Here is a 119,558-nt window from a genome sequence, read left to right on the forward strand (position 1 = left end):
GGTTGCTTTTATGTTTATCACTGTTGCATATTTGGATACAGGTCTTTCATCACATGTTAATAGAAACAGTCCTCGGCGCTGTGGTTTATAGTTTGATACCACTTGAAATCATATAATGATTATGTGTGGAGAGACCTCTGCTGGATGTTCTAGATCAGTGCAATACACATGTAAGTGTATGCATGCACGGTACGCACATTGTACAGCAATTAACAGGGGGCATCTACCCTTCTTGCTACCAAACCCTTTCTACAGGGGTCTCAGTGATCCTTGCTGGAGTCTGTCTCTGGAACTCCAGTGAAGACATCAATAACCTTAGCTGTCATTCACTGACCGCAGCAGTCAGATGCAGTAGTAAGACACATCATCCCTCCAGGGAGACTAGACTCATACTATGCACATATTACGCACATAACGCATACATCGCACATACATAAACATATGTTGATAAATCTCACACACATTTAAATGATCTAGTCTAACTTTACACCACTTTTAGTTCGCTTAGTTTTCTATAATACATAATACATGTGTAAAAATGTTGGTGGAATGGTGATGCATATTAAGTTCCCTACCCATTTGTCAGACAAGTCACTGAAATTGTCATAAAGTGTCTAAAGCACTTAAAAAAGGAGGTGTTAAGTATGTACACCCGATTATAGGTGCATATTACACTAGATTTCTGGTCAATTTTCATTAGTAAATTTGTTATTCACCTTTAGAGCTCTATTATCATGTAAGGGCTCGTTCACATCTGTGCCTGGGGTCTCCGCTTTAAGGTTTCTGTTTCCTGCCCGAAACTGAGCAGGAGACGGAAACCGGCAGGCATTTTTCAGAACCCATTCATTTGAATGGGTTTGAAAAGTGTGCGCCCGTGAGCGTTTTATGCTCTCCGCGGCAAAACCATTTTTTTTAACCGGACACAAAGTCAGACATACAGTACTCTGTGTCTGGTTTAAGAAAACTGGTTTCGCTGCGGAGAGCATAAAACGCTTACTGGCGCTCACAGCCGGACACGGTCTGACAGGTTTTGGTCTTCTGCATGCAGAAGACAGAAATCTCAGAACGGAGTCCAGGCGCTGGTGTGAACCCAGCGTCAATTGTCATTTTATTCATAAAAAAGAGGGTGAAAGTGCTTTGAATAGGTGTCTTAGTTTGCCAAGGTTTGGTCTCAGCTCAAGATTCCTGGGCAAAGTAGTTTTTGGGGAGGAAAGTGGCTCCTCAAAGATGAACAACAAAGGCATGTTTGGAAACTGTAGAATCCTCTCTACAAGGTCCTGTGATTATGTTTGTAAGCAATTTACTACTGACAGACAGCCTTAAAGAACTGAAGCAATGTTGTAAAGGACAGCGAGCCAAAATTTCTCAAGAAAGGTGTGAGAGACAAAAAACAATGACTTCAAGTTATTGCTGCTCAGGTGGTTCTTCACACTATTGATCCATAGGGTGCACTTAGAGGAGAAATCTGCATTAGATAAGCGGGCATCTCTCCAACTAGGTTTTCTAAAAAAAATAATATTTTCACTGGACAAACAAATGTTGACGGTTTCTAGGCTAGTCAGGAAGGCCACTAGAATGTGTGAAATCTATTCTCCATCGGAAGTGGTTCATACAGATCCAAACTCAATTATGGAGGAATTTTGAATATTTTATGAGAATTTATATAATGTTACTCCAAATATCCTAAGTGGGAATCTTAATATAGTATTACAGGCAAATCGTCCTGAATTAACTATGAATCAAAGAACCATTTTAGATTAACCTAGAACTGAAGAGGAAATTGTCTGTGCTATAAAATTCCTTAAACTGTCCAAGTTCCCAGGTCCTCATGGGTTCTCCAATAAATATGACAATCTTTTAGCCCCCACAGCTAGCTCCCCATTTACATAGCTTATTTAATAACATTCTTGCTATACAGTGCTCAAAGCAGGAAGCAGATACCTTGTTTCTCCAAAAATAAACCCTACCCTCAAAATATGCCCTAGTAAGATTTTCCCGTATTTCTGAAGTATGCTTGAAATATAAGCCCTACTCTGAAAATAATCCCTAGTTAGTTCATTAAAAAAATATACATGTAAAAAAGTAAATAAAAAAACCCAGAACAGATACAGTAGACCATTCGTGAAGGAAAGCACCAAAAGAATGGACACTCCCAAAAGAATCGACATTGAGTTTAAGGGAGCTATCTATACAAGGTGGCACTAGTGAGTTAGTTCTCCACAGCAATGAGGGTTAACTACTGGTAGTGTTGGTTTCTCACACACAGATCCGATAGTCCCTTTGATAGTCCCTCCGTTGCGGCTGCTTCCATCTACTACACTTGCCTGCAGTGGAATGATGTTACAATAGTAAGGGGCCTGACAGTGACATGTCTTTGACAGGAGTGACACAGATCTGTGTGTGAGAGCCCACTCACCATTGACACTTACAGACTTTAATTGTATAGGATCTAAGGGGTCTGGTGAATAGATAGATGTTCATCGTAAAAAGAAATAAGACATCTCCTGAAAATAAGCCCTGACCCATCTTTCACAGAAAAAAATAATATAAGACCCTGTCTTATCTTTGGAGACACTTTGTAGCTCTGTAAACTGTATAGTGGCCTGTCGCAGTTTTTGCAGCTCTGCTCTCATTGACTTCAGTGGGAGCAGAGCTGCAGCAAGGGAGCCTGGCCACTATACAGGACACAGAATTATCTGTATACGGCCTATAATACATGGACCAGATACACCACTGAACAGCTGATCCACGTGGAAGATTTGCATTAAACCTACATATATCAGAAATTCAAGGCCTATCATGAGGATAGGGCATTAAAAAAATCATGGACAACCCCTTTAATAATGCCTTCATCTTTTAACACCTGGAGAAGACCCAGGTTTACATAGACTCTAGCTTTCCGATAGGTACCATAGCTTCTGATCAAGGCCATAATTCTAAGTCTTGATGTGACCTAAGTTTTCGACATCTTGGGAAAGAATTTCACGACCATCATTCTATCTTTCTGTCATAATGCAACATTCACAATTTCACTCAATTAACCGTATGTCACATTCCTTCCCCATCAGGGATGTTGCTTTCCTTGTAAATGGCAGTCAACCTTTATCATTTATTTGGGCTTAAAGGGGTTGTCCTATCACAAGGATCCTATCTATACTGCTAGTTTATGTGGATTTAAGACTTTTCCTAAATGCATTGCTTTATCAAAACTGCTTTGTTTGGCCGCTATCTTAATTTATTCACTTCATTGTTTACGCTCCGTTTCTATGCCCCATGGGATTATCTGCTCATTTGTCAAGTGATGTAGCTGCCTGCTCTCAGAGGGGGAGGGAGGGGCTGGGAGCAGCTCTGAGCTGTTTGTGTCTTTTAAGTAGCGGAGCTTCTCAGATAGGGGAGGTGAGAGCTCGGGATTTCTGAGCTCTTATCAGTCGGTTTAATTGAATTTGGCTGATAAAAGCTAAGATAGGGAGTCCGTTACCTCTGAATGTAATGCAAACTGACTCAAATCCAGCTCTGCTACATCAGCTTCACACTGTGGTAATTAATTTACAACCAATCCCGTGCAAGTGAAACCCTGCTCACCTATATGCCGAGAAAAGCAGGAAGTGAAGAGAGCACAACAGCCTGCAGGTTAGTGAACAAGCATCATGGGAATACCCCTTTAAATTACCTTCCCCTTTACATCAGCTATACTAAATCTCACTCCTATTATCAGTCTCATTTCTTCATGGTTGTCTCACTAGGACCATATTCATCCCTCCTACTAAGAACACTACCACCTATCTAGATGATATCTCCTAAAGTCCATATCGTCCTAACTGTGCAAACCTTCTGGCAATAAAATCATATTTGTACAATTAAGAACTTTTTTTTCTAAATGATTGTGAGCCCCATAGAGGTCACAATGTACATGTTTCTCCTATCTGTACACCTTTGTAGAATGGGAGGAAATCCACGCAAACACGGGGAGAACATACAAACTCACTCCTTGCAGATGTTGTTCCTGGCAGGATTTGAACCCAGGACTCTAGCGCTGCAAGGCAGCAGTGCTAACCACTGAGCCACCATGTCGCCAATTTAGAACTTTTCTGTGAAAAGGTGGATGGCCCAATAGAAACAGTGTTTATAAATGATAATTCAGAGTCAATGGTGGGAGTTAATATCCCTAATATGAAATAACACTCCCTTGTGGCACATTTAGTCGCCTATTTCATTAGGTCAGTTTGCTGATTGCACAACCTTGGTATATTGTTCTTATTTTGCATATTAGTACAGACCACGGACATGCATATTTATTGAACAATAGTATGCATCGGTGTTCTTTTTTGTATATTAAGATTGGAAAAAACAGATAATGCTTTATTACGTGATCATTAGCATGTTAATAAGAATACAACACACACTGGGGAGAATTTATTAAGGGTGCATTCAGACTACGTAACGCCGGGCGTGTATGAGAGCCGTACACGCCGGCATTACGGCAGACTGCCGAACACTTCCCATTCACTTCAATGGGAGCGCTCGTAAACGCCGCTGTTACGAGCGCTCCCATTGAAGTGAATGGGAAGTGTTCGGCAGTCTGCCGTAATGCCGGCGTGTACGGCTCTCATACACGCCCGGCGTTACGTAGTCTGAATGCACCCTAAGACTGGAAATTCTTACAGCAGTGCTAATTCATTCCTTCATTGGCAACCTCTTACTAATTCTAGAACATCTTGCAAGGTCCCATGCGCTAAAATTGACATCTACAGACTAGTATAGATTTGGGGTATAACTAATTTTTATGGCATAAAGTGTAGTAACTGTCAGACTGAGGCATCCCTGCTTCAGTACGTCTTCATTGCCTTCCTTTTTGGACATTCTTCTAAAATGGAGAAAGTAGCACACCTCCCCTGGGCTTTTCCACCATATGTCACTGCTGAGGCCAATCCGCGGCCTAAAAAAAGGAACCATGACGTTCCCAAGTGACATCCTATTTCATATTCCTAGGCTGTTGAGACCATACACTCAAATGCATGGGCAATATGTGAAAATGGCTGCTCATCAGGTGCAAGACGGCCGTGAGAAATAGACGTTTTCATAGCCATTTTGTACCTCAGTTGTCTGAATGAAGCCTTACCCTTCGTTCACATCTGCTTTGGTATTCCAAATCTGCATGGGCATCAGAATCAGGACCAAAATATGCCATTCCGTGCCCCGTGTGAACTAGCCCTAAGTGTCATGTTTGATACTGAGGCAGATTCCACCTCATAACTCCCATTGAAGTGAATGGCAAGCAGAAAATAAGGGCTTGTTCACATAGGGGACATTGGGGCAAATTTTGGCACCGAGAGTGACGCGGGGAGCTGCATCACTCTCGGGTCAAAACCCGCCTGCCACGACCGTTGCGGCTTCCCCCTCCGGAGTCGGCTCAAATGAATGGGCCGACTCCGGAGGTCGGAAGCAGCGGCTCAGCGAGCTGCGGAATCTACCTGAAGAAAGGGCAGCTCGCTTCTTTTTGCACGTTGCCGCTAGAGGTCTCCATAGACTACCATTGTATGGAGGCGGATTTTGAGGCGAAATCCGCTGTCAAAATCTGCCTCCTTGCCCCCGTGTGAACTAGCCCTAACACCTGCAAGGTGCAGATTTTGACATGAAATTTAAACAAAACTAAAGTTCAGCTTCAAATTCTTAATGCTGAATTTTTACTAGGAAAATTTCTTCCGTGTGAACTGCCTCATACAGTTACATTGACAGAAAAATAAAAAACCTACGTATCAAAAGAAGGCCAAACAGAGCAGTCATGAAAGGGTTAACTACGTCTAGTTGTACACACATCTATTGCACTGGGTACAGCACATGTGGCGGGCACCGGCACTACACAGGAGGCACTAACATTTATGAGGAAGCGCCCGGAGCCCTCCACCATCTGAGGCGGGGGAGAGCCCTCTGTTTACAGGCGCATATTGCGGGAAGTGCCGACGTGGTGCCAGTGACTAGGCCGGCTGGAGGACAGGCTGCCTGACGGAAGAGTACGCAGGCAGGAGGAGCGGGCACAGCCTGGAAGAGCTGCCGCTGACGACGGCCTAAAGGGCGGAACATCTCGGCGTCTGCGCACTGTAGGCCGCGGAGGGGGTGTCGTCCTCTCTCAGGAACAGCAGCCCTGGCGTGTGAGCAGAGGGAGTGGAGGACGAGTCCCGGAAGCGCCGCTCCGCGCTGGGACTGGCTCCTTCGCAGCCATTTTCTGTCCAACCAAACAGCCGATTCGTGCAGGGAGCCAACCAGGGCCGCACTGGAGGTTTGTGCCTGGCTTCGGCCAATGATCGCTAACCGATTCTCCCTGTAGCTCAAATGAAATGTCCGGAGCCGGCAGTGTTTGTGCCGCCCGCCTCACTAAAGTGCCCGATGAGTACGGAGGCAGCGGCAGTGCACGGCCGAGCCGGACTTGTCTCCCTTTGTCAGGGCTGCCGCGCTCTGTATGTGGAGCTCCGGGTGGACGGCGCAGAGTCTGCCTCGTCTAGCGCGCCCAGCTGTGGGGTGTGCGGGCTGGATGGGGCCTCCGGGATAGACGGCGGGGGTGTGAGCCGCTCGGGTGTGGGATGAGGGGGGCCCGATAAGCTGATTGTCCGGGCTGGGGGCACAGGGTCGGGAATGGCCGGGGATAGACGATAGACATTGCTGTGGCGGGGGAGGGGGCACATCCTGCTCCGTGTACACTGCGGGCTCTATTGTCTCCGACCGGGCAGCGCTATGTATGGCGCTATACAGTATACGGGGCAGCACAAGGAAGGCCGAGCCCCCGGGGCTTCTGTACTGAGGGAGGCGGAGGTATATACAGGCGGTATATAGGGTCCGGGGAAGGTGTTTGTGTATACAGGCGGTATATAGGGTCTGGGGGAGGTGTGTATATATACAGGCGGTATACTGAGGGAGATGTGTGTGTGTGTATACAGGCGGTATTTAGGGTCTGGGGGAGGTGTGTATATATACAGGCGGTATACTGAGGGAGATGTGTGTGTGTGTGTGTATACAGGCGGTATTTAGGGTCTGAGGGAGGTGTGTGTATGTACAGGCGATATACTGAGGGAGGTGTGTGTGTGTATATATATATATATATATATATATATATATATATATATATATATATACAGGGTCCGGGGGAGGTATATGTGAGCACACAGTATACAGGGTCTGGCAGAGGTACATCTAAATACATGGTCTGGGGGAGGTATATATTAATACACAGTATACAAGGTCTGGCGAAGGTATATGTGAATACATGGTATATAGGGTCTGGCAGAGGTAAATACATGTTAAATATGTAAATACATGGTTTACTGCATCTGGTGGTGTATGTATGTACACAGTATACAGGGTCTGGTGGAGGTATATGTAAATACATGGTATACAGGGTCTGGCGGAGGTATATGTGAGTAGATGGTATACAGGAACTGGTGGAGGTATATGCAAATACATGGTAGACAGGGTCTGGTGGAGGTATACGTAAATTCACGCTATACAGAGTCTGGCAGAAGTATTTATTTTCCTTACATATATAACACTAGGTATACGTAAACACACACTATTTAGGGTCTGGTAGAGATGTATGCATGTACATACGGTATATAACCTCTATGCTCTGCACTACGATGGGATCTGCTGTGAGTTACTAAAAGACAGTAAATGTTATAAACTACATCTAATAAATTCTTCCATATTACGGTAATACTTGGTTAATAATCAGTTTAGTTTGGTTTCCTGAGTCCACAGCCTCATATACATGGCAGAGTTACATGCAACCTGTGCACATACATGTAATCTGTGTAATCCATGTACAATCTTAAACTGTGATATAGATTTTATAGCTAAACCCACACAGAAATAACCTTAAGAAAGGCTATTTTTCTCCTACCTTTAGAAGTCTTCTCCGCGCTGCCGTTCCTTAGATATCCCGGTTTTCGTTCATATGCTAATTAGTTTTCTCGCAGCATTGGGGGCGTCCCCTGTGCTGCAAGAAAAACTATCCAGCGCAGCCTTCTGTCTGCCGCCACTTATTTCCAGTTTGGCCACAGGAAAATGGCCGACTGCACCCACTGCTCATGTCCGTCTGCCATTTTCCTGTGGCGGAACAGGAGAGGCCACAGGAAAACGGCTGATGGACATGCGCAGTCAGCGCTTTTTGAAGAAGATGTGATGGGACAAGGAATAAGAGTTGAAGGAGGCAAACAAGAAGGCGGCGGCGCTGGATGGTTTTCTATCTCCCCCCGTGCTGCGAGAAATCTAATTAGCATATGGACAAAAACAGTGATATCTAAGGAACGGCGGTGCGGAGAAGACTTCTAAAAGTAGGAGAAGAATAGCCTTTCTTAATGCTATTCTGATGTGGGTTTAGCTAAAATCTGGATTCTAATGATAGCATCCTTTTAATAAACATTCTTAGCTTTGTCAAAGTGCTCTCACCGCGTCTCCTGACAAGGCTCTGTGTAAGAATAGTTCCACGTCTAAGATGCTGCACACTTACTTACACATTTCTGCATATGGTTATCGACTTCTCTCGCACCAACAAAGGATTAGACGTATTAAAAGCAACTGTTTATAAATCCCCTACAAGTTTATCTTATAATATTTGTGATAAATCTCCCGCATATCCCACAGCACTTTACAATGGGAGAAATAATGTAAGCAAAACAACTGAACAAACAATGAGACAAAGGGAAAGTGTTCCCTGCACATGGCAATGCCCAATAAATGGCCAGACAGACCAGCTGGAAATCTTCATCGCAAGCAGACTTCTTCTGTCATTATACACTTCCCTTTCACAATAATTTTACACTATATCCATATACGCCAATTGTACACACTGGATTTTGTTGCAAATCCACATTAATTCTGAGGCAATGTTTGTTATGCAGAGTTTCCACAGAATTCCCCTTCATTGCAAACTGAAATGTCCTGTGAAAATTGTCTGCTACTATAATCCAGTAATTTGCTACTGTAATCTACTACTGTAATGTAGTCCGCCCCGTAAATCCAGGTGGAAAATCTGCAGTGTGTAGACTTACCCTTAGGGTCCTTTCAGACCCAGTTTGTGCATTCTGCTGCGTTTCGAGCATCAGCCCTGGCTAAACTGGACAGGGGATGATCCCTATAACTGGACAGCAGTTAGAGCAATGGTCTTACCATTTGGTTTCCATTTTCAGATGGATGGTGATAACTCTACAACAGACACGTCCCAATTAGGAATATCTGCTGATTATATTGGTGGAAGCCATTATGTTATACAGCCCCATGATGGTAAGTATAGAAACGGTGGTGTGAATGTTGCTGTTTGATGTCAAGTGGCTGTCATTGTAGTTTAGAATTGACTATGAGGCTATGGCGTGACTCCCAGCTTTCTTCAGCACTTCTGACTGACATCCAGGACTGCTGAGGCCTGTGATTGGTCCTCAGCTGGTCATGTGTTGTTATGGCACATAGATGCAAGCTGTGATTGGTCCTCAGCTGGTCATGTGTTGTTATGGCACATAGATGCAAGCTGTGATTGGGCCTCAGAAGTCCCTGATACCCGTCAGAAGCACTGAAGATAGAAGGGAGCCACACTGAAGCCTATTAATAGTAGTTGATATATAATGCCAGATTAAATGCTATTTTGATTTAGGGCGGGTTCACATCTGCGCTTCGGTCTCCGCTTTTAGGTTTCCGTCTTCTGCCCTAGAAACTGGACAGGAGACGGAAATCGGCAGTCACTTTTCAAACCCATTCATTTGAATGGGTTTGCAAAGTGTCCGCCCAGACACCCAGGACTTTGTGTCCGGTTAAAAAAAACAAAAAAAAACAATACGGTTTTGCCGTGCAGACCACAAAATGCTCACGGGCAGGGCGCAACACAGTGGCTCAGTGGTTATCACTGCAGCCTTGGAGTCTCAGGTTCGAATCCCACCAGAAACAACATCTGCAAGAAGATGTTTGCGTGGATCCCCGTGTTTGGGTGGATTTCCTTCCATTCTATAAAGATATACTGATAGGGAAAAAAAAGTACAATGTAATCCTTATATGGCGATCACAATCTACAGAAAAGAAAAAAAAAACGCTCATGGGAGGACACTGGCTGCCGGGTTTCCGTCTCCTGTCGGCAGAAGACGGAAACCTTAAAGCGGAGACCGGGCACAGATGTGAACCCGCCCTTAGGTCATGATCTATATTGTGCCCACTGAAGTTCTTGATTGTGCAATGAGACAGATCTTTTGCTAACCTTCTTTATAGCAGTCACATCCTCATCTATATATCCATATACTGTATTTCTATGCTTTGTTAGTAATGTGTTTTGGAATATTAGAATGATCGCCATGATTATACATTGGTAATAGGTTCCGTTTATTCTGTCTTCTTTTACAATTACTTTCGATATGTTAGAAATTTTGAATGATGGGGGTGCTGAGATCCCACCTGATCGCTAAAACATGGGGGTAGAATCACTCAGCTGAGAAGTGTGCCCCTTCATATGTTATTCTCTGCTTGACACCTGAACAATTGGTACAAGTCATAGGAAGTCTAGACATTTATAATAAGATCTTACTAATTCCCAGTTTTTTGTTTCAGGAGACACAGAAGACAGTCTAAATGATCCAGATGACACGAATGGCTCAAAAGAAAGTTTCAGAGAGCAAGATATTTACCTGCCAATTGCCAATGTGGCAAGGATAATGAAAAACGCCATACCACAAACAGGAAAAGTAATGTCTACAGATTCCACTTTTTGTTACCTACCGTACAGCTTCATTATGCACCTTCAGTCAATACTATGCTTCTGGCAGAAGAGGTGCGAAGATATTTAGCCTTTGTGAGAATGTACCAGAGTAGACCATTCCCATTTCAGCATTTTCTGTGGCATAGTTTAGTTCTAACAATTTATAAACCCCTAACAGGTTAATAAAAGCACTCCATGTTGATAGATGGCAATCTTTCAAGTGTCTTTTGGGGCATAAAACACACTGGAATACACCCTCATGCTGGGGCCCCATGTGGAGTAAATGCTGTGGTTTTACAGTCACTGTATAGTGGATGGGATTCTAGTGAATCCCATTCCCACGCTGCGGTAAAATTCGCGCAGCAGACATGTTGTAATTTCCCAAACCCTTGCGTTTTTAGATACTGCAGCATGTCAGTTATACCTATGGAAAAGCTGGCGGTTTCCCTATAGGTATAATTGAAGCAGAAAGCGCAATATGAAAAACTGTGATGCATTTCTGCGGGAAGCCAACGTGGGGCCTTAGCATCAAACGGCGTCCCATATAATGCATCATTGTTCATTTGTCTCTTGTTTTTAGGGGGGGGGGGGCGTGACTTATTCAAAGCATTTCAGGAAGTAAAAAAACGGACCCTGCTGATGCTCGTTTCTTTTAGTCATCATTTTTCAGCCTGCTAAACATAAATATATCCTAAAGGCTCAGTCACAGTACCTTGATGTGTCCATGTTATGATGGAGCCACCACTATTCTGCTGGATATGGACAATCTTGATGGTCCCTATTAACTTATAATGGAGTCTGTCAGGTTTCAATTGAGATTGCTTTTCACAGTAGGATTAGTGCTATAGACTACAGCCCTCTTATAACACGCATGTAAATATTGGCTTGAAAATCAAATGCATTTGGTATATTTGCGTATTATATAAGAAAATTTTGTTCACACATCTGTCGTGTTTTTTCATAAGATCGGAAAAAAAATATAATGGAGTGTTAGATTTGACATACGACAGACAACAGTGGATAACTGACCCCCATTGACTTATGAGTAGTGATGGGTTCCTCCACAGTGTCTGTCGTATTGAGGGCATGGATACCTTTTCATGCTATTCTTCCTGTCAAGCATTATGGGATACCTGGTGGAGCCTCCAACGTAACAGCCATATCCATGCAGTTTTGTAGATTGATAGTGTCCTGTTCATTACATCACTGACTATCTTAGAATTTCTTTCATCTAACCAGTTTCCCTTTTTGTCTCAGATAGCAAAAGACGCCAAGGAGTGTGTACAGGAATGTGTGAGTGAGTTCATTAGCTTTATAACGTCTGAAGCAAGTGAGAGGTGTCACCAGGAGAAGCGAAAGACCATCAACGGGGAGGACATTCTCTTTGCCATGTCAACCTTAGGATTTGATAGCTATGTGGAACCGTTAAAGTTATATCTTCAGAAATTTAGAGAGGTTAGTACTGCACTTCTGAGTGTGAAAGCTCTGCATGTTACATCTTGTGTAACTGGAACCGTATTTGTGGTGAGCAGCAAGTATTTAATACGTAGTAACAGGTGGCACTCGCTGCTGCATAGTGCTTGTGATGTAATACGTAAGGCATGCGGATTGCTGGCAGCACACTTGCAATTTCTGGCCCCAAATTAAGATGGTTAAATTGGCAACACGCAATCCCCAAATTATAAGGGTCCCATAAATCACTAAATATGTGACAAAGACTCCTAAGATATTAGTGACAAGATAATTGTAAACTAAAGGCAATAGAACAAATTAAATAAGACATATAATGTTGATACTAAAGGATTGCATAGTAGACAAATGTCACAATATAGAAACAATATTTAAAAATCCTATAAAACGATTGTTTGTTTGTTTTATAAATGTCGTCCTTGTGAAATGTAATAACAGTAATCCTCGGAGATAGACCTTGCATTCTGTAATAGAAATGAATGCAGTTTTTTTGCTCCCAGTTTGCATTCTTTAAATGTATATAAAGAGAGAGCGCAGCAATTTCTGTTTGCATTTATATAAAGCCTCTCGCTCCCTGATGTCACAAGGGTGATGTCAATCATGCCAAGGAGGTGTGACTAGGTGGAAGCTGCTGCCCGCCTAACGGGATTACTTGACTTTTTATACTTTCATACAGAGGGCAGCAATGGAAAGGGAGTGACTTCACCCTGCACATGATGGGGCCAGTTTATGGTGGAAAAAAACACCTGACAGGTTCCCTTTAAACAGTGTCATGTGACTCCTGTACGCCTCTGGTTCAAGTTGTAATTCGATCACATAAGACCCCCTACATTAATTGTGGTGGACAGACCAGCTGTTGGAATTGTTCCATCCTCTGTTTACCACATTACATTTTTGGTACTGGAAGCATATTGGGGAAATGCAGTTGCCTAATAAATGTAAGTGTATTTTCAGAATTCTGGAGCCGCAGGCACTTATTGACCATATTCTTTTTCTTGTAAAGGCAATGAAAGGTGAAAAGGGCATTGGAGGGACTGTTACTACAGCAGATGGCCTAGGGGAGGAACTCACAGATGAAGCCTTTAGTAAGTACATGCACAATAATGGTTCTGTATATGCATAGTCTTCTAATGCTGGGTATTAAATCCTCACAAATCATTATATCCACAATAAATTCAGAGCTCCTTAGTAAACTGACAAAATTGGACATGGTGGACAGTGCTACAGAGTGCAGTTATAATTGAAAAAAAAACAAAAAAAAACTTACCTATCAGATTCATCCAGAGGGAAGGATGCAGTGAAGGAGTATTGTAGCACGTTAGTCCCTCTACTGATCCAAAGAAAAGTAACAAGAAACCATAATTCATGAGCCAACAGATGCATCTCCAAAAGCAGCAATGTAATTCCATGTAATCCAATAGATGGAGCCATACACCTAAGATTCAAGTCCTACTCCACACTTATTTGCTTAGGCTGAGGGAGGTAAAAAAACCACAAACTCTCCTGTCCCGTGTCCCTCCCAGCGTGGTCTGCTCCTTCTGCTCCAATGTCTTCTTGCAATGGACATCCTCGCTGACTAATGTCCCGGGTCTCTTCCCTTAGGGAAGACCCAATAATGTTTATAACCACTACAGCAACTTTATTATAGACTCTGTGACTTATACCCAAAACGTTTTTAGTTTGTTTGAAAATCTATCATACACTTGAACAAGCTTGTCTCTGCAACGACAAACTTTTGTGTAGCAAATGTGCTGTATGTAAACATGCCCATATTCTGGGTGAGAACCATTAAAGTTATGCCAAAATCCATTGTTTGCTAATAAAGGGAAGCGGAAAAAACTAATGAAACCCCATGTTGTGGAAACGCAGCAGAAATAAATGAAGCACTTTACAGCACCAGGAAAGTGAAGACTCTGGTTAATCCTATCCACACAGTGCAGAAAAAAAAAAGCTGTGAAAAAGTTATACTTTCAAAAAAACGCAGCATGGGAATTAGAACTGCAGAACTGGTTGTTTTTCCTATGGGTTTAATAATGGAAGAAAATCTACAAAGAAAAACGCTATGGGAAAAAAGCAGTATTTCTGCTGCTTTGTCTTAGCTGTATTCCGCAACTTGGGACCTTAAAGAGGACCTTTCACCATATCCGGGCACAGGCAGTTCTATATACTGCCAGAAAGCTGACAGTGCGCTGAATTCAGCGCACTGTCGGCTTTCTCGATCTGTGCCCGGTGTGAAGAGCTTACGGCCCGGTACCGTAGCTCTTCTATGGTCAGAAGGGCGTTTCTGACCATTAGCCAGAGACGTCCTTCTGCCTCGCGGCGCCAATCGCGCTGTGCTGTGGAGCGGGGAGGAACGCCCCCTCCCTCTGCTCACACAGCTTGTCCGTAGACGAGCATTATCAGGAGAGGGAGGGGGCGTTCCTCCCGGCTCCACAGCACAGCGCGATTGGCGCCGCGAGGCAGAAGGAAGTCTCTGGCTAATGGTCAGAAACGCCCTTCTGACTGTAAAGCGCTACGGTACCGGGACCGATAGCGCTTTACACCGGGCACGGATCGGGAAAGCCGACAGTGCGCTGAATTCAGCGCACTGTCAGCTTTCTGGCAGTATATAACACTGCATGTGCCCAGATATGGTGAAAGGTCCTCTTTAATCTAAAATATGATCCAGTCCCAATTTTTAGCACAGAAATTGATAGTCACACAAAACAAATGTGTTGGCTGAAGCTACACACAGCCCTCATTTCAAGATTTTCTCATTTTAACTATTGTGCTCTAAGTTATATACTGAGTTGACTGTAAGTTGGCGCATGCTTGTAGACTCTTAATTGCTACTTAAGGCTGAGACCCCATGTCATGGAAAAGTGGCTTTTTTTGGGGGGGCAGATTTTGCTTCGGTTTTTGAGCCAATGCCAGGAGTGGATTGAGCAGAAGGGAGAAGTATAAGCGATTCCTATATATTTCCCATTCTTTTTGGCTTTGCTTGGGGGGAAAAAAAAAGCTGTTTTTCAGGCAACATGATGCCTTAGCCTAACAGTAAGTCTAAGACCCCACAGGACATCCTGCAGCAACAAAAGCGCTGTGGGAAAGACTGCATTGGCAACGCATCGCGCTTTAGACAGAAAGTTGAGTTTTTCTTTGCGGACTTTGTTACAGTTATACTTATATGGAAACTGCCAGTGTTTCCGTAGGTATAATCAACATGCTGTGATTTCCAAAACTGTATGGTTTTGGAAATTGCAGCGTGCCCGCACTGTGGTTTTTTACTGCAAAGTGGGCATACGATTTGCTAGAATCCCATCGACTTTGCCCTTACTGTAAAACGCGGACAAAAGGCAGCATTTACATCCCTTGGGGCCCCGGCCTTAAAAGGGAAAATTTGCTGCAAAAGGTTTGTGTGTAGCCTTTACCATTGCAGGTTTCTATGCTGGCCATTGTATGCTTCCTGAAATGCGACCACATGAAACCGCACAAACTTTGCAGCTCTAAAGCTGTATCTATAAGTATTGTATTAACTTGTATATAAATTGACATGATTTGTGTATTAATATTGTGTGTTTTGCAGCAGGTCAGTTACCAGCTGGTTTAATAACTACAGATGGGCAGCAGCCAAATGTTATGGTGTATACAACCTCTTATCAACAGGTATGCTTAAGGATCTATCTATCTATCTATCTATCTATCTATCTATCTATCTATCTATCTATCTATCTATCTATCTATCTATCACTGTTTACTTCTCCATTGTTTAAGTAGATCTATTATATATAAAACCTTGATCAGAATTGATATTGGGAGGCCATTCGCCCCCATGCTGATGCATGATTTCCATTATGATGGTGGAGATTAGCATTAGTGGAACCGAGGTGCTGTCAAGTCCAGAATTCATCCCAAATCAATAGTATTGTTGTGTAGGGTCCTCTAGTGGAAGTAGAAACATGCTTTTGTGACCACAAACAAATAAAGCAATGCAGAGATGATCTTTTTTTTATAGATTTGCAAATGAGCCTGCAAGTCCAGATTTGGGAGATTGGCCTAGAAACAGCTGTAAAGCAGGCAGTGACTGAAACTGTAATTCTCAGTTACATGGATTTTTTGGGCTGTGGCACTGGCGGCTATCTGTAGGTAATCTGGCAAGTCAGGCCTGTGCCCACTGATTGTGTCCCAAGTAATCCAGCCTGAGCCTAACCCCTACACTGCCCAGTTGGTTTAGGAATCAAAACAGTGTCAAAAGCCAGAAGCACCATGGATAAACATAATGAAGTCTTTATTAAATATACATATAAAATGAATTACACATACACACACATATAAGATGGGGGGTTTTAATGCTTCAATGATAAAACTGGTGGCAACAATAGTGAATAATAAAGTGTATACATAGGGTTAACAAGTCTGTGAAGGTAATCAATAAGTAACCAATGCTGCTGTATTGTATGAGTGCCAGATACATGACCAGTATTTAACAGCCAGTAACAAAGGTACCATGAATAGTTGAATTAGCAAACATGACCCATTATAAATATGAACTTAACATATACACATACCGCCAGTAAACGCACCCCGACGCGTGTTTTGCTTTGTAGCTTCATCAGGGGGACCAGTTGGTTTAGGAACTAACAACTCTTGCTTTTAGTTTTTCAGTATACTCCTGTCTAAAGAAATTGGACTTATCATGCTATGATATAAATTGTTACACTATTTTATTCTATCTAAACCTATATATACTTGTTTTCTCCACAGATATCAGGCGTTCAACAGATCCAGTTCTCCTGATTTTAAATTGCCTGTCCTATCTGCAAACATGAGTCAGGAAGAAAGCTATACATATTTGAATGCTCTGTTGAATTGCATTGGAGTGAGAGTTTGTTTTTTTTTGTTTTTCATTTTCGTTATAATTTAATTTTTGTATATTGAGTTTCTGTAATGTAGCTTCCTTGGGCATGTGATATAGGGTGATTAAACTCCACCTTTTGTGGTTTCTTTTCCCCTTCATAGATTTTAAGTATTGGGTTTTAAAAGAAAGAAAAAAAAAGAAGAAAGGAAAAACATTTAGTTTTGTTTTTGTACAAGAGTTGTTCTTCTGACTCCTGTATGCATTGTAAAATAATGATTTATTACTGTCTGAGATTTGTAGACAGTTTCTTATTTTCATATTGAATCATGTAACTTCTTTTGTAAATCAAAATAAAAAAAAATACTTGTGATGTTGGATTTCTTACACGAAGCCTTTTCTTCTGCTCAGTACAGCTCATCCCAAGTCATAGGGTTATTCATTCAACCCTCTGGGGAGGGTTTGTTTTAAAGTTTGAGGGCCTGATGCAGCGGTAGGCCACGCCCCCTCCGGCCCTGGACCTATTTTAAGAGCAGTTTGCACTGGAATCACTGTCTTACTATTTTCCGGTGGGGCTACCTAGTCTATTCTCTAGCTTGGGTACCTGTAGCTGACTGTAGCTTACAGTTGTATCTGGAAAATTGCATTGTAACCACCCCTGGTGGTGAGAAATGGTGCCTGTGTATTCTCACAGAAGTGTATTAGCGCTGAAGTGCCTCAGTCCCGTAAGTCTAGAAGGTCTTGGTTTACCTGTGGTCTGGTGGTTAAATGTCTTTTTTCCAGAGTTGAGTGGGCTAGCGGCTCCCCTTAGGTCGTCTACCTCTCCTCCGGGTGACCACAGAAGACGGGAGTCTTCCTCCAAGAGGAGGCATATGGCCTGCGCTGTCTGCAAAATACCTCTGCCTGATGGTAGGATGAGTTCACTTTAGCCTGATATTCAGGAGAAAAAAAACCCCAAAACATATGGGGTTTTTTATATCGGCATTGATCCCGCTGCTGCTCCTGCAGAGGCCCTCCTCCTGAGGTAAAAGAATTTATGGAGGATTCTCAAGGATATAGGGGTTCTACTACATCCCATATCTCAAAAAAATTAAATAAAAATAGAAAATTGCATGGATAGGCGCACATTATCCCTTCCATCTCTGGAGCATCTTCGCGTGGATGATCAGACCATCTCATCTGATGTTGAAAGCTCCAGTACCAGCAGACCTATATTCCCCATAGAAAAGATGGAAAGGATGCTGAAGTCAATCCGGTCAGGTGACCAGGATGTTGATGGGGAAGCCTCCCCGTCCACCTCTCGGAGGCAGAGGGCCTTTCCAAGTGGACGCAGCTTTGGCCAAGCTGATGGAGTCCGAGTGGAAACATCCTGAGAGAGCTCATCTTAATTCCAGTCCCTATTACTGAATAGAGGACTGTTAGAGGTCAAGACCCTGTACCCCATAGCCTCAATCACAGCTAGTTCCTTTGGGTCCCCCTTGTAAGGTGGATTTGGCAGTCGCAAAGCTCTCTCGACGTACAATGGTCCCTCTGGATGATTGTTCCAACTTACAAGACCTTCTGGACCGACGTGTGGGACCCGGAGAGGATGCTATTTCTGCAGCCTCGGTTCCGGCCTCAGTGGCCATGACCTCTACTACTGTAGGGGATAGCTTATGTTCCCCGTCTTGCCCAGCTACAATGGGTTATTGATTCCGGGGTCCCTAGGGACGATATACTGTCCTCAATGTCCTCCCTATTTATGGCTGCTGACTTCATGGGCGAAGCCTCCCATCAACAATTGAAAATAGCCTCTAAGAACATGGCCCTATCCACCACGGCAAGGAGACCCCTCTGACTTAAGCCCTGGAGGGCTGTCACCTCATCAAAATTTGCGCTATGCACGCTACCGTTTGAGCCAGGAAGACTCTTGGACATGGAGTGGATGATTTGATGGAGGGTCTCACGGACACTAAGGGCAAGTCCCTGCCCAAAGCCTCCAGAGGCAGAAGGTGCAAAATTTCACCCAAGAGGCCCTGGACGTGGACGCCCTTAGAAGGCTCCAAGGAAGAAATCAAATTTTTTGACGGGGTCCTGCTCCGTGACCGGAGTCCCTGTGGGGGGTTGACTCTCCCATTTCCTGACCTTGTGGCGTGCTCTTATTCAAGACCCTTGGTGTAAGTAGTAGAATGAGGCTACGTTGTCAAGTTTTCCCATCCTTCGCTCGACCGCCTTGTCGCAACTCGTCCTCTGCCTGTTGCTCATCATTGATCTGGTGTGCTTGTCCAGTACCACGCTCTCCAACATCTGTGCCGGAGTGGCTTCCACAGGCTGAAGCCACTTCTTTACCAGAAAGATTAGATCATGTGTCTGGGATTGGGGCAGGAGACTCTCAGAGTAGGTCCAGTGGTGCACTCTCCCAGCATATACATGCATACTCACACCGAGACATGCCAGGTCATAGTAGGCCTTCTGAGGTTCCCCAGTGAGAAAAAGCGCCACTACATTGCCCACTGATCCTTAGGCAGTTTCTCTCACTCGGCAACTCGCTCAAAGACCCAAAGATATGCCTCCACGTTGTCTATGGATGTTATCTTTTGTAGGGCACTCTGTCCGGCAGCTCAAGTAGCGGTCTGTACCTTCTGGGTCTTTTTTACACCAGTACACTCCTTATCCGGCTCACACACAGAACTCTATGGAAGGAGAGGGGGAAGTAGGAGGCTGCTGCCAGCTGGTTAATTTATTTATTGCCTCATTCTATGCATTGTTGTGTCTGGAAGATATAGCAGTATCTTAAGTGTTCTCCCTCACGCAGAGCAGCAACTATTTTGGGAGTCTTTGCCAGCAGCCTCATTCCTCTGGCCTCTGCATAGACTTATAAACAACTTTACATTAACGTGGTGACGGTCTTTTTGCTTGACTGGTTGTCAATGGATACGAACATGAATGCAGGAACTTCTGGGACTTGGCAGCAAACCAGCCATGATTTCCTTATTGTGACCATACAATAATATTAAAGAGGATGTTTCATCATCTCTGCCAAATCCAGCTCAATAGGCGCTGCTCCACCTTAGACTCTGTATTGTCAGGGGGGTGGTATCAGGCAGGAAAAGGCAAGGGTTCTGAGTTCTGACCTACCTTTGACTGGAGCTCTGAATCATGTCTCCTTGTCATCTCCTGTCTGACACCGCCCAGCAAAACCAACAGCACTTATTGCTCAGGGATAATGGGGGGCTGCAGAAAAAATTCCAACTGTGCCAGAATCAGTGGAAAGACAACTATTAACAAATGTTAAGAGCTGGTGAAAGGTTCTCTTTAAATATGCCAGTCTTCAATGAATGTGCCCCTATTTTTCTCTCCATTACAAAAGTAGTAAGGAAAACATGAGCTATTGCAAAATCAAAAGCCATTTATCTCCCACTAAGATTCATTGTTTTATTTCTGAAGTATAGAATGAAAGTCAACCACCACAACCAAAAACAATATAACAAGTTTATTTCGTTCATTTATAACATGAAGAGTCAAAGTTCAAGCAAAAGTTTCATTTCACTGTAAACAGGTAAAGAACAAATACATCTTAATGTAGACAAAGCGCATTTTGGTCAAAATAAGTAATAAGCTTAAATGGGAAAAATATTAATCACTTTGGCAAAATGGATCATATTTTACAAAAACAAACAAAAAAGTGCCACAGAACAAAAGCAAACTATATTCCCTGTATATGAAGGCATGCAGATAAGGCAATATACAGAATAAGCAGTGTTTGACTTGCTATAGACCACATAAATACCCCTATTCCTTAGTATTTATTTTCACATGACCACGTTATGCAGATCTGAAAAAAATCAGAGAATCTGGGAAACTGATAGTCACAGCTAGTAGGCAGATAAAGGTACTACTAGTTTCTACCACACTGAAAGGGCGATTATACTTTAGGGGGTCTCAGCTGGGTCCATAAGCTGGGACCCTATAGGGTTCTAGAAGGGGCTGAGTTTCTTTTCAAATCACTGCTACATCACTATTTCAGTGTGGTTTAATTCAGTTTAAGCCATTATGACCCTTTAAAAAAATTTTTTTTTATATATATATATATATATATATATATATATATATATATATGCAGCACCTCGAAAGGGATCGAAAAACCTGTTCATTTAAAATTCTATGAAGTCACTGATGTATTAAAAACATGAGAAAGGCCCCCCAGACTAAGCATTCCTCTGAGAGGTGCACATTGAGTGGGTATCCAGTTCCTCTGGATTGCACTTACAGGCATTTATGGTGGATGGTTTGGGTTTGTTATAGGGATGAGTTTTCTGTATCTTGCAGTTATTCCCGCTCTATGTGTTTGGTTAACCTTTATGCATTATTTCTATTGGTGATTTTTTTTCCCCCAGTTGATTGGATATCCATTATTATTTGCTTCCTCACTTTTTGTGTAGTTTCATTTTTATAAATTTACATTTTTTTCATATTTTTAATTTGTATGATTTAATAAACATTTACTAATTTCAGGCCAGGCCTAAAGCATAGTCACATATGGCTAGCCACCAGGCTAACCCGCAGCCATGTATGGTAGCAGTGTAGTGGATGGCAATTAAACAAATCCCATCCACACACTGATGAGAAAAAAACAAACAAACCAGAGTGCAAGGTGTCTTACTGCGAGTTCGGCATGGTTTCCAACCTTTGCAATGTAATGGATGAAAAGTAGCCTAGCCACAGGAGTAAAATCAATGGCAAAATCCAGCCAACTTAGGGCGGGTTCACATCTGCGCCCCAGTCTCCGTTTTCAGTTTCCGCCTTCTGCTGACAGGAGCGTATCTGCCCGTGAGCGTTTCAGGTTTCGCTGCGGAGACCATAAAATGCTCACAGGCAGACACTCTGCAGACCCATTCAAATTAATAGGTTTGAAAAGTGACTGCCAGTTTCCGTCTACTGTCCAGTTTCTTGGGCAGAAGACGGAAACTGATAGCGGAGACCGGGGCGCAGGTGTGATCTCGCCCTTAAGCTGGTTTTTGTTTTATTCCCGATGGCAGACCCAGCAAACTGCAATATGTGTCCATAGCCTTGGGCAGACTTTTTCAATGCGGGATTATAATCACTTCACTTACAGGACCAGTGACTGAATATTCGGATTCTCAGGACCAGATCCAAGTTACCTAACCACACCAACGTCTAGGATTTGTCCAGAGCTGTATTTCACATATATAATCTAAGGGTAATCAATATAATCTAAGGGTATGCAGCTTGTGGCACATAAGTCTAAACACCAAGTCATAGCTATATAAACTGAAATCCATTCAACCGCATGTAATATGAGCACAATTCTTTTGTTATATATAAAAATGCATTTTTTACATCAATATAATTCTCATACAAAATTCATGACGGCACAAAATGTATATCATATTTACCAGTAACTCATTCACTTGCACGGCTACACTAAGAAACAACTAAAACATTTACTAGGTATAAGCAGCACTGTGCAAAGTATATATATATAATTTTTTTTCATACACCGCAGATATTGCAATATGTATGCTTTGCAAAAGCAGATTTTCTCTGTTTTCAAAAATATGACACTTGCACGCTGGGTTCTCCCTCAGTTGGTCGTGATGACTAATTCTACCGAACAGAACGAAGCATATATTCATTGCATATGGATAAATGTCAGACAACTATTCTGTAAAGTGCTGCAACATAAAGCCACATGCATGAGGTCAATAATAAAAATAGTGCAAAGCAAGCTTGAATCTAATATCGGACAGAACATGTTCACACGGGAACGAGTCGGAGTGATCTGTAAACATCGGTGGGTAAGGCTCAAAGCCAATTTCCATTAAACTTGCATTTATGTCTATAGAAAAGGCAGCATTACACACGGAAACTTGGAGGCACAATAAAGGCCTACACCACACAATTCACAATCTGATACCGAGTCAGTACAAGGCAGGCGGGGACAGTACTGTCAACACTAAGCCACTTCAAATGTCACACTAGCAAAAAGAGTACAACTTGGCAGCCTGGGACACCAGCAAGAGTACAGGCAGCAAAGGGTGCACAATGGCAACACTGGATCAGATTCTTACTCTAATCCGATCTGCATATTTCTCAGGAGACGTAAAATACTAGTAACCAGTGCATTATTCTTTATAAGGGAACCTGTCATATGAAAACTGTGGTTGTATCTGCAGGCAGCATGGTTTAGCGCAGAAGGATATAGAATATAGGGGGAATAGATCAGTATAATGTCATTTATCCATTGAAATATCTGCTGAAAAGACAAGGAGGCAGCTGATCAGCGATGGTCAGGAAATGAATGAATCTTTTCCCCCATGCCAATCGATTTGCCCAGCTCCTCCTGCTTTATAAACAGATCGAACTATGTTTCTCATATGACAGATCCCCTTTAAAGATACACTCTGCTTTAAAAAAAAAAAAAAAAAAAAGTTCCCTCCATGTGAAAATTAGCCTGTATGTAGTGTGATGTTACTCAACATCTTTAGGCTAAGGCCCCATGTAGCGGGCTGCGGCAAAAACATCACCGCAGAAAAAGAATGCAGCAGAGACGCGTCAGTTTTTTCCCGCAGTGCTTTTCACAGAAAGGCCACAGAGGTTTTCTCTGCTGACTTTCTGCTTAAATTTTACCTATAGGGAAACAGCTGGCGTTTCCAGAGTTATAATGGACATGCTGCGATTTCCAAAAACACAATGGTTTTGGAAATTGCAGCATGTCCACAGCACCTCTTTTATCTCAATGTGTGGATGAGATTCCCCACTTTGCAGAGATGTGGCCACATAGGAAACGTTGCAGCAAAAATAGTGGCGTCTTTGCCATGTGAGGCCCCAGCCTTAACCTTAAATTGTATCCTCCCCTCCAAAGCACGACCTCCAATCAATCTGACTCCCATAATCCTGCATTGGGTTTATAACAACATGTGCATCAGAGGAACAGGGAGGTTTTCGGTGCTCCAGAGGGGAGCACATAACTTCACAATAAACTTGTCAGTACGTTATTCAATAATATTACACCACATACATGCTCATTTTCAAACAGAAGGGACAAAAATTACTGCAGAATTCCTTTAGTGCCAGCCATAGGATTTTGTTTTTGCCCAGAAGCTCCCATTTCTGGAAAACAAGTATACTGCTATACACATTATATAAATCTAGAAGCAAAAATAAAATACTTTCAATAGCCAATATAAAGATTGGGTTTGTCCTCTATACAGTTATATAAAATACGCACTTGTATAAACTTTGAACTATTCTTATTGCAGCTAAGATTTTCCTTGCACAGTATTTAGTGCCAACTCCACACCCAGATCCAGCCAAAGAGTCAAGAGTTCAATAGGCTGTGGATATGCAGAAAACAATCTTCTATAAAACATAAAATAAAGTAATAAAAGTAAAAATACTAATATCCCCAGGCACAGAAGAATGGTAGAAATTTTACTGCACCCCTGGACTTAAAGTCCTCTATAGTGGCCACGTTTAGCAGTTGGAAGCCATCATCTGCTTAATCTATCCATCCAGCAAAGCACAAAGCACTATCTACAACATGCAAGGAAAGAAAACATTCCCTTTATTGTTCTGAATATAGGCACATTAAAAATCAAAAATCACACGTAGACATTGTATGTATGTATGCATGTATGAATGTATGTATGTATGTACACACGAGACCTCTACCGTTAAAACAGCTCTGACCCATCATGGCACAGATGGCCACAAGATCTCTGAAGGTGTCCTGTTCTGATGATGCCCATGTGCCCACTTGTAGGCACTTTAACATAGGTTCTTGGACCACTCCGTGGCTAGGTTACAAGCGACGCATTTTTTCGCAGCTAACCATAATTGTTTTCAGAAATCTGTCCAGTTCTTTGGTGGAACTGGAGCAGATATAGCAGCCTTTACTCCCCTGCTAGCATCAATGAGACACCCCTGATATCAGTTCACCGCTTGAAACACTTTTGCTATGGACTAAGCACCACATAACTGGACACCCCACGTAACCTGCTGTTTGGGAGATACTCTCACTGCATCGTCCGCTGATCACAATCTGGTTCATATCAACACTGCTTAGGTCTGTACACTTGCCCATTTTACCTGCTTCTAACAAATCTTCAAGAACTTGACCATTCACTTGCTACCCAATATGTCTCATCTCGACATGTGGCAATATGTCATACTTGTGGCTACTAATAAAAGCTTGTCAGACCCTGAAGCACTCAAGGCAGATTTATGCTATCCATTTCCAGCAACGTAAACAATCCATACCCATCTTTCAGGAATTCAGGGTGCACCTCAATGTTAGATGGACCACTAGTACAAGAGAGATTAGGGCTCGATCACACGGGGGGGGGTCAAAACCCACCTGCCAGGACCGTCGCGGTCGTGGCTTCCCCCTCTGGAGTCAGCTCAAATGAATGGGCCGACTCCGGAGGTTGCTGTCGCCAGGCAGACACTGCGGCTCAACGAGCTGCGGAATCCGCCTGAAGAAAGGGCAGCTCCCTTCTTTTTTCCATTAGCGGCATGTTGCGCTAACGCTAGTGGTCTCCATAGACCACCATTGTATGGAGGCAGATTTTGAGGCGAAATCCGCTGTCAAAATCCGCCTCCTTGCCTCCGTGTGAACTAGCCCCAAGTCATGTGCAAATACAAAGTAAATTCTCCCCTCCAAAAAAAGATTTCAAGAATCCTAACCCACTCATGGGCAGATACAGGCCTCTATAAACTGGCCATACATGTGAACGTAATGGACCTCACAGATTAAAACTGCCCATATAGGGACAAAGTGTAGGTTGGAAACCAGCACCAATAGAGACTGAAATTCTTATTTCTAAACGGGTCGTCCCACAATTGAATCCTGTGTTAGAGCACACAAATGTTTAGGACAATAATTCATTATGGTGCCCCCTGGTATTCTATATATACCCTGTCAGAATGTCCATATAGCGCCAGTGCTGCTTCTAGTGTACTGACCCTTACTGGTTGATCTGCACAATAAGGATTAAGGCTGGGGCCCTGTGTGGTGTAAACACCACGGTCTGGCCGCAGCACTCTACAGTCCCTAAAAAATCCCATCCACTCATTGCAGAAAAATACCCGCAGCAGAAATGCTGCATTTTTGGAAATTGCAGTAGATAAACTCTCTACAGAAACAATGGCGTTTTCCGTATAGGTATAATTGAAGCAGAAGACTTTCTGTGAAAAGTTTTGCAGGAAAAAAACACAATGCGTTTCTGCTGATTTTTTCCTGCAATGCTTTCTCGCTGCAGCCTGCTACATGGGTCCTTAGCCTTAAAGTGGTTTTCTAGCTCTTGAAAAATAAAGTGAAAACAGCTAAGGCTGGGTTCATACCTGCACCAGAGTCTACATTTGGAGAATGATCACAGTTACCGTTGAAAATCACCCGCTGCGAAATTGCAATTCCTATTTATTTATTTATTTAGCCGTTTCGGTTTATAAGAAAAGACACCCAACAGATCCCATTATAGTCAATGGGATCAGTCACGCACCATTGGGGTCCGCTATTTTAGACCCTGATAGACCAGATCAATGGACACATGGGAGCAGATGTGAACACAGTGTTAACAGAAGCAGGTTACTCACTTTTCACTGATATCGCTCCACTCCCTGGTGTCCCCCAACACACACACGAAAAATTTCTATCTGCCCATCCAGCTAACCACTGGCCAGAGTCTCAGAGCATTGCCAATGTGTGTGTATCTAACTCCAGAAGGAGCAGAGGGGGATTAGAGAAAAGTGAGTAACCTTGTGTTATGTTGGTTCCTATGTGTTATACTTTATTTTTAATACACTGAAAACCCCCCCTAATCATAGATATATGATTATCGCATATGTTGAAGAGGATCCAGGTAGTATGAATCCTGGGCACTTATGTCCAGCAGCAGTGAACATATCAGGTGGACATTCTGGGAGAAAATTAACAGTACACTAGGGGGCACCAGAACAAGCATGTAACAGCTATATCTAAACACGAGGAATAATATGAGAACATTCTTACCGTAGGTATTGTGCAATATAACAAAGAAATGTAGCATTTAATGGTGAGAAAATCTTCAATACAAACATCTCTTCTAAAACAGACACACATTCTTAGGCCTGGCTCACGTCTGCGTTTGGTAATCCATTCGGATTGGATTAATGAACGCATTGGCAAGCGGTGTGCAGTGAAAGCACACAGACCCTATAGACCAGGGGTAGGGAACGTACGGCTCTCCAGCTGTTGCAAAACTACAACTCCCAGCATGCATACTTGCTCTGCTGTTCTTGGAACTCACATGGAAGTGAGTGGAGCATGATGGGAGTTGTAGTTTCACAGCAGCTGGAGAGCCAAAGGTTCCCTACCCCTGCTATAGACTATAATGGGGTCCATGTGCTGTTTGCATGGAACATGCGGACAGAAAAGTACTTCACAATCTACTTTCCTGTCCGCATGACTCATGCAGAGACCATGAGGAAAACACAGACATTATAGTCTATGGGGTCCATGTGCTTTCACTGCACACCGCTTGCTAATGCATTCAGTAGTTCATTCAGGGGGTCCTCATGTGGACTCCCTGAACGGATTATCGAACGCAGATGTGAACCGGGCCATATGTGAAAAAGATAATCATGAGCAAAATTTCGCTATATATCTATCAAAACATTCTTACGTGGTAACCAGTATGACTGGCAGTCTCATCTAAATTTATAGAATAAGGCCCCACATTGCGGAAACGCAGCTCTTTATATTTCAGATTTTTCTGTGTTATTTTGAACCAAAGCCAAGAATAATTACAGAAGGAACGGAAAATATATAGAAATGTCTTATACTTCTCCCTTCTGCTCAATCCTCTTCTGGCTTTGGCTCAAAAAAAAAAAAAAAAGCAGCAAAATCTGCAACAAAAATAGCTGCGCCTCAGCAATGTAAGGAACCTCAAACATAATGCCACATTCACACAGCAGTATTTTGATCGGTAAATCAAAATAAGAAGAGAGTCTGAAACAGATGCGCTAACATTTTCATTATACTTTCTGTGCAGGGCTCCAGCTCTGATTCTGGCAAACGCTAATACTAATTTCTGATCAATATACTGACCCATGACAGTAACCTAAGAGGACCAATACTATTTTATTATTTTTAATGCATTGCTCCACCCTCATTGCAATCTATGAAACAATCAAGCTGCATTTGGCAGAATGATACTGGAAAACCATAATGTATTCCTCTTTCATCACAACCTACAATGCAAAACTCAAGTCTTGGAGAGCTATGGCTATATGTATTAAAGGGGGATGGTCGGATTTCCAGAATCACAGGCAAACCCAGTCAATGAAAGAAACGGCCACACCATACACAGACAGCTAGCATCTTCTTATTAAAAAGGCACGAGGCATTCCAATGTCTACAACATTATAAGGAAGTGATCGGTCATATGAAGCCAACGGTATATATACACCGGGTCATATGAATAAAGCTGAAGACAAAGAGAATCAAGTGGTTTCCCCTTTATCCTATAGAAACTTTTACATTTATCCTCTGTAAGCTAAACACTGTTATTTCTGGCAACTATTTGGCTTATCTAAAAACTATGGGGCAAATTTATCAATAGAAGTCCAACACTTTTTTGTCTACCTTTACACCAAAATTTATGGTGCATAACATTTCCGACATATTTATGAACAGTGTGCACCAGAAAGAACAGAAAAATACAACAGGCTCGACACTTTCGAATAATGTGCACCAGAATGGGCGTAGTTTATAGTGAGTGTGGTTTATGGTGGGCGTAGTTTAGAAGTGACTCACTTTACGACACATTTATGAAACCAAAAACAAATATGGTGTAAGTTTAAAATGGAGTAATGAAGTTATGACAATTTACTTTGTGCACCATAAATTCACGCCGGGCGCCACATATTTGTCTTTTCAATAAAAGAGAGATGATTTGTGTCGGTTTATATTTTGCGAAAAATTGTAGGGTCTTTGATGCGTGCGCCACATATCTGTTCCGTACAGCCTGTGAGTTAAGTTTTTTTGTCTACATGTCTTGCACCAAATACTTATCTCATGGTGAAGCTGGACGCTTTTAGTGAGATGGTATTGGAGTCAGAATTTTGGAACTTCTAGAAACAACTCCATATTGAAGGTCCGTAGGAGAGAATCATAAATATGTCTAAAACTGCAAATGGGATTCATACTTTAAGGGCTAGTTCACACGGGGCAAGTTGGTAGCGGATTCTGAGGTGGAATCCGCCTCAAAATCCGCTGCCAAAAATGGCTGCCACTGACTTCAATGGGAGCCGCTTGCTTCTTTTTTTCTGCTAGCTAGTAGTGGAAAAAAGAAGCGTGTTTCCCGATCTTGCCGTGGCGCGAGGCTCCAGCCCATTCTTTTGGGCCTAATCCATCGCGGAATGCCACGACAGGATGCCAGTGCACTGCAGTGGCATCCTGTGGTGGCAGTCATGACAGAATGTGCACACGCGGAACTCCATGTGAACTAGCCCTAAGGCAGTGCAAAGATGGACAGCATTGATAAATGTGCCCCAATGTCGGCAACTCATCTGAAGCGATTTTATGCTAAAGATACTTATTGCAACAAAATCACACAAAAGGGAATGAACATTCTAGTAACACTGAGTGTTGTACAAGAACTCCCAAGCATTGTACATCGGCTCACAACGTGTCAATCAATCATTGGATCCACCTTCTACTATACTTTGTATATCAGATTTCTGCTTGCTGTTGCTGAACAGACACAGTTGTAACTACTTACACAGCAGAAACCATTAGGAAATAAAGAGTTACAAATAAAGAACTCTGCCAAGTGCTGTATGTTCACAAATGGACATGGGGGGGGGGGGGGGGAATTAAAAAGATTGTGGAGGAATCTTGTGTGACATTCAGACAGTTCACATATGCAGGTAGCCCAGCGGCACCTTCCCACATGAAACCCTGATAATGTCCTTAATGACAGTATTATCTATGAACTCCATATTCCCTGACAACTTCAGCATAATGTGGCCACTAGATTTATACATAACGTCTTACAAAAATAAGATGCAGAAAAGATTTAGAAGTTTTCTGACAAACTAGCGAGAGAAATGCTGACTGAAGGGAGATGTCTGTGGAAATGTGATCTGCTGGGTGGAAGTTTTTATTGTTGCGGGTTGCAGTGCTTGGAAAGTCATTCTTCCCAAAAATGAAAAATCTGCATCCCAACAATCAATTGACAATTTCTTGTTTTACGCTTGTTTTAAGGCCCCATATTGCAGAAAAGTAGCGTTTTTTTGTTGCAGATTTTGCCGCGGTTTATTGATCCAAAGTCAGGAGTGGCTTGAAAAGGAATTGAAAATATAAAGGAAGCGCATACAGGCTTCCCTTTGTTAGATCCACGCCTGACTTCAGCTAAAAAAAAACGCAGCAAAATCTGCAACAAGAAAAAACAAAACAACCCTGTGCTTCCACAACATGAGGCCTTAGCCGTAAAGAGGTTATTCGGTTTCTAACATTGTTGGTCCAGGTTACAACCTCTCAGACCTAATACTGATGGGTTATCCTAAGGCTGGAAACCGTATGATCCCTTTAATTTATGGAGCGGTCATCTAGAATGTCAGCCGACACAGATCAACTACAAATGACAAGTCACATAGAAAACAACCGCCTTAAACTATTACTCCATGTCCATCTTAAGTTTAGAATATAATTTTCTTTTTAATGTTAATATTTTTTTTTTTCTTCAATACATTATAAACAGAAGATTGTCGGCCATGATCTATGCGGTGTGCCCTTGTAGTAATTGCCTTCGACTTCTATCTTAGGATAGATATATCAACATTTATAAAAGACTTTATCCAGCTTCATCAATAGAATAGATCATCAATTTCAGATCAGATGACGTGTGTGTGTGTGTGTGTGTAATAGGATGTATATAAATCTCTCAGATGATTTTAGGACTGATCCAAAAACAGAAAAGCAGCATTTTAGTTACTAAGGCCCTTTACAGCAGACTTACGTTTCTTAAGATTTGTGTCTATTTGAGTCTACACCAGTGACAATTCTTGGATTTTTAAATGCTAAATGCAATAAAAATGTTTCAACTGGCGATTTTGAGGCTCCCATGCCACTTTCATGGAAGCATACAGGTTGGCGTAGATTTCAGCATAGGCGCACAGCCCGGCAGAGGAGCCGACTCATTTATGAAAAGGTATGTAACCCCCCTCATACATATGGCAGCAATTCAGACAGTGCAGAGAATAGGAAGACTGGCGTTGCTGCCAGTCTTCGCAAATATCTCCCAATGTCTCTGAAAATATTTGATTCAAGGTTCTTGATTTCTGTACGAGACACAGCGCACCCTGTGGTTTTACAATGACATAAGAAAAGAAAAGACATTTTTCTGCACCACAAATTTACCGCGAATTAAAGTACAATATATGTGAATGGGGTTTTGAAAAATACATCCACATGCAGCGAGAATTTTTCTTGCCGATTCCAGAGGACAATTGGCTGTACAATCTGAATGTAACAGCTGCCACTACATTTGGGGTGAGAACCAATGCATTGGAACTTACCCGAAGGAGTCTCATTTCTTACAGCTCCAGTCCAGCACAGATTTATCATCTCCATATATTAAAGAGGACCTTTCACCTCATGGAGCAAGTGCGGTTTTAGATGCCTGAATTCAAAGAAAGTTGAATTCAGCACACTATCGGCTTTCACGTTCTGTGCCCTCGGTGAAGAGCTATAAGTGCCGTCACCGCACTGTAGCGTCTATTGCGCTGTACTGTGAGAGGAGGCATTACTTACCGCCTAGCCATGACGCTGAGTGGTGAGGAACACCCACCCAGTACTCGTCTATGGAGGACCACTATCTGGAGGGGAGGGGGCGTTCCTACCCGCTCTCACAGTACAGCGATATAGACGCTGCTGTGAGGAGGGGCGTTCCTGACTGACTGTCAGAAACCCCCTTCTGACAGTGAAGAGCTACGGTACCGGCATCGATAGCTCTCCACCGGGGTCTCAGGACGTTAAAGCTGAATTCAGCGAACTGTTAGCTTTCTAGCGGTATATAAAACAGCATGTGCCCCATGGTGAAAGGTCCTCTTTAAAAGAACAGAGAATTTTGATGAATTGAGGCGTGGCATACCCTAGAATTTGTTATTTACTGCGCTGACAGATTAGTCTAAATACAACAGGGCTATTAGAGGAAGATTTTTACTCCTCAAAGATGCTCAGACAATCCATAAACAGTCTACTGTCCATAGGAGCCAGCACTTCCCTCCTGTATTTAGGAGTTGTACTAGTAGCCAATGGAAGCAGTCCCCTAAATAATATTCCCTAATATACGGTAGTCAAGCCACATCTTGAAACTGAATAGATGCTTTTATTACTGACTCTACATATTAAATACCTATGGTATGTAAATAGTTGTGATATAAACCTTAAGCCGCTTTGCATATGATATTACATTTTACCCCTAAAAATGATATCTGTTCATTTTAAAAGTGCAATACGCATACACAACCTAATGTAAACATACATAGCTTAAAGGAATAAAACAAAGACTTCTCATGTAACACCTTGTTACCTCCAACTTACTCTTTTGTGGAAAACTGGCAGGATACCCTAGTTTCAGGGGAAGTGCTATGTGCCTACTGTATTGCACTAGAAGATCCCTCCCGTCCCTTTGCACCATTTTATTGCTTAAAACTAGATACAAATATATGTAAGTGGTAAAAAAAAATGGAAGCAAAAAGGCAGTCTCCAATTATTAGAAACTGTACCACGTAGTCCCACCTGAGTACATATCACTAACATTTATAATATAACATGAAAAAGTATATACTGTCATCATATATTTAGATCATATGTATATCTATACAATTAGAAGCATAATGTAAAAATAAACATTTTTAGATTTACAAAATATTACAAAAAGTGAAACATACAGCTCTATTAAAACACGTTTAGAGGATTCTTCCCAGCTAGTGGCAAACAGATCAAAGGATTCTTTTTCTCTTTTACCACCTTCCACTTTAAGCCTCATGTTTTTTCTGAAAACAAAGAAATGAAAAGCATTGAGATGGTTAAACTCGAATCGTGAATCACTAAATATATCATGGTCAGGGGATAATCGTACACATCAGGGAGAGTGTGTACCTACATAGGCGTACAGAGACTTACAAGTCATTCCTGCTCCGCTAAGGAATCTGGGTAAAAAAATATGCAAATCTATCCTCCAGGATGTAATTAGGAGAACAGTGCCTCTGTATGCTGCCTATGTAGGCAAACACTCTCCCTAATGTGTATGATTATCCCCTGACCCTGGTCTATAGTATCTCACGCTGCCAAACCAGTATCCCTACGCTATGACGAGGCCCAATAGGCCGAAACAGCGCTGTCCATAGCTGGGAATCTGTTCCTTTTGGAATAAAAATATTGGTTTGGCAATAAATCCCACATCCTATCAGTAGGCTTATTAACTGAGTCATGTATGATGTTAAGGGAGCTACCCCTAGAGGGCAGCATACAGAGGCACTGTTCTCCTAATTACATCCTGGAGGATAGATTTGCATATTTTTTACCCTAAATATATCATTTCAGACATCAAAACATCTGCGCACCAAAGTAGAGAAATTTACTTCCTTGAAGAACTATGCCACTGCCGTAAAAACGAAGAACTACGCAATGTAGTGCTCTAACGGATCAGCTTATACAGAGAATCATTATTTGTGAAATCTTCCATTGTATTCTTCGTAGTGGATGCAAACAGTGGTTGCGCTGTCTGCATCCGTCATAACAAACTGAAATGTGGAACCCTAGACTTACTTGTACAGTACTGTAAGCACTAGTTGGATGTATAGATCAATACTATGATCATACATATAACACATTCATTGCAGTCTTAATTTTTCTTTTTAATGATCCTTTAACGCCATCTTTACCCAACAGAATCCGTTTCAGCATTTCATTTTACACAAGATACATTTGTTGTAATGATTCCACACACTCACTAATATTAGATAGCTATGTAACAAGGATGAGGTATTGCAATTCCCAGAATAGAATAAATGCATTGTGAACAGATTTATAAACCATAGCAAATCAACATGGCTAAAACTTCCACTGCTTATCTATAACTTATGTGCCAGCCCCTCACATACCAGCTGTCCAGTGTCTGTGCAGGTCAGTTACAGAAGTAGTATTACATCACTTGGAGAAGACAGCAGCCAGAGAGGAGGGAGATCAGAAAGGGTAAGCATTATAGAAACTGCAAGGTTAGGAAGATACTGACTAGAAGGATGTTGTGTTAATAAAACTGATATTTTCAGTTCTGCCTGTTTGTGCCAGATTCTGACGCTGGCCCTATTAAACAGTGAAGATGAGGCATGCTCTGGCAAACACTGACCTGACAGGTGGGAGTGCCGAGATTCAGACCCTCTACCAATCCAATTTTGATAACTTAGCACAAGGACAGGTCATCAATTGTAAAGAGATGGATAAAGTGCACTGCATTATATTTTTAGTTTTTGTAATACTGAAAAAAATTGTGGATTGTCCTGTAAGGCCTTATATTTAATATTAGTCTAAGAATATTTATTAATAAAAAAAAAAAAGTTAAGACTAATAACCCGGTAAGTTTAATAGTAAAAGCTGTACTAAAGAAAGTGTGCACTCACCTTGCAGCCATCTGACTTGAATAGCTGGTCCATAACCCTTCTCATTCTTTGCTGAAATCCTGAATACCACTGCAGGCCGTGAGCTGCAGTCAACATGAGCATTAGCAAGCTGGGAAGCGGTGACAGTGCATGATGTCTCTGAGCCACTGTAAATTTTTACAAATGCCAGCTGGTTCTGAGCCTCAGGAAGAGAAGTGCGTATGGCTAGATATGCAGAATATTCTAATATGTTTCCTGTTGGTGAAGAAGGTGATTCCCAGGAGATATGAACACAGTCAGTACTCTGCAAAAGAAATAAATACAAAGTAAATTATACTGTTTGCAAAACCATCCCCATTTTCCTTAAAGCAGGTTCTGAGCTTTATAAGTTGAGATGTAGTAAAGAGACATTGTGATCTTGTGGCACCATATAGCCCTAACCTAACCCCAAATACTGCCTTGGATTTTCTGCACTGGTTCCACACTTCAAAAAACCCTAGTGTCTCCTTAGGTAAGGAAAGAGCGAGGAATCCAGGACCCTCACAAATATGAATTATAAGAGGATATATTTGTGTAATGTAATCTGTAAAGGGAACCCGTCAGGTGATTTCTTATGCCCATTTGGAGAAAAGGATATGATGAAATAGAGAAGCTGATCTCTGTGATCTATGGCTTTATGTGATCTGGAGTAGGACTCTTAGGAGACATAATGAGAGTCCTGACTATTCCGCCCACACATAGTGACTGATAGCTTTATATAATAATATAAACCTAAATAGCAAAAAGCAGATCTTCTCCCTGTATCATATCCTACTATCACTTTAAAGTCATTATAACAAATCCTGTTATTACTGGCTTTCAAAAAGCATTTCGAACATTTCAATTTTTTTTCAGCTATAGCGTTCACCGCGCATTTTCTGGATGCCTAATGTTTTTATGTTGTTTTGTTCTCTGAAACTTGCTGTGTAGAACAGGGGAGACCCCACAGCTATAGCACCTGACCAGCTCCTGAGTTGGTGCCATGTTATATGAAGCATGGACAAATGCAAAAAATGGTCTCAAGCGAAGTATTATGCATGAGAATTTTATTGCCTTTATAGGCATCTATGATGGTTGCAGGGCCCTTACTGTGACCTCCACCTTTCTTGCTTCTTTTTACCTTTGTGACTTTTACCGAAGATGGAGCCCCAGGAAATCCAGGAATACAAGTCTTAAACTGACTGATCTTACTGAAAGGACCGATTCCACGTCCATTTATTGCAGCCACTCTAAATCTGTACACACTTCCAGGACACAGGTCATGTTTCTTTAACATTGTGTAGTCGGATAAGTCTGAATCTGCAGCCTGCAAAGAGGAAAATATATAGCAATGAAAAAGAAACTGCAATATTAGCGAGTCAGTGTATACTGTAAGCATACCATGGGATCTCATACAACCATAAAGGCTATACCTATAGCTCCATAGTACCCGTGCTCCAGTTCTATAACCATGTATTATAACCTTTAGTCTATTCTGTTGGGACCTCTGCTGATCAGCTGTCTATAAAGAGACTAAAGTGAGAACTGCAACCTCTTCACAGAAAACCAAGCAGTAAGTGCCATACAATGTTCAGCAGCTGTACTTGGTATAACAGCTCAGTCTCATTCATATTCATGGAATTCATGAATGCAATGTCATATTTCCTGGTGAAGTTGCCCTACTGCTTCAAACAGCTGTGCAGATACCAGGTGCCAGACCCCTGCTGATCTTCAACTGATGACCTATATTAAGAAAATCCCTTTAAAGGAATTTTAAAGCTAAAAAGAAATACTAAAATTAGGCAAGCAATATAGTTGCACTCACTGTTTGTCAGTCAGCTGTCTATCTTGCATGAACCTGAAACAGGCAAACAGTCTTGTGGAAATCCTGCAGGAAAACAACACTTCTGATGATCTGCTTTATCCTCCAACTGGGGACAAACAGAGGGGAAGTGACTTAGCCAAGAGGGTGGGGCTTAATCCTTTTGTCCTACTGCAGAAAGGCCATAGCAGAGAGAAGACTGCTGAAGCCAGTTGTCTTTCAGCCAGACACAGGACAGTGAGGAGGAGAGAGGACAGACATGGCTGATCTCTAGGAACACTTTAGTAATCATATTTATTCTCAATTGTAACGTGCAAAATGAGATAAAATAGGGTCAAAGTGATTCTAATTTCTGCATTTTCTACATTCTGCGATTTGTATTTTTCTGTATAGAAACACTCAGTTTACTTGTAGATATATATTTTTTAATACTTTTCCTCCTTTGATATCGAATGTTTTTGCCTAAAGCTAATTATGATAATAAATACTGCTTTAAAAAAAAAAAAAAATCTCTATATTTTCCACATAAATCTGACGCAATAATGCACTTGTCCTCTCCTGCAGACAGACAGCTCTTTCTTTCTCTTGTAATTCATGCTTTTGCTTTTTGGTGGTGCACAGAAAGCCCAAAGCCTGTGGCAAACAAACTCCTATCAGAGTAAAACAGTACAATAACTGTTCCCCAGATGAATAGATATGGTTGGAAACCCCTATAATACATAATTCATCAGGAAGAAAACGAACAAAGGACATGTGACATCTCTGGCAACACACGTATAATGGTAGTTATTTACAATTACAATGTATCTATTAGTAACATATATCGCACCTTGTTTGTTGAACTCTGATTGCTGTCTGGAAGTAAAAAGAAGTGCGTGACCTCAGCACTATTGCTTTGGAAGATTCCGACATCATACCACTGCCTCCGTCCATTCTTCAATGCCGTCTGTTCTCCAGTTTGACCATTCGTCTGTCAGCAAACCACAAATAACACCCTTAGGAAGGCTATCCATAATTTGTGTTCTCTTTAGATTTCTGGAAAGGTCAGTATGTCAGCATGGTTAGGTTCTCCTGGGCGCTCACATATTCCAGGTAATAAAGAATCCTCATACAGAAACCAAATACCGAAAAGTCACCAAAAAATGACTTTACCATCACAGCATGTTATACTTGTAATGTAATGGACACTAAAACACATTTTTTTCTAGTTAACACGTCGGAATAGCCTTTAGAAAGGCTATTCGTCTCCTACCTTTAGAAGTGCTCTCCGCTGCGCCGTTCGTTCAAAATACCGGTTTGTACCGGTATGCTAATGAGTTCTCTCGCAGCGATGGGGGCGTCCCCATCGCAGGAGCAGCGATGGGGGCGGCCCCATTGCAGCTCAAAAACCGACCACAGCGCCGCCTCTATGGTCTTGGGTATCCTCCCCTTGCTTCTTCAGCGTCTTGTCGGAGGCCTGCGCAGTACGCTCTGTTCGGCGAAGATTGCCGAACGTACTGCGCAAGCGCGAAATTGCAGTGCCCGCACTATGGCGGGGACCGCAATTTCGCGCATGCGCAGTACATTCGGCAATCTTCGCCGAACAGAGCGTACTGCGCAGGCCTCCAACAGGACGCTGAAGAAGCAAGGGGAGGATACAGAAGACCATAGAGGCGGCGCTGCGGTCGGTTTTCGAGCTGCAATGGGGACGCCCCCATCGCTGCTCCTGTGATGGGGGACGCCCCCATCGCTGCGAGAGAACTCATTAGCATACCGGTACAAACCGGTATTTTGAACGAACGGCGCGGCAGAGAGCACTTCTTAAGGTAGGAGACGAATAGCCTTTCTAAAGGCTATTCCGATGTGTTAACTAGAAAAAAACGTGTTTTAGTGGTAGAATCCCTTTAACAGAGAAATACTGACCAATATGGATGTTAATAAAGACCTTGGGGGTGATCTAGAAACTTTCTGGGAGCTGCACTTGCTTCTCTTTGCTCACTCTGCTCCTGCTTAATCTTTTCCCATTCACACTCCACAGACTTCTATATACATATGTCATTTGATACCTATGTGAGCTGTAGTCCTTCTTGAGAAAGCAAGACAGATTCAGCACAGATTGTAGATTGAATTGCAGTTAAGAGGGAAAGTAAAATAGCCTCATAAGTGTAAAAGAACCATATCATATGTTACAGAGTTTATTTTATTTGCTTGTATTATTGATTTATGACAAGTTTATTAAAAAGGTAGTAAAACTTTCTAGGCCATGGACACATTTTTATTGCACTGACTGTATTATGGAAATAAATGCATATGTGCAATTTTTTTTTTATTCCAGCTGACATCCTTTTTCACTTAAGGTCATTTTATTTGGCTGTAAAAAGGTCAGCTTAGATCAGTGATGGCTAACCTTTTGAGCTCAGTGGGTCACAAAATTAGCAAAAGTTATATTTTTGATATATGTATTTCTGGCCCATCACACACTATACGACCCTGTTTTTCGGGCCCATCACATGGTACATGACCCTATGATCCCTTTTTTTACCTCTCACACACAGTATATGACCCCCTTTTATACCCCCCCACACACAATGCATGACCCCCTTTTTTTTCTTAAAGCACACACCCATTTTTTCCTCCCAACCCCACATAGCTGATGAATGCCAGGCGCTGTATGTAGCATCAGGCGTTCTTCAGCGTTGTGATGTATGTATAGCACCATCTAGAGGAAGCAGCAGAGCGGGCAGTACAGAAGCATGGACAGTGAGTAAAAATTATTGGCAGCTGCTTATTGCAAGAACATAATAAGTAGCTGCCAATGTGTGTCACCCAAAATGTCTTGCTGTGTCACCTTTGACACCATCACTTGCTTAGATTATTCATTGAGAAGAGAGATCAGGGCTACAGACCAGGCTGTGAGATAAGCTCTGTAGCAGATTTTACACTAAAGGCGAGCAGCCTGGATATATGAGAATCCATGTAGGCTGCAAAAATCTAACTGAGAAACATTGTAAAAAAGAAAAATAATACATTTAAAGGCATTGACCACGCTCCCGTTAAAAAAAAATCTAACACTGCTCCCACACACTTATATAAGCCCCACAAATGCCTCTGTAATTACATATGTTATTACTTACATAGTTTTAGACTCACCACCTAGTAAAGCAACCACCAGTTCCGCAAAAACCCTGTTTTTGCCCATAACATGGCACCTGCAACATCAATAGCAATATGCATTCACATGAGCGCACATCTCTCACAAATCTCTAACTTGCATCACTACATCCCGAACTAGAGAATCGGTCAGGAGTGTGCGAGCAGTTACAGTTCTGTGAATGATGTGCGCTTGTTGCTTTTGCAGACACCATGTTATAGAGGAGACAAGCGTTCTTATAGAGCTGGCGACTGTTTACAGCAAATGGAGAATATGTAATGTATACGGGCATTTGTGAGAGGCAGTAATGTTACCTTTTTATTGGGAGAGTGGCCAACCACTTTAAATAAGTTAACTCCGTTGTAGGTAGACCTGGAGGGGGGAAAAACAAAAAAAAATATAAAACTGCAGGGTAATAATTAAGCATTTAGTGAACATAGCCTTGCTCTGAGCACAATTGTAGAATTAGGGGACTATAAGTGTGCAGGACTTACATACATCTTACATGCAAGCGCATGCTGTACTCTGTATTGCACATCTCTTAGTTGATGTTGGTTGTATACGCCTGAAGGGCAGAGATCATATAATATAATCTTATGATACTTCAAGTGCATATGGAAAGACATTTTACTTACGGAGGTGCTTTTTGCCAGGGAAGTGCACTGTTCGCTTGTTGACAATGCAGCTAAAGGGAAAGGAAAAAGAATTAGGCATATTCCATATTAAATTACCATTACTAAACCACAAAAGAACTGAAACTGATGTCAATCCTTTTTTTAACACTTATCCAACATGTAAACAAAATTTAGAAGATAATTTATGGGATGAAGTGACTACTTTATATCTGTATCAAACCCACTTTTTCTATTTTTACTCCAAGATTAGAAAAACACTGTGCTCCCTAATAGAAACAGTGCCTCAGTCCCTGGTATTGCATCTCCGCTCCATTGAAGTGAATGGGACTCAGCTGCAATACTAGACACAGGCTGCTGTTTTTGGAAAGAAAATAAATAAATAAAAAAAAGTCTGTTTTTCTAATCCTGTATCCCTTTAATTAAACCAGGACTGTGTGAAATAAACCTGGCACTTTTAAACTAAGCCAAAGCTAACACCACTTTCCAGTGAAAAAGAAGGGCCCCTTAAAATGTTCTGGTGCAAAAGAACGAACGGTAATACTCATGTCAGTGACCTCTTATGGGTCTCTGTATCGTGGCCTTCACCAATGACATTTCAAAACCATAAGACTAGTATGGCAGGTAACAATGAGACCACCATGGCTGCAGCAGTTACATATTAGAGTCATATTAGAGACCAAAATACAGAGAATAGTGGGAGAACTGGGAGCAGCAGCAGAGGGGCTGCAGGCCACGGCAGAGATGAGCATTACTCAGGTCGTGGTTTTAGACTATTCAAATTGATCAAATATATTGAGTCTGGATAATCGCTTAAACGGAACAATAGCAAACCAGTGCTGAAACATGAACTAGGAAACTAAGCACAATTTGTAATAACATACAAGAAAAGAAAATCTAGTTCTAGATATGAAATGTTCACACATCTCAAAATACAGTATGTGAAACTTGTTTCAAACCTTCAGAATGTGTACTGAGTGTAGTTAGTGAAGTTTCATCTCTAACAAGTGCCACATTTGTACGTGATGACTCAGTTTTAATGCTCTGCTGGGTTACCATAGATTGTGCACTGGAGACAATGCAGGATGCAGAAACCTCAGGTGTTAAAACTCCTATGTCCAAGTCATGCACATCATTCAATTTAGATGATGTATGAAGACCTAGGACACAAAGTAAATGACAACCCATTAAACGTCTCTTTCACTGCACTCACATACCAAAACGGTACATTGTAAAGCAAACGCAAAGCTTCTCTAGGAATGGTTTACACTGCAGTCCCTCAATGAATCGGATTCTCAGCTCCATTCTCTAAGCATACATTTGGGTGACCTTAATCTCAGCCTAGTATTGTCATGTTCTTTTACTTGGATGCATCTGAGATTCCTCTGGTGCACCTTGTAAAACATTCCTCATGCTTGTCTAACGCATGCAGACTATTCTGTCTCTAGACATTGTCCCTCTTACCTGATGATTTTGATCCAGCTGACCCTTTTAATTTGCCATTTAGCTCTGTATTTCCACTGGATAGTGTTTTTTTCTCAGCCAGAGATTCCTTCATATCCACAATGTCATGGTCTGAAGCGCTATGCTGCACATACATGGATGGAGATGTCTAGTAAATCAGAAAAGAACACAAACAGGAATTTAACACTATTGAAAAATAACTTAACAAGGCAGTGTAAATTGCAACCTGTCTGAGAAATGATGGCAAAGATTAACAATTCCACAATATAGGCAAGTGTCAGATTGATGCGCACCTGACTGGTCAGTCCACTGCTGTTTTGTTGACAGATGTCCACCCTGACTTCAGGAGACGCAGGGCTGTCCACACCTGGGTTAAAAATATCAAAGTATTATATTTTTTCTAAATTCTATACTAGTATTAATCATAAACAGTATACATTATAATGCGTGTTATTGGCGGACTTATCATGGTATAAGAGTTACTCACCTTTATATGGACTGTAAGATCAGTAGTGGGGGATAGGGAGTTTATTAAGCCTTACATTATATACACTGGTTTTGATAGTCCCTTTATCACTGGGTAATAAGCCTAAATTAGGCGCATGTAAAGGCTTTCTTCACCTTGCAATGTGTCTTTAAGGGAACCTGTCACATGCACAGGCTTCAAGAAGGCCCTGAAGACTCACTTATTCAGGAAGGCCTACAACCTCCAATAACACTATCACCGCACCACCATCTGTACAGTCTCCCCCTCTCCTTCTGTCTCTATCCCTCTTCCTTCATAGATTGTAAGCTCTTGTGGGCAGGGCCCTCTATCCCATGTGCCAGTCGGTCATTGTTAGTATTATACCTGTTTGTAGATTTTGTGTACTGTATGTAAACCCTCAAATGTACAGCACCATGGAATTAATGGTGCTATAGAAATAAATAATAATCTGTAAGCAGATTGATGTATACACTCACCGCCACTTTATTAGGTACACCATGCTAGTAACGGGTTGGACCCCCTTTTGCCTTCAGAACTGCCTCAATTCTTTGTGGCATAGATTCAACAAGGTGCTGGAAGCATTCCTCAGAGATTTTGGTCCATATTGACATGATGGCATCACACAGTTGCCGCAGATTTGTCGGCTGCACATCCATGATGCGAATCTCCCGTTCCACCACATCCCAAAGATGCTCTATTGGATTGAGATCTGGTGACTGTGGAGGCCATTGGAGTACAGTGAACTCATTGTCATGTTCAAGAAACCAGTCTGAGATGATTCCAGCTTTATGACATGGCGCATTATCCTGCTGAAAGTAGCCATCAGATGTTGGGTACATTGTGGTCATAAAGGGATGGACATGGTCAGCAACAATACTCAGGTAGGCTTTGGCGTTGCAACGATGCTCAATTGGTACCAAGGGGCCCAAAGAGTGCCAAGAAAATATTCCCCACACCATGACACCACCACCACCAGCCTGAACCGTCGATACAAGGCAGGATGGATCCATGCTTTCATGTTGTTGACGCCAAATTCTGACCCTACCATCCGAATGTCGCAGCAGAAATCGAGACTCATCAGACCAGGCAATGTTTTTCCAATCTTCAATTGTCCAATGTCGATGAGCTTGTGCAAATTGTAGCCTCAGTTTCCTGTTCTTAGCTGAAAGGAGTGGCACCCGGTGTGGTCTTCTGCTGCTGTAGCCCATCTGCCTCAAAGTTCGACGTACTGTGCGTTCAGAGATGCTCTTCTGGCTACCTTGGTTGTAACGGGTGGCTATTTGAGTCACTGTTGCCTTTCTATCAGCTCGAACCAGTCTGGCCATTCTCCTCTGACCTCTGGCATCAACAACGCATTTCCACCCACAGAACTGCCGCTCACTGGATGTTTCTTCTTTTTCGGACCATTCTCTGTAAACCCTAGAGATGGTTGTGCGTGAAAATCCCAGTAGATCAGCAGTTTCTGAAATACTCAGACCAGCCCTTCTGGCACCAACAACCATGCCACGTTCAAAGGCACTCAAATCACCTTTCTTCCCCATACTGATGCTCGGTTTGAACTGCAGGAGATTGTCTTGACCATGTCTACATGCCTAAATGCACTGAGTTGCTGCCATGTGATTGGCTGATTAGAAATTAAGTGTTAACGAGCAGTTGGACAGGTGTACCTAATAAATTGGCCGGTGAGTGTATGTTTGTATCAAAGGATTCAGTATATCTATTGAAATCTCTACTCTTTCCATTTGGAGAAGTTAAGGAAGCGGTCTGATCAATGACTGATAGCTTCGTCCATGCCTGTACATACAAAGATAATGGTTAGTCACTAATACGACCACCTCCTTGATTTCCCAACATGGAAATAACAGAGATATAAATGGATAAATAACCAAATATACTGAAAATGTCAATCTGCTCAGCTCCTTCTGCTCTACAACATGCTGTCTGTTTTATTCTGTGGGGGGAAGGTTATTTAGAAAATGCAAAAGCTTTCAGTTAAAGTAGTTTTCTAGTTCAGAGATACCTTTTCTTTAGAATAGGTCACAAATATCTAATTGGTGGGGGTCCAACAACCCATTACCCCACCAATCAGCTGATCATACATTGATCACATAAGAGATGTCCAGTGAAATTCACTGACATATCAGATGTAACGTTAGTCTACAGGAATTCATGACCTGTAGAAATCCCATAAGTTACCAATATCGCAGCTAGCACATCACATGTTTCTACTCTGCACAACATACAGTATGTAGACAGACTCCCAGCCTTGCTCAGCAAAGAATAAGACTTTTCTGTTTTGGTTCCTGACAGAAGTTTCCATATACTATAGTCCAGTTTATTCAGATTCATTTGGGCTCGGAAAAAGCAAAGTATTGAGAAAACCGTGATCATGGCAAGTAGGGACCTGGGCAGAGGTTCCAAATATTATCCAGCATTACTGGGATACCTACCTGCGTAGAATCTCAGTGCGAACCTATACAAAATGGATGAAAATCAAAAAGCTGTGGTTGGCCTCCGACCCCACCCCAACTCCATATGCTGGAATAACCCATATCACTAGCCTACTTCTGGGCCCCATTGCACTCACTAAAAACCTTACTGCCACCATTTAGGACAGAGTGGAAGCTTTCCACGAAGTATATTCACCATGGGATGTCTGTGCTAATACCCTTCAACTATATATAATAGGTGGACAGAAGCTTGGTTCCATATCCCAGTCCTATCCCCTTTGTCTTTAAAGTATACTTGGAGGCAAAAATCATTATTTCTGCTCATTAATGCTAGCCCAGAGCTGATGACTTTCCCCTCCTTTAGCTGGTTTTGTTCTGTCCTTTAATGGTATATATTGCTACTCTCCTGATATGTTCATATGATTTTTCGCTGCATCATTTAATAATAATCCTATGTTCAATGTTGTTGTACCAAGTATTTTCTTTGGATGTTTTATGCTGACAAAAAGAAATACCACAATGTATTAAATAAATAAATAAATATTTTTCTTGGGGAACTACAATCTCAATTATATCATGCTATTATTTTGTAACTTACCTTCCTCAAACCGCTGAGGACACACAAGCCCGCTCTGTGAATGCAGTGGACCAGCACGTGCTGTGGATGTGATGGTAGAACTGAGTGCAGAGATTTCACTGAGGGGCGCAGGCTTCCCAGCATCAGTTGAAGCAGGCGACTCCGGACTCAGTTGCAGAAGGTATCCTTCAACAGTGGGCAGATCGTTCCATTTCACATGAAATGAATTTGTGGTGGCCAATACCAGTTGAACCTGCGATGGCGGTGGAGGCTTCTCTGAAGCAGAAAGAAACATACTCAACATATTCATTCAGGTAACAAATACATGATAATTAGGGATGCATTTGTAGGAACATTTATTATCCACCACTACTAGGCATGTGATTTTTATTCAAGGGATTTTCCAGAAACTATGACATTGATGGCCTACTCTTAGGATAAGCCATTAATATAAGATTGGTAAAGTACAACACCCAGGACCCAAGCCAATGCTTGTGGCTGAGCTCCACTATGTACGGTATTGTGCTTGGTATGGAGAAGACCTGTCAGACATCCCAGTGATACCAGATCTTTGACCCTAGCACAAAGGAATGTTAAAGCTTGGGGGGGGGGGGGTCTCCTGCAAAACAAAGCTATCAATCTTTTTGCAGCTCTAAGCATGTGTTGGAGCAACCTGGCACTCGTCTTCCCAAGGTCTTAGGGAGGCTTTTGAGAAAGTAGTGAACTATATCAAGAGTGATATCAGTGAGAAACAATACTGAAGCAACCACCTGACCTCTCTCAAAAAAGATGCGGTGAGAGGACACTGCCATCCGGGAGGTTATATCACCAGCAAACTTTCGGGAAGGAACGACTAAACGTATACTATAATTCTTACACGTGATGCCAAGTGATCAATAGCTTGAACCCCGACCTCTCTATTCTGAATGAAATAAGAACACTTTTCTTGTACCAGGCGACTGTCCAAAATAAAGGGAGAAGCTCCCACCCAATACAGGTCTCCAATCAGACCATATAAGCGTGCTTAGGGGTGAGAAAAGCCACAGATATTCTAAATGAGACCTAGGGAAGAGGGGCTGGATGCAAAGATGCTCAAAAACTGAAATTCTAGGAAAGGCAGTAGTACCCATTAGTAAGGAGTAAATGTGAGCTACTTGTTTATAACTATAAGCAACCTCCAAGGGTAATGAGAATCTCGAGTGTAGTGGAGAAGGTTAACAGTTGACAGGTAATGGATTCTGCCATATTACCTTTCTGGAAAAGCCCACATACAAGCCATGGCATAAGTAACATGAACATAGAATATGTATGATTTATTAAGAAAAAGCAGCTCTTGCAACACAACTACCTGTGTCTATGTACCAAAGGTCTTTGCAGCAAACTTGACAATTCCATGCTTTTTTATACCCATCCCTTCCACTCCAGATATATAGACGTTTGCCAATTGTGACCGCACAGTGTCCTGCTCTAGGCCAAGGCCAATGCTTTCTATCTTCTGAAGAGTCAGCCATTAAAGTCATCCATTCCATGGAGTCTAGAGATTGATAAAAGAAAGTAATTTAAAATACATATATAGTCTCTCACAGTAACACAAGAAGTCTTATGGTCTTAGCTGAGCAATACATGAAAACACGCAACAACCATACGGTACACAGCCAAATGACAAGACTTCAGTCAGAAATATAATAATACAGACCCAGATCCAAAAAAGCAAAAGAGTTGGTGCACTTCCATTGTCTCTCTTGAGTGGGAGGGCTATCATCTTCTAAGGTCTGTGGAACCCAGCCACCAAATACATACATTCTAAAAGAAAGCACAAAGATTTCATCATTGGAGGACAACAGTAATTACTGTCCAAAGTGGACTGCCCCTTTAAATTATAAATACAAATAAATTCTACTTTATATTGCCAGTTGTGCACTGCTCGACTGTAAGGGATCAGAAGGCAATTCAGAAGTCTGAACTCACCTATTTCCTATAACATTTGCAGTGTGAAGACTTCTGGGTAAAGGAAATATTCCTTTGGCCTCTGGACTACTCCATGTCATGGTTTCTACAAGAAGCATATCAACAGTCAACAAGAGAAACAAAAGATCAGAAACTACAAAATACAAGTGACAAGGTCAAATTAGGTAGAGGCATTATCTGACTAGAGTATGTTCACACGCCAGAGAAGTCTCACCACTACAATAAATAGGACAGAAAAGTTCTGCTACGGTTTTTGTCTCATCTGACCAATCTGGATGATTCTGAAAGTCATTGGAAGAAGGTGCTGTGGTCAGATGAGACAGAAATTGAGCTCTTTGACATTAACTCAACTCGCCGTGTTTGGAGGAAGAGAAATGCTCTTTGCAGAAATGATCTGCAAAGAGGAGTGGACCAAAATTCCTCCTGACGTGCGCAAACCTCATCACCAACTACAAACAAAACGTCTGACTGCTGTGTGTGCCAACAAGGGTTTTGTCACCAAGTATTAAGTCTTGTTTGCCAGAGGGATCAAATATGTATTTCTCTATGCAAAATGCAAGTAAATTTATACAATGTGTTTTTCTGGATTTTATTTTTGATATTCTCACACTGTAGGGAGCCTTCACACGGAGTAAACGCTCATGTATTTTTGCAAAATACACGTGTAAAAATAAGACTCCCATTGACTTCAATGACATTTTACAGACGTATTTTTACAGGCGTATTTTTACATGTGTAAAAATATCATTGAAGTCAATGGGAGTCTTATTTTTACACGTGCATTTTGCAAAAAATACACGCGCGTTTACTCCATGTGAAGGCTCCCTTACAATTAATCTACCCTTAAAATTATATACTGCTCATGTCTTTGTCAGTGGGCAAACTTACAAAATCAGCAAGGGATGAAATAATTATTTCCTTCACTGTATATTGTTGTGCATTACTGAATTTTCATTTAAAAAGCTGCCACAACTTATAGAATAACAAGAAGTGTAAATGAAAGCCAACATAAATCTGTATATTCTCACCGATATCTAATTCCCATAGGTCACAGAGTCGAGATCCAGACATTCCTCCAAAAATATACAGCTTTGATTTACCACGATCCTTTTTACTATATACCACTGCTGAATGGGACTCCCGTGGTGTGGGAGGGGCACCTTTGGTCTGCGGAATACACCAGCCCACAACTCCACTTCCTTGGCGTAACTCAAGCTCATAAAAGTCATTCAGGTATCTTGTATATGGAGAAGAAATGGAACACAGTTAAAAAAATAAAATAAGACTTTATTATACAATTCACAGCATTGTTAATACACGTTTAGTATTTTGTATACTTTTCAGTTATCAAATGTAATATCTGGTACCATTCTAATTTACCAAGCAAATCAACAACTACCGTATTTTTCGGACTATAAGACGCACTTTTTTTCCCCAAAATTTTGGGGGAAAAGAAGGGTGCGTCTTATAGTCCGAATGTGGCGCCTGGCATCCGCTCTAATAGAGAGGCGGAAGCCGGCAAGGGATAGACGCCGGGGCCTGAGACATCGCTGCGCTCCCCTGCCCTGCATGAAGCCAGCAGCGGCAGCGGCGATGCTATTCCGCTCCTCCGTCCCCCCGCTGCTGGCTTCAGGCTGGCGTCTATCCCTCGCCGGCATCCGCTTCTCTAGTACAGCGGATGCCGGGTCTGTACTGGCGGCCCCTTCTCCCCCGGGGCCGGTCCCCACCGGCCCCGTACCTGTGAAGTTGCAGGCCGGCTCCTGCGCGGCGATATCGCAGGAGCCGACCTGTTCGGGTGACAGCCGGGAGCCTAATGAGGCTCCTGGGCTCTGTCACTGCTATATTAGTATCGCGGCTGGGCCTATGACCAGCCGTAATACTAATAGACAGAATGTCCCATAGACGGCAATACAGTTGTATTGCCGTCTATGGGACTTGCAATCAAGTGACCGCAGGTTCAAGCTCCCGGGGGGGGGAATAAAATAGTAAAAAAAAAAAAAAAAAAAAAGCTTTAAAAATATATAATAAAAATATGAAATAAATAAAAGTTCTAAATCACCTCCTGTTTTTTTTTTCAATACAAGGTGATCTAAGAAATAGACATTCCCCAAAATGGTATAACTAAAAAGTACACCTGGCCCCGCAAAAAAAAACACTCTATGCGTCCCCGTACAGCTGCAGGGTCACCTGTCAATGTGGCCTTGCAGCTGTTGCAAAACTACAACTCCCATATATTAAATATTTTACCAGTTTTTGCTTCAAAATTTTTTTTCCCTATTTTCCTCCTCTAAAACCTAGGTGCGTCTTATAGTCCGAAAAATACGGTATGTTACCTCCAAGAAAGCACAAAGGCAAGTATCACATTCAGATAACTGAGAAGCAATGCTACAGGAAGGTGATCATCATAAGAATTGCCAAACGGCAGAGAACATAGTCATGTAAGCACTTGACGAAGAAGCATCTGTAGAGTCTGAAGTAGCAAACAACTGGCGTTAAGATGGCAGAAAAGAAATAACAGTCAATGCAATCTTAGATGGTTGCAGCCAACAAAATGTGACAACTAATATTAAACATAGAAAGCACTTGAAAAACAATGTACGGTGCCAACGGAGGAATAACAGAAAACACTGCATCCTAGATGCTGACTGGTAGAAGGGAAATGGGCATAAATCCCCAAGCTTTCATGGGTGCACAAGTACTAAAAATGATTTACAGAAGAGTAATAACAAATTTAATGGAGCTTGGACATAGCACTTATGAATGAGGCCACACGATACATACCTGGGAATATTGTTATTGTTGTCTTCACTCTCATTGGCAAGGCCACCAAACAAATAACATTTATTGCCATGGAGAGTAAAACTGTGTCCAAGACGAGGACAGGGCAGGGACCCACTGGGTAAAGGGTAAGGCTTCAACTTTTTCCATAGCCAACGGCTTGCCTTAAAAAAAATAAAATCAAAGCGTAATATTTGTCAACCCATTATTTGTCACTTCTCTAGATTCTTCATACATGATATAGCTCATATAAAAAAAAACTGAAAAATTATCTTATTATTTGCATAAAAAGGATTTTCTCCTTTCCTCAGAATAGGCAAACAGTATTAGACTGACGGGGGTCCAACTCTGGGCACCCCCAACAATGAGCTGTTTGGAGGGGCCAAAGTGGATAAACGAACACTGTAGCCTCTTCAGTATTGCTGATTCGAATACCTCAATCCATAGGAATGTGTTAGCGGCCGGCGCTTAACCCCTTGGCGTTCGGCCGCTTACATGCATTCCTATGCGAGCGAGGTATTCCAAACTATTCCTTGAATACTATTCGCTCATCTCTACTCTTCGATGCTCACACTTGCAAAAACTCTGTCAAAATCAAGTGTGAGCACTGAAGGGCAAGCATTGCAGCTCCTTCACATGGCTATTTGGTGGTGCATTTTTTTGTACTCATTTACACTGCAGATAAAAAATGCTGCAGAAACACAGTATCTAAATAGATCCTATCGTTTTCTATGAAATTCTGTTTTGCATTTTAGAAATTACAGGACAGACACCGAGTAACTGAGAGATATCATACCTGTAACTCATACAGGTCATTACTGTATCTTCCATATTCCACCATTCCTCCAAAAACCAGAACCCTGGTCCCATCACACACAAATCCATGAGCAGCACAACCTGGCGGTATATCACCTCTCACAGCCGGAAGAAACCATTGATTTGTGGCTAGAAAGAAACAAAAGAAGTATTGGATTCGAATAATAAAGACAACCAATGCCTATATACAGTAACAAGATGGAAAGTGTATCAGACTACAATTTAAAGGGGTACTCAGTTCTATAGAAGTTTTCCAAGTACTAAACATATGCGAGTTTGCTCACTGGGACCACAACCAACCACCACAATGATGGACCCGTCTCTTATATTCCCCCATCTACAAGGCTGTACCTGGTAACAGTGGGGTCGAGGATGTGCCTTGTCACTCTACTAAAAGTGTATGACAGTGATGAGAAGAGCTGAGCGCTCTGCTATCTGCATCAGTGCCATACACATTAGATTTTAGACCGCCATTGCTCTTACAGGCAAGACCACACACAACATGAACGTTTATTATACAAAAACTAATGTTCATTTGAGGAATGTTCATACCAACCCATGAGGTACTGCCCACATTTCGGAAAATACATGCCCACAATACACAAATTGCCGAAATTTCTCCCACATCTTAAAGGGAGTCTGTTACCGGGGTGAAGCATATTAAACCAGTAACACGTTAGATAGGTGAGGCTTTGTAACATGAGGAATGTAACACTTTTTTCTCCATAAACGTTCATGCCTCTGTTGCCACGATATTCATGTACATCACAATCTGCAAATAAGCAATCTGGAGCACCATGGGCGGATCAATTAGAGCACTGTGGACTATCGCAATTTGGGGCGCTAGGATCCCCTATTGATCCAGCATTTATCTTCTATTCAGTTGATGGGTATGTTCACACTACCACCGCTGCCAGCCCCAGGGTTTCCGTCTTAAACCCGGGAAAACTGGACAGGGGACGGCTTGCCTTTGGTCAGCTTTAAAACTCATTTATTTGAATGTGTTTTTAAAAGTGACCGCCGGTGTCCATATGCAGCCTCTCCGCCTGGAAACTGTTTTGTTGCATGGACACAAGATTGTACATGCAGGACTTGGTCTACATACAAGAAAAACCCAAAAAACAGTTTCCAGGCAGAGGGGCTGCATACAACTGCAAATGAATGGGTTTTAAGGCAGACCCCGGCAAGCCGTCCCCTGTCCAGTTTCCCCGGGGTTTAGGGCGGAAACCCCAGGACAGACAGTGGTGGTAGTGTGAATGCCCCTTAACCTGCCATGGGCATGACATTGGCACTGTGCCCTTACCACTGCAGTGCTTCTAAAGCAACAGTTACTGTGAAGAATACCTCTGTAATGGGCTGGTTGAATGAATGGAAGGCATGACATAACAAGGATAGGACTACACAAGTACATGTGCCCTGAGGTCACACTGCAGACAAGTGACACAAAGTATGGGGGTCACTGTCATCTCGGAGAATTCCTCAGGTGCACCGGGAGGAGGGGCTGTGAAGTGCCATTACATGGAAGGGATCGGGGGAAGTTCTGCAGAAGCGGCAGTAACTGATGCCAGGACCCGGCGGTGGGTGGCATGTGAAGGACACGGTGCCCACATTACTGTGCAGCCACTCATTATGGTGGCGGGGGCTCTGTAGCGTCCCACACTATGGAAGTAGTAGCCACAACTTTCCGGGGCACAGGATGACCGGACCCCCGCGCGGCCTCCCCGGTGTTCCCGCCGCCGCCTCTCACCTGTGTTGTAGACGTGCAGCTCCTCCGCTATCCCCTCGTTACCTCCCCCAAAGATGATGATGAGCTCCCGGATGACCACAGCGCGGTGTCCGTGCCTAGCGCTGGGGACCGGGCCGGTAAAGGAGGTCACATGCCTCCAATTCAACTGGACGGGATCAGCCGCCATCAGATCCCGGGCCGCCTCCTCTGATCCCCCATCCCACAATGCAGCGGGGCGGCGGGGTCACCAGCAGGGCGAGCGGCGGCGGGGGAGGCGGGGACAGGCCTGTCGCTAGGGCTGCTTGTGGGGACGTCCCCTCCACCTGTAGGAAGGCTTGTGTGTGAGCAGCTGCTAGTGTCACCATGTCTTATGTCTGCAGCCTATGGATGACATCCTGCTCGGAGCATATACTGCCACTGTATAGTGCTCTGACTGGAAAGAACCCCTCCCCCACATAGACAAGGTTTCCTGGAAAGACTAGCATGGGCCAAGTCAGATGTACTACCAACTATCAGTGTCTGATTGTTTCTAGGAGTGCACTGCCTGGATCCCTGCAGATCAGCTGCGGCTGCAGATAATAACAATGCCATGCTGTTCACTCACCATAGGATGTGTACCACTGCGCTACCTAAACCCGCCGCTACAATCTGTATGGCAAGTGAACAGCACAGCTCCTGGAATTACCATTACCTGTAGTAAAGCTGATCTGCAGGGATCCTGTATTTTGTAATCCTACAGATATAATGTTGATGGGCTATACTAAGGACAGGCCTTGAATATTAGAAAGATGGATAAATCCTTTAGGCTAAGGCCCCTTGTTGTGGAAACACAGAATTTTTTGTGGCAGATTTAAAAAAAATTACACCTCCCTGGCCGCCACAGGGGTCGCTCCAATTTATGGACAACATCTTTAACTGGATTGTCGGGGCCAAATTTTTTTTTATTTTTTTTTTATACATTCTTTATTTATAAACACAAAAATACAAAAGAAAGAACGAATTACAACAACAATCAAAATGTATCAAAACAAGGAGGGACCAAAACAATAACAAAGGCCCGAGAACTAAACAAATAGCACAAAAAATGGAGACGTGACCTCTCAAGAACTAACAGGCCGAGAGAGGCGTCAACACCGCCAAACAACGGTAAGGGAGAAGAGGAGACAAAGGGGAACAAGGGAAGAAAATAGAGAGTAGGAGGGAGAGGAAAGTAGGAAGAAACAGAGGAAGGAGAGGGGGACCCCGGAAACGGACCACTAACAAGACCCTTGGTCCAGGTCTGACCTTAGCCTATGATAAGCAATGCCGCCCCTGCTACCTCTTGTGTCACCCCCTCTACCTCATAGATTGTAAGCTCTTGCGAGCAGGGCCCTCAGTCCCATTGTGTGAAATGACTTTCTTTGTAATGTATCTTTCTGTTTGTATTTGAACCCTACAAATTGTACAGCACTGCGGAATATGTTGGCGCTATATAAATAAAATTTATTATTATTATTATATGACTGGGATCCCTGGAACAAAATCCTGGGGGTTGTCTGGGCCAAATTTTTGTATGACCACATCACTGGTCTCCCTACCCATACAGTGGTCTCTTCACTGGTCCCCCATACTGTATGGGGAACACTGATGGGGCCATTATATTGTGTGGGAGCAGTGATGGGGGTTAACACCCTGTGGATGGGATATTAAACTGTGTGAGGCATATAACGGGTTGTCCAGGCTTAATTTTTCTATGGCCTGTCTTAAGGATGCTGCTCTGTCTTTTGATGTTTGGCCTCAGAGGTCACAGGTAGTCAAGTAAAGAAAAATACAAAAAACACAGCACAAGCGGTTTTTAGGTATTTATTTCTGTGTGTTTAAAGGGCCACGCACTCTTAATAAAAGAGCTTTTTTAACAGTTCACAAAGAATAGTTGGTTGAATTTAATTGTGGACGGCACCTAAGGCCAATGTTAGATGTAGGGTCTTGTTGATTAATCCTGCACAACACCTTGTCAGGGTCTGGAGTTGCTAGGTGGGGTGGCATAGACACACAAGTCCAGCTTCTTTTAGTCCAAAACAAAGGTAGAGTTTATTTTCACTCAAAAAGGTAGGAGCTGGAGCTGGCTTCTTAAGCCTCCTTGATGAGGAGACTCTCTGCAGCTGAGTCGCTGCCAGAACATCCCCAAAGTGTGGACTGGAGGGGGGTGGAATGACAGGTCCCACTACCAATCCTACCTGTCATTCCTAAAAATCCAACCCAGTACTGAGCATTTACCAAAATGTTCAGCAGACGAAAGTTGTCTGCTGAGAACAAACATTCCTGGAGTTTTCTCATCTCACCCACCTGAGTAGTCTGGGTGAGATATACACCCCCTCCATTACCTGACCAGCCATCGGCTTAAAACCTTTAATGTTCCCCCATCACTGCACCCCCACCCCACAATATAATCGATTTTTGTGAAAATTAGTGTCTTACTCAAATTCAAACGAAAAGGGCTTTAGCGGTGTTTCTTCTCCTGCTGGGGCTTTGCTCTCTTGTCTCTAGATCAGCGTTTCCCAAACTGTGTTCCGGGGAACACCAAGTGCTCCATGAACCACCTACAGGTGCTCCACGATATGGCGATAATAAACGGTTAACAATAAAAAAGTAGATAAATGTGAAGGGTTTCAAAATTAAAATACTGGTTCACATGCACTCCTAATATTCTACTGGTGCAGCACTACGGTCTGTTTGGCGAATATACGAGGCTGGCGGATTAACGCTTCACGGTCGGACGGCACTTCCAAACTGGTCTCTGACTGCCCTTTCTGGCTTTATGTGTAATTGGTTTTTATTGAAAGTTTTATAGTTTAAGAAAAGAAACAAACATGGAAATCTGAAAGCGGGGCGCGCAGGCCCCAGTCAATACGAACGGACAATGGGAACGGCCCCGAATGATACAACACAGTATAATATACTCAATGTCAAAGCAAAAATAGAAATAATACAAATCGGCCAACCAATAAAAGCGGTACAAACAAGAAGAGAATAAAGGGAGGAAATAAAGGCCCTGGAAGGGCAAGACAAACAGAACAACAAAGCTACAGACACGGACAAAGGGGGAAAACAAGACACGAGAACAAAGGAAAACCGGGAAGGGAAGGAGAAGAGAAAAAGGAGAAGAAGAAGGTCAGAAGCGCAACCAGATCCCCCTCAGGAGAAAGGAGAAGTGAGAACACTCCTGGAATATCACCCAGGGCCACCAGAGCCGTTCAAACCTAGAGGGGTCAGGAGAGTCCTCTGCAACCAGGCCCTCCATTCTCCGGATAAGAGGAATTCCTGGAGGAACTCGAGAAGGGTAGTCTTAATTTAAGTTCTTTATTTTTTAACTGTAACTGAAAAAGAAAAAAATTTGAATAAAGTTAATAGAAAATGTAATATCTAAAATCAATTAATTAGAAATCCGCCCCCTCCATCGTTAATATCGCTCATTGTCTTTGGCACTTATGTAGGTTTTAGGTAAAATATGTTAAGTGCTCCGTACAGAATTTCTGTCCTAGATAGTGCTCCTCCACTCAAAAAGTTTGGGAAACACTGCTCTAGATAATCACCCCTATCAAACAAAGTGTGGACAAGAGGCAAATGTCACTCAAATAGTAAAGGCAGAGCTTAGCAGAAGTTATGGGCGGTTATCTAGACCAGAGAGTGAAGTCCTAACAGGAATAGAAACACCCCTCAGAGCTCGTTCACATCTGCGCCCGGTCTCCGTTCTGCAGGTTTCCGTTTCCTGCACAAAACAGGGCAGGAGACGGAAACCTGCCGGAATCTTTTCAAACCCATTCAAATGAATGGGTTTGAAAAGTGTCCGGCCGTGAGCGCTGGTGAGCGTTCTTTTAAACCAGATAGAGAGTCGAACATGCAGTACTCTGTGTCCGGTTAAAAAAAAACAGGTTTCGCCATGGAGAGCATAAAACGCTCACTGGCGCTCACGGCCGGACTCGGCATGACAGGTTTCAGAAGACGGAAACCTGATAACGGAGTCCAGACGCTGATGTGAACCCAGCGTCAAGCCCTTTTCAGCCAAATTTCATAAGAATAAGATGCTGAATTTCATGAAGATAGAGCTGCAATGCAGAATACAAAATACATATTTAATAAGTGTAGAAGCCACCTTTCAATGTACTGTCATTAGTTTGATACTGATTTTCCTGCTGACAGACTCTCTTTAAAAAAAAACAAAAAATGCAATCTGTTGTGAAAATGCTGCAAATTTTCATTACTGAATTCACACTTTGCAGAGGATAAAATTTCTGGCTTAAAAACTGTTACCGATGGCTCTATCATTAATCGTGGGCTCTATTAATAAAAGCTATGATTACCAATATCAGAGATTCAATTTATTATGAGTTTTGCTGGGATTCCTTTGCTGCACCCTGCACTCTCCTTGCTAAAATAAGATGGCATTCCTGACAAAACCCAAGGCAGAGGCTCTAAATGCTAATGTGGATATACTGGATTCTGCTAGGCTAAAGCCAGTTGCACACGACCGTGTGCTGACCAGCTGCAGTGGATGAACGGCACAGGCGGCACACGGGGGACACAGGAATGTCAACCATGTGCCACCCATGCACCAGCCGCGCTTCCACGGCCCCTTTCATTCAATGTATGGATGCTAAAGCGGATAGGAATGGAACGTGTTCCATATTTTGCGGCTCAGACTGTCGGCTCTCACACATGACCGGCCCGTAGAAATTAATGGGTCAGTGTGCTATCTGGGAAAAAATTCTCCATTTATGTGGGTCCTTACCCTAATATGGTTGTGTAATAACACTGGAGTAATAAACAATTGCTCCTTCATAGTTGATATGTTTAAATTTATTATTATGGCAAAACATGGTCTAAATCTGCTGTTACTAAATTACTTTAGTCATGCCCAAGTGGGCAATACGGTGGCTCAGTGGTTAGCACTGCAGCACTGGAGTCCCGGGTTCGAATCCTGCCAAGGACAACATCTACAAGGAGTTTGTATGTTCTTCCTGTGTTTGCGTGGGTTTCCTCCGGGTACTCCAGTTTCCTCCCACACACCAAAGACATACTGATAGGGAATTTAGATTGTGAGCCCTATATGGGACAGTGACTGTCAATGTCTGTAAAGTGCTGCGGAATAGGATGGCGCTATATAAGTAAGCATAATAAATAAATAATGGGATTAATGTCTTCACTGCCCTAGACCAGCTGAGTTATTACCTGTATAGACCACCTATACTACAATATACACCAACATAGTAGGGTTTAGGACAAGCAAATACCATGTCCTATACAATCCCTTCTATTAAAAAAAAATGGACTCCAGAACAACAAAATTTTGTAAAAAAAATCAATACATAGAATAAAAAAAGAACAACAATCTACATTATAGCAGATTTCATCAGCACCCTCAGCAGTACTGAAACATGCCCTAAAGCAGACCTGGGCAATGTATGGCCTGCGGGCCACATCCGGCCCTCTGACTGCTTCTATTGGGCCGCATAGCTAGTGGAAGGTTTTTGAAGGACCTGCACCAGGATAGGCTATGACTTGTTAGTGGGCGGAGCCACACGGGACTGTGTGCTTTCTGCAAGCTGCCGGCAATGGGGGCTGCTGGATGATAAAGAGAGAAGAGACAGCATGTGTGAGCAAGAGGGGGGAACTAGGGGCAGATTTAGGGGGGGCAGTTAAACTTAATGCACATGTAGGGGGGGACATTAAACTAGGGGGCAGATGGAGGGTGACATTAGACTGGGGCAGCTGGAGGAGGATATTAAACCGTGAAAGTAACTGGAGGGGGATATGTCTGCCTCTAGTTGCCCCCAATTTAATGTCCCCCTCCAGCTGCCCCAGTTTAATGTCCCCTCTAGTTTCTGCTGGTTTATACTGGGGCACCAGGAGTGGGACTTAATACTGTGGGACATTTGGGGGGGGGGGGACGTTATAATATGGGGGTGTATAATGTTAGGGTGACTGTAGGAGGATTTTACTTTGTGGGGCACATGGAAAAATGATTGAAAATGGGCGGAGTCAGCTGAGAAGTGGGTGGAGCTAAATTTTCAGCGACACGCATGGCCCTCTAGAACCGTTACAATTTCTCATGTGGCCCCATGGGAAAATTAATTGCCCACCCCTGCCCTAAAGAGATTCCTTTGGAGTGTTAAATTGATGACCTAGCCTTAGCTGTTGAAGATCCATGGAGGTTTAACACCCAGGATCCCACAGATCAGCTGGTTGAAGTAGCAGAAGCGCACTGTGTGTTACTTATGCTTCACAGGCCATGTGATGTCATGTTTATCAGTCACATGGCCTGATCTGGACTACCAAGCACAGCCATGATACAAAGGTACTGAAGAGGCTGCAGCGCTCACACCAAAGCTGACTATCAGAAACCTGACGATCTTGGTTTGGACGCTCCTTAATTATAACATATACAGATAAACCCTGCAAAATAATCCTAATCCAAGCATTAAGGTTCAGTAGTAATCCTAGCAACTATAATACAAATATATACTAGGCTGAAGCACAAAAACATCAAACATAAGCACTGTGCATAAGGATGTATATATTATTATTAGAGATGAACGAGTAGTATTCCATCGAGTAGGTATTCGATCAAATATTACGGTATTCGAAATACTCGTACTCGATCGAGTGCCACTCGCTATTCAAATGGAAAAGTTCGATGCAGAACCAGCATTGATTGCCCGATGCCTGGCAGAGTGAATTCAGAGCCAGAAGATGCCGCGGGGACGCTGCACGGAGAAGACTTCTCGGAGGATCCAGCCCGACCCTCACTCGTGGACTTGGTAAGTGTAATTTGATCGAATGTTGCCTACCCCTGAAACGAGCATTTTCCCCCCATAGACTATAATAGGATTCGATATTCAATTCGAGTAGTCGAATATTGAGCGGCTACTCGAAACGAATATCGAATATCGAACATTTTACTGTTCGCTCATCTCTAATTATTATTTATTATGCTTACTTGTATACTGCCATCATATTCCGCAGTGCTTTACAGACATCGACAGTCACTGTTCCATATAGGGATCACAATCTACAGTCCCTATCAGTATGTCTTTGGCGTGTGGGAGGAAACCGGAGTACCCGGAGGAAACCCACATAAACACGGGAAGAACATACAAACTCCTTGCAGATGTTGTCCTTGACAGGATTCAACCCCAGGACTTAAGCGCTGCAAGGCTGCAGTACTAGGCACCGAGACAAGCAAGGAGATATAACATATATAACGTGTTTCTTCTCATTTCATCTGGGAGAAAACATTTAAAAAATACCTTATGGTTTGTAATGTAAATGCCATACCAGTGTGATTGGTGAGATCTGGCCACTGGTGCAGAAGTGACTCCACACCGTAACACCAACATGAACCACTCACATAAGGCAGAATGGATCTAAGGATTCACGTGATTTATTCGGACCCTAACATCTGCATGAAGTAACAGAAACCAAGACTTGTAAAGGCACTCAGTTTCTTCTTGGCCTTATCCGTCTTGTAGTAATGAGCCTGCGGCCACTGTAGCCTCACTTTCTAGTTCTTAGTAGAGTTGATCTCAGTGGGACCTGGAGTGGCCTTCTGTTGCTCAAACCCATTGACTGCAAAGTTTGACACTATTATGGTAACTTGAACCAGTCTTGCCATACCTTGTTTTCATAGCTGTATACTCTAGTTAAAATGCTCGTATGTAGGCACTTTTGACACTGTTGGAGATCAGCATGGCTACTCTGAGCAGTCTGAAGCTACGCCACCCCATATATAGAAAGCTGCAGTGCACTATTATTTCTAACATTTTGCCAACACAGTCAGCATTAACTCTCTCAGCAATTTGTGCTATACTAACTCTTGACTTGACTGTCACAGGATCACTGGTTGTCCTTTCTCGGGCTTCTTTTGGTGGGTACGAACCACCACATAATAGGAACACCCCACAAGACCTGATGATCTGTCCTCTAGCCAATTCAAATTCTTATTTATAGCCATTTTTCCTTCCTTTAACACATAATGTACAAGTTCTGACTGTTCACGTGCTGCTTTATTTATCCAACCCTTGACACGTACCGTTCTCGTGGAATAATCTGTGTTATTTACTATACCTGTCTGTGGCTTTAATGTTATTGCTGCTCTTTGTATAAAATATTTATTTAAAAAATATATAAAATGTATATATATATATATATATATATATATATATATATATATATATATATGTGTGTGTGTGTGTGTTAGGTATTGTTGTATTGTTAAACTTTTAGTGGCACCTTCACAGTAATATTCTTATTTTCCATTCAGAAAGCCAAAAATCCCTATGTGAAGCAGAAGGAGGATTTGCAGATGTTGGAACAGTTTTCATCTGGAATTCATTTCTTTCTGTCTGTGCCTGCAAATGTAGCATTTTACGGAGCAGTTCATCACATACAATACAACAAAGGACAATACACGGATCATATTCAATGCCTCCTCCAGCCTGCGACACCTTTGTTCACTAAAGAAGACAACTTTCTGCATTGTTTTTATGCATTACAGTAACAAAGACGGCTGTGGACATTTTTTCACTCCACTCCTCCCATGAAATGTCCGATAAAGAAAACTTGGCCTGAACCGTCACCATCTTGGTATGTAAAACTAAGCTGTTCAAATATTGTCAGTATTTGCTATAAATAACATATCGTGATAAGATTTTGTGATCCTAAATATGTTATATTTATATATAGTTAGATTTTCATACATGCGTTGAACTAAAAGTGTATTCATCACATCACAAACTATGTTGGCAAACATTACACTTGTTAGAAGCGTAAGAACTTTTACGGTTACAGATTTTAAGTGTATTCTTGCCGTGCAGGAAATGAAATGTATATTTTTCTGCCTGTAGACACAGGAAGTAATACTCAGCTTTGGCAGGGCTTACCAACTCAATTAACCTTTTCCAGACCTAGACCTAGACATGTAACAAATAGTCTTTATTTAAGTTATTTCTATACAAAGACATTATTAATAGTGTGCCATACAGAAATTACAATGATATATTTATTACATTAAATGAAACGTAGTTTAAACGTGTGTTGATGGGGTTTCAAACCTACAAAAGAACAAAATGCAAAATAAATAAAAAGTCTAATGTGTTTACCATGCCCATTAAACTCTGTTCCCGCCACTGATTCTGTGTAACCCTTGCTGTAGAACAAGAGCCATATGTTTACCATAGCCATTTGCCCATTGCAGTCTGGTCCCCCCTGTTGGTTCTGTGCAACCATTGCTGCTTGAGTACAATGTGGCTGTTCGTATGAAAATTGAATGGAATCAAAATATCATTGTACTTTGCTGGCAGTACTGACACATTGTTCAAGAAATTGATAGGCATCAATAGTCACACCCCTACTGATCAGATATTAGTGGCATGTGCCCCATACTTCTCTCCTACCTAATCTCCCAATACCTACTCTTCACATAACTTCTCCCGTGCATCCCCCATATTCTGAAACTCACTAAACACGACACAATAGGTTGTCCTCCACAATCACAAGCTTCAAGAAGACCTTGAAGACTCACCTTTTCAGGAAGACCTACCACCTCCAATGCTACTGTCACCACATCACATCTGAACAGGTTCACCTACTGTCTCTGTCCATCTTCCCTCATAGATTGTAAGCCCTTGTGGGCAGGGCCCTTTGTCCCACTGTATCAGTTGTTCATTGTTACGCTAGGTTCACACCTGCGTTCTACTTTCCGTTCTGTGCTTTCCGTCTTCTGCATGCCAGAAGACGCAAAGCACAGACCGGGTCCGGCCGTGAGCGGCGGTGAGCGTTTTATGCTCTCCGCTGCGAAACCGGATTTTTTAATCCGGACACAGAGTACTGCATGTCCGACTCAAAAAACCCTTCTCGCGGCAGAGAGTGCAAAACGCTCACCGCCGCTCACGGCCGGACATCTCTCTCACCCATTCAAATGAATGGGTGAGAAAGACTCCTGCAGGTTTCCATATCCTGCCTCTGTTTTATGCAGGAAACGGAAATCTGCACAACGGAGAGGGCAACGCTGATGTGAACGAGCCCTTAGCATTGTACTTTTTATGTATTGTATGTAAACCCTCAAATGTACATCGCCATGGAATTAATGGAGCTCTAAAAATAAATAATAATAATAATCCATTTAAAATTCACATATCAAGGATGTTTTAATTCATTTAATATTTTTTAATTGTACAATATTAAATGGTTGGTATACTTTCAATACCAATTCTTCATGATTTTCTAGATCTCTGCTTGCTGTCATTCATTGTGCTTACTTACAGCACATAAAAATCAGTCCATGTACATGTGATATACAGTCCATGGTCATGTGATATACAGTCCATGGTCATGTGATATACAGTCCATGGTCATGTAATGCACACACATTTGCACAACCCGTTACTAGGCAGATGTCTGATTACTGTGCTGTAACTATAACGAGCTGTGCGTACATCATATGACCATGGACTGTAAATCACATGACCATGGACTGTATATCACATGATCATGGACTGTATATCACATGACCATGGACTGTATATCACATGACCATGGACTGTATATCACATGATCATGGACTGTATATCACATGATCATGGTGTAACATCTCTGCCTGTTCGGGCCTCTGCGCCACCCTCTGCTCACGTGCTGCGGCGCAGGAGGCGTGTGCAGTTTGATAATCTGCTTAAAGTTTTTAGTTGTACTGTGTGAACACGGCTCTAGTGTTGTAATTGGATTTGCACCACACCCGTCTTCTGCCCTTGTTCCCTCTGTCCATTCAGTGATTGACAGCTTTCCTTCCTATCAGGTTCAGGGCGGGTTCTTCCTCCCCTATTTAGTCTTGGCTCACAGTCACACTGGTGCCAGTTATTGCCTCTAGCTTTCTGGTTTTGCTTGCTGTTATATTACTTGTACTCTAATCCTTGACCTCTGGCTTCCCTACTGACTATTCTTTTGGACTCCGTTTTGGCACTGCATCGCTCTCCTGTTACCGAACCCTGGCTAGCTGACCTCCCTTTGTTGTTGTTCGTCTTGTCTGCGTTTTGTGTTTCACGTATTCAGGGAGGGATTGTCTTCGTGGTTGTCGCCTATTACCTAGAATAGGGTCTGGCAATAGGAAGGGAAAGCGGGGGGCTTCAGTTTAGGGCTCACTGTCCCTTGTGCCCCTCCCTCCAGGGTTCACCAGCAGCTTCTGGGGAATTATCGTCTGCCATTCCCTAACACATGGTCAGAGTTTTATCCATTGGAAGTAACAGAATAAATGACAGCAAGCAGAGATCTAGAAAAGTGATAGAAATTGATAGGGAAAGTAAATATATATATATACAGTCCTATGAAAAAGTTTGGGCACCCCTATTAATCTTAATCATTTTTAGTTCTAAATATTTTGGTGTTTATAACAGCCATTTCAGTTTGATATATCTAATAACTGATGGACACAGTAATATTTCAGGATTGAAATGAGGTTTATTGTACTAACAGAAAATGTGCAATATGCATTAAACCAAAATTTGACCGGTGCAAAAGTATGGGCACCTCAACAGAAAAGTGACATTAATATTTAGTAGATCCTCCTTTTGCAAAGATAACAGCCTCTAGTCGCTTCCTGTAGCTTTTAATCAGTTCCTGGATCCTGGATAAAGGTATTTTGGACAAACAATTCAAGTTCAGTTAAGTTAGATGGTCGCCGAGCATGGACAGCCCGCTTCAAATCATCCCACAGATGTTCAATGATATTCAGGTCTGGGGACTGGGATGGCCATTCCAGAACATTGTAATTGTTCCTCTGCATGAATGCCTGAGGATTTGGAGCGGTGTTTTGGATCATTGTCTTGCTGAAATATCCATCCCCGGCGTAACTTCAACTTCGTCACTGATTCTTGAACATTATTCTCAAGAATCTGCTGATACTGAGTGGAATCCATGCGACTCTCAACTTTAACAAGATTCCCGATGCCGGCATTGGCCACACAGCCCCAAAGCATGATGGAACCTCCACCAAATTTTACAGTGGGTAGCATGTGTTTTTCTTGGAATGCTGTTTCTTTTTGGACGCCATGCATAACGCCTTTTTTTATAACCAAACAACTTTTGTTTCCAAAATGAAGCTGCCTTGTCCAAATGTGCTTTTTCATACCTCAGGCAACTCTATTTGTGGCGTACGTGCAGAAACGGCTTCTTTCTCATCACTCTCCCATACAGCTTCTATTTGTGCAAAGTGCGCTGTATAGTTGACCGATGCACAGTGACACCATCTGCAGCAAGATGATGCTGCAGCTCTTTGGAGGTGGTCTGTGGATTGTCCTTGACTGTTCTCACCATTCTTCTTCTCTGCCTTTCTGATATTTTTCTTGGCCTGCCACTTCTGGGCTTAACAAGAACTGTCCCTGTGGTCTTCCATTTCCTTACTATGTTCCTCACAGTGGAAACTGACAGGTTAAATCTCTGAGACAACTTTTTGTATCCTTCCCCTGAACAACTATGTTGAACAATCTTTGTTTTCAGATCATTTGAGAGTTGTTTTGAGTAGCCCATGATGCCACTCTTCAGAGGAGATTCAAATAGGAGATCAACTTGCAATTGGCCACCTTAAATACCTTTTCTTATGATTGGATACATCTGGCTATGAAGTTCAAAGCTCACTGAGGTTACAAAACCAATTTTGTGCTTCAGTAAGTCAGTAAAAAGTAGTTAGGGGAATTCAAATCAATAAAATGATTAGGGTGCCCATACTTTTGCACCGGTCAAATTTTGGTTTAATGCATATTGCACATTTTCTGTTAGTACAATAAACCTCATTTCAATCCAGAAATATTACTGTGTCCATCAGTTATTAGATATATCAAACTGAAATGGCTGTTGCAAACACCAAAATATTTAGAACTAAAAATGATTAAGATTAATAGGGGTGCCCAAACTTTTTCATAGGACTGTATATATATATATATATATATATATATATATATATATATACACACATTTTTAATTTAATTACGCAATCAGTAACATTTCTGTTAGATGTAACTACAAATAGAGATTTGAGTATCATCATAAATTTTACTTCTTTTCAGATATCTACCACTGTAGAGGATAACCATATGGCTATTTTACGAAAACGTAAGTCATTATTATTTATTTGATTATTCATCTAATCCTGCTAAATCTTCTAAAACTAAAACAACATATGTGTAGTTAATTTGAGGGCATGAAACTTGGTAATATGTAATTCCCCCCCCCCCCTTTCTGTGGGTTCTAAATAAATGTTTAGAAACCTCACATACCAAATACCCCATCTAGAGGAATACAGTATATTAAAGGTAGACGACGAGGGGTATGCAGCTGAAGTTTCTCACTTTAGTGTTTCAGTAAGGTGGAAGGTGTATGGATGCATATTGGTTATTACATACAGACCATCCAGGAAAAAGAAACCAATGGAAAATCCACTTGAGCTAGTAATTGGCTTAGCACTATTTACTGTGTGGGACTAGAAAGAAGAGATCGGTGGGTGGCCCAAGCGGTATCAGAAAAAGAGGGTTGTTTGTTTTTTTTGTTTTTTTTTACCCATTATGACCCTTTTTAAAACTATATTTTATCAGTGAAAAATGCTTCTTTCTCCAGTTAATTGTCTCTTTTCCTGTCCCCATGCTAAATTTTTAAAATGAGACTACAATTCATCTGGTAACTGATTATAGATTACAATAGAAGTCTATGTAGAGGGCAGGGGAAAGAAGTCAGCAGAAGATGCGTGAGCAAGAAGAGACATGGGCACAGACAGAGGCTTCTGTAGATAAATGGGATGTTTCTATCTCACTCCAAGACTATTACTGACATTAGTATAGACCAGTATTTCTCTAAAATGTCCTTTATTATCTTGCAGATGCTTCTAGGTAAGAGAGAGAGGTTGGGAGCAAAATCTCATGTTTCCTTACAGCTAGCCTCCATCCAACAACTTAAAGATAAATTCTAATTAGAGATAGGATATGAAGAAGGGGGGCACTGCTAAAATATATATATATGTTTATGTGTGTGTGTGTGTGTATATATATATATATATATATATATATATATTTATATTAATTTATAGGTTATAGTAATGTGCAAAAGTTTTAGGCATGAAAATGGTGCAAAGTAAGAATGCTTTCAAAAACAAAAGTGTTAAAGGGTAGTCCGAGATAAATTATTAACGGCAATCTACATTACCCCCCACCTATTTGCTAAATTACTTAGTGTACCAAAAATCTATATTTACCTAGATCGCATATATTTATCTATATACATCTATATTTACTGTAAGCCGATGGCTGGTCAGGTAATGGAGGGGGTGTACATCTCACCCAGACTACTAAGGTGGGTGAGATGAGAAAACTCCAGGAATGTTTGTTCTCAGCAGACAACTTTCATCTGCTGAACATTTTGGTAAATGCTCAGTATTGGGCTGGATTTTTAGGAATGACAGGTAGGTTGGTAGTAGGACCTGTCATTCCACCCCCCTCCAGTCCACACTTTGGGGATGTTCCGGCAGCGACTCAGCTGCAGAGAGTCTGCTCATCAAGGAGGTTTAAGAAGCCAGCTCCAGCAGCAATACTTTGGGCAGAGTTTGGCTGGAGAGCCAAATAGAGAGGTCATATTTTTGGAGCGGTGTCCTGAATGATTCTACTGGCTTTTGATTTCTGTTATTGTAGGTGAGGTAACGTATTCTATGTTTAGTTAGAGCCTAGCCGGGCAGGAATTTATTTTTGTATTGTTTCCTTTTGTTGCTGCACTATCTTTTTGAGTGAAAATAAACTCTACCTTTGTTTTGGACTAAAGAAACTGGACTTTTGTGTCTATGCCACCTCACCTAGCAACACCAGACCCTGACATTACCTATATCGCTATATTTACCTAGATCGCACATTTTCCAGTGACATTCTGTTTCCCCGTTTTTGGAAATGGAACATTATTGTCACCTAAATTAACCCACCTTCCCTCCACCCCATCATACTTAATTGTCTTCTGGGCAAGATCTTGTGGCACGGGACATCTTCTGGGCTAAAGTGCCGATGTGCTCAGCAGCTAGCACTCTGGCTCTATTTCGCAGAAGAAGTGAAGTCCTGTGCCCAAAAGATATTGTCCAGAACACAGGTAAGTATGATGGCGTGGGGGGTTGAGTTAGTTAGGAAGGGCTAGTAGTGGGCAGGCTAGCTAGGGAAACAGGGATGGTGTGTGAATGAGAAAGGGAGGAAGAAGGAGTCAGCTCAAAACACTGCTAAAGGTATTTGGGTGCACTTATTAATCTATGAATACACTAACGCAACTTTTAGAAAAATTATTTTTTTGCCTGGAAAACCCCTTTAGGTTAAAGCCCCACATTGCAGAAACACAGGTTTTTTTGTTGCAGATTTTGCTCCGTTTTTTTTCAGCCAAAGCCAGGAATGTATTGAGCAGAAGGTATAATAGGTTATATACAGTTATAATAGGTTATATACAGTATATTCCTCATTCCTTTTGTAGCTATTCTTGACTTTTGCTCAAAAAACCGCAGCAAAATCTGCAACAAAAAAAGCTGATTTTCCACAATGTGAGGCCTCAGCCTTAAAGGGATTCTACCATTAAAAAACTATTTTTTTCTAGGTAACACGTAGAAGAACATAGAGGTGGCGCTGCAGTCGGTTTTCGAGCAGCAATGGGGACACTCCCATCGCATCTCCTGCGCTGGGGGACGCCCCCATCGCTGCGAGTGAACTAATTAGCATACCGGTACAAACCGGTATTTCGAACGAACGGCGCGACGGAGAGCACTTCCAAAGGTAGGAGACGAATAGCCTTTCTAAAGGCTATTCTGACGTGTTACCTAGAAAAAATAGTTTTTTAATGGTAGAATCCCTTTAATAGTTTATTGTTGTCAATCAACAAAATCAAGTGTATGATGTGTGTGTGTGCAAAAGAGAAACCTGAATCAGATCAAATCAATATTTTGATGTGATCGCTTTGCTCTGCAACTGTCTCTCTCTCACACTCAGAAATATCGCCACGCAGAATATATAGAGAGAAGTACTAACCTGTACTGATGTATGGAAATGGCTTTAGACTAGGGCACGTTGTGAAAACGCAGCTTCTTTTGTTGCATTTTTTGAGCCCAATTCAAGAATGGTTTCAAAAAGAATGGGAAATACATAGGAAGTATTTATACTTCTACCTTTTGCTCAATCCACTTCTCAGTTTGGTTCAAAAAACCGCAACAAAATCTGCAACAAAAAAAGCTGCGTTTCCATAACGTGGGGCTTTAAGCCATGAGAAAAACTGCAGCATTTTACAGTATTTGCAAAGTGGATGGGATTCATGCGAATCCCATGCCCACTTTGTGTTTCAAACCGCAGCACGGAAACACTGCAATTTCCAAAACCGGCGTGGTTTTGGAAAACACAGCATGTCAATTATATCTACGGAAACGCCGGTGGCTTTCCCCTAGATATATTGGTAACAGAAAGACCGCGGAGGTAAACTCTGTGGAGTTTCTGTTCAAAGCGCTGTGTGAAGAACCGTGATGCGTTCCTGCCGCGTTTTTTCTCGCAGTGCTTTAGCGTTGCGGATTACCTCGCGTGGCCTTAGCCTTAACCTAAGGCTGTGTTTCTCCTGCTATTTCTCTCTTTCTGCTCATCCTTCCCCTCTCTATAGACTTCTATATAGAGATGAGTCATGTGTCCTGCAGACCACCTCGAGACGAGACGGATTCAGCAGAGTTTTTCAAAGTGAATGTTGTTTTAGCAGAGGGTGCAGGAAAAAAGCCTGAAAAAAAGCAGAAAATGGCATTTCTCTCTGATAACATATTACAAAGTGTTTTTTATAATCACCTGTACTTTTCAATAACATCAAAATTTCTTGAAATAACATTGTCTATTCCGGTTTTAGTAGCTTATGGATCAAGAGTCATATTGAGCAAGAGTCACATACAAAATAAACCTATTTTGTTAATTTTTCTTTATTTTATGTCATAAAAATATTCTCAAAGAAAAGCAATATACAATTGTCTTGCTAACAATTCATAATTCCTTGTTTCAGTCAATCACATATTGCTGTTTCTGCTTGTGCTGACATTTTGTGCAATATGGTATAGCACAATCTCTAAGGCACCTGCCCTAAAGGAACATGAAGGTAAGCACTTAATACTATCTTGTTAGGAAACGACTTAATTTTTCTAAAATGAATTGAACAAATAAACGTGTATTTTAGATGCTGCTTTGGAAGTGGAAGAGGAGGAGGAGGAAGTCATTCCCGTTGTTATATGTGCTGCTTCAGGTCGTATGGGTGCCACTATAGCTGCCATCAACAGCATTTACAGTAACACTAATGCCAACGTGCTATTTTATATTATTGGTCTGAAAAATTCCTTGGTTCATATCAGGTAAGGAGATATTACTGGAGATGAATAGGTGCCGTGTGATTCATATAAACCCTTATATAGGAATATTCACTTTGTCAATGCTAAATTTCAGAAAGTGGATTGAAGAAACACAATTATCTGAAATACAATTTAAAATTGTGGAGTTTAACCCCATGGTTCTTAAAGGAAAAATTCGCCATGATGCCGCCTTCCCTGAGCTGCTTCAACCAGTAAGTACGGTAAATCTGTTAAACACATTTCAGACATGTAAAGATAGCAACATACATTTTAATCCAACCATAAGGTTCAGTTCAGACTCAGATCCTAAGTCAATTACAGTATAATACACGTGCAGGGGCGTAACTACCGGGGAAGCAGTGGAGGCAGCTGCCACAGGACATTAGGGGCCCCGCGACAGCCGCTACTGCTTCGTTTTTTTTTTAATAGGCCGTTACCGTCTGGAATTACTCCAGCCGGTAACAGGCCCTTTTTACTTACCGATCCTGGCAGGGGCAGTAGGGGTAAGTTGGTTGAGGTCTTCAACGTGGGGGGGGGGGGGGCATGTCAAAAGTTCGCCACGGGGCCGCACCATTCCTAGTTACGTCACTGTACATGTGGATGCAATTTTCACTTTTCTTTCATAATGCTTCTGTTATTATTGCAGTGCCCTCATTAGTACTACTAGGTCACGTCTCATGGATAGTATCCCAGCACACCTATAAAAAATGCTATAATAGTGCCACAACAGTGTTAGAAGTGTGACCCCAATGGCCTTCCAGAAACAACTTACCAGGTTCCGAATCGTATCTTAGGTAGGGTTCACACTACCATTGGTGTCCACCCAGAAGGTGTCCATTTAATTTAAAAAAAAAAAAAAAAAACAGAAAATGTCCTGCATGTAGGATTTTTTTGTCCGCTTGAAAAAACAGACATGGGTATAAACGGACACTAAAGGACAACAGATAAAATCCCATTGAAATGAATTGAAATTGTAACGGACACAGCTAGTGCATAGAACTAATATATTGAAAGGGTTTCCACAAGTATACATTTGTCTAAAGGGTATTTCTAAATATATGTCTCCTTTAAACTGCACATCTACCTGTATATGGTTACTAGGCTTTATGAATTATTCTATGTCATATTTAATGCTTCATTACTTATACATCTCTCTCTCTACTCAAAAACAGCTGAATTTCGTACGTTTTTATTTACCATTGCTTACCTCGGAGCATGAAAAGGTCATTTATTTGGATGATGATGTCATTGTTTTGGGTAGGTTTTCTTTTATTGTGTGTGGAATTCAATGCATAAGTGAGAAATCTGGAATAGGGCCTCATCCTACCATGAGCCACTTATATAAGATAAGATAATCCTTTATTAGTCCCACATTGGGGAAATTTCAGCATGTTACAGCAGCATAGTAATACAGATACAGGATAATACATGGTAATATATTACAGACGTAGACACACATATGCTGAAATATGGCCCCATTAGGCACCAGTCCAGAACCTAGATGTGACTGTTACCTCTAAGCTTCATATAAGTATGCCCCTTTATTTATTATTTCAGCTTTGTGGTAATGTTACATGTGGATAAAGTTTTTTTTTTTTTTTGTACAATTTGGCATTAAGACATCTAATTTATAATTAAGTAAAATGTATATTCCTCCTATAAAAAAATATGTAAAGGTTTTTGTTCAACTGATTAAAACTATTATTATTTATTTCGCTTCATAATGATTTGAGGATATGTAACACGTTTCACAACTAAAAATCCATTTGAAGGTCTATGTAGAACCATGTTCCATAAGCGTTCTTCAGTTTATGACCCAGATTACGCATTGCATTTTCTAGAGATTTGTATCTTTTTTTTATGTCTTTTCCTTTAGATAACACTCCTGTTTTTAGTTATAAATGCATCACAACTTTTTGTTGTGAACTAAGCATAAAAAGCTATGTGAACCATCAATTCTTAGTTCATCCTTCTCTACTTTAATATCACTACCTTTTTCCCGTCATAATCTCACGTCTGTATTAACATCCACAATCGTTTACATCATATCACACAAAATATAGAAAACAAATGTAATACTAAGGGCCCGTTCACACGGGGCAAGAGGGGGCAGATTTTGGCAGTGAATCCATGTCAGAATCCGCCCCCTCACAATGGAGGTCTATGTAGGCCGCCAGCTTACTTTTTTGAATGAAGCGAGCTGTACTTTCTTCAGGCGGATTCCACGGATGATTCAGCTCCGGCGTCCACTTCGCGACAGCACCCTCCGGACTAGGCCCATTCATTTGAGCCTACTCCGGAGCGGGAAGCCGCGACTGTCGGAAGCCACAACAGTCGTGGCAGGCGCATTTTGGCCCTATTGTGACGCGGCTTCCTGCGTCACAATCAGGAACAAAATAAACCATACTGCCCCACGTGTGAACTAGCCCTATCAGTGGCCAACTGGCATAGTAATATAGAGCGCCCTGCCCGCAAGGGCTTATAATCTATGAGAGGAATCTTATTCTTACATTTTCATACCTTGTACTTGTCAAACGTGCAGTGTTTTGTAAGTCTTCTGTTCTTTTTTTTATTTCTAGGAGATATCCAGGAACTTTACAACACAAAAATATCAACAGGTCACATTGCTGCATTTTCTGATGATTGTGACTTGCCGTCACTTCAAGACGTTATCGCACGAGTAGGGATCCAGGTGTGGTAGACAATGTGTTTTATTTAATACCTCAAGAGACTTTCAGGAACACGCATCATTATTTCTTTTATAGTATTTCTATTAGTAATAGGAAATATACTGAACATGTAAAGAAATATCAGTCAGCACAGATGTGATCTGAAGTAGGAGGTCAATTATGAACAATAATAAATGATTGTAGTATTATCTTCTGTGATGATGTACCTACTGTACATTGTAAAAGATCGACAGGTACACAATCACATACCACCCTGCAACATGAAACTACTAGAGCATCAGGTCAGATACAATCTCAGTGACACATTTGGAGAAAAGCTATCATGAAATGCCCATATGACAACAGCTGTTTAGGAAACTTAGCACTAAAATTATATATACTCATATCATTATTTCTGGAGTGATTGTACTATTGTATTGTTAAGTCCTTGTGCTGGTCCTGTGTGACCTGATGTCTTGTGTCTGTATTCTCTTACAGATCTTACAAAAAAAAAACCAACCCTATTTTAGGTTTTTTGACATACCCGTATATACTCGAGTATAAGCCGAGTTTTTCAGCTCAGTTTTTGGGCTGAAAAAGTCTGCCTCGGCTTATATTCGGGTCATTACGGTAATACCATAGTTACAAACTCGGCATACAGACATGGGGGTTGGTGCCGGGCCGCAGCGTCGCCACGCTCCTGGCAGAAGTACCGGGGCCTTCTATCAGAAGTACCGTAAGTACTTCTGTAGTTTGCGATGAACAGCATCGCCATGGCGATGCTGCGGGGCCCTGCTCCAGAGCGGTCGCCATTAGAATCGGCACCTCCACTGTAACTCTTACAGTGGTAATGGCGGAGTTACAGTGGAGATGCCGCCATGCCCCTGGAGAGAGCGGACGCGACCGCTCTCTCAAATGCAGCCCTGAAGCGCTGGGGTGATCTCCGGCTGCCAGCAGGAGCGCGTACCTCGGCCGCCGGAGCTGAAGGAGAGATCCTCGGCATGCAAAAGAAAAGCCGGCCGTCGGCAGAAGCGCTGAGGGGAAGTCCAGGCAGCCGAGTCTGCCAGGGATTCCCCTCAGCGCTTTTGCCGGTGGCCGGCCACAGTTCCCCTTCAGGTCTGGCGGCAGAGGTCTTCCTTCAGGTCCACGCTCCTGCCTGCGTCCGGGGATTCCCCTCAGCTCCTCTGTAAAACCTCCCCAGCTGCAGTGCTTTTCCTTTTGCAGGCTGCTCTTTGCAGCCTGCAAAAGAAATGACGATTTTTGCAATGTATTGCAATGCATTAGCATTGTAATGCATTGCATTAGTGATCAGACCCCCTGGGGTTCAAGACCCCTAGGGGGTCTAATAAATGCAAAAAAAAAATAAAAATTACGTAAAAAAATAAATAATAAAGTATAAAAAATTCAAATCACCCCCCCCCCCCTTTCCCTAGAATACATATAAAACTAATACTGTGAAACATATACACATTAGGTAGCCCTGTGTCTGAAAACGCCCGCTCTACCAATCTATAAAAATATTTTTCGTGTACGGTAAACGCTGTAGCTGGAAAACAAAGTTGTCTAACTGCCCCTTCCCTGAGACTGGTTTTTTTCCCCCACTTGGAATTCAGCCTGGCTGAATATAGGGGATCTGCAGAGCTCCTATTCCATCGTGAAGGGGTTAATAAGAGCACTGCAGATACCCTATATTCAGCCAGGCTGAATTCCAAGTGGGGGAAAAAAAACCAGTCCTCAAGCTCAGGGAAGGGGCAGACAGACAACCAAAACACCCCCCTCCCCTTCCCCAGCACCCAGCAACTTCTGCACCCAAAAACTCCGACCATTTTAATTTTTGAAATTTTCCAGTAGCTGCTGCATTTCCCTCCTAGGCTTATACTCGAGTCAATAAGTTTTCCCAGTTTTTTGTGGTAAAATTAGGGGGGTCGGCTTATATTCGGGTCGGCTTATACTCGAGTATATACGGTATCTGAGTAGAGGTACATAGTGTTGAAGCCTTTGTTTAACCTAGGATTCAGAGATTAAAGTCCTATATGTGCAATTAAACTGCATATTTTATTAAATTTATTACAAAGTATATGTGAGTACAAAAAAACATGTAATATATTTCAATTATGGAGATATGGTATTTTACATTAGAAGTTCCTACGACATTACTGCACAGCCTGGACCTGCTGGAGTCAGAGAACTCCAATTCCAACAGTTAACCTCAATAGTAATCACAGCATCGAAGGTTGATTGAAGTCTCTTCGCTCTCCCCCTCAGTCCCCACAACAAGACTACAGCATGGGTAGCCATGGTAGTCAGGAGGCCTTATAATACTTCTGGGCTACTATTGTCTGTTACAAACAGCACCTACCTAAATGGCATCTGCTGAAATGGAAAATTGATTGCAATATAGAAACATTGCTGTACAATGGATTATGCTATCACATGTTCCAAGTCAGTTTGTAGGACTGTAGTTTTTTTTTTTTTTTTTTTAAATGTTGTTTTAAAGAGGACCTTTCATTAAAGTTCTTAGCATCTTTTAATAGGTGCTTCTCCACAGATTCCAGCACAGTTGCAATTTTCTCTGTAACTTCCACCATTACTGAGCAACAAGTGCAGTTAGTTTTTGTGCCTGATGTGATATTCAACCACTTCAGGACCAGACATATTTTCGGGTTTTTGGTATGTGCAATTTTGAGGGCTATAACACATTTATGCTTTAGGGCTTTATTTTTATGTTTTTATTTTTGCATGTGTTTTAATTTTTTTTTATATATCTGGGAAAATATAAAGAAAAGAGAAGGGAAAACGTGCCAAATATGCTATTGCTGTAATTATAATGACATGCTGAATAAAGTTACCCATTGACAAAAACATTAATAAAAAGTAAATAAAACATTATATGTACCCCAAAATGGTTTTTGAAATGTGGAGATGAAAAAAAGGGAAAAGTTGTCCAAACGAAAATCTTTCAAGAGGATCTGTTACCATGTACAAAATGCTAAATGCTATACCTAATTTCATTGCTGCTGTGCACCAAATTGCCCAGGGGCACAGCGAATATAATGATGGATGTTATTTAGCATTTCTACTTTTGTCAGATCCACTGTAAAGTCATTGAATCCACTGTGTGATACCATTGTTTTGGTATTTAGATATATTCCTTCAGCAGTGAGCCATGAAAGGGGCCTTAAAGTATTTAAACTTTTAAAACTTTTCACAAAATAAACGTGCATGTGTAATAGTTTGTTAAAGGAAACCGTTTCTTTCACCTTTATTCTTGTTTTGTAGAACACATACATGGGCTTCCTTGACTATCGAAAGAAGACGGTTCAGAAACTTGGAATCAGCCCAAGTACATGTTCTTTCAATCCAGGTGTATTTGTAGCAAACATGACTGAGTGGAGACAGCAACACATTACAAAAAAACTGGAGAAATGGATGAAGAAAAATGTGGAGTAAGTTTTTAATACATCATTCAAATATACCAGAGAAGGAAGATATACGAAATACTTGAAAATTATAGATTGTCGTCCAATTTCCCTATAAAAGCAAACTATGCATACCTAGTTTCCAGTCTTCCAGGGTTTTCATATTTAAAGAGGACCTTTCACCACTTTTGGGCACAGGCAGTGTTATATACTGCTGGAAAGCTGACAGTGCGCTGATTTCAGCGCACTGTCGGCTTTCCCGATCCGTGCCCGGTGTAAAGCGCTATCGGTCCCGGGACCGTAGCACTTTAGTGTCAGAAGGGCGTTTCTGACCATTAACCAGGAACGTCCTTCTGCCTCGCGGCGCCAATCGCGCTGTGCTGTGGAGCGGGGAGGAACTCCCCCCTCCCTCTCCTGATAATGCTCGTCTATGGACGAGCTGTGCGAGCAGAGGGTGGGGGCGTTCCTCCCGGCTCCACAGCACAGTGCGATTGGCGCCGCGAGGCAGAAGGACGTTCCTGGCTAATGGTCAGAAACGCCCTTCTGACACTAAAGCGCTACGGTCCCGGGACCGATAGCGCTTTACACCGGGCACGGATCGGGAAAGCCGACAGTGCGCTGAAATCAGCGCACTGTCAGCTTTCCAGCAGTATATAACACTGCCTGTGCCCAAAAGTGGTGAAAGGTCCTCTTTAAGCAGCGGCGTAACTACCGCCGTAGCAGCAGAGGCAGCTGCCACAGGGCCCGGGACATTATGGGACACTAAGGGACATAATACTGTGTGCAGGGGCCACTATGAGGCATAAAAGAGCGCGCAGGAATATGTAGGAGGGGGTCAGTCGAGGTCTTCGGCGTCGGTGTGGGAAGCCCATGTCAAAAGTTCGCCATGGGGCCCCGCCATTCCTAGTTACGTCATTGTATTTAAGTTTCCTATACCACGACTGCCTGTTACAGGTTCCGAGCTTTGGTTATCAAGAAACCTGTATAGGAAATAACTACCTGCACTTGCTACAAATATATACACAGAACTTGTGCATGGAGGGGATCTACGGTATTCTGTCTGTTCCACTATATTGACCTAAGATATTTTGGCTTCTTTTTCAGAGAGAATCTGTACAGCAGTACTATTGGAGGTGGAGTAAGCACTCCACCCATGCTTATTGTGTTCCATGGAAAATATTCTGTCATCCCCCCAGCCTGGCACATTCGGCATTTAGGTGAATAAAGCCCTGCCTCATTCCACTACATTATTCTGACAATTACAAGAATGATTTGACTATTTATATCACCAACATAGTCTGCAGCGCTGGACATAGATTGTAGGGACTATGGGAAGTATGTGCATCAAAGGCCAGATTAATTAAGACTGTCTTAGTTTCCCATAGCAACCACAGGGCAGCTTTCTATTGCTCCTGAAATATCAAAGTTGCATTATTATTGGTTGTTATGGAAAACTAAGACCAATTTGCTTTTAGACCTTTGTAATATAACTATTCCCTTAGGTTTACAATGTGTTCTTTAAAAAAAAAAAAAAAAAAAAAAAAAACAACTCACCAAAGAAAAAATGTCTAGGGTGAGGATTTTTTTTAAAAATATAAATATTTTATTTTTTTTTGGAGGGGGGGGGGTGTTCGCTATTGAACAGCTGTTTGGGATTGCTGCTTGGCCCAGTACTATGCAGTCTGGCAGCTGGCATTACTACAGCTCTATTCCCATTGAAGTGAATAGGAGCTTAGCTGTTGGTCCAGCCATTATAAAATGCTTGATCTATGTGCATGAGATTCATTATTACTTAGTATGTGTTCAAAAAGTAGCTTGCAAAAATATTATAAATCATTATAGGATAACGCTTTATATTGTTTCACTTCTATACTAAAGGGTTGAGCCCAGACGACCAGCTTTCTCAGGATGTGGTACAAGATGCCAAGCTTCTTCACTGGAATGGACGATTTAAACCATGGAAGACTCCTTGCTCACACTACAAGCTTTGGGAGAAGTGGTTCATTCCTGACCCCACTGGGAAGTTTCGGATCCGACGCATCTAAGTGGATATGTTTCACTTTCTATGCACTATGGAAGAATGTCTTCTCAAATAAATGTTGTTTGTAAATAATTTTCTATTTGTGAACTTTTTGCAAGGATCTTCCGCCACAGCTAGTGGATGCCCCTTACCCACAAACTGGCACTGTTTTTGTGTATGATAGAGTTAAACTGTTATGACTGATGGGACAAAAATTATTCTAGTAAGGCTATGTTCACATCTGCACCAGAAAATTGTCAGAGAAAAATGATCTGCAAGGACTTTTTCTTCCACAAGCTTCAGTTTTAAAACATGAGACACAGACTGACCTCATTGACTATGGGCTCTTTGTGTAACTGCTGTTTTAGGGGTCTGCCTCGATTGTTCGGGTCTACCTACTGTAACCTATATCCAGGTAAATGTAAATTTATGCAATCTCACTCCAGCAGGTGGGGGGGGGGTGTAAATACTGAAGAAGCACCCTGGACATATTTATAGATGAAACAAATGTAACAACATTTTCATAATTGTTTTATTAACAAACAGCAGCACTGGGACAGATTCAGTAAAAATCTGTGAGTTTATTGGGATAAAAAAAATCACCAACCATTAATATCATTTGCAACTAAATTAACTGCAAGTGGCTGTAACTTGTATGAATCAGGCGAATGCTCTGACTTCACAGTGATGATTGAGACTGGTGGATAATACGTCACTCTGGATGACTTCACCTAATTATAACTTTCTTGTGTTTTAAGTACACAGTCCTGTTATATTAATGTGACCACCGCCTACTTTTGACATCATCGTTAAATAACCAATCGCAGAAGACACCATCTGCCATCTGGGTGCACTCATCATTGTGGAAGGCACAATGTATCAACACAAGTATGCATCTATCCTTGCAGACCATGTTCTCCCCTACATGCGAAATGTTTTTCCTCAGGCTGATGGCATCTACCAGCAGGATAATGCGACGTGTCATAAAGCTCGTAGTGTACATGCGTGGTTCGAGGAGCACCAGGATGAGTTTACCATAATCCCTTGGCCAGCAAATTCCCCGGTCTTGAACCCAATTGAGAATCTGTGGACCACCTCGATCGGGTTGTTCGCGCCATGGATGCTCAACCGCGTAACTAGTGCAGCTAGCCACGGCACTGGAGTCGGCATGGCTCAACATCCCAGTGAACATCATCACAACATCCCCTCACTTCCTGCACGTCTCGCAGCGGTCCACTCTGCCAAAGGTGGTTATTCTGGATTTTGACAGGTGGTCACATTAATGTGACTGGACTGTGTATGAAGAGATGGCCTGTAGAAACATATGGGTTGACACCAATACTGGTTTCCTGCACAGTATTATAGGCTGAAGAACAAAACCATCCCTGACACAGCTCTATCTGCACTAGGCATTGAGTGTATTCAGAAGGACTTTTATGTGCAGTATATGTGGAAAGACGTGACAGTCGTGTATATAAAAAATGAATTTTTAAAGCACAAAGTCATGATTTAATTATTTTCATATTTAATAATGTCATTTTCAATCTGTTACTGTTGCCTTTTTTAATACACATCACAAGTATAAAAAAAGACCTAAACTGTAATAAATTTGTCTACATTGTATTATATAGCATTTCAACAAGAAAACTGCCAGTTTCAAGAAGAAAAAAAACATATTTCAAATGACATACTGATACTGTACTGCAACAATAGCTCAAACATAGCACCATAATGAATATAATGGAATGACCCGTGTCTGACATTTTCAAAAAATAGCTTGTATTGCTCGGGTTTAAAGGCATATTACCTTTTCAGAAAATAAAATGTATTCTTTGTTTAATGATACAAATTTCCAAAATAACTCCTGTATCAGTTCCTCACAGCTCCCAAGATCCTTGCTTAAAGTCACTGAACAAGAATCTTCACCGATTACTTCCAGTGGATATAAATCTGTTCTGGTCATGTAATGGAGACAGGTATTTGACATGTCACAAGCCCTGCACCTGTGTGCCCATCACAAGACCAGAGCAGATTGGTATTATAAATAATGCAGGTTCCATTTCACTCACTACAAGCAGTGATGTTGAAATTCATGAAGGACAGATACAGAAAGAATATTAGAAAATTATGTTACCTTTCATAACACAAAGAGCCTTTATTTGCTTAAACCTGTGATGGGGTTTTCTATGGATGACATTTAACATTGATAATGAGAATGGAGGCCCTCAAATTTCCCAGAATTCTCCATGTGAACAGAATGAATGTGCACATACGTATTCACAGCTCCATTCACTTCTAGGAGATTGATGGGGTTGTGATCTCTAGAGGTCCCATAAAAGTAAATGCAGCAGTGGCAACACATGCACACCACCACTCTATTTGCAAAAAGCACTTAGGGGGAACGTGTAATACCTGTTCTCCTGATTGCTGAGGGTACCAGGGGATAGGTCCCCAGAGACCACACATTTCACCACTATGCTGTGGATAGACAAAGTATTTACAGAGGGAAAAACCCCTATAATGTATCTTAAAATCCATCCTATTACTTACTTATGTTTTATTTGATGTTCCCTTTCTGTAAACAATAAAAGTACAGTAACATTTCCATAACTCAGCAGCTCAATCCAGGCATGAATACAGCTAGACAAGTATTTGGAGAAATGCTAGCATAAATGCCAGAATTAGGGAGTAGTGATCTGATTTTGTGTAACTTTTTTCCCCATGATGCTTCATAAAATTCAGTATACCTGTTATAGTATAGCTCTGATTTATCCACACTGCAGTACTTAACATAATATAAGATGCATCCAGACTACCCCGCAGTACGGCAACATTACTGTAGCAAGATAGCGGCCTCATGTATTTTTCAGCACGCCTGTGTTGAAACCACATAATGGAGCACTGATCTAAAAAAAAGCTATGACCTCACATTTTCAGATCGTTACAAAAAATTAAAATTGTGACATCATTGAAACATATCTAAAATTTGACAATATCATTCACACTGCAGTCAGTCAAATACAGCAACAATAAATAATTCCATCCCCGCCACTGGATTTCATTACATTGATTCTTCAAGTATAGAAACATTGTAAGATAATAAATAAAAAGTTGTCATGATCATGTTATTTCAGCCATGGAGCAATTTCTATTATTTCATATCAAGAGTTAAAAATGTAGCTAAACTGGTGTCCAGCTACTGTATAGTACACAAACCTCTCTGATAAAAAGTATCATATGAACAAAAACATTAAGAAAACAAAAAGCACATACCTGGCAAGTGTCTAGGTAGGCAGAGCTCATTATTAATGGGATAAACCGTTCGCAAAAAACAACTATCATCCCAAACGTTTCTTAAAAAATAAAGTATGTCCAACATTTACAGAACCACCTTTTAAACAAATGAATAGAAAAGGCAGCTGGAACAGATAACATTTCCCCTGAATAAAACAATAGGCTGCAGTCTGTGGATAACTGCAATAAACATCAAACATGAGATACAAAAGAAAACGTACAAAAGAAAGGTCTACACACTAAGTGGTCTAGAAAAGTTCCATATTTCAATATGACTACCTACTTTAAAAGGTAATAGCTACTATTAATGCTTACACTAAGATTAAGATCAGAGGTAAAATGAGAACAAAAAGGCATCAGTTCTTAAACTGAGGTTCAGTCCCTTGTCACTGCAATAAAACTGCAGTATGCTTGCATAGCTTGGAATGCATGTGCTCCTCAAACGCCGCCATTTTCTTGTTGCTGGCCTTCACTATGATTAAATGTAGACATCTGTTCTGCAATGGGCTCCGGCATCCATTGTCCGTTCTGAGGTTGTCCAGCTAACTCAGAGTTACAGGGTGCTAGATATAAAGAGAAAAAAGAAATCAACCTAATAGGATTCATTCTAGTTTAAAACTTTTTAGATTATAGCTCCGGTGGTCCCTGTTGATTCTGCAACGTTATGTCACGTGACCACTGCAGCCCATCACTGGCCATACGAGGAGTCGGGTGCACAAAGAGAGCAGATAGGTGCTAGAAAGAGCAATATTTGAATGGGCTTACTGATAATGAATGGATACCAAAACTTTAGGCAACATTTGATGGAAGGCTGTTAGAGGAGATGAACAACATACAACACAAATCAATTCATCTGACAAGTTCTGTTTCCTTGGATGCACGGAAAAAAAGCTTGCTAGCAAAAGCAGATTAGCAAAAGATCTAGCTTGAACAAATAGCGGAAATGAATGTTTACTAAGCAAACATAATAGTGCATGCCAATATGTTCTATTAAACAAGAAGGACTGGCAGTGATCAGCCAATCATTCAGAAGGTATATTTCTAGGAAGGCCTAGTCCAGCTGGGAGCTCAACATACAGCACAGAATGTATTTTCTCATTTGTTCCCAGATTAGCTATTTTATTTTATACATTACCTGCAGGATCTGGCAAGTTACTGGTTCCACCCTCTTCATTAGGTGTGCCCTCAGTGGCAGGCCCAAAAGCTGCAGCATCATACCCAGGATCATACTTCTCCTCCTTCACAGCTTGCCTCTTGGCATCCTCTGTACAACAGAAGAAGACAATACCACATCAACCAAAACATTAGATAACCAGAATATCTCTTTATTATGTATAAGAGGAAAAGAGAAAGATCTAGGAACCAATGTGGGGAACTAATAGATCCCTTTTTGTAAAATCTGGGATCACATCACAAATACTTATTCCCCCTAAAAAAAGCAGAACTTCATACTTAAAAGTCGCCTACCTTGAGCCAACTGCAAGTCAAACGTGTACTGCACCTCCTGGACCTCCCGGGTGCTCTCAGTACCCTTCAGTTGGTCTCTCAAATCTTTTAATTTAATGTAGTGATGAACCTTGTCTTGAGCACGAGGAAACTGTGCGCACCGAGCACTTGATGAAGGCATGACATAACAGACCTGTATCCAGACACAATGAAGGAACACGCCAATGTACATTCTTACTTTACATTACAGTCTATACAGGTACTAGATTTGTACTGTTGTACTGTTAGGTTTAAATTATTTTTATAAGCAGTAGTCCTAAAAAAAGAACAAAAATCAACATAGTGTGTTGTGCCTAGTGACTACAGATTCAAGAACTACAAGAACACAAAGATGTGTTATACACTGATACCATCATGTCGGTGGAGACCGTAGGCCAAACTGCCAACTCTGAATCCTCCATCATACCCCACTTTATCCTAAATGGCTGATAGCATTGTTAGAAGCAGAAAACCCCCTCTAATTTCGGAAAAACTAACAGATTCAGTCATAAGAAAGTAAACATGCAACAAACTCTATATCTAATTATGCAATATTGACAGTTATGTGATATCACTTTATGTTGAAATCTAACATTTTTTCTATCCCCAACTCCACTACTCTAACTCCAGCTTCACAGCCCTAATTCCCTCCATAACACAGTTTAGCAGTATTTGTGGGAGGGTGTCTTAAGGCTTTCAAATTACACTGAGTAAAGTAAAAAAACTGTGACATGCATTGCTCCAGATAAGACAAGAAAGAGCAATAGGTTTCAAAAGGAGGGTACCAGGTATGTTTACTGTACACTGGTTATGTATAATCAACTTTTTGCTTTGGACTAGAAGGTCAATTTAAAAAGGCTGGAACCTGCATGCGACTGCATGGTAACAATCTGTATAGCAATGTTGGTGGGTACATGATAAATAGAGATACTGGTTTATATATGCAGTGTACGTACTGTGTCCGTTTCTGGAACTCTGTGTGGCTGGATTCCAAATTCAAATTTTTTTATCTTGACTCCAAAAATTTCTTTGCTAAAAATTTCATATATACCTGAAAAGAAGGAGAAAGTGATGTCAAAACTTATTTAAACTCTAGACAAGAGCAATATTGTATTAATTTGGAGTGTAAGGAGGGGATATCTCACATTTTCCATTGAAAGCAGCTATACGTGGTTTGTATTTCTGCAGCTTTTGTACAAGGATTCTCCCTCCTTCGCGAAACTCCTTGCTAGAAAAGAAGTTGTGCACAGAAATACAATAGATTATTTCTTGAGCAAGAAATAGCATATTTTTCGTTGCTGTGCTCTCTGTCTCTCCCTCCCCCCCTCGTCGGCGCTGCCACCCTAAGAGACTCGGCTGAGTTACTGTATTCTGTTCTCACTGCACTGCCGCTGTTTGATATGTTTACAGGCCCTTACAGTTTAGATCTATCCTGTTTTTATATTTGTGTAGTTTATTTGCTTTGTATATTTGATATAAAATAAAGAACTTATTTAAAAAATAAATAAATACATAAATAAATAAAAATAGCATATTTTGCTCCCTCCAAATGATCCCACTCACCTAGACAAGTCCTTGCTCCCTGGGGTAGTTCTCTCCACCATGTTGGTGAAGCCAATGCCATATTTCTCAGGGAGGGCATGGTCATCTAAGTGATTCAGTTGCTTATCACTGAGCCCAGATAGGAAAAGGCACTTCCCTAGAAGAAAAAAAATGTATTATTGCAGGATTAATCTAAAATCTTCCAAACCTGAGTAACACCCGTCCTTCCCCTCCCTGTATTCAGTATGTGAAAAGATAAAGTACAAACATACAGGCCGTTCCATGACTTTGCCAATTAGTGAATATTTGGAAACTGGCAAAACATCAAAACTATCCCACGTGAGAATTATACTAACTAAAGTTCTATGCACAGCGGAATATTATAGTCATAAATGATACACATGGGATTGCTCTGGAGACCAGGAGCTACTTATATTACAGTACAGAAGACAAAGACTAATCCCACATGGATGGACATAGGAGACTTTGGTACTATTATTATTTTTAGTGTAATTCTCAAGCAATTAAAATGTACCTAACAGGTAAATCTTGAAAAAATAAGATATCTACATAACTTCTGGCATAGAGTTTTCATTAGGCTTAGCTTTACTTTTCCATGGTCAAGGAAAGGTTTGAACTGATGTAACTCTGAGAAGTGTTAAAGTCATTGAAAAACATACCTTATGCAGTGCATTCTCGATAAAAGTTTTATCTAAAAGATATTGGGAGTAACAATGTCTCCAACATGTACTACCAAGGCCTCACCATTAAACAAATACTAAAGTGCACACCAAACTAATACTGCTGTGACGTGCACATAATACCCCATAGAAACCCCAAGCATCAACTAAATTTAGCGCCGCTACTGTGTTAATCTAATATCATAGAGCAGGCAGAATAGTGAAAAAGTAACTAAAGCCAAATGTAGCAAAAAAAAAGAAGGAAAAAACAACAAAAACCTGTAACATCAGTACTGAATACCTGTACACACACACAAACCCCAGCAGAATATGAAATACTGTGTACCAGTATCATTACCACTTCACAGCACAAAACACTTCCCAAACAGAACAACATATCATAGTATGTACAATGCACACGAGAAGTGCCAACCACATTGCCCCCAAAAGAGTCAGCCAGCCTGGGCTGTGCAGTCGGTAGGCTAAACCAACAATTCAGACTTCTCTCTTATTCGACAGATTGACTCCTATACAAATGGCTGGCAGCCATGGTCGATCACAAACAGTAAAGATCCACTAATTCATTAAAAAGCTAGTGATTGAATTCCTACACATACATCTGTTTCACAATAACAATAATAAAGCCCTTCCAAGAAAATAATCTTAGGATAGTCATAAACTTACAGAAGTGGTTTCCAGGCCCTGGGTAGTGGTGGCCTTTGTATGCTGCCATAAGACCTGGGTTGATTCCAATCTGTGCAAGATTTTAAAAAAAGGCAAAAAATTACACGCGACCATACCCAATTACAAAACATTAAGAAACATTACTAAATACTTACAATTACTATGTCCAAGTTAAAGGTTAGGATATCAGGCAATGTCTTAGTTAAGAGCTCAGCTTCAGACACACCATTAAACCTATCCACTTTCCTCTTCACTTTGAATGTGTCTGTGATCTTCTCTTGCTTTCCTGTTGATTTTGGGGCCTTTGGGGCTTTAGGGGCCTTAGGGGTCTTTGCAGCTGACTTTTTAGGTTTGGGTTCACCTTGGGCTTTTCCTCTCTTTCTTTTGCCATTGGTGGGCTCTTCTACAAACAAAAACAGCAACGCATGGATAAATGTTATTGCTGAAACGAGTTGTACAGAAATTGAAAAACACAGTTGCCTTCTTTCAAAAACAGTGCCACGCATGCCAAAATGGTCTAATATTTCCTGAACCTATGGGGGATATTTACTATCCATCTATGTTTCATGATGTAGATGGGTATAAATGTAGTACATCTCTGGCACACTGCCCTTTCTTGCACCAAAGATGAATCACATTGTTTTTTCTGCCCCCTGCTTGCCACTGTCTACTAGGCTAAATGGGACTTAGGGACATCAGGACCTAACAAATTTACTATAAAGCCAGTAATCTGGCCTCAGTTATATCTGATATCTAGGCACAGGTTTAGATTTACATTCTTGAACCAGTTGGCACTTGGTGTACAGAATACGAGTCTTAATAAATTTCCCCCTATATGTTCAGCAGTGATTAACTTAAAGTGTACATGCCATACAGCTCAGTCTGGAAAAAAATCAAACAAAAAAAAAAAAAAAGCCCTGGTTTGTGGTTTACATGTTATGGATTGCATTTATAGTATTTTAATTTTTTTTGCCTCATACTTGTTTTTCTCCCTTTACAGAGCCCTAATATTGTTACACGTCTTCTCATTGTCCCTCCTTCCTGGGGTAGTATCCAACATATAAGAAGTTTGGCAACAGTTTAGGTCAGGGACTCCCACTCAGGTAGCAAGATGGTTATGTTTCAATGCCAACCTTGTAGGCTTCCTTAGGACACCAATACAGCTGACAGTAGGGGTGAAGAAAGAACCCCCTTTTTGAGTAAAGGTTAATTGATAGGTGTGCCCATACTCAAGTATGAAAAGGTGGAATCACTGTTGTAGATGGTGACACTTTCTTTCTCTGATTTCCCATAATGCATTGGACATGAACTGGTTAATGGGAAGCACAGGATAACATGTACTATTATAAACCATTCATGGCCATCAACAGTATGCTAGCTATATTTACAGACACACCAGTCTTTTTTATCCTTAAAAAACCATGTGCCAGTCGATCACTTCACAGTGTACTGTCTGTAGCCAGAGCCAGAATACTGTAGCTTGCTTTGAATACTGAACAGGTAAGGACAAATATTACAAGCAATACTGTGCATTCTAAAAATGAACGGGATACATAGTAGTGCTTGTGACTGATGGCAATGGTCTGCACCACTTGCTGGACTTTATATAACATCAGACAGCACGAAAATTTAATTTCAGGTTTAGAAAGAAAATAAATCATATTATAGCACAAGTTAGCTGAAACAACAGCAACCACTTAACTTACCCTGAAGATTTCCCTGAGCAATGTCTGGAACTCCCATTGACATTTGCATATCGATTGGTTCGCTGGCTGGCACACCTGTCATAGTGTGCAGAACTTGCGGCTCATTGGCTGGCATACCAGAAAACGCTTGAAGCTCATGGGCTGGGACTCCAGTAAGAGTGTGCAGGGTTCTTTGTTCATTGCCCAATTCCATATTCGATGGACCATTCATCATTTGGTGAAAAGGATAGGCATAGAATGCCTGAGCTTGCTGGAAATTGTAGTAACTGAAAGTGAGAAACATTAGTTACAATGATATAATATACACACTAAAGACAGGTTAACACCTGCACCCAGTTTCCATTTTAGGATTCCGTTCCCCATTCTGCTTGAAAAATGCGGAGAGAAAAGTCCTGCAATCAGCTCTTTTCTCTCTGCATTTTTTGGGCGGAAACCATTATAGTCTATGGGGGCCCTTACTTTCTGCAGGTAATGGATTTTTAAGTGGATTGGGTTTCTGTTTTTGGGGTCCTCATGCGGACCCAAAGAACAGTAACCTAAACACAAAAGTGAACCTAGAGTCAAGATATAGAACACTTCATACTGTCCATATTTTAGGGTCAGATCAGCCACTAAGTGCGTGTTACTTTTTTATTGGCATAAAGTATAACAGAAAAATACTGGAGTTCCAAGAAGAAATTATTAAAAATAAATAGATGGCATGGCTTCTAACAACCATACAAGATCTGGTACTACTAGAATCATCAGAAAGCAATGCAGAACCACGAGTCGGGGGGGGGGGGGGGGGGGGGGGGGGGGGGGGGGGGGGGGGGGGGGGGCTTCCAGATCTAACACACAGCAGAATATACATGCTGTAGATATAGTCTGAAAAACTGCAAGTAACTTTTCACTCTTTTCTTTGTGAGGAATCTGCTGCATATTTTTCCACCTGATTTGTCACTGGGTTTTCTTAACTATAGTAATACACAGTTTGTGCATATTAATGCAACTAAGACATGAACTGCCACAAAATTATAGCCGATTCGAGTTATACTTCAATTCAATGAAATGGTTTTTTTTTACGTGGGTCATCATGATTTCAGCCTAGAACGATGGGAAAGCTCAAACACGTGGCTAATGGGTGACTGGGAATATGCTAGTGATCTGTATGCATATACTGGTAATTATACATTGTCTATAGTGATCCAAGCACATCCATATATACAGCTGTATGGCTCAGTGTATACGGGATCTGCTCACATCAAGATGCATCTGTAAATACCTGGTGTACTATAAAGTTCTGCAAGTTGCTCTATAGGGTAACGTATGGTAAAAGCGCATCCAGCAGGTACATGGGTGTGAAAACCCAGCATGTATCTGCAAAGTACACATTTCAATCCATCTGGTACCAAATGTCCAAGAAAGGCAGGGTGTGAACACAACTTACAAAAAACATAGTTGTGCACATTCCAGGTACCAAGCACTGGGTGGATCAGAGGAGTATATATATGTATATATATATATATTTCCTTTTACTATTTTTTTTTACACATTGCTGCTACATCTTTTTTGGTAAATGTCAGATCACCCCTTTATATCACTTTCCGCACATCTTAGTTCTGACATGAAGTAATGCAGTTTACATAGCATTTAGGGTGCAGCACACCAAGGGTTAATGATATGAACTCGATATATCTCTGCAATTCCTGCAAATACCCCAGAACAGAAGGCAAGGAAAAGACAGCTGTCAATGGAAAGCCCTCGCTATCTGCAGCCCGGCTACATTGGTGTTTACAGAGTGGACATTGTTGGCAGTCACTTGTTCCCTCCATTCTACACAATGGCAGCTACAATAGCGCATGCGCACTGTGCGCTCCATGAAAACATTAGGCCTCCGCGCAGGCCCATGGGCCCTCAGCCGCACAATCACTCACCTGCCGGGATCCTGAGCCTCCATGATTGAGATCTATGCAGATGGGTGATCTATAGCCTCCTCACTCACACACCGGCAATCCTGTGCACCGCTGCTCCGGGACCACCGAGCTCTCCTCACTCACTAGCTGTGTAGCAAGGATCACACGTCACCACCGGGGCTAACCAACCGGCGGGGTCCTGGGAGGCACGTGACTGTACCCAGGAAGGGGGGCTAGGGCCAGGTCTGTGTGCAGCAGAGGGGTGTACATAACAGGGGGGATGGGAGCGGTGCACAGGGTGCCTGTGGGGACGGCAAGTCAGTATGGCAGCTAGAAATACAGTATAAGTGTACAGGGCAGTGCTGTGCGTTACCGCACCCTCAGGCAGGCACTGCAGTCTATATACAGATAGCATAGACCGCCACACTGGAGAGAATGTGAACACAGACATAGCAAGGAGAAGCGCCACTTACAGTGAGAGGAGCAGCTGCTGCGTCCTACATGAGGGATCAGCTGTGTGCAGCACGCATGCACAATGTGTCACTGCCACCCAGGAAGTACCGGCTGACATCAGGACTGCCCAATATGGAGGCTGACAAATCCTGAATGGCCTTGTAGTCCCTGTCACACACTGAGGATCCACAAATACTGCCATCACATGTCATCTTGTCACACACATATTAACCCCCTAATGGAGAGGGCTAAGAGGCTGTGACAGTATTACAGTATCCGTCACAAGGCGCCAGATGAAAAAGTCCTGAGACCGAAACTTTTTTCATTAAAAAAAAAAAAAAAAAGTCACTGGGGTCCATTCATTCATGTCTGTTATTCCCAGGGTCAGGGCTCGTTCACATCTGCACCCGGTCTCCGTTCTGCAGGTTTCCGTTTCCTGCACAAGACTGAGCAGGAGACGGAAAGCTGCAGGACTCTTTCATACCCGTTCATTTGAATGGGTTTGAAAGATGTCCGGCCATGAGCGGCGGTGAGCGTTTTATGCTCTCCGCTGCAAAACCGTTTTTTTTTTTTTAAATCTGATACATAGTCGGACATGCAGTATTCTGTGTCTGATTTAAAAAAAAAACGGTTTCGCAGCGGAGAGCATAAAACACTCACCGCCACTCACGGCCGGACCCGGTCTGACAGGTTTCCGTCTTCTGTATGTAGAACGGAGACCCGAACGCTAGTGTGAACCTAGCGTCAGTAGCTATCCCCTTCTCTGTTCTTCTGATGCTGCAACAGATAGAACAGCGCAAATGTGAACAGAACTGATGATAAACATGGATGGAAACCGATCAATAGTTAATGTTAACTAAAAACTGATCAGTTTCTGGCTTTTTTTTCGTGGGGCACAAAAGTGTGCTGTGTTCTGCTTTCCTGACCTTCAGAAACGAATCCAGTTATCAGTTTTCATATTTGATCCCCCGCCTTCCAAAAGCCATAAGTTTTTTTTTAATTTTTTGTTCACAGAGCCATATAAGCACTTACTTTTTATTTGGCAAATTGTTCTTCCTAATGTTGCCATATCATATTCTATACAATGTACAGCAAAGGTTGAAAAGAGTTCAGAATGGGTGAATTGAAGAAAAACTGCGTTTGTGCGTCTTTCTTACGGGCTTTGCTTTCCCGGTGTTCACTATGCAGCCAAAATGACGTCACCTATATTTTATGGGTTGGTATGTTTCCAGCAATACCAATTTTAAGTCCCAGCATAGCGGGCCGCAGCAAAAAAAAGAGTTGTGGGACAAACAACGGCAGAAACGCATCACTGTTTTTCCTGCAGTGCTTTCACAGAAGGTCCGTAGAGGTTTGCATAGGTATAACTGACATGCTGCGACTTCTAAAACCGCAACATTTCTGTTGCGCGTATTTTTCTGTTAGACTCACATCCAGCCTGCAGGGACTGTAAAACGTTGCGGTTATTGCTGTGGCGTTTTTGCGACGAGGAGCCCCGGCCTTATACAGTTTCTCCCCATTATAGCAGCTCCCATAAAGGCTAATAGTGCCAGCCTTGGTGCCCTGGAATACCTCAGTATCCCCCAAAGTACTTTGATAATTACAGTGACCCCATAATATAAAGCTGTCCTAAATAGTGTGATAGTGGCTGCAATGCCTCACAGTTCCGTAATAAACATGGATGCCCTAGCTATATGAAGCCTTATATAAGATCCTGACTGAATTGTGAGGATAAAATGCACAAGTGCAATGTCAGAAAGTTTCTCTTTTTATTGTATTTCCCACTTTTCTCATCGTTATTGCAAAGGCTAAACGTTCACTGAACAGAACAAAAAAAAAAAAAGCGTCTCTACACAACAGCCATATTAGTGAAGTCATATAGTCATGTGGTGGCTCCGGGAAAATGGCGGCTGCTACTGAACTCGGAGGTATGACGGGGGACAGAATGAGAGCGATACAAGTGTAGCTCTGCCAACCAAGCCGTTGTGCGCTGATCACAGACCTGACGTCCTCACGTTGTATGCAAGCCGGACCTAGGGGACAAGGTGAGGGCTGGAGGAGAACGGAGGGCGGCTGGGAGCTCTATGTGTGTAGTCACACTAGAAGGATTTGTTCGCGTGTTTCTTGTTTTTCTGTGTGGAGTTACAGCGTTGTTTTCACATGTGCTATTATGAATATATTATTATACATTACATTTATATACAGTATGATGTGCTATTATGTATATATTATTATACATTACATTTATATACAGTATGACTCTATGGATTTTTTTTCAGAGAAACAATGAGGACACTTTGCTCATTCATATTAAATGTATGCTCTGTACATTCCTGCACTTCCATTAGGTGTCCCACAAAGGGGTTATATACATTTTCTTATAAATGGTTAAATGGGTTTTCTGACCCCTGGTGTGTTTTTTTATACTGATGCCTTATTTTCAGGTTAGGTTATCAGTATCTGATCGGTAGCAGTCTGACACCTAGACACTGTACAGATCAGCCAATCTGGTTGCATCCTGACACCATAAGCTACTGTGATGTAAGCAGAAGACAACTCTGAAAGCAATCCTGCTTCTATTCAAGTAATAGGCACAGAGCTGCAGCCTTGTACACTGGTGGCATAGGGGTACTGCAGCTCTGCGCCTAATAGCTGCTACCACCACTAGGACATGGCTGGATTGGCTGATGGGTCTGGGGTCTCAGTTTCAGACCCCATTGATGATTTAACCGGAAAATAAGGCATCAGTGTAAAAAAAAAAATCTGGGAGTCACAAATCCAGGGGTATGAAAACCCATTTAAAAAACAAAACACAAAAGCCCTCACCTCACTGATCCCCTGCCACACCAGGTCTGCACTGGTCCCTGTTGTTGTGTACTTTAGCCACTTACCGACACATAATTAGTTGCTAAGTCAGTCCAGTGGCTGAGGCAGGCTGTCTCTGTGCCCAGTGAGTGGCAGAAGAGACATCTGGCATTTCCTTTGTGTCAAGATAAAAGCCTTAGTTACGCTGGGTTCACACTAGCGCCCGGACTCCGTTCTGAGCTTTCCGTCTTCTGCATGCAGAAGACAGAAACCTGTCAGACCGAGTCTGGCCATGAGCGCCGGTGAGTGTTTTATGCTCTCTGCCGCGAAACCGGTTTTTTTAAACCGGACATAGAGTACTGCATGTCTGACTCTGTGTCTAGTTTAAAAAAAAAACGGTTTCGTGGCGGAGAGCATAAAACGCTCACCGGTGCTCACGGCCGGACATCTTTCAAACCCATTCAAATGAATAGGTATGAAAGAGTCCTGCAGCTTTCCGTCTCCTGCCCTGTTTGTACGTCATCCCTATAAACTTAATGCCCTGTCTCCCTGTACAACAAAATGCAAATATGTCAGGAGGTTACTGGTACTGAAATAAATCAATCAGTCTTACTCTGAGATCCACACTGTAGAAAAGGTGAATGCTCCCCCCCCCCGAGGCTAATGGCCTAACACCACACTAACAGGGATAAGAGGTAGGAGCTGAATCCACCAAATGATCTCAGAGCTTCAGACCAGCAACCCCAGCCATACAAATAACTCCTCAAAGACTAGCTGATTTGGGAGCGGTCCTGCCGGCGTTCAGTACATTCAACCACCAATATATCGGTAAAAGCAGGTTTTACTGCTGGTAAAACAACATCCATATCTGTAATTGCCCCTGAAGAGTCTCAATATGAGATGAAACGCGTAGGGATAGTCTTTGAGGAGTTATTTGTACGGAGTGCCTCCCCGTAACATTGTTTTTACCTTTGACACGTTTTTATCAGTGACTTAATAAAGGTGAAGTTTTAATACTATCTTCATTAACCTCAATTCTCCCTCAAGTAAGTTAGAAGGTCCTTCAGAATTTTTCCATGACAAGACAACGTGCCATGTCTATACAATTCTGTGATCGATCACCATGAACACTATACCAAGTCATTGTTTAAGCCTTGTCTACACTGTAGACAATAACAGAGGTGTTGGAATGTTGTGGTGACCCTTTATTGCCATCTCATCATACCCCATCAACGGTGAAATTCTTGATTATACTGAATTTTACACCATCACATTTTTATCTATTTATTTATTTTATTGATTTATTCTAAAATTAGTTTGTATTTCTTCTTAAGGAGGACTCCTATTACCATGCCTGCAGGAGTAACCTGGCCTCAATACCTGAAGATGCTAAGCGCTACCATGCTATCGATGTTGGCAGGGGCAGAAGTTGTGCATAGATACTACAGACCAGATCTTGTAAGAATACATTCCACAGATTTTACTTAGCAAAATACAGTTAAATCCCACACACTCAGGTTTCATGAATTTAGTGCAGAGACTTCATACTTCCCTACTACAGAGCAGGACCCCATCTGCTACTGTATGGCCTTCCATTAGATGGTGAATGGAGAGTACTATAGTTTATATCTGATATCGATTTGATTCGATATCAAATCTTAGAATTGAACTTCCTGTTACAGCTCTGTAGCAAACAGTGCCATAATACATCAGTGTGCCTTTATAGTAGAAAAAAGACATATAGAACACTTGGCTATGATTTGGTGGAAGGTTAGGTTGTATTTACACAATGCAGATGTTTTTGCAAATTTTTTTTTTTTTTTTGCAATTATTCATCATAGTTGGGCTGGCAGAAGTCCATGCAATTCCCACTAAACAACTTTATTCAGATAACCAAAACTAATTTTCACTTTCAGAAATTTCTGGAGCAAGTTTGCTATGTGTGTATATACCCTTAGTTATCCAAATAAAAGCATTCATACAGGATGAATATAAATATAAGATGCTATTTACACAAATTAACTTCACAACCAAAAACCACTTTTAGGCTAAGGCCCCACGGGCCATAAACGCAGCGTTAAAGTGCTTGCAGGAACAACCAAAGCGTGAACGCATCGCGGTTCTTCCTGCAGCGCTTTCTACAGAAAGTTCACTGAGTTTTCCTCCGTGGTCCTTCTGTTTCAATTATATCTATGGGAAAGCCGCCAGCGTTTCTGTAGATATAATTGACCTGCTGCGATTTTCAAAACCGAGACGGTTTTGGAAATCGCAGTATGTCCGTGCTGCGATTTTTTAAGTTTTCTTTTTCTCACAAAGTGGGGATAAGATTCGCATGAATCCCATCCACTTTGCAAGTACTGTAAAACACCGTGATTTTACCCACGGCGTTCTCACCGCGGGCAAATCACGACGTTTCCAGCCCGTGGGGCCCCAACTTTAGATTGTAGCTCCCAATTGCGGAAATGCAGCTTTTTTTGTTGCAGATTTTGCAGTTTTTTTTTTTTTTTTCTTTAAAAGCCAAATCCAAGAATGGTTACTAAAGGAATGGAAAATATATAGGAAGCTTGCATACTTCTACCTTCTACTCAATCCACTCCTGGCTTGGGCTAAAAGAACCGCAACAAAAAAGCTGCACAATATGAGGCCTCTTCCTTCGTTTTTTTTTTGCCCTAACTGAGTCTTGGACCTGAGACTTGGTCCGCAGGTGAGCCATATTTAATAGCTTGTACATTATGCCAGGAGACCGACTCCTAGCACTGTTCTTTATGACACTAATAGTCCCTGCCTCTACACAGGACAGTATGTAGCAGGGACTTCCAGCATCATATACTGTATAACTATAAAGTATGGAGTTTGTCTCCTGACATTGAACAGGCTGGTAAATATGAATCGCCCACGGACCAAGTCTCGCATCCATTAATGCGAACCAGCCTTTTATAGAGATAAACAAATAAGATATTGTATTGTGTGTTACAGAGCGTGCCAGAGGTTCCACCAAAACCTGGAGAACTGAGGACAGAACTGCTTGGATTACGGCCAGAAAAAGCGAGTGACCAGACTAGCTAGCATTCAGCCCTTAAAACTTTGTAAATGACCATTTATATTTTTATACATCTAGTGGATTGTTTCAATCCACTTCAAAATGAGGAGACCAATTTTAACTTCTTATTGGTGGGCAGCTTGCCATATTACAGGGGTCTGTAAATGTGCAAGTACATAAACCTGTACACATAACATCTCAATATGTGCTCATGAACTTCAGGTCATTATGTGCTGAGGCTGCACGCACCTAATGTGCCCAGCCATATGCAGGATACATGATATATGTATATATATATAATTCTTTTGTGAAGAGGCAGCCCCTGAAATATATGACTGTTTTTTTGTTTGTAAGTTATAATAAATATACTACATATATAAAGAAAGTGCTCTTGGTCTTGTAACAAGAAATTATGAACCATGCATACAGTGCTCTCAGAAATGCTTGGGCTCATACAATAGGATTTTTTTTTTGTTTAAAACAATAGAATATTTTACAAGAGTTTACCCTTTTTCCTCCTCCTGGATTCTACAAGAAAATATTTTTTTTAATAAGTCATTATCTATAAACATGACTACAGTGGCACAACTAAAGTACTGTAAGTAACTGCCTATGAGTCATATGGACATGTATGTAAGGATTTCATGTGCTGCTGTATACAGTACAGTCGGTCAGTGTTGTATTTTGTGTCAGTACAGGGCAGGTTTACACAAATTGCAGCAAAAAAAAAAAAAAAGAGTCAGTGACTCAGCTTTGGAATCGGTCTATGGTACAAGCAATATAGTGATCATAGTTCAAGACCCTGAATATATATATATATATATATATATATATATATATATATATATATATATAAAAAAAGTTAAGTGTGTTAAGTAGATTCACACTAGTTTGGGTTCTCCGGGGGACCTGAATGACACGGAACCCGTCCACTAAAGCAGCGGCTGCCCGCCTACCCCATAGACCAGGGGTGCTCACACTTTTCAGCATGTGAGCTACTTTATAAACTGACCAAGGCAAAAGATCTACTACCCTCTTCTTGTGGGCCGGGGCGGGCATGTGGGCAGGGATGGGTGGAGCGTGAGAGCAGGAGACAGCGGCGTTCTGTGGCCACCCAGGGATCCCTGGTGTCTGCTTGTTCACAGCGCAGGCTGAGAGTTATCTCTGGACACTGGCAGGCTGGGGCTGCGGCAGCCCCGCCTGCCAGTGTCTGTAGATGACTCTCAGCCTGCGCTGTCAACAAGCAGCACCCCGGCCCCCTCCATACCTAAGAGTGTTGAGCGTGTCATCCCCCGGAGCTGCTGCTGCCCGGCCTGCAAGTGTCCGGAGTGCTCGTTCACAGCGCAGGCTGAGAGTCGACTCTCAGCCTGCACTGTGAACAAGCAGACACCGGGGATCCCTGCATCCCGCGATCGACCCATACGTCCTTTGCGATCGACGTATTGGGCACCCCTGCCATAGACTATAATGAGGTATATTGGCTTTCAATTGTTTTTATGCTGAAACCGGTGGAGAGAGAAGTCCTCCATGCAGGATTTTTCTCTCTGATTTTCAGCAGAGTAGAGACTCCGATGCATATGTCAACCTAGTCTAAGGAAGAGATCTCATTTTCCATACAGCGAGTGCAATAGAACCATAATCCATAAGCAAATGTTTTCTTATTCCCCTCCATTTTCATTTTTTTTCTGTGAATGGAAAAATAAAATATAGTTATGGCTTTTGGAAGGTGGTGAGTGAAAAACTAAAATATAAAAATGAAAAATGGCTAAAATCTAAAAAGATGAGTATTTTACCACTGTAGTTTTAGTTGTGGTAGATGGATGAGATTTGTTTAAAATATTATCCACAACGCTGTCTATTTGGCCCTAGGACTTAAATTGTTTTAGAAAGCTTTCCTGCAAACGTTTCAGTGGAATGATATTATTGTGGTAAATGAAGGTATGGTCATATTTCTTTTATCAAAGCCCTGTCACTAGCCCAACACCTGGCAGCTGTTTTTCCATCAGGTTGATAAATGAAACCAATTGCATGCTATTTTGAACCACAGCAAGCCCTATTTCTTGCATTTGTGTGGTATTTTTCAGTGAGGTCACCACATTGTATCATATGATAGTATTGCACCTACCCTGGTTAAAAGAGGTTGGGAGGATGATGCAATTTTTATTTTAGCAGTTAATAGAAGAGCACAGGGGAACAAGAAATGCTAAATCTGCACTTTACTAGCACTGAGATAATGCCTTTCCCCTCAGGGATTTGCAACAGATGGTACAAACTTTCTATATAGTAATTTTAGGCAACTGGGAAAATACATATATATATAGTAAAACTAACGGCAGCTTATTAACCCAAGAGCAAAAAGATTGTGCAGTTAAAAATTTATCTGCATCAATCTTATTGGTAGGACCCCAAATGTGTATGGCCAGTATTTGAAAAGAATGAATATGGATGGTACTTTAGAATTTAGTTATACGTATTGCATTATATTTATTATTATTAATATATTGTATTAACCATATAACACCAAAATCTTCTGTGATTCTAGTGAACTGGACTTGTGATGCTATAAGTTTATTTCAACAGAACTGTGCGGGTGCATCTAAATAAGAACTTAATGAGTAAACTCAACATGGCAGTCTGGCTGGTTCCAAAATTCTCAAAGAATCCAAAAGGTGGTCTACTTTAAAACGTAACTATTAATAATACCATGAATAGAGAGTATATTGTCCTGCAAAGCAACTGTTAAAACAAGACTCAACAGCTATAACTTCAAGAAAGGATGGTCTCTACAGACACCAGTATTATACACAGTCCAATCATATTAATGTGACCACTGCCTACTTTTGACGTCAACTAACCATCATTGTGGAAGGCACGATGGATCAACACAAGTATGATCTATCCTTGCGGACCATGTTCACCCGTACATGCGAATTGTTTTTCCTCAGGATGATGACATCTACTAGAAGGACAAGGCGATGTGTCATATAGCTCGCAGTGTACATGCGTGGTTCGAGGAGCACCAGGATGAGTTTACCATACTTCCTTGGCCAGCAAATTCCCCAGACTTGAAGCTAATCGAGAATCTGTAGGACCACCTCGATCGGGTTGTTCGTGCCATGGATGTTCAACCGCATAACCTAGTGCAGCTGGCCACGGCACTGGAGTCGGCATGGCTCAACATCCCAGTGAACATCATCACAACATCCCCTCTCTTCCTGCACTGGCTCCCAGGTGTTATGCCTCTGCTATCTTGGTTGCATTACTGCAGTATATATAAAAGATATGTTTTAACTACATATGCAGAGGGTTGTATATAGTGTTCACCTGTCTAGTACATTGTGTAACAGACTGATACTACCACTGAAGCACATACATCTTTTTAAGATCTACTTAGGAAATCTGATGCAATTCTTCTGAAATCACCTGCAATGCATATAACTACTGTGAAGAGTGAAGCTGTTAGATTTATTCTTACAAGAGCTAGCCTGTACAACTTCTGTCCCTGATTTACCTTAATACAATGGTAGTGCTTAGGCAAATCACTAAAACAGTAACAATTGTAAAGGTTTTCCAAAAAAAAGCATTTTTCCTATAGAAATACATATGTCAAAAATTGTGATATGGCTGTAATGTGTGAACAAATTCAAAAAGTTAAGGGTAAATCAATTTTTTTTTTTTTTAAATAAATTCTTTATTTTTAAGCAAAAATAACAAAAAGAAACAAGCAGAACAAAATAAAACATCACAGAACAATAACGCAGGTAGGCCCAAGGAACCAGAAAGGGGCCCAGGGTAAATCAATTCATTAAACAGGGATAGTTTTTGCCTTGCTGCACGTGAGCATGTTATAAGAATATTATTTGTCTTGCTGTACATGAGCGTGTGACCACTACAGCTAGCCACAGGCCTCAGTGTTCATCAGGTATGACAAATACATTAAGTAATAAAATGCTGAGAGAGTTTAGGGATGCTAGAGAAGAAAAGCACTGGGATAAAAAGGGGCTAGGGTTAGACAATAAAGCTGGTCACAGACTACTGTACACCGTGGCAAGAAAGTATGGCCTGTGTATTGGCCACATTTCCGGTCACTGCATGTATAGGTTTAAATAGGATCCACACACAAGCTAGACATTCGTTGGGGTGTGTCAGACCTAGGCTCCAAAAGAACCACAACTTCAACAAGCCTGAAAGATGCCTCCAGTTTGGCTCCCCCATGCTGCCATAATGCAACTTCATCAGTCGTCCGAGTGTTGTAATGCATGGTACAGGAGGACTGACTTCACTGTGAAAGAGCAATAGGCCACCTTCACTATGCCAGCAGAAAACACACCCTGCCCACACTGCTGCCTCCTTGCTTACTGGAGCCATGCACTGGCGTAACTACCAGGGTAGCAGTGGTAGCCATAAAGCCTGAGACTTTAGGGGCCTCAGAGTGCTCCTGATGTTTGTTTGTTTTTTTTTGTATAGGCTGTTACCTGCTTGCGCAACCCTAGCAAGTAATGGGCCCTATTTACTTACCGATTCTCACTCCTGCTCACAGCCGCCGGTGCTTCCCCTTCTGCGGAGGCTGTGATCAGGAGCGGGGATCGGTAAGTGAGGCCGTGGGCCTGTAAACCCTCAAACACTGCTATCATTATACTGTGGAGTATAATGGTTGGAGGGCCAGGGGAGGTGAGGGAACATAAAAAAACTATTACCTCTCCTGCGCTTCGGCAGGCTTCGGGCCTATTTGGTGACATCACGTGGCCCAGGCCAGCATCATTATGTGTTGTGTATTTTCTGTGTGGAGGAAATACCGGCACGTGTAGATAGGCATCTTTCAAATCCAGGGTGGCAAGAACGTAGCCAGGATGAACTAAGGCAAACACCGATTTTAAGGTTTTCATACAGAACTAAACCCTGCAGATAAAGTGGTTCAGGAATCTGAATATTACAATATTACAATTCTCCAGCCTCTTGATCAATTTGGCACCAGGCAAACTGGAGAATAGACTCCCGAGCCCTGCTCCGCCACAAGAACTGGTTCCAGGGCCACCTTGTCCAGATACTCACATACCGACTTCTCTAAAGAGGCCTGTTTTTGGAGTGGAAAAAGAATGGATTGTGATAAATCTGTCACGAGGGAGAGAAACAAAGTCGATTTTGTAACCATGTTGAATGCTGTAGTTGAAGGACCCAAGGGTCCTGAATGGATTGTAGCCAAGCAGGGAGAAAGAGAGTAAGGCGACCTCTGACGGCTGGAGAGCTCTCCAGGGGAGAGGTACAGACACCGTCAAAATGAAGACTTTTTGAGGTCACCCTCTTTTTAGGGAAGCGATGACCGTAGCCTCTTGCCTGGTAACCAGCTCTTCTTTGGTAATGAAGTCTAGATGGGGGCTGATGTTGAAACCCTTTACCACGAGAAAACAGTCCATATCTTCCTCTATAGGATTGGGGGAGGCACTTCCCCTTCTTCTCAGCCAAGCTCTCCATGATGTCACCTAACTGGAGAGTCTCCCAGGCTTGTAGGGCAGAACACAAATATTATATTTGGAGGCATTGTCAGCCCTCCAGGGCTTAAGCCATGCCCTTGGCTGCAACCTTGACTTGATATGTGGAGGCCTCAGTCAAAAAATCAGCTGCCGGAAAGACATATGACATAAATGATAGAAGATCGTCACAGGGAATACCCGAATCAATATCTCTCTCCAACTTAGCCAGGTCTAGACACAATTTATTAGCCACCTCACTGGAGGCAATACCAATAGTGGCCTGGGTGGAAGCAGCCGAATATTTCCACCTCAAGGTGGACTCTGTACGCCTGTCCATAGGATCGGCTCCTCCCTATGTGTCAGCATTTGTAAGTGAAAATGAGTGCATGCACAGCAGTAATTGTGCATATCACTCCTACCATAAGTTCCACGATCGCTGCAAGGAAGGAGGAGCATGCGCAGTGTTAGCTGCACTGTGTGCTCTCTCCCAACGAGCTGGGTAACTAAAGAAGGTAGCGCTTGCATTCCCATTTTTTTTGTGGTAAAATTAGGGGCTCGGCTTATATTCAAGAATATACAGTATATATTGTGGTCGGAGAATGAAAGATCACACAGAGTGGAATATGCTCTTGATTGTGCCCGTGGTATATGAAATGGTGCAGCTTCCCAGTCAAACCCTCCAAGGTTGGCTGGATAAAACGCTTCCCAAAGTCCTGGGAACTCAATGGTACAAATAGATAATGTGATATCACCGAGGGTCGCAGAAAACACCCACTATCCCGACTGGCAAACAGTGGACGTATGATGTTGGTGGGTGAAGGATGATGTAGACACTGATGGACAGTGAAACAAAGGCAAGGTGTCGCATTCCTCAGATGCAAAGAGACGCGTTTCGGGGTTTTGTGTACAAACGCACGCTTTCGTCAGATCTCGATTATGAGTGCTTTGCTTCCCTGTGTTTACAGGCCCATGCTGTTTGGGTCTGCTTTGTTTTTATTTACATACCGGTATTTGCTATAAAGAATTTATAATTAAAAAAAAAAAAAAAAATTCTAGTGATTAAATTCCAATGAAAGAACATAGTGGGCAGTAAGAACACTTCAAATCATTTCAGAGGTCTTTTCTCCAGACCAGAAAACTGCCAAAATTTTTATGGAGGTTGTCAAACTTGCTGGTAATCAAGGATATTTGATTAGCAGGAACTGCCTGATGCTCACTTAGGGATCATTTCTATAGTTCTTAACTGCGGAAATGTGCTCGAAAGTGACCAAACTCTCCAGTGGAAACAGTAAAGCTAGATTCATGGTCTGTGTGGTCTCTGGATTTACTGATATGACCTCATGCCAGTAACAAGACTCGTAGCATCCCTGCCTCCCAGCGATCATGCACTGTAATCGGTATGGGATAGCATGTTGCTGGAAAGCAGGAACTCAAAGCATCATAGATAACTATACTGCTAAGAGTCCTGCTCCTGGCAAGAGGGTCAGGTTGGTAAATCTGCCAGTTTCATAGGTGAAAGTCTGTTGTGTGAATCTAACCTAAAGTTTTTTTTGGCTTTTAAAGCACACACTGCTTCAACGCTTTGGCCTAGATTTATAGTTGTATATAAATTATTCTGTGCAGACTGTCATGCATCTAAGGCTGTATTTAGCCAATGTAACAGTATACATAGTGTCCAAGCTGCAAGCTAGCCTAGTCAGAGGACAGTATTTTCTTGTGCACTTTTTTTGCCCCAACTTAGAGGGGTTCTCCCATCTCAGCCAGGCTATATACAGTGTCTGCTTCTCAGTTCCTGTATCTCTCTCTCCTCCCCCTCCCTCCTGCTGAATGGGACAAACACCATTTCTGCAGGTCAGATAATCTGCAGATGGACTTTATCTGTGTGTTCAGAGATAACAGACCAGAATTTATCAACAAACTGCAATTATCTGAATGAATAGTGGATTGTCTTGCACATCACTTCCCCCATCTACCAGGTCCATGGTTATAGCAACAATATTGGGGGGAGAGGTAAGAGAAAGGGGGACAATAAATTCACATACCAGGCAAAGAAAGCAGAATTTCTAGAGCAATACATTTAGAAAGAGGCTTCAATTTACATAAGTTACCAGTATAGAGAGGATTCTTGAGATGGGACAACCCCTTTAAAGCAAGTGCAATAGTATGTGGTGGCTGAACATGCTAAAGTGGATGTTTGTTCATTTTGATAAGGCTAAACACATTCAAATGGGGTATGTGTATATAAATATTTTATATCCATTGTAGTCTCAGGCCTTACTATAACTCCCTTGGGGTCATGTTTGACGCAGACCTTTCCTTCACCCCTCATGTTGAATCACTCGCACGTTCATGTCACCTCCACCTCAAAAACATCTCTAGAATACGCCCTTTCCTTACCAAAGATACATTAAAGACACTTATTGTCTCTCTGATTCATTCTCGCTTTGACTACTGTAACTCCTTACTAATCGGTCTTCCCCTCACTAAACTCTCCCCTCTACAATCTATTCTGAATGCAGCGGCCAGGCTCATCTATCAGGCTAGATGCTACAGCGATGCCTCTGGTCTGTGCCAGTCACTACATTGGCTGCCTATTCATTACAGAATAAAATATAAAGTTATCACTCTCATCCACAAGGCTGTCCATAATGCCGCACCTCCATACATTTCCTCCCTCATCTCTGTCTACCGCCCAACCTGTTTTCTTTGTTCACTCAATGACCTAACACTTACATCCTCGATTATCAGAACCTCCCACGCTCGTATACAAGACTTCTCCCGAGCTGCACCACTTCTCTGGAATGCTCTACCCCGGACAATCAGATTAACTCCCAATTTCTACAGCTTCAAACGCAAACTAAAGACACATCTTTTCAGACAAGCCTTTCACAATTTCTAACGTAAACCCTTAACCCTCCTCTGTCCCCGCTCCCACATGATATGTCGTCATCTCAGGCTAATTTTATAGGTCCAAGCTCCATCCATATGTTAAAGGACACGACTGTTGACGGCTCAAAGTCTTATGTTTATGTAATGACTGTCACCTCTATTACAAAAGTGCCTGACCTCTGCATAAGCAATGCCGCGCCCCTGCTACCTCTTGTGTCACCCCCTCTACCTCATAGATTGTAAGCTCTTGCGAGCAGGGCCCTCAGTCCCATTGTGTGAAACTACTTTCTTTGTAATGTATCTTTGTCGGTATTTGAACCCTACAAATTGTACAGCGCTGCGGAATATGTTGGCGCTATATAAAAAAAACAAAAAAAAAAAACCAAAACAAACAAAAAAACCCCATCCAGCTGGCCATCCACCCCTATTAGGGTCCCTTCACACGGCGTAAGCGCGCCGCTCATTTAGATCCGTACACGCAAGCGCTTCAAAACACATCCCATTCACTTGGGACTAACGGGTCTAAATGAGCGGTGCGCTTATGCCGTATGAAGGGACCCTTCGAGACAGTAAGCATTTCTTATTGTTCTTAGATTTGTCCCCAGGATCTTTAGCTGCCTTCTGACTTGGCTTTTCCTAGCTGTGAATCTGCCATTTTATGTTTACTTCTGGCAGGATTACATGTAAAAGAAACTAGTACCAGTAATGTCTCCTGTGTGATGCCCTCTGCAGTCGGTCATTCAAATAACTTCACTCCCTTCCTCAGTAAACCACTAAGTCTAGTCTAATGGGCACTAGTGTGTCACAGATAGAAAAAGTGGACAGAAAAGATGTTGGGTGGGATGCCTATAAACACTTAACATTGGAAACCATGAAACGATTGCTTTAGTCTTCACAACGGTTCAATAACAAAGTCACTGACAACTTTATTTTTGAAAGGCAAATTGCTGTGGAAGTCGACGGCAACATTGTGACAAGAGGTAATTGGAAAAGGTTACAAGATGGCAGCTTGGCCAGTAAATAATTTGGGCTCTTTTCTTCCAATTAGACATTACCATTTACGAATAAAACAAATCAACAGTTTCACATCTGTGCCAGTCCAGTTCTTTTGTACTTCAATCAGCATGTTGACAGGGGAGCGGTAATAATTAAATATCCAGTCCATCTCTGGTAAGTGCAGGTTGAAGAGATCCCTTCCAACATCCAAATGAAGTGATTCCATACAGTGCTTTGAGTCAAGTTGGCTAGACGGAATTGCCAGAATCTTGTGTTCATGTGAAAGATTTTACAACCATACACTCATAAATAGTACAAATTTACATTCATGAGGAATGTGTTAAAAAAAAAAAAAACAAAAACAAACTAAAAAACCCTCCCAACACTGTCAAAAACCCAACCCCCCCACTAAATGTCTGCAAGACGGAATTTAGAATTCATCTTTTATTTGTGTGGATTTCTGAAATAAGAAAAAAAAAAAAAAAAAGTTATATGCAATGTGTTCAGACAATGCAGCATATTCTAAAGAACTATATTATGTAGCAAGCACCAAGCAAAGAACAGACTTCCTCCAATTCTAGAAGATGGCCTAGTCCTGTTTTGTACAGCCAAGTTCAGGCACGGAAACCCTACCCATGAACTGGCAGAGACCACAGCAAACTAGTCATGCAAGTTAAACCAAGCAGCAGTCCGACCAGTATAGTCAGCCAATAAATGGAGTTTAACAGCTTGAACTTGGCTGTGAGAATAAATCTTTGCCAAAATTCTCAGAGAAAGCCGCTGTGAACATTCTCTGCTGAAAATTTAAGTCTTCAGCCGTTGGTATTGGACTTTGCATTGCAGCGAGTAAAGTCCTGGCAGAAATGCACAACAGATACTCATGTAACTAGAGTTTGTAGCACAAGTCAAGTTGAATTTGAGCTACCTGGTCTACAAAGGCTCTGATAGCAGGACATGATCTGATCATTGCCAGAAATGTGGAGGAGTCTGCTGCTGCTGAGAAACATCAGCACACTCAGCAGAAGACTAAGTTTCTGGGACATGCCCCCTCACCTGTTTGTCTGTCTGTTCCTCTGTGTCTGGCTTTTCAGCATCTTCCTCTGCATCAACTTCTTCAACGTCATCTGACTCTTCTTGTTCTGCTTCATCTGCTGCAGCTTCCTCTTCCTCCTCTGGCTCTTCCTCCACCTAATGAAAAACACAGTCATTAAACTTCACTTCATATATATTAGTTTACTTTTAGATTTTGTAATTTATTTATTTTTTGTCCTGGACAGCTCCTTTAAGTAGTTTTTTTTTTTTTTTTTTAACTAGAAATGAACAGCCCCCCCGCCAATAGTCATTACTATGCAATCTCCAAAGCATTCGACATTTACCTCAGCATTAAGATCGATATTTAGACTTAGCCGCAACATCCTTTCTATCCTCTCTCCGTATGCTTTAGTGTCTGGCAATTGATATCCAGAGCGCAATGTAGCAGTCTCAAATAGTACAACTGCAAGGTCAGCCACAGTTTGATCTTCCTCATTCTCCTGTAATTACAGTAATGGGTTTAGTTTCATGAACATGGAAGTAACACACTTGAAGTCTAACAGAAACAGACAAATTCCATCACATTCTGAAATTTAATGTGATATATTCATATGAAAACCCAAGCATGACACCATACATACCAGTTCTAACTCATTGCTTACCTTTACTCTTCTCAACATATCTTTAATAAGGGGATGTCTTGGGTTAATTTCAAGAGTCTTCTTCTGGCTTGAATAATAACTAAAATGAAGAGTACAGAGTTGATTTTTAGTGGAATCATTCCATTTTCTTACAGGTTTGAATTTGCAGAAGGGGGGGTTAATAGTACTACACAATGTGTCTGAGGTTCTCCTTTGCATCACTAATCCAACATGTAGCAAAACTACGCCTGTCAGAGCTGGGAGTTGTAGTGCCACAGGTTGGATGATCAGTGCATTACTGAATCATTTTACACTTACCTGGTGGAAATATCTTTTCCTGTCTGGTATGCCTGAGCCTTCATTATTCTTTCCATATTGCCAGACCAGCCATATTGACTTGCCACAAGGGCACAAGGTGATTGTGTCAGACGCTGAGATAAGACTGCCTTTTCAATCTTAAAGGGAAAAAAATAAAATGTAAATATGAAGTTTCTTTCCACAACAATGAGGTGTATAAAAATAGTGAGAGTTATCAAGAGGTTAAATCTACCTGATCTTTAAGAGATTTATCCTTCATCCATGTTAGCAGAGGCTCGTAGTCCTTCTCCAAAGCTTCACGTGCTTCTTTTGCCTTCTCACTTTCATCAAACTTCAGCCCTTCCTTGGCAACATTCTGGAACCTCTTGCCATCAAACTCTGGTAATGCCTGTATGCAGTACTCATCTACAGGTTCTATAAGGAAGATTACTTCATGGCCCTTCTTCAGAAGTCTCTCAACAAATGGAGAAGACTCGACCTAAGGAAGAATAAACCCAATAAGACCTTCAATATCTCAAGCTATTCCCAACTGCAGTTTGTAGGAAAGTACAGGACAGAAATCCTCACCTCCTTCCTGCTTGAACCAGCCATAAAGTAGATTTTATCTTGCTTGTCCTTCATTCTTTCCACATAGCTCTCCAAGCTAGTTAACTCTGTCTTGTGGTTGGAAGACTGGAATCTAAGAAGCTTGGCCAGTCGTGTTCGGTTAGAGTGGTCTTCAATCACACCAAGTTTAACATTGGTACCAAATTCCTTCCAGAATTTGTCATTGTATTTATCATCTGCAATTTTCTTGATCATATCAAGTGTCTTCCGCACCAGCTTCTTCCTAATAACCTACAAAATGCAGACAGTAATGAATGCCGCTATGTAACATACATTCTGTGCAAAGTTTAGCATCACAGCAGAAACGTTATGTTCTAGAAAAACACGCTACTTTTACAGATTAGATTTGTTAGCTTTATTTAAAAAGGAACCTGTCACATTGAACATGTCTGAGCCACTGGCAGCATGTTATACAAGAGAAGGAGATGAGTGGATGGAACCCTTTCCATATCCTATGTCCAACATTATGACAATACTTTTGCTGTTAAGATTTTCCAAAAACTGGAAGACAATTGTGATTGTGTTCTAGCCAGCAAGATATTGCAGTGTATTTCTGCCAAAACAAATATCACAGAAGCCATCTTTATTTAATATCGTCACTGGTCAGTATTGTCAGTGACCGACTGCCTCACCCAAAGTGTGAGAAGGAGCGTTATCGGAGGGTCCTTCCTCCCAACCGCGGTCAGGCTGTATAATCAACATCAGGCTAAGCGGGGATCACTCTGCACAGAGAACTAAATGATCCTGAGTCTTAGTTGCTATGACTCCTAGTATATTTTCTATCAGCTATGAGCTGTATGTGCTCTTTCTTGAAATCTATTACTGTATTATCCATGCTGCTGTAACACTGAATTTCCCCATTGTGGGACTATTAAAGGATTATCTTGTGTGTTTAAACATCCAGAAATGAGGGATTGTAGAGTTCTCAGAGGACAAGCAGAGCAAACCAACTACAAGCCTACCTTTAATAACTTGTGTTGTTGGAGAGTTTCTCTGGATACATTAAGAGGCAAGTCATCAGAGTCAACCTATAGAATTGAAAGATATTTTTTAATGAGAAAAAAATATAAATAAATAAATAATTGAGGGTGGTATTACTTAGATCAGGAAGATAAAACTCTCAAGACCTACTTACCACTCCTTTGACAAAGTTCAAGTACTTAGGCATCATGTCATGGAAGTCATCAGTAATAAAGACTCTTCTGACATAAAGCTGGAACAAGAATATGATGGTTACTAATATTATATATATTTATTAGTCCTGGCATCACTTTATAGTGATACAAGACAATACCTTAATAAAGTCACTCTTCTTTGAGCCATATTCATCAAAGAGTCCTCTTGGAGCCGAGGTAGGGATAAACAAGATTGACTTGAAAGTGACCTCCCCTTCTGCAGTGAAGTGGATGTGAGCCATGGGATCATCACTTTCCTGGGAAGAGAGATAATGTGGGTTACCAATATTAGGATTAGAAACACCATTGGGCTAATATCTAAAGAGCTACAGATTTTATTAAGTAGCACATGTAGAGTACATAAAGAGATTGCATCTTGCTCTATATGTATATGACTACTACAGGTTTGTGTCAAAGCTACAAAGTGTCAACCTTTGGCAGGACATGTACTTCCATGACTAACTTAGTGTGAGGCATAGAAAATATATATTTATATTATAAAAGTGAGTCATAAGCAATTGAACATACAGCAAATGAGAGAATTACTCACCTTGGAGAATGATTTGTAGAAGGCTTTGTATTCATCCTCCTCAACTTCTTTTGGTGGCCTTTGCCAGATTGGCTTGATGTCATTCATGAGCTCCCAGTCCCAAATGGTCTTCTCAACCTGTGTTACAGAAATACTAATATTACATCTTGCATTTCTATGATGAGCCGAGCACGACTTGTGTTTCTAAGCCACCTTATGGCAACGACACATAGGATGTGTCACATGCACATAGAATTTCTGCATGATAACTGACCTTTTTAGTCTTGGGTTTCTTTTCCTCATCTTCTTCCTCAACAGCAGCTTCTTCATCTGTCTCCTCTTCCTTCTCCTCTTTTGCTTCCTCCTCATCAATTGGTTCTTCTACAGTCTCAGTCTAGACCAGATAGGAAGTAGTACATTAAGCCAGAGCCCCTTACATTTGGGACATTATTTGAGATGCTCTACCCTTGTGTTTACCTTACTGCTCCAGACATAAATAGGGAAGTTGATAAACTGAGAATATTTCCTCACAAGGTTCTTAATGGTTTCTAGCTCAAGATAGTCAGTTGCTTCTTCTTTCAAGACCAAGCTGTTAAAATATAAAACATTGTTTAAAATCATGAAGATGCAGACCCCCCCAAAAAAATAAAAATTATATATATGATGGTGTCCCCCACTTGAAGGGAGCAACAGTCACACAGTTGCTCCCTTAGTGTCATGTACTTGGTCTATTGGACCAAGTACATGACACTAATACATCTCAGTGAGTCCCAAATACTTTGCATGGAGCAACAGAGCATATGCAAAGCATAAATGTCACAACATTAACACTACTTTCTGAAGGAGGCATTGCAAGGGTGTGAGGCCATTAGTCCCACCAAATTTACCATTTACAAAAGTAACTTGGGGAGTGTACACCAGCTATGAACTGGAGTACTGTTCTAGTTTGTGTAATAAAATATGGGACAAGTTTTAGTAGCAGACTGGTATAATATTGAACTTTAATCTATCTACAGATGACCAACTTACGTTATGGTTGTGCCTCTGCCCAATGTGTCACCACGAGGATCATCGATCACAGAGAACTCATTGGAGTCAGATTCCCATATGTGCTGTGTATCATTGTTGTGTTTAGATGTTACAATCACACGGTCAGCAACTAGGAAAGCAGAATAGAAACCAACTCCAAACTGCCCAATGAGCTCAGATGTAGACTGGCCATCCTCCTGGGCTTCCGTAAGCTTACTCAAAAATTCACTAGTGCCAGATTTAGCAATAGTTCCCAAATTCTTCACAAGTTCCTCCTTGGTCATACCAATGCCAGTATCAGTAATATGAAGCATATTCTTCTCCTTATCACACTAAGGGAAAGATACAAAGGCACATTAACTTTTAGACTCATTTTAAAGTTACAATGTTACTTTATAAGTGGACTAGCAATTTCCACGACTTTGTACGTGGCCCTGCCCCCCCTGCGCGGTACCCAGCTTCCCCCCCCCCCCCCCCGACCCTTCCTTTGCACCACCGACCCTTCACCCTTACTTCTACAGCTCTATCCTGACAAATATCCAGAGAAATTAACTTACCTTGATCTTAATGGTCAGCTCTTCATTAGCAGCAAGGGCTTGGTCATCAGTCAAAGAAATCAACCGAATTTTGTCAAGGGCATCGGATGCATTGGAAATCAATTCTCTAAGGAAAATCTGGAAAGAAAAAAAATCATAACTGAATATAGCTGCCATCATAAAAGGTGAAGTCTTACACAGAATCAGGATACAATAATTACCTCTTTGTTCTTGTACAGAGAGTTGATAATAAGCTTCATCATTCTATTGACTTCAGCCTGGAATGCAAACTTTTCCGATTTCTCTCTGAGCTCCTTAATTTGGGCAGCATTGAGTCCATCTAGCTGAATGGCTTCCTCTTCTCTGTAAAGAATAGAAGGGATATGTCAACCATCAGGCATTTGTCATGAAAGCAACAAACATTGCAAAAATTTTGTTTCTTGGCTCAGGTTACACACTTACTTCAATGGCATGTCTCATAAGAACCAACTAGGTCTAAACAGTTTATCAAAAGCAGTTTCACACACTCACATTGAATGAGCGGACTTAATTATTTGGCACCCATTCTCACATTGCCTAAAGGATAAGTTACTGACTATGTTATCTGGTCAGGACTGGGGATATAAAACCAGAATTCAGTTACATTCGTAGCATAAACATAGACGGCAAGGTATGTGATGATGGGTGGGTCCTAAAAGCATCCATTAAGCAAGGCAAAGTGTTCAATTAATTGTTGGCCAGCCCTAGAACTTGCTATAATTTTCATCTTGATTTGCCTATGTACACATGTCAGCAAAAGCAAATTTGTCATTTAATACTGGTGAAAACAAGCTCATACAAACAGACCTGCTTATAACTTCGTCATCTGTCCGTGAACCGTCTCGGCTTTTTCCCAGGTCATCTTCCACAGCTCCATCGATGTCGACTTCATCTTCAGCTCTGACAGAAGCTGAAACACATTTAGAAGTTGAACAATAGTTCAGTTATTTATTCTTCAATCTGTTCAGCTAAAAACCAGCAAATGTATAGAGTCAAGGCCATCACAGCACCAAACAGTCACATAACCAGAATGTCAGTGTTACACAGTAGCTGTGCAAGTCACTGAGACTACAGTTGTGAAGAAGCCCTCAGCCTGGTTACCATACAACGCATCTGAAAAGCTGCAAACCAAGTCTAAGCAGGTAATGAAAGTTGAAGATTAGCACTGCAGAGTGTGTGTGTGTGTGTGTGTGTGTGTGTGTGTGTGTGTGTGTGTGTGTGTGTGTGTGTGTGTGTGTGTGTGTGTGTGTGTGTGTGTGTGTGTGAGAATGTAGTTTTAGGTCACAGCTTTAAAGGATTTTTTCTTATTTTTTTTTTTAAACTAAGAAGTCTACCGAAAATGCAGGCCAAATCCTGGTATCCCCCATCAATCAATCACCTCTAAGAAACCTGAGCTCTGCTATGCCAGTGTAATTTAAGGGTGTTACCATTCCACTTGTCAAGGCGACATTCCCTTACACATTCCCAACACAGGACAATGTGTAGGAACACACCGCCGTCTTGTGACAGTTACCAATTTAAGCCAAAGTTTGTAGGAGACACAACAGAGGGATATGACAAAGATCTAAGAAAAGAATCCAGTTATTTAATGAGGAATGCATGCATTTACTAAGTGTCTAAAATGTAACGGCAAGTATATTCTTGCAAGTTACAACAAGATAAAATAGTGAGATATTCCAGAAAATCACTCAGCCTTAAAATATGATAAATTCAGTTGCCTCCATATCATAGCCATGTGCAGGAAGTCTTCCTGGCTTCTTCCCAAGAGGAAGTAACAGACTCCTGAAGACTACAGCACTCTGTATTTGCTCATGTACAGGAAGCCAAGCAATCTGTAAGGTCCAGACCATATATTGACCACATTTCACCATCTGAAAGCCAGGACTCCAAACATCATAGTGACCCATTATTCCCGGAGTCCTTGCAGCCATCTATAAAGCACAGCCACAGGAGGCAGAGCTGCCTAACCTCACATTACTATGACGCAAGAAATCCTGGTTCAGTTCAGGAAATGAACAGTCTGCATTTTACAGCCCATGTGCGGGGGGCCTAAAGGAGGGCAAATCCATATATCTGCCAACATCTCAGTCCTTGTTCAACAGTAAGGAATACATTCTATTGTGAGGAGGCCCGGGACGGTTTGCAAGGGGTGGAGTTCCCCTTTAAATTGAGAACACACAAAAAAGATTGTGTCGTCATTAGTGCTATTGTAATGAGCCAGAACAGCTCCATGTGCACACCTGGTGGCAAGGTAAGGGATGGAGGAGAGATGTAGAGACATAAGTCTAGATGACCTGTCACATAGGGGTTATAGCAGCCCAGGTAGGAATCCTGATCACTCATTATACAATAGGTAACGTTTCTGTAGATCATTGTGACAAGTGTCCAAGCTCCAGGGTCACTGCTGGCCACCCCATAGACAGTGACACAATGAATGAACTCCCTGACATTATATAAGAGGACAAGACCCAGCTCTATAGAATAGAGGGAAATGCAGAGGCCAGAAGGCATACGGGCAATAGACCGACTATACTCCCAGATCTCCATTCCCCTTCCCTCCACCTAGTGATGGATGCCGGTCAGGAAGCTTCTAGAAAAAGGAATATGAGCGCTCCCTCAGCACTTCCCTCCCAAGGTGCACTCACCACATGCCAGGAGGACGAAGCACAGGCCGATAGCCCACAACTTCTTCATGGTGCCAGCACCGAACACACCTCACTGCTCGTTCACCACAGACAACTGCAACTCCCGACCCCCTCCAATGCTTTAATATGTGCCCCTGACAGGCACCAGGCGGACCCGCAGCCTTCTCCAATGGCAGCCGACCACGCACAATAGCCAGCCAATCAGCGCCTTACTCGCACTGCGTGTCGCTGTCACTGTCAGCCAATAGGCTTCTTCCATGTACGGTGTGGAGCGCTAGGAGCGTGTCTCGCTCTGATTGGTTCACGTCCTCTGCCTTCTCCGCACAATGGTACAACTAGGATTTCAGTCGCCGGCCGGGGTGAATGAGCGGAGGGGAGGAGGCCTGGAGAGTAGCGGCAAATACCAGCGGGCGGAGTGGGCGGAATGTACCTGACAAGCGCTTCCGGGGCAATTGTATTGTGGTTTACCATAGTTACACGGGGCAGCTATAGGGGTTACTATAGGGATAGGGCGATTGCCAGTGTGTGACACTTTACTACAGTCCCACAAGTGACAGGAGGAAGTCGTGACCGGTAATACCCCAGCCAGCTGTCTCTTTCTGTCCTTCTCTCTTCATAGACATCACATCTTAACCTGATGCTTCAAGTGGTCAATGTGCCATGTCTCACTGACCATTGGAGATGGAGCTACTGGGTTACAAGCACTCATAATGGGCACACATGTGCTAGCTCAGCTGCCAATGAGTAATAAGGGCATAGGGTTGTTATAGACTCAACAATGTAAATATACAACACTATATACATGGCAGGGGTGTGCCACTTATTTTCTTTACCGAAATAGAGATATCCATTCACCAGGACCAGCAGAATTTCTCCCTTTAAGTCTTCCTGATCTTTGGGCCAATAAGTAATACTCCATGTAAACAGTATTTGTTATTTTAAGAAAAGAAGTGAAACACCCCTTTAAAGGAGTTGTCTGGCCCCAAATTGAATCTTCATACTGATGACCGATTCACAGTCTCACATACCAGTGCTCTGTGAGTGTTGCCAGGGCTACATCTGCCATAAGACGAGATCAGCAACTCGCCTCGGGGGCCAGATTATGAAGTCCCTGAAATGGCGGCACTGATAGTATTTCCTGGGTGAACTTTGAGAGATTCGCCCAGTGGTTTCATTCAGATTCCAGAATATAATGAGTAGATGTCCAGGGAAGTTGATTAAATATAAGAAACATTGTTACTCGCTTCTCCTGGGACTTGTGCTGGTCTTCAGGCCTTTTGTGGTTTCAGAGATGTCATGAATGACGTCATTGACCACTGAGTACTTTGATTGGGCTGTTGTGGGTGACTGCGTTATAATGTGTCATGATGCTGATGTGAGGCCCATTCATAGCCCCCACCGATTTTTGGAGGATTTGTAGGGGCCAATATGGGATATTATGCTGTGTGGAGGGGCACAACAGGACATTATACTATTCAAAGGGGTCACTGTAGGACATAATACTGTGTGAAGGGGCTACTATGGTACATACTGTATGCTCTATGGGATATTACTCTTAAAGGGGTGTTCCACGAACAAGAAATACTTCAGAGGGGCCATAGCAGGTGGATTGAACATAAAAGAATACCTTCCCCTGGTGCTCTAATGTTTGCTGCTTTAGCCTGGTCAGTTGCACACCTTGTTTCGTTTTCCAGCAGCCCTCTATCTCAGGTTACCATTGAAGCCAATCAGCAGCCTTGGCAGTTGCTGGGGAGGGACCATGTCACATATGTCACCGATCCCTCTTCAAGGGCCGCTGATTGGCCTCAGTCGTTATGTGGGGTGTAGGACTTCAAGGGACCGAAACATGGCACACAGGCTGCATCAGCAGACCTTGGAGTTTCAGGGATAGGTGAGTATATTTTTTTATGTTAACACCTGCCCAGGGCCCCTCCAGAAATTGTCCAAACTCTTTAAGTTAAGCACTGAGGTTTTGTATATATTCCGGCTTCTTTCAATAACTGCACGTTTCAGGGGCTCAGCGGCATATCTCATACAAGTGGCTTCTGTCCTAAGTGGTGCGCATGTGCAGTGTTATGGATGAGGGCAATGGGCTTTAAATAACATTAGTGTGAATGTCCCTCGCCTGTGGACTCGTTTTTCATAATTCTGGACAACCCTTTTAAATCTGTGTAATGAGAGATGTGATTTATTGCTAATCTTGTGCAGTACAGGAAGTGGTTACAAGAGTTAAAAAGATAAAGATTTCATGTACTTCTGTGGCAAGCAAATGCAGGATTTGTTGTTTCCAGCATAGTAATCCTACTCTAATCTTGTTATGTCAAGAATACAAGTTCAGAATATTAAATTTGGGAAGTGAACTGTTTTGAAAATACCCCTACATGATGATGGTTCCTATTAAATGACAACAAGAAAAGATCTTAAAAAAACAAAACACAGGAAAATGATACTGATATTTTTAATATAAACAAATTCTTTGAATACTTTTTTGCTACAAATCTTAAGGCTACTCTGCTCACTTGAGTAGCAGAAGTTATGAGTATTGCAGTATTCAATGGGACACCTATAGATAAAGGTGTAAGAAAAGGGTTAAAGGGGTTATCCCATTATGAACACTTCCCACTATCCGGTGAATTTTTCAGGGTCTGACAGCTGAGACCTCCTGTAATTAGCAAAACAGGGCGTCCACAAGTGACCCATGTCAATGTAGTGAAGGTGAGCAATGGAGTGGTGGTGAGATGACTGAAAGTTCTCCAGAAGTGCATGGAGTGATTGCCGAGCACATGAGCTATGGCTCCATTCACATGGAGCACTTACAAGTTCCTAATATTGTGGTTGCAACTCTGTGAATGGGGGATACTTATCAGCAATCAGCCCTTTAATGGGTATCTAAGTTTTCATGAAAAAACATGTGCAGTGTCTTGCTCTACAGTCTGTTCTATGACTGTACAAGTCACCCCACATGGTCTTATTAGTCCACGGTATCCTATTTCTGATGCTGATATCCCCATTATGGCTGCAGCACATTTTGTATATCTCTGAGGCTGTGGATATGTACAATGAACAGCAGTCTGCTCTCTCCCCTATCCATTACTAATACTACTGGTTTCTTTACATTTCATTTTGCCAGGAATAACTACAATAGCAAACAAATAGCTGAGAAAAGCCCAAGTGACCATAATACAGGAGATCCATGAACAATTAACTGCAAATAAAGGGTAAACATGTGCAGCCTTGTAGCTAAAACACAGGAAAAAATAAAAACAATCTGTGGTCAGGTTCACATCTGCGTTCGGGGAGTCAGGTTGTGTACCCCACAAAAGGAAACCTAGCCGCATAAAAAAGTGGTTATCTAAAGAAACCTGCGGACCTGATAGACTATAATGGGGTCCGTGTGGTTTCCGTTTGGTTTCTGCACAAAAAATGTGGAGAGAAAAGTGCTGATTGCAGGACTTTTCTCTTCACATATTTCATGCAGATAGGGGAATGGAATGGCCCGAACGCAGATGTGAACCAGGCCTATGGGCACAGCCAGGAAAGATGCTTGCTGGCTGTGAATAATATCCCGTCTTTAATCACACAAGCAGCCAGAAATAGATTCAAGTACATAGAAGACTTTTTTTTACCTTGTAAGCTGTGATATTTAAAGAATGTTCAGTCATTTGCATAGAGCAAGCTGTGTGCAGACACCTTTGGAGGATGTGAGGAGAATCAGCCCTTCCCTTTTCCATTCACCATGTGAAGACAGAAGAGAACCTCTCGCTTCACTCTATCTTCAAGGTTGATGGTATCTATGGACAGAGGTTCCCTAGTAACAGGGAATGCATAGCAAATTAGTTAGAAGGGAGATACCTAGTGACAGGAACTTTAGGGTCCATTCACATGGAGGAAAATGGTGAGGAATTTGGTGTGGAATTTCAACGCTGAAAAAAAAGCCTCCCATTGACTTCAATGGGTTCAATGCTAGCAGAAAAAGGAACTCATTGAAGTCCGTGTGAATGGACCCTCAGAGAGTTTTTTTCAGGCACAAAACAGACACATTTTTAATTAAAGTACAGTATATTTTGGTTCCTAATCACATGCTGTATGAAATAGGATTAACTTGTCTGAAAAGTTAGCAACTGTTTAATCTAACTTTCTCACTAAATACATACAGATCGAGCAGCTAAATAACACAACGAGTGACAGGAATTACCTTCCTTGTTTATCTTCTACTGTGCTTCTCTTTATTCACAAGACTGGCTTTCACTACAGGGTGCTGTCCTTCCCTAGCTTTTCCATAATGCACAGGAAAATCATCTGATATTACCAATAAAATAACAATATCCACACGTGAATCTCAAGTACTTGAGGTCTCTAAATATTACCTTCCCCCTCTTCCCCAGGCAACTCCTCCTATAGTTCTAAGATAATCTTTTCCCTGTAATTATCTATATTTCCACACCTAGTTGCCCAACCTGGGGTCATGGGCTGTTTCCTTTATACCCTACTAGCCTATCTGGCCTCTGACCACAGGTCCACCCAGACAGGAGCAGAGATCTTCACTGTACAGTGGTATAACTAGGAATAACTGGGCCCCAAGAAGAACATTTGACATGCCCCCCCTTCCCGCATAAACTTAATTCCTGCACACACTCTTATGCCCCAATAGTAGCCTTTACACACACTATTATGCACTATAGTGGCCCCTGCATACACTATTATGCCCCATAGTGGCCCCTGCACACACTATTATGCCCCATAGTGGCCCCTGCACACACTATTATGCCCCATAGTGGCCCCTGCACACACTATTATGCCCCATACGGCCCCTGCACACACTATTATGCCCCATAGTGGCCCCTGCACACACTATTATGCCCCATACGGCCCTGGCACACACTATTATGCATTATAGTGGCCCCTGCATACACTATTATGCACTATAGTGGCCCCTGCACACAGTATTATGCCCCATAGTGGCCCCTGCACACACTATTATGCCCCATAGTGGCCCCAGTACACATTATTATGCACTATAGTGGCCTCTGCACACACTATTATGCACTATTGTGGCCCCTGCACACACTATTAAGCCCCATAGTGGCCCCTGCACACACTATTATGCCCCATACGGCCCCGACACACACTATTATGCCCCATACGGCCCCGGCACACACTATTATGCACTATAGTGGCCCCTGCATACACTATTATGCACTATAGTGGCCCCTGCACACACTATTATGCCCCATAGTGGCCCCAGTACACATTATTATGCACTATAGTGGCCTCTGCACACACTATTATGCACTATTGTGGCCCCTGCACACACTATTAAGCCCCATAGTGCCCCCTGCACACACTATTATGCACTATAGTGGCCCCTGCATACACTATTATGCACTATAGTGGCCCCTGCACACACTATTATGCCCCATAGTGGCCCCAGTACACATTATTATGCCCCATAGTGGCCCCAGTACACATTATTATGCACTATAGTGGCCTCTGCACACACTATTATGCCCCATAGTGGCCCCAGTACACATTATTATGCCCCATAGTGGCCCCAGTACACATTATTATGCACTATAGTGGCCTCTGCACACACTATTATGCACTATAGTGGCCTCTGCACACACTATTATGCACTATAGTGGCCCCTGCACACCCTATTATGCTCCATAGTGCCCCCTGCACACACTATTATGCTCCATAGTGGCCCCTGCACACACTATTATGCACTATAGTGGCCCCTGCACACACTATTATGCTCCATAGTGGCCCCTGCATACACTATTATGCCCCATATGGCCCCTGCACATGTTCCCTTGTTTGTCGTCTTGTTTGGTTTTCCCCAGTGTTTGTTTATGGTCCTTTTTTATCCCCTTCTTTGTTATATGGTCATGTTTCTGCATTTCAGGCCTTCCAATGTTATTAATATATCTTACTTTAAATGCCATGAGGGGTCTCCCCTGATTCTTTGTCATCTTGTGAGGCCTACGTGCCTTATATCTTGTTTGATTTTTTTTTTTT

At 41.9% G+C, this 119,558-nt stretch overlaps 6 protein-coding genes across 10 annotated transcripts; 3 read left to right on the forward strand and 3 right to left on the reverse strand.

Annotated features, from left to right (window-relative positions):
* Positions 1 to 6,166: 6,166 nt before the first annotated feature.
* NFYB (nuclear transcription factor Y subunit beta) lies at positions 6,167 to 17,349 on the forward strand. Of its 2 annotated transcripts, none has more exons than XM_075274572.1 (7): positions 6,167 to 6,277; positions 9,180 to 9,273; positions 10,579 to 10,712; positions 11,984 to 12,181; positions 13,200 to 13,281; positions 15,759 to 15,838; positions 16,937 to 17,347. In XM_075274572.1, exons 2-7 carry the CDS (start codon positions 9,180 to 9,182, stop codon positions 16,967 to 16,969), a joined length of 621 nt encoding a protein of 206 aa, XP_075130673.1. In that variant the 5' UTR covers positions 6,167 to 6,277; the 3' UTR covers positions 16,970 to 17,347. The 2 variants fall into 2 exon arrangements, with proteins under 2 accessions (XP_075130673.1, XP_075130672.1); XM_075274571.1 differs by lacking the exon at positions 6,167 to 6,277 and adding an exon at positions 6,669 to 6,789 and having other exon boundaries at positions 16,937 to 17,349.
* A 15,520-nt stretch (positions 17,350 to 32,869) lies between these two features.
* HCFC2 (host cell factor C2) lies at positions 32,870 to 52,785 on the reverse strand. Of its 2 annotated transcripts, XM_075274551.1 has the most exons (16): positions 52,566 to 52,785; positions 50,799 to 50,947; positions 50,006 to 50,166; positions 48,253 to 48,461; positions 47,225 to 47,309; positions 46,953 to 47,059; positions 46,605 to 46,790; positions 45,278 to 45,532; positions 42,036 to 42,109; positions 41,743 to 41,890; positions 41,238 to 41,438; positions 40,282 to 40,331; positions 37,346 to 37,486; positions 35,836 to 36,021; positions 34,698 to 34,980; positions 32,870 to 33,071 (listed from the first exon to the last, which is right to left on the reverse strand). In XM_075274551.1, the coding sequence occupies exons 1-16, from the start codon at positions 52,729 to 52,731 to the stop codon at positions 33,061 to 33,063; spliced, it is 2,412 nt and encodes an 803-aa protein (XP_075130652.1). In that variant the 5' UTR covers positions 52,732 to 52,785; the 3' UTR covers positions 32,870 to 33,060. The 2 variants fall into 2 exon arrangements, with proteins under 2 accessions (XP_075130652.1, XP_075130651.1); XM_075274550.1 differs by lacking the exon at positions 41,238 to 41,438 and having other exon boundaries at positions 52,566 to 52,765.
* Positions 52,786 to 60,854: 8,069 nt separating this feature from the next.
* Positions 60,855 to 78,195, forward strand: GLT8D2 (glycosyltransferase 8 domain containing 2). 2 transcript variants are annotated; one of them, XM_075274565.1, is made up of 10 exons: positions 60,855 to 61,166; positions 65,636 to 65,681; positions 69,606 to 69,719; positions 69,792 to 69,948; positions 70,040 to 70,157; positions 71,118 to 71,202; positions 72,525 to 72,637; positions 75,894 to 76,060; positions 77,138 to 77,250; positions 77,912 to 78,195. In XM_075274565.1, exons 2-10 carry the CDS (start codon positions 65,663 to 65,665, stop codon positions 78,076 to 78,078), a joined length of 1,053 nt encoding a protein of 350 aa, XP_075130666.1. In that variant the 5' UTR covers positions 60,855 to 61,166; positions 65,636 to 65,662; the 3' UTR covers positions 78,079 to 78,195. The 2 variants fall into 2 exon arrangements, with proteins under 2 accessions (XP_075130666.1, XP_075130667.1); XM_075274566.1 differs by having other exon boundaries at positions 69,606 to 69,698; positions 69,777 to 69,948.
* Positions 78,196 to 79,568: 1,373 nt separating this feature from the next.
* On the reverse strand, positions 79,569 to 89,877 carry TDG (thymine DNA glycosylase). 2 transcript variants are annotated; one of them, XM_075274553.1, is made up of 10 exons: positions 89,810 to 89,877; positions 87,445 to 87,710; positions 85,894 to 86,141; positions 85,739 to 85,808; positions 84,396 to 84,531; positions 83,978 to 84,060; positions 83,789 to 83,883; positions 82,815 to 82,986; positions 82,483 to 82,611; positions 79,569 to 81,910 (listed from the first exon to the last, which is right to left on the reverse strand). In XM_075274553.1, the coding sequence occupies exons 2-10, from the start codon at positions 87,656 to 87,658 to the stop codon at positions 81,786 to 81,788; spliced, it is 1,272 nt and encodes a 423-aa protein (XP_075130654.1). In that variant the 5' UTR covers positions 87,659 to 87,710; positions 89,810 to 89,877; the 3' UTR covers positions 79,569 to 81,785. The 2 variants fall into 2 exon arrangements, with proteins under 2 accessions (XP_075130654.1, XP_075130653.1); XM_075274552.1 differs by lacking the exon at positions 89,810 to 89,877 and adding an exon at positions 89,358 to 89,530.
* A 1,815-nt stretch (positions 89,878 to 91,692) lies between these two features.
* Positions 91,693 to 95,954, forward strand: UQCC6 (ubiquinol-cytochrome c reductase complex assembly factor 6). Its single transcript, XM_075276336.1, has 3 exons — positions 91,693 to 91,834; positions 93,929 to 94,052; positions 95,571 to 95,954. The coding sequence occupies exons 2-3, from the start codon at positions 93,945 to 93,947 to the stop codon at positions 95,658 to 95,660; spliced, it is 198 nt and encodes a 65-aa protein (XP_075132437.1). The 5' UTR covers positions 91,693 to 91,834; positions 93,929 to 93,944; the 3' UTR covers positions 95,661 to 95,954.
* Positions 95,955 to 104,895: 8,941 nt separating this feature from the next.
* HSP90B1 (heat shock protein 90 beta family member 1) lies at positions 104,896 to 113,696 on the reverse strand. Its single transcript, XM_075274555.1, has 18 exons — positions 113,541 to 113,696; positions 111,703 to 111,805; positions 111,078 to 111,219; positions 110,878 to 110,994; positions 110,321 to 110,652; positions 109,769 to 109,880; positions 109,566 to 109,685; positions 109,313 to 109,429; positions 108,882 to 109,019; positions 108,723 to 108,800; positions 108,550 to 108,615; positions 107,549 to 107,818; positions 107,214 to 107,459; positions 106,982 to 107,118; positions 106,685 to 106,763; positions 106,367 to 106,522; positions 106,044 to 106,178; positions 104,896 to 105,450 (listed from the first exon to the last, which is right to left on the reverse strand). Exons 1-18 carry the CDS (start codon positions 113,587 to 113,589, stop codon positions 105,421 to 105,423), a joined length of 2,427 nt encoding a protein of 808 aa, XP_075130656.1. The 5' UTR covers positions 113,590 to 113,696; the 3' UTR covers positions 104,896 to 105,420.
* Positions 113,697 to 119,558: the final 5,862 nt, after the last annotated feature.

This window comes from Leptodactylus fuscus, chromosome 5, assembly GCF_031893055.1.
Source record: "Leptodactylus fuscus isolate aLepFus1 chromosome 5, aLepFus1.hap2, whole genome shotgun sequence".
Taxonomy (NCBI): Eukaryota; Metazoa; Chordata; class Amphibia; order Anura; family Leptodactylidae; genus Leptodactylus; species Leptodactylus fuscus.

Bases quoted from the DNA above. Each gene is read 5' to 3' on its own strand.
- NFYB (XM_075274571.1), top strand. From the start codon at position 6,730: ATGTATGGCGCTATACAGTATACGGGGCAGCACAAGGAAGGCCGAGCC. The intron at 9,274-10,578 runs GTAAGTATAGAA...TTTTTGTTTCAG, and splicing joins TGTTATACAGCCCCATGATG to GAGACACAGAAGACAGTCTA. The intron at 13,282-15,758 runs GTAAGTACATGC...TGTGTTTTGCAG, and splicing joins ACTCACAGATGAAGCCTTTA to CAGGTCAGTTACCAGCTGGT.
- HCFC2 (XM_075274551.1), bottom strand. From the start codon at position 52,731: ATGGCGGCTGATCCCGTCCAGTTGAATTGGAGGCATGTGACCTCCTTT. The intron at 42,110-45,277 runs GTAAGTTACAAA...TTTTTAACCCAG, and splicing joins TCCTCAGCGGTTTGAGGAAG to GTGTGGACAGCCCTGCGTCT. The intron at 36,022-37,345 runs GTGCGATATATG...TCCTCTTTGCAG, and splicing joins ATCAGAGTTCAACAAACAAG to GCTGCAGATTCAGACTTATC.
- GLT8D2 (XM_075274565.1), top strand. The intron at 70,158-71,117 runs GTAAGTACGGTA...ACTCAAAAACAG, and splicing joins TCCCTGAGCTGCTTCAACCA to CTGAATTTCGTACGTTTTTA. The intron at 72,638-75,893 runs GTGTGGTAGACA...CTTGTTTTGTAG, and splicing joins TCGCACGAGTAGGGATCCAG to AACACATACATGGGCTTCCT.
- TDG (XM_075274552.1), bottom strand. From the start codon at position 89,380: ATGGAGGCTCAGGATCCCGGCAG. The intron at 87,711-89,357 runs GTGAGTGATTGT...TCTCACTTTCAG, and splicing joins GAGGCTCAGGATCCCGGCAG to TTACTACAATTTCCAGCAAG. The intron at 83,884-83,977 runs GTGAGATATCCC...CCTTCTTTTCAG, and splicing joins AGCTGCTTTCAATGGAAAAT to GTATATATGAAATTTTTAGC.
- UQCC6 (XM_075276336.1), top strand. From the start codon at position 93,945: ATGCCTGCAGGAGTAACCTGGCCTCAATACCTGAAGATGCTAAGCGCT. The intron at 94,053-95,570 runs GTAAGAATACAT...TGTGTGTTACAG, and splicing joins GATACTACAGACCAGATCTT to AGCGTGCCAGAGGTTCCACC.
- HSP90B1 (XM_075274555.1), bottom strand. From the start codon at position 113,589: ATGAAGAAGTTGTGGGCTATCGGCCTGTGCTTCGTCCTCCTGGCATGT. The intron at 108,801-108,881 runs GTATTGTCTTGT...TTCTTGTTCCAG, and splicing joins AGAAGAGTGACTTTATTAAG to CTTTATGTCAGAAGAGTCTT. The intron at 107,460-107,548 runs GTGAGGATTTCT...ATTCTTCCTTAG, and splicing joins CTGGTTCAAGCAGGAAGGAG to GTCGAGTCTTCTCCATTTGT.